The sequence below is a fragment of the Pagrus pagrus genome (assembly GCF_965226575.1).
Source record: "Pagrus pagrus genome assembly, chromosome: 24".
NCBI lineage: Eukaryota > Metazoa > Chordata > Actinopteri > Spariformes > Sparidae > Pagrus > Pagrus pagrus.
Genome location: NC_140206.1, coordinates 18979045 through 19118349, shown reverse-complemented (window position 1 = coordinate 19118349; position 139305 = coordinate 18979045). Strand labels below are relative to the sequence as shown.

Below are 139305 nucleotides of genomic sequence, written 5' to 3'. Positions count from 1 at the left end.
TTACATATAGTCATTTCTCATTTCATTTAAATCTGTTTGCTTTTTTTAATTGCAACATTCTTTTTATATTGATTCAAGTGGTAGTATTATTACTCAGGCCAAGTGTTATATTGCTATGTGTAACAGATATTTCAAATCAGTGCAACTAATGACTTAGTTAAGTGGTTATGAATCGATATATGGGCTAGTTTCAGAAGACTCAAGACACGACTATGGAGCCTGAAGTATTAAAAGGTTAGCAGAGAACACACAACACAAAAGTTTGAGAAATATATTACACAACAATATAGACAGTTATTTACATTCCCTGCCTATCTAAGCCGGCTTCCTAAGTGCACAGGCGCACTATAATAGAAAATAGATAACAAAATATCAAAAGAAAGTGTCCCTTTGTGAGATTCCTCAGCAGAGTAGAAGAAAATTAAAGTTCTCCAAAGTCCATGAAAGTTCTCAGTGCGTGTGTGTGTGTTTTGGAGTATGTATGGTTTTTCACTACCCAGGTAGGTTTATGTGTGATCTTATCTGTATTCAAATGAAGGAGTGGGATGATGCTGTTTTTCCAAAGATGCCACGGCTGGCCACACCAGGCTCTTGGTCCATTCAGTCGACTTCAGTTGGCTGCCACTGACCGCCAGGGTCAGATTCTAGATAATCTCTCCCTCACTAAAAAAACAATCTATGCATACAGTAAAGAATGCATTAGTTACTATTGTCTCATTTCTGTTTAAATCCGATCAACTAATTTTCACCATTCAAATGTCAAATCAAGTAATAACCATCTGTAAAGGATATAAATACTCTAATCATCATGTAAACGAATAGATACACATCACACCACATGAGATAGGTCAGTTCCAATGAACACTCAATCAATCATGTACTTCCATCTCACAGCATAGAAATAAAATCATGAATGTTTAGAAACTGGGTATTTATGTTTTTAACCCTTTAAATCTATTTATGCATCTTAATAACATTTTAAACATCACATGTTTAATCAAACATTTCAATATATTAATTCTTATAACAGTTAAGATGAAGTTCAGCTTCTCATATCTATATCAACATATATATTGACAATTAAATGAACTAAATCACCATCATCTTACTTATCTGACTTCTATGTCAACAAAAAGAGCATAAGGCACCTTTGGCAGTGGGAATGCTATCAATTATCTGCTACAGTGGTGACTAGCTTAGTTGTCATAACAGCAGAGTTACAAATCAAAACTAATTCACATTTAAATGCTAGCAATTAGCGCGATGCTAACAATTAGCGCAATCTTTTTTGTTAGCATTTTCAACAACATAAAACAATCTGAGCAAAGACTATCAAACTATCAAACACAGTTTGTGTTGAAGTCCGATGTCTTTTGTATGATGTTGGCATAAAATATTGAATAAAAACTTAAATGACAAAAAAAACTATCAAACACTAAGTATCAGGGTCACAACTCCGATTGGTTTTAAAAGAACGGTATTTCACAACATAATGGCGCTAGCACAGTTAGCATAATACTCGCGTTAGCATTAGCATCCTTACCGGAGATATCTTGATGAGCTCACAGATTCATGTGGCTCAACTCTCTTTCTCACAGCTCTCAACCTAATGGACATACAATGTTTCAATAGTTGGTACGAAATGTTATGAATTTTTATCTCTCAGAGGATATTTCAATACCAGTCCTTAATGCTTCCTGGCAACGTCTCCAACGGAAGAAAGGAAGAGTGAGTGCATTCTAGAAAATTCCCAGGGGTGTATGCGCCACCCTCTGGCAGAGTAGAGGATTGCACTCAATTAACCCTGTGCGGGTTACACTCTCCCCTCCAAACTTATGCACGTCCCTGTGCATGGCAATGTTCAAATGTTTATCATTGGAGGGGACGGAACAGGGGAATGAGCTGACGCTTCACTCTCACTTATGATGTCGTTCCAGACAGTAGTCAGCCCTTGGAAGAGTGACTTCACCACTGTGACTAAAGGTGCGTTCACACCGGACCTTTTATTTTTGTCGCTGGCGACAAGTTTACATATTAAGTTAATGCAAACAGCGACTGAGCGATTAATCGCTCAGGCGAAATGTCGCTGGGGCTCTGAGCGACAGCGTCCGAGCGACGGAGCGAAAAAACGCTCTGTCGCTCGAGTTGAGAAACCCCAACTCTCTGGCCGTCAGTCGCTTGTCGCTCAGCGCTGACTGGCTGCCGTAATCTATATGTAGGCCTAATTATGACAACTACTGAAACCATGTAAACGTAATACAACTCCACCGGTCCGGAAGAGCAAAGCCGGCTTTACGTTGACACACACAAACACACCCACACACACACCGGAGACAAATGGCCAGGCGCTCCTCAGCTGGGATGGAGCGCCTGTAGTTGGTGTCCAACCGGGCAATCCTGCCTCCGATTCTCGCCAACAGCTCGTCAAACTGGGCCGTTGTCAGCCGCGTATACCGTTGAAAACGGGAAGAAATGAGCGCCTCTGAGCGACGTGAAATTCACCGGAATCGCTTGAATGACGTTATCAGAGCGATCTGTTGAATTGTGCCGACGAGCGACTGCAGCTGAGCAACAGAGCGACTTTTTTGGAGCGACATGAGCGACAGCGACAAAAATAAAAGGTCCGGTGTGAACGCACCTTAAGGGGGTTCCCAGTTCAGCGTAGTCAAGCCGCCAAGGTGGCTGACGATTCCTCTCGGATCTCCTGATCAGGTCATCAGTGTCTGCTTGTTCCTCCATCTCCTTAATCTCCTCTTCTCCTTCATTTTCAAGGACATTTGCCTCATCACATTCTGGCATGTCAGAAAGGACTGGAAGTTGTTTAGGATAGTCCTCATCCGACAAGTCCTTCACAAGGTCGTCATTGTCAGGTAAGTTTGTCTCTCTGTCCACAGGTTCCTTTTCAGGTAGGTCTTTCTTTTCCACAGGTTCCTTTTCAGGTAGGTTCAGGTTCAGTGTCACTTGGTTGACTGGAGTAACATCAGGTAAGCTATTCGCACTAGCTGGAACATCATCAGTCACCTTGTTGAGGTTTGTCGTCAGATTCCCTTTAGAATGGCTTGGACCATGGTGCCTTGGAACATCTCGTGAGACAATACATCTGGTTACCTGTGGAACTGATTCTTTTTGGGACCAGGTAACAGGAACGATATCATCCTCATCTGAGGACTGATCAACTTCTCTTATGTCACTGTGAGTGTTCTGGCGTGTCTTGCGGCGCTGGAGTGGTTCGAGTTGTGCAGACTCTTCTGTTGTTACAGGGAGGAACCCACATGGGAGCAAGAGGTCTCGATGCAGTGTGCGCCAGCGGCCTTCTCCAGTCTATGGTTTGACTGTATAGACAGGGAGGTCTCCAGCTTTCCTCACTACCACATGGACAGTGGACACCCATTTATCAGTGAGCTTGTGCTTTCCACGAATACGTACATTCCTGACAAGTACTCTGTCTCCAGTGTCCAGAGCAGAAGGAGTCACACGCTTGTCGAACCTTGTTTTGTTCTTTTCAGCTACCTTGGCAGCACTCCTTGTAGCTATTTTGTAGCTCTCCTCGAGGTGGGATTTGAGGTGCTTTACATACTGGGAGTGTGACTTATGTTGCTCTTCTTTGACCGGTAAGCCGAATGCAAGGTCGACTGGCAGGCGTGGCTGGCAAACATTAGCTCAAACGGTGTGAACCCAGTAACTTCACTTCTGGTACAATTGTACGCGTGGACCAAAGGCTTCACGAAATCCTTCCAGTGTGACTTATCCTGGTTTTCCAGAGTGCCGAGCATGTCTAACAGAGTGCGGTTAAAACGTTCCACTGGGTTGCCCCTTGGGTGGTATAGGGTTGTTCGAATTTTCTGTATGCCTGCAACTTCACACAGTTCTCTGATTAGCCGCGACTCAAAATAAGGACCTTGGTCGCTGTGCAGTTTCTCTGGAATACCATAATGGACGAAGACATTGTCCCATAAGCACCTTGCAACCGTTCGAGCCTTTTGGTTTGGCATTGGGATAGCCACTGCATATTTTGTGAAGTGATCTGTGATCACGAGAATGTCCTTTGTGTTGCTTCTGTCCGGTTCAATGGACAAGAAGTCCATGCAAACCAGTTCAAGCGGTCGTGTTGTCATGATGTTCACTAAAGGTGCTGCCCTCTCAGGTAAGGTTTTCCTGAGCACCCACCTGTTACACGTCTTGACTTTCTTCTCAATATCAGAGGCCATCCTCGGCCAGTAGAATCTGGCTCTGACCAAGTCCAGCGTGCGGTCTTTTCCCATATGACCCATGTTGTCATGCAGGCTTGTTAAGACTGTCTCTTGAAGTTCTTCAGGCAAGACTAGCTGGTACTGTGTGTTGCCTTCTTCTTGGCGTGTTCTATAGAGAATGCCGTTTCAATGCCGCAGTTCAAGCCTGTTCAATTCTCTCAACAACACGGGTAGGTCTGGGAGCCCACAATCAATCTGGGAGATGACATGTTTAATGCACTGATCAGCTCTCTGTTTGTCTCTGAGATCTGCCTCTGATAGGTGCGGGATGATGGGAAGCCCTCCGAGCTCATCTTCTTGCTCAAAGCTGTCAGGTACAGCATCTCCAGAGATGGCAAGGCTCTCGATGAGGGATATACTTCCATCACTGCCCATTCCATCATCGGCACAATAAACAAGGTGTCGTTCACAGATGGCACGAACGATCCACAGCCTCAATGTTATCTGGATCCGATAGATGGTGTGAACTGGCGGATCCTGTCCCATTCTTTTTGAGATGATGGGTCATCACGCAGGGGGCCGTCGTGATAGCGCATCAGCATCTCCATTCTGCTTCCCGGGGCGGTACTGGAGCTTGAAGGAGAAGGTAGAAAGGGCCGCTAACCACCTGTAGCTGGTTGCGTCGAGTTTGGCTGAGGTAAGTATGTAGGTAAGAGGATTGCTGCCGGTGACTACTGTGAACTGATTACCATAGAGGTAGTCACTGAACTTCTCTGTTACAGACCATTTCAGCGCTAAAAACTCGAGCTTGTGAGCTGGATAGCGGGACTCACTACGTGATAACCCTCTGCTTGCGTAGACAATGACACGCAGCTGTCCCTCCTGCTCCTGATATAAGGCCGCTCCGAGGCCGGTGGAACTTGCATCCGTATGAAGAATGTATGCAGACACCACATGCCCCAAGTACCGGACTGAGGACTGAAAGAATCAACATTTTTCCGGGGACAGCTTGAGCCCATACTCCTTTAGGCGGTCGAGAACCTTGGTGAGTCTGGCTTCATGATCTTCTAAAGTTTTTGAGAAGACTTTCAAGTCATCCAGGAAAACAACAACTTCCTTCAAGTTCATGTCTCCCATACACTTTTCCATCAGTCTCTGGAAGGTACTTGATAGATAGATAGATAGATAGATAGATAGATAGATAGATACTTTATTTATCCCGAAGGAAATTCATCTGTCAGCTGCTCCAAACAATAATATAAAAGAGTAAAATAAAGTATAAAATATACCTATATATACACATATATACAAACTATCACCTACATATATGTGGTGACACACACTCTCATATAATAGAAATACATATATGTGGTGACACACACTCTCATATAAAAAAAATACACTTCATAAAATTTCAGTTAGTGCAGATGTTGTGTGCGTCCCACCATCAGCCTGTCCAGTCTCCCGCTGTCCCTCTTCTTGATGTTCCCCCCCCCAGCACACAACAGCATAAAACAAGACGCTGGCTACCACAGAGTAGTAGAACATCTGCAGTAAGTTCCTGCAGATGTTGAAGGAGGCCAACCTTCTCAGGAAGTAGCACCTGCTCTGCCCCTTCCTGTATAGGTGGTCTGTGTTCACAGTCCAGTCCAGCTTGCTGTCCAGTTGCAGGCCAAGGTATTTGTAGGAGCCGACTACCTCCACCTCCACCCCCTCGATGGCCCCTGGCTTGGGTTGGAGACTTTTCTTCCTGTAGTCGACTGCCATCTCCTATGTTTTGATGGTGTTGATCTGCAGCTGGTTCAGCCGACACCACTTCACAAAGTCCTCCACTGTGCTTCTGTACTCATTCTCACTCTCACTGCCCCCCCGATACACCCCACAATTGCAGTGTCATCTAAGAATTTTTGCATGTGGCATGTGTCCGTGTTGTACTGGAAGTCGGCTGTGTACAGGGTGAAGAGGAGAGGAGAGAGTACAGTCCCTTGTGGTGCTCCGGTGCTGCTGGTCACTGTATCTGATGTACGGCCTCTCAATCTGACAAACCGCGGTCTGTCAGTGAGGTAATCAGTGATCCAGGACACTATGGAGGGGTCAACGTGCATTCTGGTCAGTTTTTCTTGCAGGAGAGGGGGCTGGATTGTATTGAATGCACTAGAGAAGTAGAAGAAGAGGATTCTTAGTGAGCCATTTCCCTTGTCCAGGAAGGAGTATGCTCTGTGGAGGAGAAAGAGGACAGCATCCTCAACCCCCACCCTCTCCCGATAGGCAAACTGAAGAGGGTCTTGGGCATGCTGAACCTGGGGGTGGATGATGTTGAGGATGAGCCGCTCTAGTGTCTTCACGAGGTGGGAGGTGAGCGCCACTGGTCTGAAGTCACTGATGTCACTGGGGCTCCTCCCCTTTGGTATTGGGACAATACATGATGTTTTCCACAAGGTGGGCACCCTCTCCAGGCGTAGGCTCAGGTTGTAAAGCTGCTGCAGGGGCTCGCCTAGCTCAGCAGCGCAGGCCTTCAACATCCTGGGGCACACTTTGTCCGGTCCTGCCGCCTTCCTGGGGTGTAATCTCCTCAGCATGCCACTAACCTGGGCTGCGGTGATGGCAGGGAGGGCTGCAGAAGAGGGAGGGGGAGGAGGCGATGCAGAGGAGCGAGATGGTAAGGAGGAGAGGCACATGGAGGAGTGGAGGGATGTAGGAGAGAGAGAGGTGAGGGAGGAGGAGGAGGGACCTGGTGGAGTGCAGGTACCTCATTAAAACGATTGAAGAAGATGTTTAACCCGTTGACTCTTTCTCTGTCCCCCTCAGCTGCTCCATCTGTAGCCTGCTTGTAGCCGGTGATGGTATTCAAACCCCTCCACACCTCACGCACGTTGTTCTGTTGTAGCCTGCTCTCCAGCTTCCTCCTGTACGCCTCCTTGGCATCCCTCAGACACAGCCTGAGTTCACACTGTGCCCTCTGCATTTCCTCCTGGTCTTTCATCCGGAAAGCCCTCTTCTTCCTGTTGAACACGGCCTTTACCTCGCTGGTAATCCAGGGTTTGTTGTTTGCATAGCAGTGTACTTTTTTCACTGGAACCACTATGTCCATGCAGAAGTTAAGGTAGTCTGTTACACAGGTGGTGATCCCGTTGATGTCATTCTCCTCGTGCCCCCCCTGTAGTACTGCCCAGTCCGTAGATTGGAAACAGTCTCTGAGGACAAACCGCCGCCGTTTCTTGTTCGTTAGCCCAGTTTTTACCTTGGCTCCGGCTCTACATCCACGGTACTTCCGCTTCACCTCACAGGGGATGGGATGACGTGTGCCCGTATTCCCCTTGCTCCTCAGCGCCAGCAGCTCTTCTCTCGAATAAACGAGGTTACTGGTCAAGAAGAAAGTCTCCATATCCATAGGATACATACACAAAAGCTAGACCTGCACGTATCTGCAGGAAGAGCGAGGAAACTAGCATAAAAAAGAACAATAACTCTCACAAACTCAACACACACACGCGGGAGCAACTGACTGCAGCTTGTACACCAAGCGCATGCACATATGAGTGGTAGTCTGTAATAAAGACTGCTTGTCAAATGTTACGGTTTGCTGTGTGTGTGCATTTTGTTTAGCATTGGTGGTTATCTTTAAAATTCTACTTCATTCATGAAAAAGGGAGGACACCACAATGTTTTCTAGTTGAATTTTTTATTTTTTTATTTGGCAGTCCTCATTTGTCTTGGTTGCTTGGATCCTGGAATAGAGAGAGCAAAAGCAACAAATATTAAAACACTGTATTAAAGTTATGGTTACTGTGTGCACTGAAATACTCACTTCTTTCTAGTTTCTGGATTTCCAGGTCCAGTTTCCTGAGTGTCCGGCATTTAATCCCATTTTTAATTTTTTTTTATTTTAACGTTTTAACGAACTGTAGGCAATAATGACATAGTTAAACATCAGTTATTCACTTATGGAGCAAATCAATCATTTTTAAAATTACCAACATCTCCATGCTGCAATATGTGTATTTTCAGATTTTTGTCTTGATAACTGATTTTTTTACAGTGGTTTCAAATCTGCTCAATTAGCTCAGAGCGAAAGATGATAGTCTTTGGTTCCAGAAGTTGTGGTTTCAAGCCTCAAGTGGTCCAAAATGAACATTGTTGTCAACTGTCTTGTCTTCCTATTCTCCTGTTTGTTGCTCAGAATTGCCTAAATTTGCCAAAAATAGCCTGGACCCGACCCATCGCTGCGCAGCAGCTATAATCTCTTCAGAGTTTCCACAGCACAAATACCAGTCTCCATTGACAAGCACAGATGCACACCAAAGAAATCCAGACACTGTAGCCTGAAGAACGTATATGATGAACTCGCAGTAGAATTTCCCCTTGCAGCTGCACCTTTCCTTTGTGGCTGATGAGTGGTAGCAGAGGAATCTGAAGATTCTTCCAAGCCGCATGTCGTTCCACATTATTATGCTGGCTATGATGAGTCATGGCAGCACCATGTAGCTGTAGCAGTGAAAGATGTTCCTGCTCGAGTTGCATGGACATGCAAAGTCCATCTGAAACCAAAGGTGGTAAGATTAGAGCAACAGCACAAGTATAATCTGACGGCTCGCGTTCTGTCTGAGATATTCTCCATCAGGGATGAAAACCCTAGCATCGAAGGGGTCACTGGACGGCATGATGCTGTATTCACTCAAGGCATCTGATGCACTGGCCTGTCTGTGCAGCATTTATCTCTTTGCTTCCTTGAGGGGACATTCCTCCACCGTTTAAGTTCCTCCTACTGCCACAGTCATCAGGACAGCATGCAGGCACACAAACAAATAGTTTGTTGTGTCGTCTACTCAACACATCTTCAAGGAAGCTGTAGGGGCATTGTATTAGATAACAGTGTGTTTTCTCTGCCAAACATGTAAATGAGCTCAACAAAACAACAAAGTTCCAACACAAATGTAAATATCATAAAACTAACTAGACAACATTGTGTTTTTCAGTTATTATAGATTGAGTGACAAGTAACCCCTAATCCTTACTGCTGGGAGATAAATGTTGTCGTTCTTGACCTTGAGATGTGTATCAAGTGTTTTGCCTGCAAGTGGTGCTCGGCTGCACATCAACAAAGAGAACTGTTTGAAGAGTTCTGAAAAGGTGATCATGGTTTACAGAAATGTGTTATCTACTGTAAAGAAACAAACATTAATATTAAAGCTGCAAGCAGCGATGAACGGGCCCTCGCAGTCCACGCACGTCGGGCTGTGGTGCCATTGGAGGCTGTGCGCACAGATGTGTGCTCGCCCGTTGCCTGTGGAAATGTCCTACCTACTGTAAATGGGATACATGTCGCACAAAACACAACAGTGACATCTTCAGTGACTTCCTGTGTTCAGTGGGTGGCGCTATAGATATGACAGTATTGATGCATAGACGTATTCAGGGCGAGCCCCTCTACATGTGTGACGAATTTGGTGAAGATGGGAAATTGTATGTTGAAGTTATGAGGACTTCCTGCTTGATGCTGGGAGATAAATGTTGTCGTTCTTGACCTTGAGATGTGCATCAAGTGTTTTGCCTGCAAGTGGTGCTCGGCTGCACATCAACAAAGAGAACTGTTTGAAGAGTTCTGAAAAGGTGATCATGGTTTACAGAAATGTGTTATCTACTGTAAAGAAACAAACATTAATATAATATTGATTGTTACGTCCTATATATCAAAAAGTGTCTGAACTGAACAGACTGCCTTTTCCAAACTTCATTCCACTCAGTGCCTGCATGATGCAGTTCAGTATCTGGCATAGACAAATAGAGTGCAGTGGATTTTTATTATTAGTATTATTGTCATTTATTGTGTTGTGCACATCTAAGTGCGCAAACGCTGTTCTAAGAAGTAATTCATTCTCAGGTTTCATCTTACTAATCCAGGCCTGTCTGCAGAATGTCCCAGTAAAATATCTTTCAGGAATCACTGTCCAGACATGTTCAGAAGGCTGTCTCAAGGTCAAAACTTATCACATTTGTGACTTACATCTACCAGTTCCTCCCTATATCCCCATAAGGACCCATTATGGGCCCACTGGTTAAAAAAGGTTAGTCAAAGTAGAAAATACACAGCAGAACATTACTTCTGCTGCTTTGGACATGGAAAGTCCATGAAATGTGTATTGCCGTTTTTACATGCACAACTTGCTGGAACTGCCCAAATCATAAAGAAACGAAGAAATAAATAAGTAGTTCAATAAATGAATTAATATGCCTTGAGTCCACCCAAAATAATATTGAAATAAATCAAATGCCATTAATTAATTTAGAAAATGTGACATAAATTGATATTTAAACTGCCCCAGTATTTATTTACATTTGTAATTATTAAACTATTTATTTACTTTCTCATTCCTTTTTTCATTTTATTTATCATTATTATTATTATTATATTTATTATTATTATTATTTCATTTTACTTATTTATTTAGTAGTTGTTATATGGAAGCCCTAAAGGGCCTTGCATTCAAACATTTTATTTCCTCCGTTTTCCCGTGATAACGAGTTAATTTCATCGAGATCTCGAGTTATTATCCCGAAATAACAACTGCCGTTTTCCAGAGATAACGGGATAATTTTCTTGAGATCTCGAGATAACGAAACTTTGTTTTCCCGAGATAACGATATAATTAATATCGATCTCGTCATTAACTACATAGCAGGTCAGCTATGTAGTTAATGACGACATCAGGCTCACTTAGATTGAGCTGAGGCCTTGCTGTCTTTTTAGATTACAGACACTAATGTGTATATTATCTGTAATAGCAAGGCATAATGCTATTTCAGCCTGTGTCAGGCCTTGATTGAAAAGATATGTGACGTGGTGATCGATATGCGCCTGCTCCTCTGACATTGCTACACTGAATGATGTTTCCTGCAATGATTTAATATACTACACTATCGTTTTGTTCTCTCAAGATCTCGAGAAAATTATCCCGTTATCTCGGGAAAAATAACGGGATAATTTTCTCGAGCTCTCGAGAAAACAAAACGATAGTGTAGCAATCTAAGTGAGCCTGATGTCGTCCTTAACTACATAGCTGACCTGCTATGTAGTTAATGACGAGATCTCAAATTAATTATATCATTATCTCGGGAAAACAAAGTTTCGTTATCTCGAGATCTCAAGAAAATTATCCCGTTATCTCGGGAAAATGGCAGTTGTTATTTCGAGAAAATAACTCGAGATCTCGAGTAAACAAATGAAATTAACGTGTTATCACGGGAAAACGGAGGAAATAAAATGTATGAATGCATGGCCCTTTAGCGCTTCCGTAATAAACAAACTTTACATTACATTACATTTCTGTATGCATTTCCGCTTCATTGTGCAAATGAGGGGCCTGTCATTTACAGCCAATCAGAGCACTGTACGGCGAGACTAGGCAAAACAGGTGACAAAAACATTGTTGCTAGAGGCTTACAGCTAACTGCTGCTGTACTGTAGCATTACTGACTCTCCCTGCTGGGCCCCCCGCGGACCGGGCCTGAAAATCTTCTCCTCCCTGCTGTAGCTGTAGAGGTGTAGCTAAACACCAACACTCCTCTGGTTCTCCGAGTCTGAGCCGAGTCAACTGCTATGACCAAAAGCTGCAAGGCTAACTAGTTAAGCAACAACTAATGCTAGAGCTGTCTGTCAATCAGGTAACTCCGTAGTTAGATCTCCAAAGTGTTTTCTCCATACAGTATGATCCAGTTTCAGTGAAATTGGTGAATACGTTCTAAAGTTGTATTCTTTACAGTAATCAGTGAGGCGTAGCCCCCAGAAACACTCAGCCCTGTGGGTGTCTGTTGTTTTTACAGCCTAATTTGAGTCACCTGTCTGATCGGTGTATATAGAAATCACTAATTTAATACTTAAAGGTTATCTATCTGCATATAATATTAGTTATCTTGAAATCCAGAGATTATTCATCCAACTATACTTATACTTTATCTTCTATATTCTACACCCTGAGCTGCTGCCGATCACTGTGGACAGAGCAACAAAGACTGGCCGAAGAACGGTGGTCATCTCTGTTTCAGTTCACTAATACCCCTTTTCTACTGGTAAGAAATCCCACTTAAACCTGCTAAGATCAGGATTTTTTGTGCAATGGGAATGTGTAAACTCTGCATATACACCTGGGTCAATTGACCCTGCAGTAGACACAAACGTGAAGACGCTAAATTACGCCACGCGAAGTGATGACGCGTTATCAACATCCAGTGGTGGCACGTAAATAAGGAAGGAATTTGGGATGCAGTCTATTCAAGGACGTTTTATTACTGGACCCAGTAACCCAGTCATCCCTATGAAAGCTGCTCAGTGGTGTTTTAAAGCCAAAAAAGTTTGACTTCCTGGCAGTGAAAATACCTGGATCGCGGACCAAGGTGGCTAACTTCCAGTTTAGCGCCCAGCTAACTTGATGATTGATAAAATAATTTAATTTAGACTTTCCAAATGTTATTTGACCGAATGGCTCAAATTATGACAGTGAAACGAGTCATTTTGCGGGGGCTGTGACGCTCAAAACTATTTATCCACCTTTAAACAGACGCTTCTTTCACAATGAGTCTATTGTTGTTTTCTCTTCTGTAACAATTGTTTCCAGCGCATTCGTGACATGGACGTGACGTCAGCGAATTACAGCGTAACGCTTCAGATAAAAAACACAGACAACATGTTGATTTCTTTTTATTTAGTGGGTTGACCTGCGTTTAAAAAAGCTGTGTAAACCCTAACCTAATTTTGGTAGAATAGTGGCATTAACAAGAAAGCTATCAGTCTACAGTTATTGGTAATGTGTGAGCGCCCTCTAGTGGACAGAACCTATAACAACCACATGCTAATAGTGGCATTGGCAATGCATAAGCCTGTGTATACAGTGTAGAGGTACATCATAAATATACATATAGTCTATACTGTATATATATAATATTCATTTGTTTGAGCCTTAAAAAAATTCAAACATAATTCGAATACTAAGAATAATGAAAATGTGATTATAGAGAAAGACTGACAGCACTATTTCTGACTGAGTGAAATAACCCAGAAGTATATCCTGTGGACGCCATGATAAGAAATGTGCAAATTCTTTTAAGGTTAAGGTGCTTCAGTGCATCTCAGAAGACACACTAGACCATCTTTTACAAAAAGAAAATGAGATAACGCCCTCCCAGAATTCTTTGCAAAACAGGACCGGTTGAAGAGAAGTGGTCATCTATGTTTCAGTTCACTAAGCAAGTAAATAGCTGAATAAGATTACAAAAACAGACTTTTACATATACTGATGTTTCATATAACTTAAGTCTTTAAATATGTTTCACTGCTCCACTACTCAGTGTAAAATATGGATGCTATGAATCTTTTCTAGGCTAAAATAACCTGTGACAGAATGTTAGATACATTAGAGATGATTCAGTCTGCAGACAAACACTTAATAGTCCACTGGTACTGTATAGTCATAACCCTTGTGTTCATATCAATAATCTCACTACCCCTGAACAAGTCAAGACGATGATCTCAAAACACTGCACCTCAGTGTGTGATTAGTATTGTTCTTTTCAAATGATTTAAACTCAGTCAAAATGAGGAACACCTCAGTTATCTGAGGCTTAAATAAAGGTTTGAATTGAACTGAAATGCTATTTTCCTTCCGGCATAATAAAAACAGCTGAAACATATTTATGTTGATGTCACAGGGCAGGACTCCACCTGTGTCCCTGGCAGTCCTGAGAGAGGACGTCAACCAAAGCACACAAAGGCAGCAGCACAGCAGTCCACTGATCTCACTTTGTCACCATACTATCTCAATACAGCTGGTTTAGTGTCACAATCAATAAAACACTCAGACATCTGAAGTGACACAGTCTACTGTGAGATGTTAACCTCAGTGATGTTCATGTGAATCAGGTGAATCAGGTGCATTGTTGTTAAACTGCTCCTAAAACACCTTTGTCACCAGGAGGCTCTTTCAACAAGCAGGTACACTGATGGTCTTGATTCATTTGTAGAATGCAGAACAGATCTTTTAAAATTCCCACATGTCTAACAGATCTGGTAAAACCATCCATGATCAGAGGAGTAAGAAGATGAGCACATTGGACAAGTTGTAAGCACTTCACAAAGGAGAGAAGTCTGTGAACACTCATACACATACACACATACACACACAACTCCTTCCTATCAACACAGATCTATGAAGGAATAAGTCAAGGGCAGAGGTGGAAGAAGTAAACAGATCTTGTATTTAAGTAAAAGTAGCAATACCACAGTGTAAAAATAATATCAAATGAAATATGGGAGCACTTTAATACTGCTAGAATCTGGAGTTCATGTCATCCTGGATACTAAAGATAAATATGCATCATATTCAGAAATGGACAGTGTTCATATCTGCGGAAGATTCATTAGTCATGTCAGGATATCGCATGGATATTAATAAGATAAGATACGATCAGATAAGTCTGAACACAAGTGATATCTGCTGTCTGGATATTTAAAATATTAACAAAGTGATTTTAAGTCATACCTGATGATATCATGAGTCACAGATGTTGTGGTTGGAGCATATCCAACTCCCGGTGTGGGACCACTTTTATACTGCTAGAATCTGTCAGCATATTGTATAGATACGACCAGTAACCGAGCACAAGTGATATCTGCTGTCTGGATCTTTCAAAATATTTTGTGTTCAAGTTTGTTTATTAGGATAAAGCCCCTTGAGATGTACCATCTCGTTTTTGAGGGGGTCCCAGACATTTAACACAATAACTACATTACAAAGACGTGACAGAAAAATAAAATGAAATAGTAAATAAATAAAAATAGAAATAATAATAATAAGAAAAATAGACAAGGTATATCCAACAAGCAGAAACAAAAACAAACAAACAAAACAAGAGACAAACCACATACATTAAGTTCATCAAAACAATGCAACCAGTAAAAGGCCATAATGACCAATAATAAGTAAAGAGTATGAGTGGATCACCAAATACAATCAATAAACATTAGATCTAAACAGTAAGTGTGGACAGTGATAGTTTCATTGATAACAGGTGCAGTCAATCTTAAAGTGAGAACACAGGGCATGCTTGAACATGCCAAGCATAGAGTGGATCTGATATTAACGGGTAAATTATTCCAATCTGTAGGGGCTTTAAACTTAAACGCTCTTTTGCCAAATGTTTTCTTAGCACGAGGGATATGGAAATAGAGCTGAGCAGAGTGCCGGGCTTGGTAATTTTAAGTCAGATCTCATGTATATGAGACAGTCACATCCGATGTCAGGATAGACTAGTATATCCCCATGTGTCATATTTCAACAGGATTAATTGGTCTTGGTCTGTTAACTATAGAAAAAATATAATAGGAAATGAACAGAAATGAGATAGAAAACCACTTGAGTGCATATAACCCACTTTTATTATAATAAATAAAGGCACAAAACAGAAAACATGCCTTCCTACTGTTTTTGTAAAGGGCCTTTTGGCAAGTGGTCTTTTGGCAACATCTTCCTAGTTAGCTGCGTTGCGCTCCACTTTTGGATGCGCACTTGTACACCGTAATTATTATTAATTTTAATACTACACAAACAGTGCAATGTGTAGACGCTCTGTTCTCTGGAGGGTGGGTAGCTCTTTAATTTGCCATGTCTATAATAATAATTTGACTTTTCATCTCATAATTTGACTTTTTATTTCATAATGTGACTTTTATTTCATGATGCGACTTTTTATCTCATGATTTTGACTTACAATGTAAGTATTTTTTCATCATTTTTAGTTTTCATCTTATTTTTCAGGTGGAAGTGGGCTTCCATAGGATGTGGCAGGCAGAGGCTTCCAATAGCCTCTCTCCCTCTTTCTCTCTTGTGTATTATGTATTTATTGATCTCTGGCCCTAACGTTAATTATTTGAGACCCCACAAACTGAAGATTATAAGTGGAGCTCTTTCAGAAACACCTGCTGCTCACACACAAAGCCCACAGTTTACGTCCATCAATTCAAATAAACTTTATTGGTATGAATGAAGTAACATTATTGACACATTTAAATAACATATTATTGAATGACGACATTTTACACAAGAAAACTAAATAAATCAATTTGCTGCACAGAATCTGTCACTCGATCACGCACAAGTACGCACGCACGCGCGTCACTGAAGGCCATGGAAACAGAACGTTGACCAAAGCTATAAAAGCTGCAGCCCGTCGGCCATTTCCCTGTCCGCACATTAAACTTTGATAAGTTGACCTACTGCGGATCTGCTGTTGGAAAGTTTCAATCTCTTGAAGACCTGATAGACTGGAAAACTTCTTCTCAGCCAAACCTTTGGATTATACCCGACCACCTGGAAAACTTCTTCCCAATCAAACCTGACCACCTTGAAAACTCAAATAAACCTTTGGATTATACCTGATCACCTGAAAGACTTTTTTTCTAAAAAGCCTTGTGGATTACTTTGCTCTACTACTACTACTACTACTACTGCAGAGCGTGGACCACCTTAACTGCTGGAGAAGTGGTTTCTGGTGGACCCCCTGTGGGAGGCACCTGCTGTCCAGAGTCTCTGCAGGTAGGACATCTTTAATTATCACACCAAATGTATTTGTTCATCTTCTTAAACGTGTAGAAGTGGGTTTCGGTTGACAATGTGCATTATACTCTTGGTAAATTGTTGAATTTACAGATAGGATATTGATAGCATTTTAGCTAGCTTTCCAGGAAAAGTGAGTTTTGGGTGACACTGACGTTTCTCCATGTAAAATGATTTTTAGATGATAAGAATGTGCTGAAAGTCCCGCCACAGGTGAGGAATGTGTTCACGGTTGTGTAGTGATTTTTAAATACTGTTATTATTGTTGAGGGCATCCATTTTTACATATTTAAAGAGGAAAATTGAGGGGAAAAGATGAGGACAGGACTTTTTTTGAAAAATGCCAAAAAACAACAACTGTGCAACAAAGGTTGTGTTCTTGGAGGATAGGCCTACTTACTTTACATGATAGACTGTTATAATAAATGAATCAACTGGTATTGAAATCTGTAACACTGCATCATATTTTATGAGCTAATCACAGGTTTAAGATGTAAAATCCTCATCTGTAATGTAACAACAACAAAATCGAGGGGAAAAGATGAGGACCAGGACTTTTTTTGAAAAATGCCAAAAAACAACAACTGCGCAACAAAGGTTGTGGCAGATATACAAATGGAACATTGGTTGTGTTCTTGGAGGATAGGCCTACTTACTTTACATGATAGGCTGTTATAGCCTAATAAATGAATCAACTGGTATTGAAATCTGTAACACTGCATCATATTTTATGAGCTAATCACAGGTTTAAGATGTAAAATCCTCATCTGTAATGTAACAACAACAAAATCGAGGGGAAAAGATGAGGACCAGGACTTTTTTTGAAAAATGCCAAAAAACAACAACGTTTTTGTCTCGTGCACTGGAGACGATGGAACGTGAGGAGATGAGCACGTAAACACACCAGGGCCGTCTCTCTGTGTGCAGCTCTGTTTGCTGCTGTAATTGTTGAAACTGAACTTAAAGTGTAACCGGATATGTTGTCGGAGAGAGCTCAAGTTCACAATTGATCATACTTTTTGAAGGACTTTTCACTGTTGTGCTCAGTCAGCACTGTTGGTATTGAAAAAGTTGGGAAGAGATGAGAGTGGCGTCCATACCATGTCTCCTCCACGACGCATGACTTGCGACTAATAAACAACATAGTGGCTTTATCAGTTTTTCGTGCAGAGAAGAAAAGATTATTGTGTGCTTATTTTGGAGAAGTCCTGTTGTTAACTGCCTGCTTTTTAATCAAGGTGTGCACAGTTTAGCCTGCGTGATGGCGCAGGTTAGGCTAAACTGCGCAACAAAGGTTGTGGCAGATATAGCCTAGCCTACAGTATATAAATGGGACATTGGTTGTGTTCTTGGAGGATAGGCCTACTTACTTTACATGATAGACTGTTATAATAAATGAATCAACTGGTAGGCCTATTGAAATCTGTAACACTGCATCATATTTTATGAGCTAATCACAGGTTTAAGATGTAAAATCCTCCTCTGTAATGTAACTTGTAAAGAGTATCTGAATTAAAATCCTCCAAAAGGCTCCAACAGCACAAACACAATGAGAGGTGAAGATCAGTGACTGAGTGATCTGAGGTGAGGCAGCAGACAGTTCACAGCTACCTGTCACTCAAAGAGACCACACCCCTAATTATGCATAACTTTAAACCTTGATTAAATTTATAGCAGTGAGTTATATAAAAGTTCCGAAGGGAATGAAGGGATAAATAATCTACAGAAACCAGCTGTAAAACATCAAATGTTCTGCAGAAGCCCCGAGATCACAAACTGATCTGAAAAGATGTAATTTACACGCTGTATTAACCTCAAATCTTCACTGTAGCTGCTGAGATAAAAGTGTTAGCGTGCACGAGCTCGACCGCACGTCGAGGGTGTAAATAACATCTTTTCAAATCAGCATTTTAAAATCGTTCTTAAGTGTTGTTCCTGTTGCGGACGGACACATTTATTTGAACATTTATTTTTTTACAACAAAAACACCACAAACATAGAACTTTTTGAGTATTTATTCTGTCCGTTTATTAAGTGAATACAGTTCAATACTCTTGATCACATAGGCTACTGGACAGAATCTTTACAAAAATGCTAAACTTCACTGATAAAATAAATTCATACAATATAAAAAGGCAGCCATCACATTCATGTTAATACATGAACTCGAACTCTAAAGAGCATTCAGGGGTTCGTTTCTGCTTTTTGTTTTCAGAAAACACAGATGTCACCAGCGTCATTACAGAAAGTATCAATCACTTAATCAAATCTGAATCACATCGGAGCATCTCGCTTTTCTGAGTTTGTTGTCATGACTCTGCTCAAAAGGAAGAAAAAAGCTCCACTTTGTGTTGTTTTAAAGGTCTAGTGTGTTGGATTTAGTGCCATCCAGTGGTGAGGTTGCAGATTATAACCAACTGAAGACCCCTCGTCTCAGCCTCCCTTATGGTGGCCACTAAAAACATGAAAGTCTCTCTGTAGAGTCAGTGTGTGGTTTGGCTGTTCTGGGCTAATGTAGAAACATGGCGGTGAACGTCCACAGGTATTTCATATTTTTAGAGCTGAACATGTTTCTCCAAAATGTTCATCTCCAGAAGATGTTGGAGTGATGTGTCTGCACAGTGTCCAACAGGCCCGTGCAGAGACCTTTGGAGGGGCAGGTGCTCAAGAAAAAAAAAGGCATAAAAACTATATATATATATATATATATATATGTATATATATATATATATATATACTGTATATATACTGTATATATGTATATATATACACACACACACACATATATACGTATATAGCAGTGGTCATAATGATGATGAGAAAAGAAAATACATTAACTAAAGGTATTACCTATGCTGGGATTTGAATCCATACTAGAGGGTGGTTATGCTTATTGAGGAAGCGGCTCTACCAGGTGAGCTATACATCAGGGATAACACTGTGATGTGTCTACAGTCTTTAAGAGTTGTCGGCGGTAAAACAGCTGGCCGCTTATCTTGATCACATCAGCAGGACTGCATCTTCACGCAGCGGTCGCATTCACCTCGGTCATTGTGGCATTTGCCCACATCCCCCTATGGCCAGACCGTCACTACTCCCGTTTCATAGCGTAAATGCAATATTGTTGCTGTAACGTGCGATCTGTCGGATTTTGGGCCGAGCCCGTCTCTCGCTGCAGCGGGGGCACGGCGGGGCACGTCTTGGTGGATGATGTTACCAAGGGGAGCCAGGTAATTTCATTTAGGCTACATAGATTACTATTATTATTTGTTAAATGTTATTCTTTAAGGGCTACTGACAGGCCTTCACACAAACACACGCAAAAAAAATAAAAAAATAAAAAATAGCACCGACAAAAGGGCACTTTGGGCATCAAGGAGCAAAGGGGCAGGTGCTTCAGCACCCTCGCCCCCCCCCCCCCCTCTGCACGTGCCTGGTGTCCAACACTGCTGCTGTGACTGAGATCATTTACTTGTAATGTGACGCGAGATGAAGAAGTCAATCAAATTTGTCCAGACAAATTGTCTACACCTCTTGGAGCATGAGGTTGAGTGCTGTGTTTCCCACATTGAACGCCATTCCTGTAATATTTCTGCTTTTAAACTTTATTTTAATGGTGTTTTTTGTTTTTGTATTACAACAAACAAATGACAAGGGTCATTGTGGGTATAATGAAACATTAAAATCAAGATCTGAGCCGCTTATAGATCTGATCTCTGTTACTATCTGTCCAGTAGGCAGAGATATTAGGACACTTCCAAAAAATGTGATAGTGACCTGCAGACATGTTACCACACATTTTCCAGCAATTTGGATTTGTTACTGCAGGATTTTGTAATGATAAGTTCTCTGTTTATTTGACCTTTAAATGCATTGATGAATACCCTAATCAGACTTATCTCTGTCTCTCCAATACTTATTATTATTATTATTATTATTATTATATTATTGTCGAAGCCTCCTGTAATATTTCTGTGTCTAGTTCTTTTTCCCAATTGGCTTTAACATATTCGGTATCATTCCCTTTCTGCCTCTGAAGACCCTGGTGTAGTTTAGACATTGTTTTTTGTGTTTTGAATTGGGACATTTATCACTGTATTACCCTCCTCAGAGAATTCTGGTTTTATCTGTTTTTCATATAAATCTCTTACTTGTAGATACCTGTAGAAATCAGTAACATTTAGTGGAAATTCCCCTGATTTTGCTCAGACCTCAGACAATCAGATGATCACTGAAATGTGGAATATGAAATAAATACATGGTTGTCTTTGTAAAGACCTTAAGCGATGATTTAACATGTTTTGTGTCATCTAATCATTGACGGGGTAGAAACTGTTGGATGGTAGCAAAAATAAATATACTCAATATCTGAAATATTGTTATGGTCCTTCAAAGGGAATGAAAGTAACTTCTCCTTTTTTTGTTTTCACCTGTTTTGTTTCAGTATTCTGTGAGACAAAATGGGCTCTGATGTATCCAAGGAGTCCACCTCATCTTCCCAGATGAAACCCGTCCAGCTCCCCAGCGGATATGATGTCCTGGAGGTTCTGGGAGAGGGCTGCTTCGGAAAAGTTTTGAAATGTTGGAAAAAGGACATCAAGCAGACTGTGGCTGTGAAGATTCCTAAATTCTTCGACAAGGACACCATCAATGAGGTGGGAGGTGTTGATATTTATGTTCAGTGTTGTAAAGGATATTGTATAGTCAGAGGTGCAGTAAGTGCCTCATGCAAACAAGCAATTCCTTTTACTTTAAGCTACTTTAAGCTATCTACAATCGTCACTGTTTAAAGATATAGCTATTATCTGTACACTTTTAGTTTTAAGCACCAAATTATGAAGACTTCACACGTTAACACATTAACTGACTGTAAATAACAAATCATGTCAAACTTGCCGTGTGTCTCCAGGTTTCCATGCTGAGACGGTTCAAGCGCCTCAAACTTGACCAACATAACATCGTCAAGTTCATCGATTGCCTTCAAACCACACATGGAAAGGCAATCGTGCTTGAGGTGCTGGATATCAGCCTAGGCGACTATTTTGAAGAAACAAGTTTAGCACCTATGCTTCTGAGTGACATCAGAACCATCATCCAGCAGGTATGAACTCCAGCAGCACCATCAGATGGAAAGCAAAGCACTGAGCACTCTGTAAGTTTTAGGCTTTGGTACATTCTTACTGACCTTGTACTTTCAGGTGGTTACAGCATTTAAGGCGCTGAAGGGGATTGGGGTCATCCACTGTGATGTGCACCTCCACAACATAATGTTGGAGAATCACAAAACACGACCCTTCAGAGTCAAGCTGATTGACTTCGGTTGTGCCATTTCCACATCAGAAGCCAAGCAAGGCGCACTCCTGCAACCACTGGCTTTTAGGTAGGGTTCATTATTTTTATTATTACACTGGAGTGAGTTAGTAGTACCATTTATTGCTCACTTTCCAAAATCTGACAGTGTAAACATCTTGTGTAATGTTTCTTCTCCACATTCAGGTCTCCAGAAATCATGTTGGGCTGTCCATTTTCTGAGGCCATTGACATGTGGTCCCTGGGCTGTCTGATGTTCCTAATGATCTGCGGCAAAATACTTTTTGATGAATGGACTGAGTATGAAATGGTGAGTCACCTACTATATTCAGACAGTCTGTCAGTTACTCATACTTGTGTGTCTTCACTCGTGCTTGTGGTGTAGCTCTAATTAGTGCTCAGTGTTCATCCCACATGTATGATGAGAAATCTAAAGCTGGAATTTAAAGGAAATTTAAAGAAAATAGGGAATGAGAAACCATCTTGGTGTTTTGTTCAAACAGATGAAAAAAATACTCAAAATTTACTTTCAGCGTAACAGAAGGAAGTTATCTGACGTTTAGTGGTTCAAAGAACTTTGTACCTTAGCTACGATGGGAGGTGTTAGCATTAGCATGTTGTGAAAGGATGACCTGCCTCAGATTGGCCAATCTCACTCCTCGTGCTTGAACCGAACCAACAAAGGAGAACTGGCGAAGAGATATGGCGATTCATTGCTTTGCCCTCCTGAGAACAATATTTTGCTTCCTCTTGCATATTTTCATGTAATGCTATTTTTAATCTCCAGCTGAAGAGCATCATTGATCTCCTGGGTCAGCCAGAGGACCGCCTTCTCAGTGCTGGTCTAAGGACAAATAAGTACTTTAACCAGACTGAGTCCAACAGCTGGGAGCTCAAGGTACAACAGTGAACCTTCTCTGACCTTTATTCTTTCATTCAGACTGATTTTGAAGAACATTGATACAAATGCTTTGAACCTTCTTTCAGACACATTTTGAGTATTTCAGAAGTAATCTCAGCTGTGCCAACAAGGACCAGCTCCAGTCTCTGGACAATCTCAAAGAAGTAAGTGTTAAGTAACTTTCATTGTCAATGTGATCGATTGTCTTTTCATGATGGTGGATTTGACCGTTGTTTCCTCAACTAGATGCGTCTCGAGAAAAATAATGTAGCTGAGGCCGCAGAGCGAGAGCAGTGCATCGAGCTCCTGAAGGCCATGCTGAAGGTGGATGCAGATGAGAGGATCACTCCCCGTGAAGTCCTCACTCACCCATTTATCACCAAAGACTACCCAAAGTAAGTGTGTGTGTGAGATGTGAGTCCTGTAGGTGGTGCTTTGTCAGTTAGTGATGATTTATCATTTGATCAGTGTCCTGTCATGTTTCTGGGACATCAATGTAACAGTGCGTGTGTCTTTTTGTAGCAATGGGGCTTTGGCAGCAGCATCCCCTCCACGTAAGACAGACAAAAAGAACAAGAAGATGATGAGACCAAAGACGGCAGTCAGGGGTAGAAGACGCGTCGCTCCCTCCACAACATCGCCACCGTCCACTCTTACATTGGTTCGATGGAAGACGATGGAAAATCTGAACAGTGCACTCGGTGAGCCACCTGCCCCTCCTCTGACGGACGATGAAGTCATTAACGTCCAACCAGACGACTGCACTCCATCTCCCACTTTTCTACCATCAGGCGTGATCCTGGTTCGGCCTGCGACAGCCCAGGGCATGCTGCTGGAAGACCAGGAGAGTGCAGTCAGGTAAGATGATGAAAAATAGTATCAGAACCTTTTGCCTTTGTCTTTCACTCACTCACTTCCACATCAAATCCACACAATAGCTAGATCAAGAGCTTTACTACAGAAGGTTTTGGTTCCTTGTTGCAGCTTTAAGATGTGATGACAATAACAGGAATAACACTAACTAACTTTTTGTGGTGTTTTCAGTCTTCAGTCTGGCTTGAACGAGAAGTCAGGGTCCTCAGTGACCAACACTGAAAGTAGCATGAAGTCCTCAATATGTGAGGACTCAGGCTCATGTGGTAAGTAGCAATCACCTCCACTTGTGTCTGAATGGTTGTGCATTTTGGAGTACGGCTGAGGTCTTTAATGTCCTTTGACTTTCAGAAAACATGGGGGCAAAGAAGAAGCATCAGAAGAAGAAGAATCGCTTCGGACGCGTCTTCTCCTGGATGAGGAAGACCTTCTGTTCATGTTGCCCCTGTGTTGTGGAGGATTAGGGATGTTTGAAGGCCATGCTGAAGATGGATGAGGATGAGAGGATCACTCTGTGAAGTCCCCACTCATCCATCACCAAAGACTACCCAAAGTAAGTGTGTGTGTGTGAGATGTGAGTCCTGTAGGTGGTGCTTTGTCAGTTAGTGATGATTTATCATTTGATTAGTGTCCTGTCGTGCTTCCGGAACATCAGTGTAACAGTGAGTGTGCCTTTTTGTAGCATTGGGGCTTTGGCAGCAGCATCCCCTCCACGCAAGACAGAGAAGTCCCAGAGGAACCATAAGAAGATGATGAGACCAAAGACGGCAGTCCTGAGTAAAAGATGCCCCACTCTTACTACGACAGCGCCACCGTCCACTCTTACTCACACATGACTGCACCCTGATCTACACCTCCAACTCCATCATGAAATTTGCTGACGACACAACTGTGGTGGGCCTGATTGCAGACAATGAGGAGACAGCATACAGGCTTGAGCTGAACCGTCTTGCGAGGTAGTGTGAGGACAGCAACCTGGTCCTTAACACCTCCAAGACAAAGGAGCTGATTATTGACTTCAGGAGAACTAAGGGAAGAGAACACCTCACCCTCCACATACATGGTCATGAGGTGGAATGTGTCAACGACCTCAAGTTCCTTGGAGTCACCGTGTTGAGGCAGCTGACATGGACCACTAACACCTCACAGCTTGTCAAAAAGGCCCAACAGAGACTGTTTTTCCTCAGAAAGCTGAAATAGGCCCAGCTCCCCCAGAAACTGTTGGTCAACTTTTACAGGAGTACAATCAAGAGCGTCCTGACCAACTGCGCAACAATGTGGTATCCCAGCTGCACGGCTGCCGAACGCAAAGACCTGCACCGTGTGGTTAAAGCAGCCCAGCGCATCATTGGGACGGAGCTTCCTACACTGGAAACTGTTTATGCTGCCAGGCTGAAGAAAAAAGCCAACAGCATCTGTAAGGACTGCCCCCCCCCACCGGACAATACCTATGTGGAACTGCTGCCTTCAGGCAGACGGTTCAGGACAATAAAATCCACCACCAACAGACTGAGAAACAGCTTCTACCCCAGAGCTGTGACCTCCATCCACCCCCTACAATGAAGAATCCCAGCCACAGAAACTGCAGCAGCAGGTGACATACTTACACTACCTTGCATAACCACTGTTTTGCACAATTACACTGTCAAAGCTGCTACCTCTGTCTTTACTGTATACAGTATATATTTATATATTTGTATTATGTTTTTATATTTTTATTATATATTTTATTTGGTATAGTTTACCTTTCTTACTTTGCACTATTTGTTTCTATTGACCTGAAGAGGAAGCCGAGCACAATTTCATTGTACATGTGTATAGTGACAATAAAGAATATTCTATTCTATTCTTCTATTCTACTTGGGTTCGTCCTGCAGCAGCTGAGGACACACAGCCGATGAGGAAGACCTTCTGTTCATGTTGCTCCTGTGTTGAGGAGGATTAGGGATGTTTGAAGGCCATGCTGAAGATGATAGAAGATGAGAGGATCACTCCGGGAAGTCCCCACTCATCCATTTATCACCAAAGACTATCCAAAGTAAGTGTGTGTGAGATGTGAGTCCTGTAGGTGGTGCTTTGTTAATGATGATTCATCATTTGATCAGTGTCCTGTCCTGTATGTTAAGTAGTTGAATCTGTAACAAATTGTCACTTTTTTCTTAACCAGTCATATATTTTGTCTATATCTGCTGTCATATAAATGCAGTGAAGTACAATTTATCCATAAGTGAATATAATATATGTTAGTCCTGGTACAAGTGTCTCAAAAGCAGCTTCTTTACAATGTGTGCGACCAGAAACTCCACTGACAAGCCGAGATGGAGCAGATGAATCCAGACGCTGACCGTGTTTAGTCAGGGATGGGTTGGGAAGAGATGTCCTCCATTCTCCAGGACGCCATTATTGACTTACTGGACAACCAACCCATCCCTTCACCTCCTCCTCCCGACCCTGCTGTGCTGGAACTGAACACCCAGCCTGAGCCTGTGCCTGCACACAGTCCGATCTGAGGATGTGGCGGATGTCTGCAAGACGCTTATATCCAGGCACAGGTGAGATACTAAGTATATGTTAGGCAAAGATGTCATTAGAAGTAGATTAGTGTCTATATTGATGTTCATTTTATTGTGAGATGACTTTGTTTTCCTGAATGTAATGCCTGTATTCTTCTGTGTCTTCATATATGGAAGAAGGGTGTCATGGGTTTATTAAATGTCTCTCTCTCTCTCTCTCTCTCTCTCTCTCTCTCTGTCTCCACAGTTCCTGCCGTATCAGTGGCCCGTGGACGGCGTCCTGATACCTGCAGCAGCAGCAGCCGTCAGTCACCCTGCTGCTCCTCCACACACAGTAAGACCCTTGTTCACCACACACACTCTTAACATCTCCACTGTTTGGTTGCAGCAGAGGTTTTGTGCTGTAGGAGAAGGATATCAGTGCAGGAACGGTTACAGCTTTACAGGACAAACATGAGTAAAATCTGACTTTGCCCTGCAGTTCCAGTTCAAAGGTCCCTTAGAAAAATGGCACATTTTAGAATTATTTCAAGGAAAGTGAAGCTGTGTGCTCTTGAAGCTCAGTTGTATATTTTGTGATGGTTTCTGGTGTCAGGCTGAGGCCAAGTACATCTTAACACTAAACAACTCTGCAGGTTAAGTACATCAGTAAAACAGTAAAATTCCAACAAATAATTTGTTACATGATAAATCTAAAACCTACAGTTCACAGGAGGATGTTATTTCCTTTTTTATAGCTAGTCAGAGGTGAAGCACAGTTTTAATCAAGTAAGAACTCAATCAATGCTGCATTATGGAGGACTGAAAGCGCCAAATCAAAATATAACAAGAAGTGAAAGTGTTTCAATAAACAAAAACATAATATTAAAAATTAATGGAGGCATTAATCAATTAATAGAAATTATACTGAAATAACTAAGTTAGTGGATTTAACTGGGGAGCAAACGCAAAGGGAAAAGAATACAGAAATAAATGCATTAAAAATGCCTGATTAAATAATTACATTTTAAAATGAATAAACCTGAAAATTAAATGGGAAAGCAAATGAAAAAGACATTTTGGCACTTTCAATCCTCCACAGTCCCTCAGCAGAAACATGCAGACATGTCATGGCTGAATGCTGTAGACTCTCCAGATGTGGTTTAATCCCACAGATGTGACAGCAGCTCATTGAAAGACTTATTATAATTTATTGTGAGGGGAAGTCCTGACACCTGGTGGACACATGACACCATCGCAGCTCATCTAACAACCTGTTCTGTGTGTGTTTGTCTCTCCAGTATAACAACGTACCAGTGGTGAGGCTCAATGGATGCGATGATTACAACCTGCAGTGTGTTGGAATGATGTAAGTAACACACACAAATGCAAACAAACACACCAGTGCACACAGCTATAGAGCTTCAGTTTTCATCACACACACACACACACACACACACACACACACACACACACACACAGTCTTTCTACTGTCTAATCATGTGTGCATCTGACTTGTTATCTGTGTAGGAATGTAGAGCTGTTGGTGCACTTCCATCTGGAGTTTTCCCTCCTCCTGCTGTCCCTGCTGCCCCTCAGCCAAGCACCTCCAACTCAAATTAAGTTTGCTGTGGACACTTGATCAAAATGTATCAAATGTGCAGTTTTTATGTGTGTTGACAAATTGTGTGTTGTCTGTCTGTCCACAGTGGAAGTCACTGTCAGCGGAGGAGCAGGCCATATACCACTAACAGGCCGAAAGAGAGAGAGAGCTCCACGCCCAGAGACACCCCGGCTGGTCTGTCAGCCAAAACTATGTAAGTACACACTGCTCACACACAACTCGTACATGTTTACATCACCACATACATCACTGGACAAGAGTCACTACAAACAGTCTTTATTGGCTAATGTCAGAGGGAAAGTGTAGAGACGTGTTTGGTATTGTGTAGGGCAAAAGGAGAAAGAGGGACAGCAGAAAAGCTCCTAAAGGTGAGGACTGTCATTTGAAATGTGATGAAAACTAGAAGACGTTTGATTGTTAAACTACATACATTTTTCAAACAAGGAAATGTATTTCAAGGTATTTAGTTCAAGTAGTTCAACACTTTGGAGCGCCATTGAACATTTACATGAATACAAAGTTCAGGATCATTACAGGTGACCAATTGTACATTTTATTAGATGTAATTTTTATGGCGCAAAACAACTTCCCCACTGTGAACAACAACACTGAGGTACAATGGTTCCTGGTACAGGATCTTTAAAGGGCACTATTTTTAATCAGAAGAGAAAGATCTTGATTGACTGTTTTTTTTTTTATGCCTAAACAAATAAACAAACTCTTTATTTTCATGACTGAATAAACAAAGTGACCTTAAAGGACAACATAGTCACAGTAAGAAGAGGTATCTTATTTTAAAGTGTTTTTAAAGTTTTAGAAGCCTGATCTTTGTTTTTGTTTGTTGGTGTAGCAGCGTCTAATAGGCCGTGTGCGTCACCAGTGGCATCCACCTCACGGGCAGCTGTGATGGAGGCCTCGACCACAGAGAGCTGTGGAGGAGCCATGTCCCCCTCAGACAGTCCCAGTCCTGTCACAGCGCACATCATTGGACAGCCGTGGTGCAGCCGCCGCACACACAGACACACCGTGCATGTGAGTGACATGTATCACCTGCCACAGGAGTACAATGTAAGCCCCGCCTCCTGGTTGCATGTTCTAGAAACAGCAGTCACATCTCTGTCCTCCTCTGCAGGAGTCAGACAGAGTCCAGCCAATCAGAGGATGTGGAGCATCACCCGGTGATGGAGCAGCTTGATCCTCCACCAAGTCCATACAGGGTACAGCATCAGCTGCCCTCCTCTCCTCCCTGTGGCCTTCTGGGATGTCATGCATTTTGGTCCATGGATGTATAGACAGATGTTCAGATAGATGTTTAGATAAATGTATAGATTGATGTATGTATAGTTGTATGTATCGATTGATGTATCGATTGATGTATAGATTTATGTTCAGATAGATGTTTAGATAAATGTATAGATAGATGTATCGATTTAAGTATAGATTTATGTGTAGATAGATGTTGGATAGATGTTTAGATAAATGTATAGATTGATGTATCGATTTAAGTATAGATTTATGTGTAGATAGATGTTCAGATAGATGTTTAGATAAATGTATAGATTGATGTATGTATAGTTGTATGTATTGATTGGTGTATCGATTTATGTATAGATAGATGTTTAGATAAATGTATAGATTGATGTATGTATAGTTGTATGTTTAGATTGGTGTATCGATTTATGTATAGATAGATGTTTAGATAAATGTATAGATTGATGTATAGATAGATGTTCAGATAGATGTTTAGATAAATGTATAAATTGATGTGTCGATTTAAGTATAGATTTATGTGTAGATAGATGTTCAGATAGATGTTTAGATAAATGTATAGACTGATGTATGTATAGTTGTATGTATAGATTGGTGTATCGATTTATGTAGATGTTTAGATAAATGTATAGATTGATGTATGTATAGTTGTATGTTTAGATTGGTGTATCGAGTTATGTATAGATAGATGTTCAGATAGATGTTTAGATAAATGTATAAATTGATGTATCGATTTAAGTATAGATTTATGTGTAGATAGATGTTCAGATAGATGTTTAGATAAATGTATAGACTGATGTATGTATAGTTGTATGTATAGATTGGTGTATCGATTTATGTATAGATAGATGTTCAGATAGATGTTCAGATAAATGTATAGATTGATGTATGTATAGTTGTATGTATAGATTGATGTATAGATTTATGAATAGATGTTCAGGTAGATGTTTAGATAAATGTATAGATTGATGTATAGATTTATGTATAGATAGATGTTTAGATAAATGTATAGATTGATGTACTGATTTATGTATAGATTTATGTGTAGACAGATGTAGAGATATATAGTTTGATATATAGTTGTATGCATATATTTATAGATTGATGTATAGATAAGATGTATGTATAGATGTATGTATAGATAGATAAGTTGTATCTATAGATTGATAAGATAGTTGCCATCATTTAAAGTAAACTTTTTAAACTATATTTTATCAGCTCAATATGATTCATTTTCTGCAAAGACATGGTAAATACACCAAAAACTTTTGTTGCATCACACTGGCTTATTTTTTCACAGTGGAGTTTTATTAATTGGTAACTACAGAAGACATAAAGCTGTGTTTAACCTAATTGCTGTAATTAATAACTTGATACATGAGACAGACACAAGAGCCAAAGCTCAGTACACATTAAGTATCAGAAATGACAGCAGGCTTTGAAGCCAATAACTGCAGAGGTTCATCAATGGGAAATGTTGCTTATACAAGGTAAACAAACAAAACAGCAACACAAACAAACAATACGTCAGGGTGCTACTTCTAGTAAATGTGAATAGGGCATGGTAGCTACAACTCCACAAAAAGCTGTTTTTGAGGTGTTAGTGCTTCATCAACACTTGCTGTAGATCATAACTATGTCAAATAACAGAGCAAAATGAACACACTTCTGAAAGTTGAGTCAATGGCTCGATGTTAGTAGCACATCCTTAAGAAACCAGCTCAAGTTTAGCACCAAAGCAAGCCCAGCCATACAGTACGTGGACAGACAATGTGATCTGTAAAACATTTACCAATGCTCAAATGCTTGAAATCTATAATGGTGGTCAAGTCATACAGAAATGTAATCAACGTAATGATGTAATGTAATGATGATGAATCTGATTATTTAGATCTGTCTCAGGCTAAATACACAGTAGGACTGTGGGCAAAGAAACAAAATGGATAGACGAAGTTCAAATCAAATCAAATCAAATCAAATTTTATTTATGTAGCCCAAAATCACAATCACATTGCCTCAATGGGCTTTACAGTCGGTACAGTGAGCGACATCCTCTGTCCTTAGACCCTCCATTCGAGTGAGGAAAAACCTGCAATCTTGATGGGAAAAAAACGACCCTTTTAACAGGGAAAAAAAAAGACGATGGCCCTGCCTGATCGTGGATGCGCCTACTGCTATGGCCCTGCCTGATCGTGGATGCGCCTACTGCCATGACCCTGCCTGACACCCACCACTACTGTCGCTAATATTAGTCATATCTCTGTTACATACGTTCCACTACTATTATTGTAATGCATTACTACATACCATCCTTACCATTAATCACTACTACTGTTATCACTAGTAATCACATTTCCATGTGCATTTCATTATTATTGCTGTAATACATCTTTATGTACTTTCACTCCTGTCAACCATCGCTTATAATTGAATACATTGTGATCTCGTTGATCTGCTCTGTACATGCGACATCTATTGCACGTCTGTCCGTCCTGGGAGAGGGATCCCTCCTCTGTGGCTCTCCCTGAGGTTTCTTCCGCATTTTTTCCCCTGTTAAAAGGGCTTTTTTTGGGGCAAGTTTTTCCTCACTCGAATCGAGGGTCGAAGGACAGAGGGTGTCGTCTCTGTACAGATTGTAAAGCCCTCTGAGGCAAACTGTGATTTGTGAATTTGGGCTATACAATTAAAATTTGATTTGATTTGATTTGAAGAAACCTCAGGAAGAGCCACAGAGGAGGGATCCCTCTTCCAGCAACAAAAACAGCAAATCACAGTTTACAGGTTGCATTGACAGAAAATCTGATACAAATTATATATGTAAAGTGTGTGGATCCAGCAGATGACTGAGCGGGACGAGGCATCGCCAGGTGGTGCCTGAGCCACACAACCTCCTCCTCGCACGATCACTTCTGAGGAAAGATCTGAGGCACTCAAGAGGGTAATAATTAAAAAGCCTTTATTGGTACATGGCTAATCTATTAAAAAACATACCAACGCGTTTCAGCCTAGAAGGCCTTCGTCAGGGCAAGGGCAAAGTGTTTGTCAGTCAGCTCTGCTCATTGTTAAATAGGTAATCAGAGACAGCTGCTCAGTATGAGCAGGTAGGCGGTCACATGATCAACATGACCTGCTAATGACAGAAAAAAAGTTCAAGATATGGCAGACTCTGTGCAACCAAAGGAAAATCTGCACCACACAATTTAACATCATAAATTTAACAAATAATCCAAAAAAATTAAAAATATACATAATATATACATTCATGTAATAAATATTAAGCTTGGTAGAGGACTGAGAAATGACTTATTTCTCTCTCTAAGGACCTGTCTAAGGCAACAGAACTGTCAGTTCAAAAAGAAAACAATTACAGAAAGGGAGAGAGATCCAGTTCGCCATTCAAACCTGGGTAATATGTAGCTTTCAATGTATAAATCCAAAATGACTCTCTTTGTAGGAGTGTTTTGAGCCTGTCTCCACCCCTGATTGAGTTTTCAATATGCTCTATACCTGATATCTTTAAAGGACAACTGCCATGATTTGCATCTTTATAATGAACAGCCATGGGATATTGGGGATTGCCAGTTCTTATTGCATACTTATGCTCAGCCAATCTTGCCTTCAATTTACGCTTTGTTCTCCCAATATAGAAATGGACACATGGACATTCAAGTCTGTAAACAACATATGAGGTATTGCAATTGATAAATGAATTTATATCAAACTTAGGACCAGATGTAATGTCAGTAAAGTAGTTAGCATTTATCATATTACTACAGTGGTTACAATGTCCACACTTGTGATTACCTTTTCTGGTGGAGAGCCAGGTTTTTCGTTGTATAGGGGGGAGATGACTTTTAACAAGTTTATCATTTAGGGTTGGAGCTCTTCTGAAGCTGATGGTTGGAGCATCTGGGAGAGCTTCTCTAAGAGTACTATCACTTTTCAATATGTCCCAATTTCTTTTGACAATTTGTTTGATTTTATTTGCTTGATTACTATATTGTGTCACAAAGTATACTTGATCTGAATTTTGTGGATTTTTCTGTTTTGAAACCAACAGTTGTTCTCTAGGGAGACATTTTGCTTTATTGTAAGCTCTGGATATAGTTTTTTGTTGATATCCTTGTGTCCTGAATCTCTGGCTCATGTCTTGAGCATTTCTTGCAAAATGTTCTTCTGAATCACATATACGTTTGAGTCTCTGAAACTGACCAAAAGAAAATTTAAAAGAGATTTACACACCTCTATTTTCAGAAAATCAACTGACCGCAATACGATCCTCAGAGCGGACAGTTTCCATCCACCTAGTTTAATAGATAATATTCCTATTATAGGCTATGTAGGCTACATATACCTCAGCTGGTACACCATAACTGCCTCCACGTGTTGCAGGTTGAGTGCTGCTCCACCTCCACTCTCAGTTGATATCACCTGTGCCTGATTGCGCAGTGCTTAATTGGTCATGCTTTCACAGGTGCACACACTGTTGCCTGGCGTTCACCTGGCGAGGGCTCTTTCTGGCGTGCTCCGGTTGTTGGTACCGAGCAGTGATGTGTATGGTAGGCATGGGTGCCGCTATACTTTTATGCTATAGCCTACTACTAATTTTACAGCGCATCGTGTCCAGCTGCCGTGGTTTTGTCTCTTTACAGCGGTGTCGGCCGTGCTGTTTGTGGGGATGTTGAGGAGTGTGGCGTCTGCTCTCTGCCCTCACAGAGACTGTGTTGGGCTGGGTGTTGGCTCTCTTCGCTCAGGTAAGCTTGCTCTTTTATAACTCACGTCTGCTAGCTTATTAGCCTTATGTTAAGTTATCCTACTCTGTCCTGCTGTAGCTGCTGAGGCCACAGTTTGTGTCTCTGCTCTTCCTCCTGCTCTGTGTGGGGCTCGGTGATGTGGGCCGCCAGCTGGGCATCCCGAAGGACAGCTATCCACGGCCTCCAGCCCTCCGTCTTCTGCTGCTGCATGTTCTACATGAACTGATTACATTTTTTTTTAAATTTAGTTTAATATCCAGCTGTTGGGTTTGCTTTTAGTTAATGGGACTACCACTAGGCCTACTCCTGGTCCCTGTCCACAGCTGAGCCTTGTTAAGGTGTTAAGTTTGTTTTGTTTCATCATTATCTTGTTACCTTGTTTTCTCATATATTTGTATTTGGTTTCAGTCACTTAATTAGTTATTGGGTTCATTATTGTCCGTGGGTGTGAGTGTTGTGGGTGTGTGTGTGTGGTTTAGTATAGGACTCCTGTTTTTAACTGTACAATCCATCTGCCTGAGTGTCCCACCACAAGCGCCATTATAATTTTGTTTCTTTCTTTTCCAGGACAGGAGCTGGTGTAGTGTGTGGCAGACTCCCCCGGTGGTGGTTCCCCTCTCACTCCCCTGAATCTGGCGTGGCATGTCGTGGTTTGGTTTGTAGTGGTTTTCTTTGGTTTGAGTTGTGCCCCCCTCCCCCCTTGTTTTTGCTTTAGTCTGTCCACCAAGCTAAGCCTTAGCCCTGTTCTTGCCATTTGTTTATTTTTTCTTTTTTACCGCAATTAACGGTGGTTTACTATGTTGATACTGAGGCCGTGTACTTTTGGCATCTTTGTGTTCTTTTAAACATAGTAAATCATTTTTTATCAATAAACCTTTGTTATATTTGGCAGTCCGTCTCCCGTCCTCTTTAGATATTGGTGTTACGAATCTGTGTGACCTTCTGTTAGTAAGGGTACTGGTTAGTGTATTTCCTGATGACTTTGAAATGTTACGTTAGTCAGTTACGGAAAACAAATTACATGTCAGTTTTTGTAATTGGTGACAAAACTCATTGTATTACAAAAATATTACTGTAATCTGATTACATTTGGAAATCTGACCATTTCCTATTAAACTGAAAGAAAATCTGAATGTATATCATGTATAACCATATTTTAGCAGAATAACATTGCTCAGATTTAGAAGTATTGGAACGACATAAACTAGTTCTATAAACTAGTTCTTTTTAATTATACAAACTCACTTGACAATCAGCATAACAACTAAATTGAAGGAAATAGCCTGTTAGCTAGCTAGCAGCCTGTTAACTAAGCTAGCACACTGTCATATGGTCTCTCCCAAATCCACTGCAAAAGTAAACATTTTTTAACTTCCTCGAGGCAAGTTCCAGACCAAAATATTACAGAAGTACGGGGAGTTTCACAGTCAAACTGGATATCACACCGATTGCCACAGGAGTGAATGGACTTCTGGTTGACTCGCCTCTGTACACCTATGTATGTGAAAACGCGGCGTCACACATGCATATGAACATTTTGGAGGCAATCCAGAAATTGCCGACAAAGCAGACTGTAGAGATTAAACATGAGAGACATCATTGTCTGCATAATTATACATCTTACAATTGACTTCACTTCAGAAATCATTTTCCAGGACATTTTCAGTGACAATCTAGCTGGAACAACAAACGGAGCGTACCCATACACTAATATTTTCCTTAATTAACACATTTGTAACCCAATGCCTTTTCCTCTTGTGAATTATAGTGTATTATCCATTGATGCCTGCACACCAATAACTAAATAGCATGAATGCCGATAACCAAGGATTGCTGGAAGTTTTGCTTTCATCAAGAGCAATATTAAATATACAAATGAAAAAATAAGACAAGTGTTACAATTATGGTTAAACAAGGTGAGGACCCAAATGCAGGCAACACATGGGAGGCAGGATTGGGGGAACAAAAGGTGAGCTTTAATTAAACAAAGCTGAATGATACCAAAAAAACGAGAAATGCAGATAAAATCAGGGCGGGGGGAGACCAGGAGGTCGGCCAGACCGCCGACTGGGAACCACTGGCAGGTGTCGGCCGGGACGCCGACTGGGAAACACTGGCAGGAGTCTACCGGACTACCAACGGAGAAACACTGGGGTTGGTTGGCAGGCCTGGCTCCGGGGCGCTGGGCAGCAGCGAAGAACAGCAGAACAGGGAGCAAGAAGTCAAGGAGCCAGGACGCAGCCGGAAATGGCCGCGTTTCCCAGATTCGATCGTTCTTAAGGACTTAAGAAGGCTCTTAAGAAGGGTTCGGCTAAGAAGGAGCGCTAAGATACGGGTGTTTCCCAGATGCGTTCTTAACTGCCTTCTTAGGAGAACCTTAAGATCAAGCCAAAGAATCTTCTTAAGAAGCTCTTAGTGGGAGCTGTCCACCGCGGTGCTGCTGTGCTGAATCAATCGATGCCAGGCAAATCGATCACCCACCTCTTTATCTGTGTGTGTGTGTGTGTGTGTGTGTGTGTGTGTGTGCGCGCTGTCAGACCGGGCTGTCCAGGCAAAGAGATCCAACGGCCGTTGGATCTCCGCACGGGGCAGCCGGTACTTTGCCTGGACAGCCCGGTCTGACAGCACGTCCAGTGGGGAGAAGTGCTGACGCACGTATGCATTTATGTAAACCGTCTGGCTTCGCGCACGGCGACGCTGTTGGTTCGCAGGGAGAATGTGCTGTATTGCAGCCATGGTTTCTCACACGCGCAGACTTTGGCAACGCAGAGTAGCAGGTGAAGCCTCTCTGGATGAGGTTCAGCTGAGTTTAATACATCTGTTCCCTTGATATCTGTGAAATGCCACAGGGTTGTTGTTTTTTTTATGTGTAGTACTATAAATTCATATATGCAGATGTTGCGGAAAACTTAAATGTGTAATTCAATAAAAAGGTTTTTTTTTCATCTACCATTTTATTTTTTTTTCTTGCGCCAGTGGTCCGCAGCTATGAGCGCATTTCAACACTGAGCATTGTTTTATTATTTCGCAAAGTGGAGGATATAAATTTCCCTGACGCGGCTTGATCACTGAGCATTTGGTCGCTAAGAAGGCTGTTAAGAGTGGGTCAGCTCGATCTTACATTTCCTTCTTAGCGAAAGATCTTCTTAAGCTAAGAGCGACTCTGGGAAACACATCCTTCTTTCACAGCGTTCTTAAGAGCGCTCCTAAGAAGATCTTAGCACTTAAGAGCTTCTTAACGAATCTGGGAAACGCGGCCAATGTTCCTTTTGTGGGAGGGGCACCTGGGGACTGGCAGGCCCTGGAGCAGACAGGAGGCTAGCTGGCTGATGACTAGCAAACACCAGAGCAGACGGATGGCTAACAGGCTGGTGGCTAGCAGCTATCTAGGAGTCACTGCAATATAGGTTTTCTAATAAAGCCTTTTTAAGCTTCTCCACCTCGGATACAAGTTCTGCGTGCCTGGATTCTCCTTCTACCAGGGCTTATAAAACAGTTTAATCTCAAAAACGGATACAGCCTTAAAAACAACCCACAAATTGTCCCATATATCTGAAAACTGTGTGTCGTCTGCTGGGTACATTCTGGTCAGTTCGTTCTGTTACAATTACGGTTAAACAAGGTGAGGACCCAAATGCAGACAACACACAGGAGGCAGGATTGGGGGAACAAACAAAGACCAACTGACTAAGACATGAGGGAGAACAAAGACTATATACAGACACAATAACAAGGGGATCAGATACAGGTGGAGTGAAAGGAACGTAAAAACACAGGAAGGAGGGAAAACCACAGAGATGGAGGAACTGAAAAGCAACACTCGACACACAAGGGTACAATTTCAAAATAAAACAGGAAACAAGAACAACAGGAACCAGGATAATGACAAGTCTCTTAAAATGAACAACTCCCTTGTTTCCTTTAAATAAATATCTACGTTTTTTCTCACTAATCAGTTTGGTTGATGAGCAGATCCAAACAATGCGTAGTTAATGCAGTACATAGCCTCTGTGACCTGTGGCTACCCAAAACACCCTTCTCTGCATAGGTTTGAGAAACATGCATATTTTTGGAGAAGCAAAACAGTAGCTTTAGTGAATGAGGGTGTGATTTTGTACACAGCCATGGCTTCTCGTGAACCAAATTCAGGACAGTTGGTTAATAAATATAACAGCATGTTGTGAATGTTAAACAACCATCTCTCTCCCAGTGTTCCCTTCATTCTCACCAAAGAGACATGCATTGTAGTTATTCAGCTTTAACATACAAAACTGCTGGTAATGGCCCTTTAAGTCATCAGTCAGCGGTAGAATCCTCAATGCACACAACCACCGAACAGTTCAACACATTATTCCAAACCAACATGAATAAACATCAAAGCCGCAGCATATTAAATGAATTCGACATCTCACCCTACATGCTGTCTTGACATTTTCATCATTTGATGGGAAATGTCTGGTGTCGCTGTCGTACACACACCTGTCTCCTCATGTGTGAGTCTAGTTCTCAGAGATGCAGGAAGGAAAGGTCGTCATTTAATAATGGATAGAAGGGAGCGAAGAGCCTGGCTACTCACTGTGTCCCCACATACATCAACTCCACTGAGCAGAAAATTAAAATGGAAATTTAGGCCTTGAACGGAGTCCAGGGTCCCATTGACCTGTGCTGTATGATTTATGGCAGGTGATTACATCACCTCCATGCAACCTGGACCACTTGGCTCATTCAATGCTCCAACTCTTATGTTTAAAACATCACTTAAGACACTCTTTATTGATTATAGTCTGTCCTCTTCTCCAATAGAGGGCACAACTCCAATGTATGTTCTTCATTTTCCTGTTGGAGGCACAGAAGTATCCTTTATGTCACCAAACACCGGATCAGTTGCAACTTTTACTTGCTTTTCAATAAAGCTGACGATAGCCCTGTAATTGTTCCTTTCCTGTAACTCACAGGTTACGGTTCTCCATCTGTCCCTTTGCTTGTATAGCAGTTTCTTTATGACTGATCGCATATTGGCAGACATGTCCAACTCATCCATGTACTCGACTTCTTCCATTGCATTACAGCATCCTCTCAGGAAGAGACTGTATTCTTATTTAGCTGTTGTGTTGTCAGATTTTATTGATGGCCATGAAAGAACCTTGTCCATATACTAAAGCATGTTTTTGTTCATTCCTAAAATGCTGTTGTAATAGAGCTTTGGCCTGGGCATGACCTCTTTCACGGGCCATATGCTGACAACTTCTTACCAGTTCCCTTGGCCAGCCACTGGTATAGTGCTCGAGGAAGTACAAGCGGTCTCTTGGATTGTTAGTCTTTCTTTCAATGCTGTCTTCAGATGCACTTGGTTTAATTTCATCTTGATCAGAGCCATTCTTGGTTTCACTCCTATTTGCGTTTCACAGCATAGCAGTCATCACAGCACAATAAACAAATTAAAGCATCCAGCCACAAGAGATTTTATACCACAGCACCGCAATATCATGAATCATGTTCAAAGAAGACAACCCATTATTTCCTTCAGCAACACGTGAATCCATGGCACCCGGCCCACAGCCACCGACAAACAATTTAACGCGGACCCAGCCACGGACAAAACACAACACCACAACAACTTCCGTCACCAATTGACAAGCGGCAGCAACAAACCACAAACTGTGTCCAAACAAACCAATACACAGCCGGAATCAAAACAACTACTCCAGTTCATTCCTTCGGCTGTGGGGTTGCCGTGTCCAACAAAGGAGGTTTTTGATAATATATCAAAATAAGAAGGGACATTTGAGAATTTCTCTGACAATCTGGCAACCAGTTCAGTTGTGTAGGCTTAACAGGTCCCCATCCACCCTCTAAAAACAACCAGTAGCATAAAATCTCATGGCCACCAGGTGTTGGAGCATTGTAGGTAAAGATTACTTGGTGAACCAAAAATCATCATCATCATCATGTAACAGTCAGAGTTATTGAATGTAATGCCACTAGGTGGTGCATCCTTTTGTTTAGTGGGGAAGGTACCCTGTACCAAGAAGAAGACTGATCCACCAGGAGTAAAGATACCACCCGCGGAGTAAAGACTCCCTTTTATGTTATTTTATTTAATTTTGTAATGTGTTTGGTGTAGGATCCTCAGCCTGTGTTCGTCCGTGCATGTATGCATGGAATAAATAGTGCCGTAGAGACCTGGTATTTTATTGGGTAGTACAGTGTAATAAAAGTGTTGTGTGGAAAACCCCGCTTGTTGCCTGCCATGTCTTTGAGCTAACCAGAGCTACCAGAACTAAAGCCGACCGTAACCTTCCCCTTCACCAGCCCACGTTACAATCATCATAAAACTCAAGTGGATTGAGTCTGTCTCTCAAATTGGACCTTGATTAGTTTGCTTAATCCATCTCAAAAAGGCATTGTAAAAGTTAAACCTCTTCAACTGCAGGTTAAACGTTAAACCGAGTCTAAAGTTTTGCTACAGAATGAATTTTGATCCTGGTTTAGAGTAAAAACTAAACTGAGGTTTAAAGAGAGGTTTAAATTTAATCTTTATTTTAAGATATAGTTTGGTGCAACAGAATTTAAACCTAAGCCACTATACGCTGTTAAACAAATAGCTACCTGTCATACTTTGCACTGTGTTGTTGAATATAAATTAAATGTGTGAGTTTCAGTGAAATTGTTGGTCATCTTAGGTTGGTGCCATAAAACTGATATATGAAATGCTTTGTCAGTCTGTGGCATATAAATATACTTGCCAATATGGATTAGAATGTTTGATTTCATTCTGGATGATTCAACATCTTTAACTGAGAGCTGTTTCCAACCATGAATGAAGGCTGGGGTTTGGAGACTGGCCCCAAGCAAGGCCAAGTCTTCTTTAAGTGTAAAACCCTGATCAGCCAAGATCTGAAACAAGTAATGTGTAAGATGTAGGCCTATTGCTCTTAATGTTTCATTCACCTCTCCATAATGAGCACACAAAATAATACATTCTTTATAAACTGCTACAGTATCATCTGTGCAGTGTATGTAGGGAGGTAGATTCCCTGGTCCCCAGGATGGTGGTACTGCGGTGAAATAAAGCCCTCACTATCTTAACATCAAACGCTTTAGACAAAAAGGTGATGCTGCTTGTGGAGCACGGCTGTAGCCAGTCTGTAGGTCATTTCTTTAAAGTGTAACTAAACCCCTAGGTTTTGGCTGAGGTGCATCTAGGCTCGAAATTCAAAAAATGCCTTGATTGTGGGCGGGGCTCCAGGAGCAGTTAAGACACGTCCAGTCACTCTGTGCAGCCTCCAACAGAGCTCCCCCGGACTGGGCGAACAGTGGTGGCTCGTGATGTAAGCTGCCTCCAAAACGTCATCGGCCTCCATCTCAGCCAATAGCAAAATTTGATTGTAATAGCCGGGTTTCAACCCATAGAGGGCAGTCACTCTTACATTTTTACAACAAAATACACCAAATTGAAATACTTTGACGAAAATGTCAAGAGTTGGACCAGAATACATCAACAACACTTCTTCATACCCAAATACATTTGTTTTCAGCAGAGTCACCTTGGGAGGTGAGTGAGCCGACACTTTCTCTATCTGGTTTCTCTGTGAACAGACTAAACTTGATTATGCGGGGAGTGATTATCTACTCAACAACATACCACCGCTGCTCTCTGGGAATCTAAACGGGCCTGTTGACTGTCTAATAAAACCCCCTACGCGTACGTCTGTGTGTCAGAACCCTGCAGTAAGGAAGCAGAGATTATCTAAAACTTTCCAAGCTGTCAATCATGCGAAGGTCCTCTGGGATACAAAGTTAAAACTGAGAGGACTTTTTGGTGGATATTTGAGAGAGTGGTTCAGTTAATTCATCTTTTGTGGTATGATGCCTGGGTATCACTGCTTTAGACAGGACAGAGCTTTGGGAAGGTGCATGGGTGAGGTAGGGGGGGCGGGGGGTGCTTAGATATGTACAAAATTGGCATTAAATGTGAACTTGTTGTGTTCAAAGCTATTAACACTCTTGAGTGTCTGGGGTTAAAAATAATTTTGTCCCAACTGTTATGACCCCAGGGGTCATAATTTGTATGTTTAGCCCTGTTCGTATTTGTCTGTGTTGTTTTTCTCCCTCCCTGTCAAGAGGGGGTGCTGTGTTTCTGTTTGTGTCCCAGAACATCCGTACAGGAGGCTGCGGATTTGGGAAAGCTGGAAGGCTGCTGATTGGTCGGATCCAGATACTGGGACATTTAAAAGTGGAGCCTGGAGCAGACCCCTTCGCCTCTCTCTCTCTCTCGATTGCATCTTTGGCCTGATCATTTTGACTCCCGTTGTGACAGAAACAGATTGATGTTCGTGTTTTAGCAGAGATTTCATATCTCAATTGTACATATTGTAAATAGTTTTGTTAATATTATTCAGTCCAGTTTTTTTAGTAGGGGTGAGTAGCCTTTTTCTTTGTGCACTTTTTCTCCTGTTTATTGTTAGGGACTGAGGTAAGAAAACCTGTCTTTTTGTTGACTTTTGTTTTTGGTTAGGAAAGTGAGTTTGAAAACCCAGATCGTTTTGTTTGTTGTTTTAGGTAATGCTCACCCTGAAGTTGTTTTTTCGTTTGGGTAAATAAATTCCCTAATTTTGGACTGCATCCTTAGTATTTTGGTGTGTTATTCTTGGGAGTGGGAGAAAGAGAGGGAAGCCGTATGTTATGTTCTGGTAGACCCTAGGCCGGGGCATAACACAACTGATGCCATCAACTATTATTGGGCTATATGCCCCCCCTTCTGCAAATTACGCATTTTATGATCACGTCACAGAAATCCTGAAAGAGTGCAATCACAACAAAGAGTTAAATTATCATGGGGAGACAAGTTGAAGAGGAAAAAGATAAAAACTAAACAAAATTCAGGAATTCAGATTAGCCAAATCCCCTTTCTATCTTCATATAATTGATGATGCTAAAGACAATAGTAAATTAATCTTGCAAAATATTAGCAATCTTGCAAGGACAGCTACAACTTTTGTAGGAGACCTTCGGCTCAAAGCTAAGGGAAAATTAATTGTTGACAAGCCTTCTGTTGCTGATACTCTTCAATTTTTTTTTTTTTATTTGTATCGTGCATTTCATGTATTCATTTCAATTCTTAATTCATGTACAATTCATAACAGCCGAAAACTACAGAGAAAACAAGCAATAAACTAGAAGAAGGACGCACACCAATAATAACAAAGAAAAATAGCAGTCATAATCTAACATTTTGTTTTAGGTATGGCTAACATCATGGTGTCCAGACATCAACAAAAGCATTCATTTTCAACTCTATTTTAGCTGTAACCTTTTCCATTATGAACACCTTGTTCACCCTTTGTTGCCATTGTATGATATTGGGGGGTTGTGCAAACATAAGGTTGTGATGTTTTTTCAGGAGAAGGATCCGTAGTAAGTATAATTTTTTTTTTTTTCAGGTTGGATTCCTACTGGGATGCCTAATGCAAATGACTTCGGATCAAGGTTCAATTTCATACCCAGAATTTGTTCTATTTCCTTCGGGACATTCCTCCTAGAATCCCTGTATATTTGGACAAGCCCATAGTATGTGCATAAGGTCACCTTGTTGGCCACAACCCCTCCAACATAACCCTGTCGATTTTCCATATTTGGCCATTATAACCGGAGTTCTAAAATACCTAGTTTTTACCTTCCAGTCAAACTCCCTCCAATTTGGACTATTTGTTAATTTATGACCAAGCAAGCAAGTTTCACTCCATTCACTCAGTGTTCAGTTCAAGTTCCCATCTTTCTTTACTCTCTAAATCCTTATTTTTAAGATCATGTTGTAATGCTCTATAAAATCTTGAAATAATTTCCTTTTTCAGCTTTTTTTGTTCATAAATTATAAAAAGCTGCTCAATGTGAGAGGGATCCCTTAGAATCTATTCCCGATCTTTATTTTTCTGAAGATAATGTCTGACCTGTAGAAATGTATAGTGATCATGTATAGATAAATTGAACTCTTGAATTAATTGTTGGAATGATTTGAATATTTGCCCATCAAAAAGTTGGCCAATATATACAGTACCAGCCCCTTTTCTGTCCATTTTTTAAACCCAATGTCCATATTAGATGGGTGGAAATCTGGATTTGTGGCAATCTTAGTAGCTCTTGATATTGTATTTTGCATTTTTCATTTGTTCTTTATTTTATTCCATATTTTTATTTTCCATATTCCATATTAAGTATTTAAACCCAATAATTTGTCCATTGAAACTTTACTTTTTCCTCTAGTTAAACTGACTTCTCCCCATAAAGCATCATTGCAATAGTCTTTCGGGGATGGATAATGAAGGATTACTAATTAGTGCAAGTATATCATCTGCAAAAAGCGATAGTTTGTGTTCTTTATATCATCATCAGCTATTCCCCTTATATCTTTATTGTTCCTTATGGTCTCAGCTAGAGGCTCTATACTAATTGCTAATAATAAGGGACTAAGACAGTCGCCCTGTCTCTAGGGGGAAAAAGTTTGAGCAGTGCCCATTCACTCTAATGCAGGATTTTGGGTTGTTATAAATACTTTTTATCCACTTAATAAAGATGGAATTGAATCCAAATACTTTAAGTATTTCATGTAGGAAGCCCCATTTGACTCTGTCAAATGCTTTTTGTGCATCAAGACTGAGCAAGAGAGATATTTGTTTGTTCTTTTGGGCACTTGATATGATATTAATTGTTCTTCTAATATTATTTGCCCCCTGCCGAAATGGAATGAACCCTATTTGATCAGGTTTAATCAATTTTGCAGCCGTTTTTTGTATTCTTTGTGCCATAATATTGGTTAGTATTTTCAGATCACTAACCAGTATTATGGCACAAAGAATATTGGTAACATACAGTAATATTGGTTAGTATTTTCAGATCAGGGGCGGCTGTAGCTCAGTGGGTAGAGCAGGTGATGAACGTTCGAATCCCGGCTCCCCTGGGCGGAACTGAGCTACATGCCAAAGCATCCTTGAGCAAGATGCTGAACCCCTAAATTGCTCCTGGTGCGCAGTCGGCACCTTGCGAGGCAGCCTCTGCCATCAGAGGGCCCTGCGATGAGCTGGCGTCTCATCCAGGGGTGTACCCTGGCCTTCGCCGTCTGAGAACTGGATTTGGCCCCAGTAGCCCCGCAACCCCCCAAAAGGGGGGATAAAGCGGCAACACCCCGCAACCCCAATAGGGATAAAGCAGACAAGAAAATGAGATGAGATGAGATTTTCAGATCATTACATAACAGGCTAATCGGTCTGTACCCATCACATTTAGTCGGAGCTTTATACCTTCTTTATATAATACAGAAATAATAGCTTCAGACCACGTTTGTGGGGCATCTCCTTTAGTAAGTGCAAAGTTAAAAACTTTCACTAATGCAGGTGTAGTCTGTTTTGCAAAAGCTGTAGAGTTCGCCAGGCAGGCCGTCTGTTCCTGGTGATTTATTGTTTTTCAGAGTCTTTATATTATTTAGTACCTCCTGTTCTGTGATTGGTTTTATCATATCAAGAGCCTCTTCCTCAGTCAATGATGGTAGTTTTATTTTTGAAAAAAAAGTGTTATATTCATTCTTCAGTGGAGTCTGTTCTGGGTCTGCATACAGATCTTTAAAATACTCTGAAAAAGTGTTTCTCCTCCTATGTCTATAGTAAGGATAACTGGTGCATGGTCACTTATTGTTATAGCTTCATTTTTGCAATCCAAAACGTTATGCAGATGTTGCTTTGAAATGATGAAGAAATCAATCCTTGAATAACTTTCGTGTGGATTGGAATAGAATGTATAATCTTTTTTTGGGTTTTTTGTCTCTCCGTGGATCTGCTAGTCCTGCTTCTTGAATCATATTAGTAAGCATTCTCTGTTTTTTTAAACCTGAGCCAGAAACTGAGGGAAACCTGTCCATTCGTCCATTTTGAACAGCATTAAAGTCCCAACCTATTATCATTGTTCCACTCCCCTTACTAACTATCAGATTTGCTATATTCTTAAAAAACCTTCCATCATCTTTATTCAGGGCATAGATGTTTACAGTTGTTATAAGAGTATCGCCTATAGTGCCCACAATCAAGATGTATCTTCTTTCTGTATCTTTAATGATGTTCTCAAGGACGAATGGTACTGATTTATGAATATATATTGTAACCCCTCTTTTTTTACCATAGGATGCAAAAAACACTTGATTTATCCATTTCCTTTTTTTATTCTCTTCCTCTGTCAAATGAGTTTCTTGTCATAAAGCAATTCTTTAACCGATTTAGTACTTTCTTTCTTTTTATAGGGTGATTTAGGCCATGTACATTGTAAGATACAAATCTCAGCTTATTCATCATGTCTTTATATCTGTTTTACATTCAAACATTAGTAAATGGTTGTTAGACCAGCTTGCTCTATTCCTAACGCCATGTCTCAAACATAAAAATACATTTTCCCAGCCCCCAAATAAATATGGGTTCATTCTCTTTTTCATCATCCAGGTTTACAGATGCTTTGTCAGCCTACATAACTTAAACAACCAAACTAGTAAACTAAGAACACACACAAACAAAATACAGAGCCCCGCAAAGAGAGAGAGAGAGAGAAAAAGAGGCAAAAGTGACTTCCAAGCTAAACACTCAAACCCTTAATTCCCCTTTACTTTCATCAATAACATATTTAATTTCCAATAGAAAAAAACCCAAAACAAAACAAAAGAAAGATGTAAGAGAGCAACAAGTAGTCCTAATGACTCTGAAACTCAGAGTTCACACTGTCCTTAACAACTCTGTAAGGACACTCCCACACAGAGTTTAAAAGCCTGCAACTCCCCTCCAGTTAGTTAGAAGCCTCTTGGATGATGACGTGAAACATCTTCAAGAAACTGAAACACAGAACATTAATTAACATTAGATCCAGACCGATCCTGTCAACTAGTCGGGAGATTTAAATAATCAATGACGTTAAGCTGATGTGCCTCGTGTGTAATGTGCACTCTGGATTTCTTAATGGAGAGACACACTTATCATTTCTGCTGCTTGAGGATCACTGCAGGTAATTGTAATTAATATTTTCCTCATTAAAGATGTATTATTTAACCCATCCACATTCCATCTGCTATTTATCAGTTATCAGTTTTTAAAAGGAAGAAGAATAAAAAAGCGATATACTGTATCTGTACCGTTCAACAGTTGTATAGGAATGCAATGCTGCTTTTCAAAACCTGGTGCCTACATTACCCATAAAGTAACTCAGCCAATGAGTGACATCACTGAAGGTAATTTATCAGATTACCTGCAGTAGAACTCTTCAAAACCTGAAAACATACTTTAATGTGTACAATAGGTGGAGTTACCCTTTAATTCGATCACAAAACCAGCATGTTGTGAGTTAATGAAACTGCTCAAAGCGCTTTACAACACTTGTCACATTCACCCATTCACACACACACATTCATATGCCAACTGCTCATCAGGAGCGATTTGGGGTTCAGTATCTTGCTCTAGGACGCTTCAACATGCAGCTCGGGGAGCCGGGGATTCGAACCAGTGACACTCCGATTAATAGAAATCAATGTGTGAAATGGTGTTGCTGTAGAAGTAAGATAAAGTTATAAATGATTGGTGTATTTTTATAACTCCACTGTGGTTTTTCATCTCAGAGGAAAAGCAAACCGTGGTCCGGGCATTTTTCCGACATCTGCTGAGTGCTGCTGTACTGTATGTACATTAAGTTCATCCAGAGGTCCATTAAGTGGCTAATGGGGTTTTGATTGCCTTGGAAATGAGCCGTGACAAATGAGGAGATGTCCTAATGGATGGACAACTTCGGCTAGTGAGCCAGAGTATTTGATGGAGGGGGACGGACTCTCAGGCTCTGCTCCAGATTTGCTTCTTCAGCTGCAATATTCTGTTTACAAAGAGAAAGAGTCATCGCACAGAAATACAGTCAGTTCTCCACTTAAAGTGAAACTCTCGCCAAAATGCAACCTAGGCTTTTTTTGTGAAGGAACTCGAGTCAAACCTTTGTGTAAAAGTATAATTACGACGAAAAAGCCACTTGTAAGATTTACCGTATTTTCGTTTTCGGGTCAAAATCATTATCAATTGCGTGCTAGGGGCAACTTTACGGTAGCATCAAAATCGCTATTTTTAAAACACTAAGAAGACTTGACACAACATGAAACTTTGCTTGTAGTATCACCAGGGTCTCTGGAGACCTGACAGATGGCTGTCAGAGGTTTGTTATGTGGTTTGTCAGGGAGAGAAGAGAGTTTGATCACCTTGGATTCACAGTAGCTGGGCTGTGACAGGGTAGTTCTGACCAATGGAAGAGCAGAAGGTGGGCACTATATTGAGCACAAACCTACACATGGACCTGCTATGACAAACTATTATTATTTATAATTTATTCAACTGTTCAGTGTGTTGAACCAAATGATTACACACATGGACACAGGAGGACTATAGACATAGAATATCACCTATAGGGACTATAATAGATCATATTCACACAGCGGCCATTTTCTTATGTGATACATGCTGCTATATTCCAAGCTGTACATCGTATTAACATAGAAGATCTTCCCATCATGAGCCTGAAGTCAGAAGAAAATGGCCATCGTGTGAATATGGTCTATTACAGTCTCTCAGTGATATTCTATGTCCAAATCACACTGGTCTGATTTGGGGGCAGAGCGTGGGGCTGTAGCACTTTACAGCCTCGGCTCACTTCTGTCATAATTTAAGCATTTATGTAAGTTTTACTATCACTTGTTCAATTTTAAAATGTGAACTTTTTAGGAAAATAAAATGTGGAACCATCTCCTCAGAGGAGACAGGAGTGACACAGGCCGTGATATAAAGTACTAAATTGTGAAGAAATGACTATCCAAGTAATAGGAAGTAGGGAGGACTTAAAATTTGTGGAGGACGAGGTCCGCTTCACGTGGCCCCTGTACGAGACTTAGCCTGGGAACATAATTTGCAGATAAATTGGGGAGGTGGAGAAGTATGAAGAGTAGTTTTCACTAATCCCACTTCACCTTGAAGCTGTTTGACTTCTCTTTTCTCTCATTTTTAGCCACACTCTATCAGCTCAAATCCCACAGCTGGGAAATCAACTTCTTAACTGTGCTCTTGTATGTGGACGAGGTATGGAGCCAGAGGTCCTCGCAGGAACAAAATCTGTCAATATAGAAAGGTCTGTGTTTTTACAGGAGGGCTGGCTGTCCCCTGGTAATGCAGAGAGGACAGGTAATCCACAGTGAGATTATCAGTCTCCTTCATGTTGCACAGGTGTCAGTGTCTGATATGACGCAAAGTAATAGGCCTCTAACAGCCCATGTGGAGATGCAGTCAGGACAGCTTTAGATAGCAGCAGATAAACAGCAGCTGCCTGGCATTATGTCAACAACAACAAAAGCAGAGCAGCATTCACTAGATGTGACTCATTCTCACATCACACCTCCACTGTCATAAAAGGGTTACAAATGGACACAATGTCAGTCAAAGTAACAATACATTAATAAATTCCTTCTGTTTATTTTCTTATTATCCAAATTTGTCTGAAATTCCCTCTACAGTGGGAGGCTTATATGTGGAACATTTGTCATATGGATCTGCACAACAAGTAGCTGAATATAGCTATGAATGTACATCATCAGTGACCACAATGAGACAATAAATGGAAATAGATCAAGAACTGTCATGGTAAGTAGGTGGAAATTACCAAGCAACATATTTGAATTTCTGTAAAATCACCACAAAAATGACCTCAAAATCCATTGGAAATTATCCCCACATGATTTAAGGTTGATATTCTGCTATTTTCCAACAAGCAATTAATACATAGCTGCAGCATTTCTGCGTAACTTCTGCTGATAATACCATTTTAATATCCAGCTAGTTTCTGTGTAACTTCCCATCAGCAGGCCACTAAACTGAAGCAAGTTATTGCAATAAACAATATGACAGCCACTTCCAGTGCAGGCTCTTTCTCTGTTGCAGCTCAATAGTCCACTGACATGTTTCAGAAAGTATTTTAGGCAGATACAGGAAGTGTAGTAACAGACTTTGTCGTTACAGTTTATCAGCACTGCTGAGTTTAGGCAGTTTGATCAGTATGGTGAGACGCCTTTCACTCGAAGTGAGAGAGAGAGAGAGTGTGGCAGCTCTCTCTCTCTCTCTCTTGCTCCAACAATATGTGTTTTAAACAAAAAATCTCACATGATGCACCTTTAAGCGTGAAGATGATCTTATCTCTAAACAAAGTCTAGACTTGATGTATGGGATGTCCCTGCTGGTTATGTATGGGTATTACAGTTTGGGCCACAGCTCTGTGTGTTTCTGCTCCAACTCATCCACTGCAGCAGTGACACACTCCCAAACAACATTTGATTTGATGTGGTTGAAAGCGCCTTAATAACCAAGTTAGTAGACCTTGAGTAGGAATAGTTTTACGAAATAACCAGTTCTGAGGTCAACAATGAACTTTAATGCTCAAAGCCAAGAGCTGGGAGAAGTTTCTCTGCCGCTTTTGATATGTTCTGACATATTTCTGTCTGTGACTTAGGGTCTCTATTTCAATCTGTTCTAACAGCATCCAAGACAACTACAGCTTCCATCCTCAATGAGGAATACTGGAAACTTTCAGAGGCAGGTTTCTAGCCTCAGGGGTTGACTAGTGGATACAAAAAAGATCCAAGAGGATCATTTTAACATTTGTTTCCAAGCATCACAGCCATAGTCCTTCTTTAAAATAAAGACAGACATACAAAAAGACTATAATAGCATTTTATTAAATATCTAGCTCAGTGACTTGACTCAGTTTCTACATATTTTATAATAATAGTTTCATGCTTAACAGGTAGAGCTCATGCATTAGCCCCCCCCAATCCCCAGTCTTGCTATTTTTTAATAGGGTAAATCAATAACTTAGTGCATGAACCCATTAGAACTGTAGAGGCTCACCACCACCAACATAGGGACATGGAGGATCGACATATGGTGGACCATCCTATCCCATTCACCCATTCACTTGTACTCAAAGTCTATGGAAAAAGTTGTCCCTTTTTAAAAAGTGCATATCCTGTGGAGACATAATTGGCCGGCACCTCCAAAAACCCTGAGGGCCCGAGCCTGGAGCCAGGTATGCTGAGACGGGAACAGGTTAGCACGTGCTCAAAGTTAAGACATGTTTTCAGCTATTAAACAGAAGCAGGAAGATACACATTCAATCAAAATACAGAAAGAAAGGAACTCCACCCACATTAAAGTAAATAAGTTATATATGCTCTGTGTGCGTTTGAGGCTGGAGGTTTACATCCAGAGGGCGTTCACAGCGACAGAAAGAATTAAGAAAATAATTACAATTTAAAACTATCTCAAAGTTAAAATGTACAGTTGCTATAGAGGAAACATGTGATTTGGGTATTGTCTTGTTTGGTTTGAAAGAGTAGGACATCACACAGAAAACAGCACGTCACATCGTTACAAACACACATCTAAAGAAGCAGAATACAGTGATAAAAACAACATCTGAGAGTGGAAAATAACACAGAAAATAACTCATTACAAAAGTCTGACAGATGCTGACATCATCTTTGGTGAGCTTTTACTGGTGGTAAAAGTAACTGAAGAGTTCACACCAACAACACGAGCAGGGTCTGGGTTCACTTGACTTACTGCATATGGACTATTACTGTAGGACAGATTCACACTCTGACATGTTTGCATAAGGGTTGTTACTCTGATGTAGTGCAACAGGGCTCATGTTAGGCAAGATGATTTAGGGTGAGTTCACACCTGACATGTTTGCTCAATCTATAAGTGTCACTTCAGACTCAACTCTTTTCATCAGGATGCCTCAAAGTTTCCCTTATGATGGTGCCATCTAACGAGCAAATGACCCAAAGCTACAAGGATTAAAGGCAGCAGTGCCCAAACTTTTTCTCTTGGAGGATCAAACTTAAACCTATTGACCAAAAGCAAGCATCTATTGTGTTGTATTATTAAGAGATGGCACTATACAGAAGCTAAAGGTCAAAGGTTTCTATTTGTGAGAAAATTAGATTTTTCTCATTCCCAATTCGTCAAATACTGATGCTCTGGTTTGTAGGACGGTTCGGCTGACATCCAAATGCGTCAGTATTTGATGAGTTGTGAATGAGACTCAAAAATCAGTTTTCATACAAAAAGCACCTTTTTTTTGCAAGGATAATTTGTCTAAGTTCCCTTAATTGACTGCCTTGATGCACAAATTGTCACCCTTGTGCAGATTAGGAGAAAAAACAATTAGGAATTCTACATAGGCCTATTTAAGGAGCATTTTTTCTTCTGAGAGAAACATCTGGTGGGTCAACTTTGGCCAGCCCTGGTTTAAAGGTATGAGGAGACAAATTTGGACATCTATAAGTCTGCTGAACTGAACTAAATGAAGCACAAATGGACCACCACCATGGCTGAGTGCTGAGGTCTGGCTGTATTCCCTCTAATGGCCACTAGATGCTAGCTATTGAGGTGCGTAGTACTTGTACAGAACTTTAAAGCTGCTGTAGGAATTCATCCTTTATAATTTTGGTTGAAGTAACACATTTTGACCACTGCATTTCACAAACTAATTACTTTTAAAGATCTATGTATGTCTACAGTCTGTTAGCATCCACCCTTTGTATTTAAACTAGGCCAGTCTGAAGCAAACAACCAATCAGGGTTGGCCAACATCTAACTAGGCTACAAACAAGGGTCATCTTGGTTCTACGTGTTTTTCGTGTCAAGAGCTATGCCAACTTGTGCTTTTCGATACATCCTCTGCCATGACGGCATACCAAGCAAAACAACACAAAAGAAGGAAGATGAAGAAGAGCACTAGGATGAACATCAGGGAGGCATTTCTGAGATGAAGAGAGCTGCGGCTTACAACAGGCGCAGCTAGCTATCTCATTCTGTTTGCTGACGTTATGCTCCTGTAGCAGTTAGGACAAACTCACTTTTGAGCAGCTAATCAACATCTTTTCACTTAATCCATGAATCTGTCCATCCAGGTCAGTCTAAACCCTCAAGCGAAGCACTCACCCATCACTGTCAACACCTCTGTATTGTCACAGTGGAGATTTACTCACTGGTGACTGAATGCAGCTCACCTCAGCTGCGATAAACAGCACAATATTAACTTCCTGGTCAAAGGCTGCATGAAAAACTGCTGCAGAAACCACCATGATGTGATAACTGAGTTGTATAGAAGTGTCCTTGCTTCACAATTTATTTTTTCCAGTAGCTGAAGGATTTTGCCAGTTTCGTGTTACTCATCTATTACCATTTCATTAAAAATGTATGCTTGGGATGTCTTTCAAAAAAAAAGGAGAAAAAACCCAGGAAATATTAATATTTGATGAACCCAGAAGTAGTAGTAGAAGTAGTTTATTAAAAATGGCCATTGTTCTGAAGGTTTTTATTAACTGATCATTAAAGTTCTTATGAATTTACCATCTGGATGAAAAAATATAAAAATATAACAAGATTTTCAACCTGTTCCCCAACTTTGCCACTCAATTATCCAAAGATGATATCTTAAATTAAATGTCATGGCTATGTAACCTTTAAGGGTTAAATAATATCTTCCTTTTCACAATGAAAACTGAATCCATAAATAATAAAACAACCCTGAGCTCGAATCAGTGCCTTGCTACAGCCTGACTGTACTGCACTAGATCTGGTCTGACCAGTAGCATTTAGCATGTTGGCTAATGTTAGCAAATGTTCCTTAGATATTGTTGTGTAACTCAGTTGTCGTGAACTACTCTATGACTAATGTCTTCGTGCTCTACTCTTACTCTGGGATTAAAAATGGACCATCATCCCATCATCGTATCACCATCAAGTGTGCCAAGTTTATACTTTAATTCTATTTGGATTGGGAACTTGGCAAGTTAAAGTCTGTTAATTTACAATCGGGACAACAGTGTTTACTTTAACACTTCAAACTATACACCTGACTGTAAACATTCATGAAACTTGAGAATCTGTGCGACACTGTCCTGCTGATGTCTGCACTGTATACATGTAAAAATGAGGTGAGGTAAAGATCAAAAAGCAGTGCTGCTGTACAGTGTTTACTGTATATACAAAAAAATCAACCTCAATACGGTCAATTTCCTTTAAAGAAATTACTCAAAACTAAATTTGCTGTCACGATAACTGTTGCAGGATGTTGTGAGTTTTTCTATTCTCTGCCATATTTCTTGCTTCATACATACAAGTCAACACCCAAAGCATCCTGGATAAAATGGATAAAGCAAGAACCCTTCTGGGCATTTGGACAGTTGTGACTTAATGTTGGACAGGGACAGTACAGTCACCTTGATGTGTCACAGACTCAGTACAGACTAAGAAAGACCTCACTCACAAGGGTTTAGTAGCATCTAGTGGTAAGGTTACAGATTGAAACCAACTGAACACCCCTCATCTCACCCTCCCCTATAGTGGCCACCAGAAACGCTAAAGCCACTGTTTGGTTTGTCTGTTCCACTCCACTGTAGAAACATGACAGTGACTCTGTGGATATAAAGGCTCATTGTAAGGTAACAAAAACACAATGAATATTAGTTTCAGCTGATTATGAACTAATAAGAAACATAATTTTGAAGATCGTATCCCATTTCTGCCCCTAAATCTCCCTAAATTCTACACACTGGACTTATCTTTGATTGACTGGTGTCTCAGCCTATGACAGTCAGCCGTGGTGGTCTCCTGGTTTCTTTTAGCAGTGCAGCCTTTAAAACATCACTTCAGAAACATGCTCAACTCCTCTGGACTGATGCTCATTTGCAGTACAGAAGCTATTTTGAACAAGAACAGCATAGGCAGGTCCAGTACACTTAGCTAGAATCTAATGGAATCAAACCTGTGTTCCCCTCCCCCTACCTCACAGGGCAGGACTGTGAGTCCATCAAACTTTGTTTGTGGAGAGAAAATACGTCAGAGGAAGCTGTCTTTGAAATGGAGGCTGGAGCAGCAGATGACTGTCTTCTAATATCAGACTGAAGTCATTTTTCGACATCAGAGTGTGCATATTTCTAGCTTCAAATCAAAGAAAACGTCCCTGTGGCCATAAATTTGCAGTCAAAGAAGTGCAAGAGAGCAGATCAAAGACAGTTTTACAAACTGCAGGAGGACATTCTGGAGTTATCACAACACTGATAATCTGAGATCACAATACTGAACATGAGAACAAACCTTTTACTGTCCACTTCCTATGAATTTGGTATAATCACACATGCAAAATCAATATATCACTACTCTTATATAAACATTTGAACTAACAATGCTGTTTACAAGTTTCCATTCCCAAAGTCTGTTTTTACATTTGTCCTGTGTAGAAAGTTGCATAACTGACTGAATAATCATCTTTTAGTGAATGTGTAGTGCTGGCTGAGAGGAGGAGCATGAGGCTAGAAAATGAAGGAGGAATGTTAAATCCACGGGTCTGACATCCTCGTTCTTCCCACTAACACAGTCCAGTCCATGACAATCCAAAGGGAAAGGATTCCTCCACTGAAACACTTTCACAAAGTGTGAAATCTGACATGTTTTCTGTCAAAGAACACCTGCAGCAGCAGCAGCAGTCCAGCACTAGCTCAGGTGGTAAGTGCAAACTGGTCCTGCTCTATGGGTTTCTTCACCCAGGCACCCAGTCCGGCCTTGTGGAAGGCTCTAAAGAGCGTCTGCTTGGAGCTGTGGTACTCCACCGCCGCCTGCTTGGCCTCGTGGTAGCTGCTGGGCCTCACTGTTCTGATCCGCAGGGTGGAGGAGAGCTGCAGGGACACGGACACACGAATGACATGGTTAAACAAAATATTGATCTGTGTTCCACCCTCAAATGTCTTGTTTTGCCTACATTTAAGAAGCTGAACTATAAAATGATCCTTCCTTAATCTGTAGAGAGTATATCTCTGCAGCTGCAAGGTCTGTCTGAAAAATAATAAAGGTAGCACGTAGTGGTGTAAGCATCAGTATAGATCTGACTGGGTCTGAGTAAAATGAAAATACAATTTTTGATTTCTGCCTAACAAAATATTGCATCTTTACAGCTAAAATCTCTTGGAATGATGTAGTTGCAGCCCAAAACCTCTAGAAAACCACAGCACAACATCTGAACATTCCTTCTGACAGGATTGATGCTGATTAAGTGCAGCAGAGCAAAGAGAGGCTTTAGGAGGGATGACTTCAGGCAGCGCCATTTTAGCACATTTTGGCACCACCTGTGCCATTTCAGATTTCTCAAGTAAAACTTACTGATTTTTTCTTACATTTCACTACAGGTATTCATTCCATCTAAATACAACTGTTTTTTGTTGCTTTAGTTGCTCAGTGCTGGAATTGGTTTTGGTAAAAATGGTTATGGCTTTTAGCTGAGCTTCTTACTGTTAAGTGGGTATGCTGCATGACTATGTTGCTACATGAGTAGCATGCCCTTTTATGGCGTATTTACAATCATTAGCGCCCCAACCACAGGGGGCGCTAATGATTGTAAATAGGAATAAATGTGTCGATCAATGTTTTCCTTCATTTTAATCACAGCATATGCAACAATAAACTGTGATAACCTCAATTTGTTTTTCTTTAATTAGACCTGCTAAATTTCAGGCACGCCGGTGCAATCAATTAAAATCTTTAGTCGCAACTGACTGATTTTTGGTGTGTGTGAAGCAAAACAGTGAAGCCCTGGAGACTCCCAGAAAACAGTTTATTGATAATTAAAATCGTTAGTGATTGATTTAAAAGTCAACAGCAAATCGATTAATTGACTAATCGTTGCAGCTTAATTTGACTTTTTTAAGCTGTTTTGAATCGTGATGGGCAGTTGTAGGCTTATTTACTGAAGGCGTTACTGTCGAGCTAAATTTCCTTTTCAAAGCTTTATCAGGACAAGAAGAACTTCATTTAAAACCTGTGTTATCTTCCCTGGAATGAAATGTTCTCAATAATTACTCCAAACCATCTAATCATTTACATCACATTCGTTCAGTGTTGTACCTTGCAGTGCAGGCGCATCCAGCGGCTGTAGAGAGCGTGTTTGCAGAGCCTCGAGGGTCGACCCAGGTCGTCTTTCCCCGTGGTGGCGTTGATCACCTCCAGGCCTTGGTCACCCACCGTCCAGTTCACACTGAAGTTGGGGGCTTTTCCGGGCTGACGAGCCTCTGCGTTGCTTATTCCTGTAGAACATGAAAACATGAAGACACAAATATAAATATCAAACAGAGTATTAAAAAAGCTAAACCCTTGAATGAGATTTTGCTTCACTTTTATACTGTTTATAGATCAAATAGAAAATGTAGACTAAAAATAGAGATTGCATTGAAGGACACTGGGACAACAAATGTGAGTCCCAATCTGTTAAAATGCTTCTCTCCTGGTTTAGTAATGATGGTGAAAAAAACACGTTTCATATCCAGTTTGGTGATTCATTTAATAACATTAAAAAACATGTGAATTTTGCTGACAGGACACCATGATCTCTACAACTTTCACTGTGAGAACCCTGCTTTTCATACTCATGGAGGGCCCTACAGAAACCCTGGTGTACTTGAAAATGTGTCTCTGTGCTGTCAGAGTCGAAAACAGGTGACAGATCAGTGGAAGTCAGTCACTTGTAAAAGAGCAGTGTGTTTCTCACCGCTGAGCAGCGGTCTGTTCAAGCTGAAGGACGGTGGCAGGTCCTCGATCTCAGTAATCCTCTGGTACATGGCTCTGGAGAGGTGGTCGGCGTGGTACAGGCTGCCCAGGATGATGCTGGAGAAGTAGATGGGCTCAGTGAAGTAGCTCATCAGACAGCCCTGGAATCCAACCACGTTCCACCTGACGAAGGACAGAACAGATCTGCTTCAATCAGGCAACAAAACATCTTATTTGTCAACAAGTGTATGACTTCGGGTCCTTTAGTCCTCTTTTTGTAAAGCAGAGATGAAGAAACAAACACTTTAGTTTTCCACTAATTCTCCTGAAAATACAAATGTGCTCCGGCTCAGAGGAGTCCTGAGCTGTTAGTGGCCTCCTGGAGTTTCATCAAGAAGTCTAATCAAAGCTCCAATAGCCTAATGACACCTGAGAGCTGCAGCTGACAGACAGAAATGGAGTGATTGCAGTGTGACACTGAGATAATTCACCCCTTTTTACACATGCACATAATCATCAGGACTCCTGCTGGTCGGCTCAGAAACACCCTTCAACACGTCGAGAGGGTCTGCAGGGATGAGTTTAATATTTTGACAACTAGAGTGTGTGCTACAGCTAGATTATAGCTATGTTGATTCATTTACTCAGACTGTATCCGATATACTCATTGTATGTTTCTCCTTTAATCATATATTTAAAGGTGCATGGGGTGAATGTATGGAGAACATACTCTTAGGTCATAAAGAGTGGTCCAATACACAGCCTGTAGACAGAGGTTTGTATCATGCTGCCTTTAAACAACTCTGTAGTTTCTGACTACAAACCGGTGATTTAACTAACATTAACATTAACAATGTGTGTGAAGAGGCAGTGAAACAAACCTGGCGATCTTGTCACTGCAGGACATGGTGAGCAGCCTCTCCCCCTGAAGAACCCCGTCCCATGTCTGGATGGTGTTACTGGAGCGGACTGGGATGGTTCCCTCACCAGACTCGATCTTAGTGCGGAGCTGCCCGCGGGCCTTTCTGTTCGGGTGTCTGTCTCCCTGATCTGAGACAGGAAGGGACACGAGCACAGACACAGTCAAATATGCATTCTAATGCAAAAAAAACCCTCTTTCTAATCTCAGTCAAATCTTCATCAGGTCACACTGAACATGAACAGTATGTCTTTGAGTCTTTATCCGCTCACCCTCCACTCCAGCCTCATGAGGAGAGAAGATGCGGGCGTCTCCACAGGGGGAGGTGCTGATGTACAGGTGGAACTGGACGTTTTCCTTCAGTCTGAAGCCTTGTCTGTTGTCACATCTGGTGAAGATGGATCTGTGGTGGTCCTCTTCATGGTTACTGGGGACACCAATGTGAAATCAAGACAACACATTTTATTTCTCCAGGTGTTTAACTCGATATGTTTGATGTTTAAGGACCTGTAGCTAACCTTGTAAACTACAGGAAAGACACAGGGTGCATGTTAAAGGGAGATTATAACACAAACTTGCACAGCCATCGGCTCTGTGCTTCACTGTGACTCACCTGAGGAAATGCTCCAGCTGGCAATACAGGTACCTGATGAGCGACCGCCGAGCCACAATCTCAGCGTGGCAGTCATTGAGGGCCAAGCCTCTGTCGCTCATGTATTCACCATTGATGCACTTGGTCCCTGTAGACACACAGATGACCTCAGCCTCCTTCACATCAGTACCTGAACAAGAAGGGACACAATTTACATCGATCAGCCAAAACATTAAAATAATGTCAATAAAATGAATAACACTGAGGACAATGCACCCTACCACACCGCAAAAAACTGCTGAGGAATGACCTGAACACAACAAAGAGCTCAAGGCGTCAATCCGGCCTCTAATTTCTCCACATCCCAATCTGATTGCGTATCCGTGGAAGGCTCTAGAACAAGTCCGGTCCATGGAGGCTGCACAGTGGATCGGACTTGACTTGATGAATGGACACAGGACCTCTTGTGGGCGTTGGTGGTGGATTCGTTCTTATTGGTGTGGCTTCATTATTGTCAGTTATTTCTCTTTCTAGTCTGAATCTTTCATTCATGGAGGTTTTATGTTTCTTAAACCTTGTCAGGGCCTTCAAAACATATTTTTATTGTCTTTATTACTATATCAACAGAATGTGAACAACCGTTCTGACATTATGACATCTTTGTCTTGTGCTGCAAAGATATCTACTGTAGTTATCATGCTAACCAACTAGCACCTACCTGTTCCAGTCTAAAGCTCCTGTACTATGGGTGTATACACCACACCTCACTTGGTGCTGGACTGCTAGCTGCACAGCTAACTGCTGTTCACTCTGGTTGCCATTAGCTGCTCAGCTTAGTAAGCAGTACCTGTGGTGATATGCTGCCCTCCCCTTGTTTGACTATGAATTTGACAGGTGGTCAATTCTTACATATTAATCCATACCCAAATTTTACCCCCTTGGATTATTGGATACACATCATGTTTCATGTTTTAGACTTTTTTCAGAAATCAAAGGAACTCACTGAGAACCAAAAGCTAATGGAGCAGAAGCTAACCTGGACATGGGGCACAACACTATGCTCTCTAACTTGAAATCTATTTTAAAAAAAAACCTTATTTGATACACAGCATTTCTTTTGAGCATTAGTCTGTTTTAAGTGAGAGACTGTTTCACTCTAAACACTGAGGCTAAAACTGAAGTGGAGACTGACAGAATGTGTTTATAGTCTCTACAGATGTGTTAGAAAAGCTGGGGTCAGAGTCATGGTTAGCTTTAATATTTTACATAAAAATAGTCGAAGAATAAAAGCTTGGAGCTGACTCAGGTCCCTGCTGAAACATGAAAAACATCTTTAATCACTTGACTCTATGTAAATGCTGATCTGCAGTGTCCCAGCATCAACTCCCCCTGATATTCAGTGCTGCAGCTTCAAACACTGACACACTAAGAGCTTCTAAAATCCTCTTGGATGACGGTTAAAAGTCTACTGAAGCAGCTGACTGAAAGAAATAAATTACCTGTTGTCATGACGACACCTGCCAATACTTTCCGCCGAGCGTGTGGAGACGTGAAGTTGTCCGTCAGTTCACTGAACTTGTCAACGACCAGACGAGAGACGGCATCTGCCAGGACCTGAGGGGAAAAGAAAAGGAAGAAATATGAGAAAAGAATAATAAAGATGAAGATTAATGTAGGAATGACATAAAATAGTCTTCGAACAAAATGTGGGCCACGTTAACTCTCTCATTTGATCTGATGTATAAGATTTCTTAAACAGCAGAAGGCAACAAAGCCAAAGTGATGAAAAGAAGTGAAAGCTCTTCTTATCTGCACTCAAACTGTTACTGAATATCTCAATTAGGAATTCTGCACTGGTGTGAATGACAGGCAGGGATTTTAGCAGCTTAAAACAGTCAAATCCTTTGCTTCACTGACTGTTCTGTGAGTGAAGAGTGCCTTGGAAAGTCTGGTATAATGAACAGCAGTGTTTGAATAGCACTCAGAGGGTGATTATAATTAAGATAGCAGCTTTGTTATCGCTGTGCAGGGATTACAGACAGGGATTAGTTTATGTGTAAATAGATTTCCAGTGTATTGAACTTGTCTCTCCTGAAGTCGTCTCCATCTTCAATCAGACTTTGTCAGGCTGGTCATGAGCGGTGACATTTGTAGATGAGTCTTTAGTCAGATGAGATCTAAACAACAAAGTGTTGGCAGTGTACAACAAAACAAGCTGCCCCTCTTACTACAGCTTTTGTTAAAAACTGATCTCAACATGTGACAATTCTCAAGCTTTTCTCTTGTAATGCTGACTTTGGAATGGCTCACTTTTGCTCTGCTGTTATCACATGCTATGATTGTATAGGTCCAGCAGCTTGGTCCGTGGCCTTAAGCTTCAAACTACTACCCCTTTTCAACCTAAGCGAACCAATTGCTGGGGCTAGTACTGGTCCGGAGTTGGTTCAACCTGTGAACCACTGTTCCACTGTACAGTCACATTATTCAGTCACTGTATACATGTCCAATTTCCCATCTATTTATTATTTTGTTACCGATGCTTTTTTTGATAACATACTTACTTTTTCAGAATATATCCAATGTTTTCATTTTGTTTTATAGTGTAAAAAATGTTATCCTCAGGTTCATGATAACTGAACCACCTGAGGGAGAACTACATGACACTGTCAATTGTTCCCTGCTCGTTTAAACATGCTGTTGGCTAGTGGTCCCCGGTAAGTAATTTTAGTAATATTACATAAAAGTTGCATTAAGCTTGCCTTCAAAAGGGGAAAGAAAGCAAGCAAAGATTATCAGACGATGTCACAACAAGAGTTCTACAATATATCCTGTCAAAGAGTGTTACAGTAGGTGCAGACTGGTATCAGTGTAAGGGCCGGATCTACTAAGATCCCAAATTGCTTGTACTAATCTGCGTGGGCAATCTAGAAATTTGCGTGTGGGGTTGAACCGCGGTTTGTGGGCGATTTACTAAGAGTGATTGCGTTAATGTCAACAGGTACAAACGTGTTGGAGACACGCCTATTTAAATGAGGGTTTAGCGTGTTTCATGGTTTTCAGCATGGCGAGTTTGAGAGAGCGAAAGCGCAAAGTGAAATTGGACCCTTTGGAATTAGAAGTGTTGGTAGAGGAAGCGAATAAACATTTAAATGAGCTGCAGCAAAGGAATCTGATGGTTGCGCAAAGGAACGCCGTGTGGGAGAAAATCAGTGAAAAAGTTAATGCTTTTTGAAAAAACAGGGGAACAGTGGATGAAGTGAAAAGGAGATACCAAGACATCAGAAGAAGAACAAAAGAAAAATTGGGGTATAATAATATAAATATAATAATAATAGTAAACTTGCAAGGAGTTTTGTTATTGCAGGTATTGCGTGACTCCTCGTAGCTGGCTCCAAATCCACTCTGAGTTCCTCCAACAGCTCCAAAATGTCAAGGCTGGATAGGCGATATGTTCTAATGATAGTTTCCTCATTCATCCCAAAAATGTTCACGTGAGGGTGAAAAATGTGTTCTCGGCGTCTCCTTCTTGCAACAATAACGGCAGCCATGTGTGCGCAATTACGCATACAAACCGTTTGCACCTCCCTTTGAGACGTGTTAAATATAGATGCAATTTCTATGAGCAAAATTGCTTTCCGGTTTGATAAATCACTTTGCGTGTGCTAAATTAATATATTTAAATTTTCTCCACCCACAACACGTACAATTGGGTGTAAACGCCCCATGTTGCATATTCATTGCTGCAAACGTACTAACTGAATGCAGACGCGCTATTTTGCACCTTTGACAGACGCAACCCTTTTTGCACACTGTTAGTAAATCCGTTTGTACATTTTTTTGCGTGTGCAAGCAGTTTGCACACGTTTTAATACACACAAACCTTTAAGTAGATCCAGCCCTAAGTGAGCTAACGTTAACACTACTCCCATCACAGAAAGCTGTCTATAGTTATAATGTTAACATTAACTTCAACTGTCTGTAAAAGGAGCACATTTTTCTTTTCTTTTTTTTTCATTTACCTTTCGTGGCCTCTGGATTTGTGAGATCGTGTGATAGTGTTATCTGGTATTCCTTTCTTGCCCATATGGCTGAACACACCAAATAAGCATCTTTCGATGAACTACTGACAGTTACGTGCATTGTAAAGGTGTGATAACCAGTGATGGAAGCGACTGTTGGTTTGAAAACATCCATAGCAGCTAGCTGCTAGGTTAACGTAGCTGCTATAGCATCAATTCTATCAGAACTTGAGAGTTCATTTAATTGAAAGAAGAGCAAAGAAGGACACTAAAGACTTTTCTCCCTGGAAAACATGTTTTTGCGCTTCTTTCTACAAGCCATGGTAAGAATTTGATTCACCAACTAGCTCCACTGTAATAGTGCTCTCCTACTGCTGATCTGATTGGCTGAAGTCAGCTAGTTAGCTGATAGGAAAATTATTTGTCCAATCACATGTCAACTATTTTATGAATGTGCCTGCCCTTTTCCAACGGCAGTGCCAAATGGTTCTGTGTCACAAACTATCAGGCGTTCAGGGTAAGCTAATGTTAGCACTATTCCCATCAACAAAAGCACCAACTGTGGCTACCAGAGCCAGTTATGATGTTAACAATAATCCAAGTAGCACATTTTGTATTTTTGTACCCAAAAACAAATGAGCTAGCACACTAGAAAACTCACACTCACATAGAGGTGGCAACAAACTGATACCAAATGGGACACTTGGCCTGAGGGAACATAGCAAGCGCTTCTGACTTTTCTGACTCTTCAAGACCTGCTGGAACTGACAGAAAGACTTCAATGTGTGCATGGACAGAGGATGACAGAGGATATCGTGAGAAAACCATTTTATATAGACGCCTCAATAGAAGGCAATACAGTTCCAAAAGAGGTACTGGGAACTTAAGTGATCTTGTTGTACCTGAATTCACATACCTTCCCTACTTTATTTCCTCTGCAAACTTACAATGTGTGCAACATTGGAGATGGAAACACTCTAAATCTAATCACTACCTCTCTGACTCCTGTGGTTCTCCTTCTCACAGAAAAACAGATGGAACAAGAAAATAATGGGCCCTTTTTGTAATCATTCGCCTCACTGTATGCTTACCTGTGGCAGGTGAAGCTGCAGTCCTTCTCTGGGTATAGGCTGTCTTGATGGAGCCTGATCCAGCTGCATGTTAAACAGAGCAGAGAGAGCAGCCTGGGCAGCCCGGGCCTTGGCCAGCTTCTTGTTCCGCCCAGAACCCTGGAAGTTCTGAGCATCTACCGTCACTGACATGACAAAGTTCTTGGCATGACTCTCCCCGCTCTCTGACACAAAGTCATACTTGAGGCCCGGCCGTAACTCATTGAGGATCATGACAGGATTCTTGCTGCTTGTAGGGGAGATGAAAGTGGAGGGGGCAGGAGGTAAGGGGGCCTGGACCAGGTTTGGAACAGGGGAGGGTAGCAATGGGTACTCTATTCCCAATGAACTGAAGGAACCATTACTGTTGGATCCGAGGTAAAAGGCGTCATCTACAGGAGTGGCTGTCTCAAAAGCATTAAAAAGCATGTCTGGAAAGTCTGCCTGGTCTGAGGTGAAGTCGGTATGAACAGACAAAGTCCGGCCCATGGCCATGTGGGCTTCAGATGCATTGGGGAACTGGACGAAGGAGCGCAGCGCCTTCTCTGCTGCGTTCAGTTTAGCTTTCTTCTTGGTCGGACCCGAACCCTCGAAGAGCTGCCCGTTGACCTCCACAGTCATCACAAAGACGGGTGCATGGACCGGCCCCGTCTGAGAAAGCAGTTTGTACTGCAGCCCTGGCTTGATCTCATTCAGCTGCATCAGGGCATTCTTGGGCAGAATGGGCCCAGGGACTTTCTTACGCTTCTTGGGCCTGTACTTGGAATGTGTATGCCCGTTATTGCCCTCCTCTAAGGGACGTTTCCTCCCACCCCCAGCACTCCCATTGGGGAGTTGAGCAGCTTCAGCTGCGACCCCCTCTTTGGAGAAGAGGTTGTCCAAGTTCCGATTTTCCTTAACATCTGTGCTGCATGAACCTGCGGTGCCCAGAAAGAGTAACTTACAATGCCTTCGTTGCAGGATCTTGTAAATGTAAAATTTAGAGATTCCTTTACCTCTCTTTGCAACTGAACAAGTGATGTGTGTTCCTTAATCATACTTATGTGGTGACATAAGTCATAAGTGTATTCTAAACACATTCATTTATAACCACAAAAATGTAAAACACAGTCAGGACCAGATTTAGATGCAATAAATACTGTGAACATTTAATACATTTATTACTGAAATAATCAAAGTAAAACATGACATTAAAATAACAAGTAAAACATTAATTTCAGATTTGTCTCAAAACTCTATTTTAAATTTTACAAATTAAAGGACACATTGTAAATACATCATGTAATTATTTTTTAATTTATGTTTCTGGATGATGGTCTGTGTTTTGGGAACACATATCACCAGGCCCTGTTAACAAAGCAGATGGAACTTAATGTAAATTTCCATTTATAACATCCTCCAGCAAAAGCTCGATAGGTTACTCCTTTCGGTGCTCAGGACAGAAAACAATCCTATAAAATGCAGGTTGAGAGGGTCGTGAGGAAAGATGGGGTGCAAACAAGGATGTCAACTTTTCCCAAAATTATTCTGAGCCTGAAGGAAAACACCAGAGAAATTATATCAGTGTTTAGCATTGGTCTCATTAAATATGGCCACTTCAGAAAGAAAACCACCAGCTACTGTATATTACCATAAATATGGGTATGAACACAATATAGTAACTCATATTAATATGTACAGAAACATTAAAACAACCCGGCCCTGCAGTGGTTTTCAACATGTAATCTTACACAAATATGTGCCAGCTGTAGGGATGGTTCTGATTACCGGTTCAACTTTGAATCTGGTTCCAAATTGGTAAAATAACGTGATTATCTAAGTGCTGTGGTCAATGCATCCCTTATGGAATCTTTCATTCATAATAAATCATATTTACACCATTTGTCCTCTGATGTCATGGTCAGGGTGGAAAGTTCAAATGCTAGGATAATATTATGCTGTGCGCCAGGATGCAATCTGAAAAATTGGTATCATTTCACCACTTCCCAGTTGATCAACGAACTGAAAAGATGATGGATAGTAAAGATCTGCAGGGACATTGGGATATTAGCATTCAAACACTTCCAAGCTATCATTACTGTTAGAGCACATCCAGTGTGTTTCCCTTCCAAGATTGAATAACTGTGTCCATGTGCATTGTTATTTTAGAGTTAATTGAAGCATTTCCTACTGTGTCATGTAAGCTAGAAAGTGGCTGAATGCTAATGTTAGCTAACTGAAGCTAATTGGTTGTCTTTTCAGTTGCTGATCAATCAGGAAGCAGTGAAATGATAATGAAACGAAAGGCATAAAATAACTTTAAATAACAACGCACACCATGGACACATTTATTTAAGGCTGGGAGTGATGAAGCAATGGATGTAATCAAACGGTAATGTTAGCTAGGAAGTGGTTTAAAGCTAATATTAGCTCATGAGTTACCAAATATGTTGTTTTACCTGGAAATATGGCCAGATAGCCCTCCAGAGTTTCACTTTCCACCATCCTTTCAGTTGCATATCTGTATCTTTTTCATATTCCCTACATTTATATGACTTGCAACCGGGAGCACAAGCAGTACAACATTTGAGCTACCCACGCTGAATGTCATGTTAGAGGAAGATGGCCACTGTATTAGAAACAAATGCTGCTTTCCCTTGCAGCAAAAAGAAATAGGTCAGGACAGGGTTAATGATTGTGGGTGCAGTGACATAATATGTGGTGAAAGCTCTACACCCTTTGAACTCAGTTTTAATCTCTGTGGTTCACGTATATTGAGTGAAATAAAATAAGAATAATACGATTTCAGACCAAGCAAATGAGCTAAAAAGATTCGATAAGGGATTCAAAAATGGATTCTCATTAGATAAGATGCAGTAGAACCCTGTCCCACTGTCTGTATAAGCCAAGTTTAGTTTTATACATTCAAAGATGAATCGTGAATCATTTTCTCCACAACAGAAGTGTACAGTGCCTGAAAAGAGGTGAGTGTGGCACTCAGTCACAGCCAGTTGACAACTGTAGGCAAAGTAAATAACAAGCATGCAAAAGGGGGAATGGAAATCAAACATAGAAAACACAATAGCAGATAATGCCCTGAGCAACAAGAGGGGGGCAGTGATTATAGGTCTGTGGGGGAAGAGGGAACATATTGTTATTGTCACTCCAGTGAAACAGCCAGCGCTGCAGCTCAGCAAGCAGAAACAGAAACTCTCATTAGATTGGGGGAAACGTGAATACATTGGGCTTGTCAAACTGCAAGGTCAACTGTCCAGTGGTCTAAATGTTACCTGGCAACTTATATTTGATTACTTTGACTTTGACTGTTCATAATTTAACAAAAAGCCCTTGAACAACCTTGACCACTTCCATCATCAGCCCACGACCAACACTGACTACACTGTCAGGCGTAATCCACATGCTGTCCCCACTGGTTTCTCTTTGGCTTACCCAGGACAGGGACAGGATTACTGCTGTCTGAACACAAATGAAAAGTGTTTAAAGAGGCCACATCAGTTAGCGTTGGGGCGAAGCATCAGCAGGCCGGATCACAATGCAAAATTGGCTATCTGGTTCACGTCTTCAAGCACACTGACTCCTTTCAGTCAACCTGATTTGCTTGCTCTTGAAAATGTCGTCTCAGCCTGATGCTTGATCGTATCATGGTGTCAGACAAAAGTAAAGCTTTGTGTTAACGTAATTTGCTTTGCCTTTCATATTAACTTCACTTAGAAAGTGATAAATCAATCTTTACCATAAAATCCTATTGAGGCTTATCATTGTTAAGATGGTTTAAGGGCTGAAACAGGCCAACGTTCCAAATCTATGGGGGCTTCTGGAGCTTTTTTGTTGGGAGCAAGAGGACAAGCTCAGAATCTGCCATCAAATGGACTGAAATCTCACAGTAGATACACCCTGACCCTGGGTTTAAGCTTTGATCCTGCCTCCTGAGCTGGCAAAAACTAATTGAATAGTACATTTTCAAGGACAGTCTGAGAGGTGCACCAGCCATCACAACCCAGAGAGAACCAAAGATCCAGCATCATTCTCAGGGATTGAAAAAGTTAATAAAAAATATTTATATCTAGAGCTGAAAGAGACTGAGGCAAGTTTTATAAATGCAACAGATATGGATATCTTGTTTAGACTTGAAATGGAATGTTGACTCACTCATGCTTTCTACCTCGTCCCCCTCGATGGTGAGCTGCCTCTGTTGGTTTCGAAGTAGCCGAGCTCCCACTCGACCTGGAGGAAACATGAGAGTTGACAAAGCAAATGGATATTATTATTATTATTATTATTATTATTATAGGATGAATGTTAAAGAAATCAATAAAGCAAAAAATAAATAAATATAGAGGAAGTTGCAGTGGTGGAGGAACAGCACTGGCACTGGCAGCTTCTCAGCAAAATAAAATATCAAATAAAGTTATAATAGCTGAGCTGTTCACCTGCATGCATATTATTGGATGTTGCTAATCAGCTGCTGGTTGAGTCAAGTGTGACTTACTGTCTGTGATCTGCTTTACCAACACTATGTTTCATTTTGTTTGGTTTGTTTCTTTTTCTTTTCTTTTTTCTTTTTTTTTGGATTTCCTAATCCATTTACTGGATGGATTACCATTCATGGGGCCCAGATAATGAATCTGTATGACTTTGGTGATTGTCCTTGTAATGCTTATCAGCTGTATATCTAAAACTTGAAAACTGAAAATGTTATTTAATAATATACTGACAATAATATATTTTCATTTCTGTTCATTCCAAGATTACCTGAGAGCCACTGAGTCAACTGCTACATTGGTTAAATTTTTTTCCCACCAAATCAAGGTTTACATTTCTCCCCATAATCCCCATCCGGCTCACCTACACTTTGTTAAGTACTAATTAGCATGCAAACACACTATAAACTAACATACAGTACATGTTATATCTGATGAAGGTCCTATTTGTCAGAAAAGTTGATTTTTGAGTCACATTCCCAACTCGTCAAATAATGATTGGGATTGAAGGTTGGGTTGGTTGCCATCTTAAAGCGTCAGTTTTTTTTAAAGTGGAATACTAAATCACTGAAGAACTGTTGTTTTGACTGCATAATCGAAATGTAAAAATGTAGTATAGCTTTGCTTATTCTGATGAACACACGAGATACAGAGGTCAGCATTTCTGATTTCCTTTAGTGTTTGTTGCTTATTAGCAAACATCAGCATGCTAATGTACTTAACCAAAATGGTGAGCACTGCTAAACAACAGTGTTTTAGCTTTGTCATTATGAGCTGGTAAGCATACTGACATTAGCATTTAGCTCAACTGTGTCTAAGTACAGCTCACAGAGCGGCTAGCATGGCGTATAGCGTCTTGTTACAGGAATACTTTTCTTGTTCCCCATCACTGTTTCATACTTTAAACTGATCTTTTAAAAGATCATTTTAATTTTTAATTTTCAATTTTTTTTCATTTTTTTTTTTCATTTTTAAGCTCTTCATAACTTAGTTTGAAATAGCGATAAAATAATGGAACACATCTACAGTATGCACAGACAAATGCTCCAAAAGATATTAGTTCACTGCTAACCACAACAGTAAGTGGCAGCAGGTGAGACAGAGATCCTGATGAGAACATTAACATTCAACAGACAGCACCCATAAAGCCTGAGCAGCCTCTTGAGACTGACACATTTGACTAACCTTCGTTTTCAAACAGCTCTATATTAATTCCAAATTACATGCTGAACCTTTGAAAATGAAACTTTTTCAAGCATTTCCACTTTATTTGATTTCACAATGAGAGAAATGAGAGATAAAAACAAGAAGCATCATCACAGTCAAGCTGATGGGCCAAATCTGAAGGTAGGAAAGGTTCCAAGTTCCGTATGAAAGTGTCCACACAGAATTTGTGTGTCCAAAGCTGTATGAGCTGTGCAGTAAAATACAATGTAAAAAGTATGGACACAATGTCAAAAGTGCACGTCGACTGTCTATCAGTCATCTCAGCGACTGATATAATAAACCTGATCACAGTTCAACTGAAGTTTAGTGAGATCTCCAAACAGACAAATAAATTAATCATCTCAAAATATTAGGAAATGTGTGAATTATTTATAGCACACCTACATCAATTTCACCACACCCAACCCGAGAGATCCCATATAGCTAACGGTTAGTTTATCTGTCACTCTACAGCACAGGGTTGTACAGCAAAATGTAAAGTGTAGTCCATTTGTGCTACACAAGAAAAACTGTTTTTATGGTGTTAAGGATGAGCTCAGGAGGCTCACAGCCTGAGACATGAAGCTGCTCTGTAGTCTGGTGGTACGACAGCAGATACTTCTGTAGCCTTTGTCAGATGCCAGCAGGGTGAACAGACTGTGGCTTGGATTTAATCTCTCTTATGCGCATTCCTGCACAGTGCCAATCATTCACACACTGTAAAAGATCCAATATCTCTCCATAAAATCATTAGACTAACACTATTCCTACTTTTGGTAAGATCAAGTGGATATGAAATAAACACAATGAGGATATATTTATTTTTTTCGTAAAGAGGCAAAAGAAAGTTCCTCGCCAAAGTTGAGAAACCTGAGCTGATGTGTCTTCTTCATTTTTCAGCAAAGACACATGACACAGTCTTTTGAAATCAACCAGAAAAAAGTTTAAAGTCTGAAAGTTGAGAATGTGCGCTTTACTTAAAAGCAGTAACCAGCAGAAACCAGATTTGATGAAAAGACTTCCTTTCTTGATATTTGGCTTTATTAGATCCATTTAAATGGCACAAAAAAGAACAATCACGTTCATTATTCCATTATAGTCAAAGGAGTGGATTTCTTCCCTCACACCTCCTTTGCTCAAATGTCACAACTCATCACATAGCTTATTCCCCCCTTCAGCCAGCCCCCTCCACCTCCACCCTGCCCTAAGCTACTCCTGTCAGACAGATGTACTCGTCTCTCAGGCTGATAAGAGACACTGAGCTGCCATTATTTCCTGCAGTATAATCAGGAAACTGTCACTCAGTGAGCCATCCCTGGACATGAATAAACAAACCGAGGCTGCAAGAAATGACTTGATAATTATCGTTGATTTACAGAGATGGAGGTGGGCAGATTTCACTCCTCTGGACAGGTGTGGTGCTCTAGGATTTTGTGATTTTAACTGGCTAAAAAGAGTCAGAAACAGAAACTCTTAGTCCTGCTGTGTGTTTAGCCGGTTAGCTGTTAGCTCTGTTAGCCAAACACACTGCAGCACTCTACTTCCCACCAACAGCTATCAGCTAATGGCTAACATGTGCTCCACCTGCTGACTTCAATACAGACTATTGTTTACAATGTAGCTGTACACTGCAAGCATCAAGACCTGTCGAACTGGCTGGGGAAGCTCAATCAATCCTTAGAAGCCAAAAGAATTGTTACTGTAATAGGGATCGCACAGCGAAACAATTCGTTTTGAACACATTGCCAAAATTAACTCCTGACACCATGTAAAAACATTTCAGTCTTTTCTCCTGGACTCTTACTGACTGACCTATGATGTGATTAACAGTATGACAAATGCAATGTTCAATAATGATGCTATAATACGAAACCACAAAAAAATATATAGCTTGAATACAGAGTGATCTGGGGAATATGTCAAGTTTTGCCATTTTAATTGAAGTGAATATGTTTTTTATTATGGGAAATGCACCTAGGTGTGCTCTGGTAAACAAGTATATAATATAGTATATTACAGAGGATTTCAGCAGCTTCACAGCTCATGGCTGCAGACATGTTGAGAAGTGAGAGTGAAGATGAATCCACTTTTTAATCCCAAAGGTTTAAAAAAGAAACTCTCTCGACTCAGGCTCTGCCCACAGCTGTCTCCTCCAGAACTCAGCAGCCTCTGCAGCTGTCTGCTAGTTAACAGAGTTGCTCGTTAATCCAAAATATCAGCATCTGTCCCTCCACTCTGGTCTGTTCGTTAAATTAAAATTATTTAAATGAGCGAGTCATATACAAATTCACCAACCTTAAAGTTGTCATGAAGTCTCAGCTTCACCCATTCTGCCACAACCAAATTGTTTTAGTCGGTTAACTCAACACATTAGCTCGTTAACTTTTTCAGTGTTTCATGGTGAAGAAAACTTTGCACTATTTATGTCTGCAATATGCTGTCAGCGTTAAGCCTATTTCATGAAATTCTGTGATGTTACGCCGTGTTTTGTCTCTGTAGGAAATCCATTCATAGAAGTTGTTGGTTCACAATGTTTGCTATACTCCGCTACAAGTGTGAAGACCTCAATTAGAGCCAATGAAATGGCTAATCAGCTTTCCTCTGGAAGAAGAACAGAGTGAAACTCCAAGCCAATGGGATTGACAGGAAAGGCTTCATACTTGGTCTGTATAATCACTCCTCTGTTGGCAGATATGGCCTCCTGCCCTGCTGCCACTCGGCTGTGTGGCTCCAAACATTAAAAATGACAATGTTATCAGGCTTCTCTGGCGCTATTGTGTGGAAGGAGAACAGGGCTTAGGTTGCCTTTCTCAAGATAGTGTAAGAAGAAAATTAACTCAGAGGAAGTAAAATGTCAACAAATGTAGTTATCACAAAAGCTTGTGACAGAAACAGAAACTTTTGAGGCTTTGAAAATTGTATTATGTTCATTCAAAAACCTTGTTTACCTCAATATTTACTGTCTGAATCACATTTAGGTTATGGTGACTTGTTGCCATTTGGTACAGGATCGGATTTATCTGTTGCAGACAGTAATTTCTATGCACTGGTTCATATATACATACATATAGAACATTATTTGCTGAGCAGTAATACAAAGCACCATCAACAAATTGGAAAGAAAATGAGATTGTGGAGGATAAACAGCCGGCAGGAATGGAAAGTGGCATCTATATTAAAGGAATCCGTGGCCTCCCATCCATGTCGCGTGGAGAATACGTTTATCAGACAAGCAGGACAAAATAAATAGAAATCTATTTACGCTGCCTACTTCAACACTCCGACACAGTCCCGCCTCAGATCATGCATCACAGCACACTAACCACAACAGCCTTCATAACTTAACACATTTACACACCGAGAAGAGAAGGCAGACGCTGTGTACATTTAAACGAGGTACGGAGCAGGCACAGAGAAATCAACTGTGATAGAGAATAAAGTGGGATTTACACCAAGGAAAACCAAGCAACTTGGATGTGGTGAAAATCCATCCATTTTCTACTTCTTTTTCCAACTATCCTGTTCAGGGTCAGGGGAACTGAAACCTATCACAGGTAACACTGAGCAAGTGGTCCATAGGAACACCCTTTACAGATCAACCTCTAAAGAAACTTAAAGGTACCACATTAAGCTCCTTTTCATGTTCTTACTGTTATTTTGGGTGTCACCTAGAAAATGTTCACATGCTTTAATGTTCAAAAACGCAACTCATTCAGTCCATTGCTGCAGCACCTCTAATCATCCTCTGTCTCAAAGCTCAGTTTGGCTCTGCTCTGATTGGTCAGCTCTCACAGGCCTGAGCAGGCACTTCTAAATGTGTTTCAATATCAGCTCTGCCCACTGTGCTGGGGGCGTGGCTGAGGGCGGTGACTGTACAGTTGTGACATCACAACTTTACAGAAGTCATGGCTCGTTTCAAGACAGTTTCTGAATACAGGCTGTGAGCATTTCTCCTCTGAATGAGCATTTTGATACTTTCATAGTAGTTGCAGAGAACCTAGATCTGCTTTATCTTTAAAAATACAAGAAATCTCACTTTTTACAATATGGAACCTTTAAATTTGGGGGACTTATAAGAAATAGAAAAACATAAATAATGCTTTATAATAAAAAAAGACAGCATATCTCACTTTCTACAATCTGAGATCTTTAACAAAATGCAACATAAAGTCTATCCAGTGTTACCATTCGTGGTTCTTTGTCCACTGTTTCCACCTGCTTTGAGGGCTCAGCTCAGGAGATGATACTAATGGTGCATTCCACTGTACTTGGAACTCGGAAAAACAATGTGTTTTTTTAAGTGCCCTCAGCTGTTAAATCAGTTGCTGTAGTACTGTAGTTGTGAAGTTCACAGACTTGCCATTCAAACACCTGTTTGCAGCGAGTGTCCATGTTTTTCTGAGCAAATGCACAGGGACGCTTTTAGACTGGAAGTCGTCCGACTTCCGGCTTGCAATGGAACACACCATTAAACCAAGTTCCAGGTACTTTCACGGCTTGGTGGCAGTGCTGTCATGATTGGTCAAGCAAATGTGTCTTCAAATCACAAATGAAGCCAGCTGGCCAGTCATTACAGGTCAGTTCCTGAAATAATCAGTTATACCCTTTTTATACCCTTTTTTATATAAGTTCAAGTGCATATCGAGGGTGTAAATAACACCTTTTTGATCAGTTTGTGGATTAAGGTAGACTAGCTGTATGGAGCCATATGATGTTTTTTTGGTTGTTTACTATGTTACAAAAAACTCCAGAAATGTTTTGTGGACTACGAAACTTCACCTGACTTTCCATCAGCATGGAGGGAGGAGATAATGACTAAATTTTCTGTTTTTGTGAAAAAAGAAAAAGAATGCTGTCCTTTATTTTATGCAGATTTTCATGGTGTACTGAAATTAATGGAAACTAATGGCTGCCTCGAGAGGAAATCAATCTGAAAACTGATGTGAGCCTCTAGAAAATGATTCATTGTTAACAGGCTAAAACAAAATCAATTGGCCTTATTAACGGAGTAGTGGCTCTACTTTCTGACATGGCATTGCTGCTCAGTCCTGTGAGGGGCAGAAATTTAAGTCATACAGTCCACACATTGGTAGACATGTCAGAAACAGGACTTCAGGGGCATTAGCCTCTGTCAGTTTCTCGTGCAGCCCATCAACAAGAACAGAGAATTTGGACACCAGCCATCAGCAGGCTAGGTAACCAGCAACTGAGTCGACAGTGATGAATGGAATCTCAAGCCTTTTTCTGGTGTTTGAGGCGAGTTACAATCACAGCCCGAGAGGGAAAACAACTGCAAGCAGCTGTCAGAGAACTCTTTTAGTGGCCTAATGCAGATGGATCGATCCTGAGGAGACGCAGACAGCGAGAAGGGGAAACGGTAGCCTCAAACATGTGATGCAGACAGAAAAGAAAAAACTTTCTTGAACATTGCCGGCAGCACTCTGCTTTTCCCACACACAAACTCCATTTTCTCCGCATGAAATGACATTTGGAGACGTGCCGAAATTGGACCCTGACGGACCGGGGTGTGACATATTGATAGGCCTGGGAGAGGTGATGAGATGGTGGATGAGAGGGGACAGAGAGGAGAAACCTGAAAACATTGGAGGGAAGTGTGTGACTGGATCATAGAGTCAGAGTCACATCAGGTGAGAGGGAATGTCTTTATCCACATTTCAAACTAATTGTAGATAGGACTCACATTCTGTAATTTCACTAAATCAAATAATAGAATCTACGGTTTAGTATCATAACAGAGTGTAAATGTAATTTAACTTTGACAAAAATGTGACATTTTGACTGTGAACAAGACTATCACAAAATGAAGACATTTCAGTAAAGTTTGCTCACTTCATCGAGATAATTGCGTGACCTTTTCAGCCTGGAAGGTACAAATAGAAAGCTTATTAACCTGCACCTCTCTAGAAGTTTCCGTTTTTAATTCACTTAACTTTTCACAGGCTCCTGGAGCGGCATGGAAATGTGACATTTGCAGCAGATTACAAGAAGAATCATAACAGAATCTGCCTAATGTAAATGCAAAACCATTATATTCAATCACACAAGGAAATAAATAAGATGGCAGCAGGCGAGGTTCAGCCTCTGTGGGAATATGCATCAAAAGTACTGGTGTAAAAACTTTTTGTCTTGTTTACGATGTGGAAAAATGAGATAGTGGGATCGATAGAGAAAAGCCAACACACACCTGTGTGACACATGTCAACACACCCACACCCACACACACTGTTTTCTACCTGAACCCACACACTGAATGTTTCTAATGTGCACCAATGCGTCAGGACTCCCCACTGTGCTGTTAACTACCATGGATGTTCTCACATTCACATGTTATCCCATTCACTCCAGAACGGCATTTCTGGGCTACTGAACAGAGACAGATCACCCCAAAATCAGAAACACATTCTTTCCAGAGGCCAAAATAATCCACAGACCTCGTTGTGAACAGTTTCATGTAGGAACTATTTTCTTTCTTTATCACTGTGCAGAAGAAAGTGGGCAATTACTCATGGAGGATAGGCTATCTAAGCTAGCTAACATTGCAGCTCAGCTGAGGAGGATGACATTAATGTTTAAATTCTGTATTGTCACAAGCACGAGCCTGTCATCCATGAGTATCAGCACACTTCCTACTGTGTCATACAGTGGAGAATAAAAATGAAGCTGTCTGTTGATCATCTTTAATAACGGGCTCATGATTTCTATAAAGAGTCACTACTGTTTACTGTTATATTGGAGAGACGGCCGACATCTCTTCAGCTGATACCTCCAAAACTCTGCAACTCACACCAGCTGCATTTCGAGCAGGCCCAAAGAACTTCTCCTTACAGCAAGGTTCTGCTAGTATTCAAGCTTAGTTAGCGCCAGCAGCTGCAACTCAAAGCTTACCAGCTAACTACACAGTCCAAGGAACACAAAGCAAGGTAGCACCAAGCTGCTATCCTTGGAAAGGAAAGGAGCAACCAGTTTCCTCTGTCTGCTGTCTTTCATCAGACCTTGCACAGCAAGAACAGCACTGTTCAACATTGGGATCACAACCTTCTCCTGATTAGCTCATCAGTCAAGGAACCACCTGCATTTTTTCTTCAAAGACTGGTAACATTGAACTGGGCCTAGATAGCACACAGCATAGCATAGCTCGGCTAAGCACAGGACTTTTTAACTCTAGTGATGTAATGCACCTGTGTTAAAACTTTGTGTTTCTTCACTGTCCGGGTGTTATTGTGATCTGTGCAGTCAGGTTATTGATAGTTTGCTTTGCTACATGGCTAATTTGACATTAGTTGAATTATGCTTCACACAGACTCAGGGTCTTTGCATGCAACTAACCATCTTCTATAACCTGGCATCACTTCTTCTGCCTGGAGCATATCACACCCATGTGATATCAGTGAGCACATGATGTGAGCACCACCATTGTTTCTTTGTTCCCTCCCATCAATGAAACAAGTGGTGATCCACCATCTAGTCCAACCCTTCAATCAGCCATCTTGTTGTCCCTTTTGATAAGCCATTTTGTTTGTAGTAGTCGGGTGGTGCCCCGAGTTGATCTAATGTATGTATGTACTAGGGCTGGAGCCGAACCCGAATACGGTATTCAGAAAGGCACAAATAACGTGTTTTTTACAAATACTTATTTCGAACAAATACTTTAAAAAATACTTGTATTCGGGAACAAGAAAAACATCATATCAAAAAGCTACATTTCCTCATGAGACCGCAGTACATGCCCGGATGAGTGAGTGAGTGACGTTCAGGAGTCGGGGGTGGGGGCGGGGGGGTCGAAACACCGCTGTTCCGACCCCCCCGCCCCCGCAGCTGTCCATGGTGCTGCTGAACCAGGTGACGTTGTTTACACTCTGCGTTGTAAAAAGACCAGGTAGAGGCCAGAAGCATAATGACCGTTAGCTATAGGCTTCTATGTCATATTATTTACAGATCAAGTTTAGTTCTTGGAGCTCTGTGCATTAGAAAGAACAGTTCTTTTAAGTATTATTTGTTTTTATTCTGTCTTTTCAACGTCCTCCAACAAGGACGGGTGGTGGTGGGGTTCATAATGTTCACAATGATATTTATTAGTTGTTGGTTTAACCATGGATGAGGTAATGGCTGTTATGTTATTTTCTTTTCAATAACATTCCTTGTTACATGTTCATTGCTGGATTTATGGAAAAACATATCCATTATTATTATAATGGATAATTAAAGAATACTTACACTATAATGAAAATTAGAAGTGTAACTCAAAAAATATATATATTTTTACACCTATTTTGAATTTTACTCGAATACAAATACAAATACAAATACTTTTCCCCCCTCAACAAATACAAATACAGATACAAATATCGGCTGCTCTGCACACCCCTAATATGTACAATTGCAGTGTGGTGAGTATTGATTTATCAATCAAATTTGTAACCCATTTGATTAACAAAAATCTTATTAACTGCCACTTTGAGCCATTTGCTATTGCTGCTATCAATTCAAGTTGAAAGTGCTCTGTAGAAACTGTAAGAATTTCAGTTCAGCATTTGAATATCCCGTATTTGTTGCATCAAGTAGTAGTCAAGCTGAATTTGATGACAATGTAATTGCTCCTCGTGTTAATCACAGCATGCCACCGGCCCTGTCATACAAAGAAGTTTATATGTGGCTGTTACTACCTTGCATTTCAGCCTGAGTAAGAAGTAGAGATGGAGATAGAGCCACAGCATGCTACCAGCCCTGTGAAACAGACGTTTTGTACTTAAGCTGTTACTACCATGTGTTTCAGCCAACAGCCTACTTTGGTAGGCAAAGTAAGACTTCTAAAACTGTGATTATCTTTATCGGCCCCAATCTGTATGCCCTCAAGATCCACTAGATTGTGTTGTAGCCAACTGTCTTCCACAGGAAGCTACCCCCTATAGTGTAGGCCAGCACACTGTTTGGTTAGACTAGTGTACTCCCCAAGCTACACTTAGACTACAGAGTGTCTGCCAAAACAACATCATAGCCAACCACACTGATTAATGTTGGACAACTTGTTTAACAATGGAGAGCCTCTGTGTAGAGCAATTTATTTCTTCCCTGAGTTCCCTGAGTGTAAACCTGGCTGCTCTGAAGTCATTAGCAGGTTAAATCTCAGTGAGTGCAATGAAGAGAAAGAGTCCCTACTTAAGCACAGGTGTGATGCGCAGACCGCATCCCAAGACCAGTTGTTAAGATGTTTGCTTCTGATCTTCCACAGGCAAACCAGCCTTGCTGTTCAGAGCAAAACAGCCCTAGAACAGGAGGTAGAACTCCTCAGAGCGCATAATTCTAGTCTTCTCCATGAAGTTCAGATGGCTAATAAAAAAGCCATGCGCTATTTAGATGACCTGCACTCAGCAGAGTTGGATCTTTGCTCACACAAGGAAGAGTTGTTAAGGCTTAGGTCAGAATGTCTTTCCCCACCACAGTCGTTCAGCCAATGTGATTCTGGTTACTCTGATTCACACTCCTCCTTGATGGAAGGTTAACTCCCTCTCGACTCAGAAGATGTGAACAATTCCCAACTGACCCCTGACATCCTTGGGAATTAAGTCAGTTCCTCAACCTCCACTGAGAGACAGAGATAACAGCAACATGACTTTCCATCTTTCTGATGGTTAGGTCACAGGTAGTTTATTCCCCAGAAGATATTTTTCGAAATCGATCGAAAATTACGTCATGGTCTCGAGCATTGAAGTCAAAGAGAGGATTGACGATTCCCCCCTAAGAATCGAAAATTAAATCGAATCGAGGATTTGGAGAATCGTGACACCCCTAATGTTCATACAATCACAAGTTCATACAATCACAACCTCCCAGTGTCAGAACTGACTACAGAGAGCTTTGTCAGGCATTGAAAGAAGAATTCTCTTCTACTGCTGATGAGGCCACAGCAATGGTTTCAGCCATCCAAGGTAAACAGTCCTGCCATGAGCATCCCAGAGAATATTACATGCGTTTGAGGCACGCATACTTTCAAGGCAAGAATGCACCAGGCTTAGAAGAGAACCCTACCTTCAAGTCTTTGTTTGTGAATAACCTTCACCCATGTGTACGCACTCATGTTGTAATTAGGACGTGTCAAGAAAACCTCTCACTGAATGAGATAAGGATGATGACACAGGTGGTTTGGGAAACTGTTGTCACTTCCAAATCCATTGGTTAAACACCTGAGCCTGCCTGCTCAAACACAGCAGCGTCTCAGAAATGTCCTGCCTCAAAACGTCACCCTCACAACAGACCAAAGGGGGGTGACAAAAGGATGCATAGGGACACTGAGCGTAACCGCCATGTCCACCTCTGTGTCGAGATAGGCATGCAGACAATAGGAGTTGTAGAAGGCCATATGCAGAAATCTTGCTCCTCTGACCACAGTTTAGTGCATAGTCATAATTCCTTAGATAGTCACAGCATCTCAGAATGCCTTTCTGCATTCAGGTACTCAGAGCGTTACAGCCCTGAGCCACAGTTCCACTCCCTTTTAATGTTGCATGAAGCACTACACACCAAAACAATCTAGGTGGATACTGTAGCGTTTAAGGTGAGAGGAAGAGTACTGTATGTCTTTTTGTTCTTGGGGTGAACGGTCCTTTTAACTACATTTTTTATCTGTGTGACATGCCCAGTGTGTCCTATAGCAATGTGTTTAACTGTGTGTCTGAACTAAATCCAGGCAGTGGTAGTGTATGTCACCACACTGGGGTTGGGTGATGTCTACCAAATTGGCATATACAGTAATGATGTCCACAGTTAAACATCATGATGGATGATAACGTCATTCTCCAACAGTTTCATTCAGTCCAGAAAAGTGTCTTGGTGACCTCTTATCAGTTGTGTTGAGCCTTTAGGAAGCTAAGCTAACAACAGAGCAAAAAACAGCATGATTGAGAAAAATGCACACACAGCTGTCCGCAGAAAAGAAGCACTGCTGCCAGCGACGTAACTGAGCATTTTGGGTTCACCTGACCGAGCAGGTTTAATAAGACAATAATAAACAGGACATGTATGGTGGAGCATTACTGCACTGAGCAGCTGTGTACGTTCTTTTTATTTTCTCTCCTACAAGTCACAAATGTAGAGGGCCTTTTATATCACAATGTTAGGATGGTACAGGGCTCAGCAGACGACCCTACACCACATCATAATCGTGAAAAATATTTAGAAATATATCATTTTAAAGCACCAAGGCCTGCAACCACATTATACACCATCATTTTAAATGTTTGTATTTTAAAAAAAAGCTCCTAACCTGTAGTTTATGCAGTCCTGGAGGGTGAGAAAGGCTCAGATGTGGTGAGCAAAGATGGACGATTACATATTCCATAGCTCTAATAATTGTTAAGACTGGACTCTTTCCTCCTCACTGAACCTTTGCAGAACCTCTTCCTCTTGTCTAAACCATCTTTGAAGGTGCAAGCAGCCACCTACTGTATCAGAGGAGTGTAAAAGTTGTGCTTGCTAAGCCAATGAAACAATTTGGCCTCATATTATCTGCTCTATTTATCAACTAGAATTTAACCAATATTGCACTAATAATTTATCGGTACAATTTGGTGTATATGGTTCATCCCTACTATGTAGCTATGGGTCTATAATTCTGGATGGTTGTGAGCATGCAGTGTTACAACTTTATTTCCAAATCGAAAGTTAATTGACACGAGCATTCAGTTTCAATAATCACAGTCTAAATTTTCCTGTTAACCCTTGTTCCAAAGTTAATGGTAAAAAAATTTAATTAATTTAATCTGAAATAAATAATTAAAATTTGACCATATGGCCTAGTGTGGTACATTCCCAACACATATGGCAGTTATATCACACAGTTTTTAAAAAAGATTTAAAAAATGTCAATGACAGTTGTCAGGACGTGAACCAATGATCTGTTGATCTCTATAAATCAAGATTCAATGGTCTAACAGCAGCAGAGCTCTCAGTGCTGAAATACACATTTAAATAGAAAATTGAATTTAATGGTGACCTTGAATTTTAGATTTGAAGAACTGTGACACTGACCCAAATGAGTCAGTTCAGGCAGGAGAACGACAGACACAGGGACACTGGAGGACCTGATGGAGCAGTGAGTGTGTGTGAGGGATAATGATAAAAAGACCCTTACAGTGTCTCTGTATATTAGCTCCACAGTATTAAAACTGCCCTCTAATTGAGCTGTGTTGCTCCAGCAGAAAATAAATTCCTCACTGCCTCCAAACGACACTGGCAGGACTCAGCCATCATTCTAACATTTTCACAGGACTCTGTGAAATCTTTATGACGGCTTTAATTTGCTGTGTGGCCCTGGCAGGAGCTGGAGGGGCCGGGGCGAATGCTGTATCAATTCCACACGTTAATGTGACTCACTTAACCAACAGGACTTCCACACAGCCCCCCTCCCCTCCTCCCCCTCAGAGACATTTGTGCTGCTGACAGCAAACTATTCAAACCACCGTAGTGCCCTCTCCACTGGGGGCCAAGGAGAAGTGCCAGCCTTCCTGAAGGTACAGTAATTAAGTGGATTATCTACTTCCATGCTGCAGAGCAGACACACAGAGAGGAAGCTTTGGTAGTGAATTGTAAATGAAGCCTCGGGGCAGATGGCCACAGGAGTTACTTATGAAACACAGCAGATGTGTGCAGCTTAAGGTCATCTGAGGTCACATGGAATCACCTGGAAGTGAGCACCAAACTCCTCAAGCTAGCTGTTAGTCCTCCCCTCCTCCTCCTCTGTTTGCAAACAGATATGTGTGTCATTGTCTTCTCTGATCTTGAAGTCACCATGAATTAGACTGCTCTCCTGCCCTGGCCTCATGATATTTTAGAACCATGACTGACTTATTCTAGGTGTATTTCATTATTTCAAGCTTTGTGAGTGGCAGGACATTTGGTCAGATAGCACAGTGAGAGGACAGGTCCTGTACTGAGAGCACAGATTAGTGATTAATGTGTCTGAAAATGTTGCCACTTTCTTTTTCTCTAGGTTCAGTTTTTCTATTTTATGTTGTGGTTAGGTTTAGGCACAAAAAACCCTTGGTTAAGGTTATGAAAAAATCATGTTTAGGTTTAAAATACCTGGTTTTGTCGCCACAAACATGGCTGGAAATTGTCCCAGTCTCCTTAAAAATATCCAAAGGTTAAACACTTACAAATGTAGAAACCCTGTCTCGATCAGTGGTCTCTGGCTTGGCAGCCATGAAGTGTGTTGAATTGATATGTATTAGTGTTAACACGATACTGGAAATTCTAACTTTGATACAATATCGATATTCAATACCATTTTTGATGCCCAAGGGAAAATATGACCCAAATTTTATGAAAAAGACAAATATATCAAGGCTATTACATGATGAGATGCAACTTTTCTAGGCTCTTAGTAGATAACAGCAGAATGACTGTAGTAAACATTAAATATCATACTTTTTCAGAAACGTTGAAATGTTTTTTTCTTCAGATTAGGCCTTTAAAAATAGTGTGTGTTCGAACCGTTTTAAATATTCAGAATCCATATTTATTGATATATAGATGTTTTTGAAATACTAGCATGTACGGCAAATTTGAACGTATCTGTAGTTTGCCAACATTTTATTCTGGGCCTGTGCAAAAGAGACATATTTATTCTTCTAGTTACTATTTCCTGTCAGTTCAAGACTCTGAATGAAGTTATTTTAATTATGGGACGGTAATTATCTTCCATTGTGTTGTACTGATGTTCCTTACACTGTCTTAAAAAAACAGAATTCACTATACGTGTGCGTATATGTTTTGGTTTTTTTTACTTTAATTTAAAGTATAAAGTATTTAAAAAAAAACAGAGACTTGTTACATGTAATAATAATAATGATTATAATAATAAATGTAACTTATGTAGCGCTTTTCAAAATACTCAAAGACACTTGAATTTGAATTTTGTATCAATGTCCAATAAATCATCCTCCACCATGATTACAGAAAGCAGGATTTTAAGCCACATGACATTTAAGAAATCAGAGAGCTGAGAGAAATTCACTTTCTTCAGCACATATAAACATGTGGTTGAGCCTTTTCACAGCTTGTCACCAGTTTAGTTTTCTGTTGCTTGCTCACTCTGTCACACTTCAACTATACAGAAATCCAGCATGACCACTGAGGGCAGACAGGGGTCCCATTATGAACTGGTAAGATTTTCTATACAGCCCATGTCTATCATGTATAATAATACATTATGAACATACCTATAATGCATTATAATGTGCCTATAGCAACCTATGTTATATGTATAAGCACTGGTGAATATCCATATTTCTTTATAAGAACAGTCGTAACTCATTATCACACCAATATATATAATGCATTATAAAGAGAAGTTAATCTATGTCAGTGCCTGTTAAAATGTATTTTACAACACTTGTGCATTGATATTTTTTTCACTTTAATTCAAGCAAACCACTTACAGTGATTTATAACCTGCTTGGATTGTATAACATCTGCCTATAACACAGGGATTACATTATTTTACTTAAAGCACCCAAAAATGATCATGATGTTTTTCAACCATGACAATTTATATACACTGTGATCTGTGCAAAAAGTAAGTGAGCAGCAATTATTGAATCATACTGGACCTTATACATCATTATAAAATACTTATATCATACTTTATAATTGTTATAAAGCATTCGGAATATTTATGATTTTTAATGTATTATAGACATTGGCCTGATAAAGAGTTATGATTATTGTTATAAATATTTATGAATATCCTTGAGTGCTTACGATTATACAGTGCTGTAGTTGCATGATTGTGCATTATAAGCATGTTCATAAAATGTTATAATGCATTACAGGCATGGGCTGCATCGACACCCTTTAATTTCAATTTACATTCTACCTTACTGTCAACATATTACTCTGCTCTGGATTATAAACTTAAATTTAATATCATTTTCCTGCAGCTGTGAATGCTTACATACTGCAGTGAGATATTCTCCCGTCAGCCTCAGTACGCTCTGCTATCTTTGTGCAACTTTGCCAGTTTATTCTCCCTCCACCCCACTGTTCCCCTGGCACACACTCTCATTTTCATTTAACGCTAACACAGGTAGCCCGGGCCTCCTGGGCCTGAAAATTGCTGCTGACTACATGCTTGTGAAAGTTCTGCTTGTGGTGGCCAACTTAGACATGCAGATAGGCATGCTGAGGAACCAGTGGAGCAGGAATGTTTTACCACAGGACTACATCTCCTTACAGTTGGAATTTTACTACTGGACCTTAATGTTCCAGAGTTTCTGTTCAGTTGAGAAGTCTGTTATAAGGTAGTTTTCTCTGGTAGTACAATTACAGAATTAACAATTAAATATTTAACGTATGGAAACCAAAAATGAGAAATAGCTTTGATGGTAACACGTTATAAAAAGGTCCTGGAATAAGTATTAGGTAATAGGTAATTAAATGCTGATTAAGACTATATAAGCATGAATAATTTCATCATAAAAACATTTATTGAAATGAATTAAACATTTTGAAAGATTTTTACATACTTTATTATGCATTTAATAGCAGTTAAATATGCACTTAAGATTTTTGCTGCTACCGGGCTAAAGATGCAACAATGCCTCGTTACCATTAAGGCTCTAACCAGACCTAACCTTGCTGTCAGAGCTCTGAACAAACTCTAAATAACTCTTGATTGTAGTGGTGACTGGAGCTGATGAAGGGTTTCTCTTTTAAAATGAATGACAAGGCTTCATACCTAAACAATGAAACAAGTTGTTCGTCATTGCTTTCCAAAATGATTCTCATTAGTGGTTTCTGATTTACCCTGCACCTCTGTCAAACCTACTTGATTAGAGGAAAGCGCTACATCAAAGATGACCTACCTCCTGCACTGGCACTGATGTGGATGTAAATGTAAAAAGAAGCGGAAACATCCAAAATAAAGAAATGAAGAGTTTTTGTGGTGCTTTAACAACATCTCACCGCTTTTATCTTTACTTCAGACAAGCCACTATCATAAATTGCATGACCACAAGGGGTCATCAGTTGCTAACAGTGTCTGGAAAAGTGTGCATTTAACAATGGGAGGGCAGCTTAGAGGTGACTTTTCAACTGTTAGGATTAAAAAGTGGATTTATCTTCACTCCTGTTTATCAACCTGACTGCAGCAGTGATCAGTGAGGTGACCTCCATTGTCGGGTGTTTCTGTTCTGTAATGTTGACTGCTGACTGGAGCTGGAGGGGAAATGTATTTTACTTCATGAACCTAACGTTACAGAGAGGAGAGGGGAAAAAGAAGAGGGACAACCAGAGTCCCTGATGAGTACTGAGTTCAGTCAGAGGCGAGTCATTGCTCGCTAGCTTACGGCTAATGTTCAGTAAATTTGGGATAAATAAACACAAATGATCCTACAGTCAAGATTGCTTTACTGGTGGTGAACACGCCATTAAGCCACCCCCACTGCTGATGTAAATCTATCTAGTCTGCTCAGGAACAAATATTCACAGACAAAGTGATGTTTTAGTTTATTTACGTCATTAGTCTCAGTCGCCAACTTCCTTCCTCAGTCTCTGACGCTCTCCTAAAGTTATAGCGACAGGCGACTAATTCACATTAAATTCAGGACTGTTTTACAAACTTTAACCAAAATGCTTTTGATTCAGAAACCTAACCACAGACTGAATGGAAACCCTGAATTCTGGTGTGACAGTCCTGGCCACTGTATGCCCCACATCCAACCCAACCATTTTCCTGTGACATCAGAGTGGTTAAAAAATGTAGTGTGTCATTCAGTCAAAGAAATGTGATGCAGGCAAGAAAGATAGTAAAGTTGAGAATCAGGAAAACTTTCAAATCAGTGTCCATGTACACAAATTCTGTCGATTATATTTTGTTTGATTCTGATCGTTTGATACTGATTCTATGTTGGAAATTCACCAGCTAGCAGCAATCTCACCTAAGTTAATTTCCCAAGAATATTGGAGCATTCCTTTAAAAGGAGCTTCCCTAAACAACAACACTGTAGCATCAACTTCCACATGTTGTGAGTTGAGGGTATGAGATGGCAGGTTTGGAAGGTTCAGAGAAGATTAAAAACCAATATGAAACATAAGTGAAATGCAGCTCTCCATATTCAGTAACCAACATAAAAAAAGCTCTTATGTGAGAGTTACTAGACTTCCTAACACCTAATTCCGCCCCTACAGCTATTTAAAGTCCCTCTGCCCACGAGCATCAGTGACATGATGTTGTACTTAAAATGTTGTACTTTGATGGCCTTCATGCCTGTATGACAGCTGTCTATCGACACCAGGTGATCTGAGGTGACAGGCTTTGACTTTACTCGAGCTCAGTCCTTTTAATGACTATTTTAAATTTTTCACAAGGTCCCAAAAGGTCGACATGAGAGATTCCAGGTTAACCCTCGCTCCCGCTGACCCTCCTCCACCCCATTTTCTCTGCATCACTGGTCTCGCCGAACACAACAGATGGCTATCGCTGTTCTCCTCACCCCAGTCAAGGCCAGGCCAGGTCTTCTGCTATCTAACAGAGAGAAAGCGGGGAAGGATGGGAAGCTCAGGGCTGATGTTGAATTTCACACCCCACGGCCTCGGGATTAGTGAGACCTGGAGCTGAAGGACACAGGTGGAGGTGGAGGGTGGAAGGTTGGTGCTGTCTACTGATGCCTAACAAGCAGGGTATGTCTCTGCGCACTTCAAACTTACTGCCCATGCTCTCAGCTGTGATTAACTGTGACATGTAGCACATTAATGAGCATGCCATTTATATTGTTGTCCAGTGATAGTTGCTTTCCTGTTGTTTAAGTTTCTTAAAGACGGACACATGGTCATGTGGATGCAGGGTATGAAGTGCTTTGTCATTACTGATTTATGCACCAAAAATGCTGATGTAATCTGATCCAAAGATATGCCACAGATCTAAAATTAAAGACCTTCATGTGACTAAATCTCTGGTGCAGTACCTCCTTGTGACTTGCAGCGTTTTGAGGCAGATTTCACTGCAGGTTTTACACAAATCCTCTGAATCCAGACAGGACCGATTTCTCTGCTCAGCATACTGATTTAAAAACCACAGCTTTCACTATCTCTGCCATACTGCTGGAGAGTCCCGTGCTACAGTTGTTTGTCTTTGAGGAGAAGATGTTAGAAGAGTGCAGCTTTTAATAGACACAGAGACACTCACTTCTAATAAAGATGCAAGATTACTTTTATTTCAGCTGTTAATCAGAAGTGGAGCTTAAACTGATTTTTAAATAGTGTAATATAAATGTCTAAACAGGCTCTGAGCAAAATACTAAAATCTTTGTAATTTGTAAGATGTGGCCGAAAATCAAAGATTTGTATATAGGGGGCAGCACATCACCAGAGTGACGGCACTATACTGTACACTTTGCTAGCTATCTTGTATATTCAAATCCATGCACAAACCATATATTTGTTCACCAATTTGTTTGACACCAGTATAGAGAGAGTTCTCACTCTGATTGATTTTCAGCGTCCCAGGCAATGTGTGTTTATGTGTTTTTTTGAGGAGTGGCTCTGGAAGGAGGCCTGAAGGGAGAGTGGTGGGATTTTTTCTTTTGGATTGTTTTAATAATGTAGCTTGCTCTTGCTGGTTTCTATGATTTTACCAACCAACAGCTTTAAGTAGAGAATCTAAACACTTCTTCCATCACTGTAAATGTGTAGTAACTAGTAGTTTCTTCAGCAGTGGACAGCTGGAATCCAGTCACTGAAGCAGCCGTCGCGTAACCAGTTTATTTACCAGTTATGCGAGGAAACTGGTTCATGTAAGTGCAGCTGCTTTTGAATTTCACCGTTGTGTTGATTAATTAATTTCTGTTGATGCAGAAGATTTGACACCTGACAGGAGAATTTAACTTGGGCAAACACATTCATCTTTATTAGCCTCAGATTGGAGGATCTGTCACAGCTCATCTGATGTAAGCTGATAACACGAGTGTATTTTAAATACAAATCTGTCCTTAAATCTGCCTTAAATTAAAAGTCAATATTAGTAAAGCTGATACATGAGGCTGCCCTTCACGCTGTGCTGCTGCCTCCCTCTCCACCTGTCTGATGGGGCGTTTTGATGGACAGTGGGTCCAGTGGTTAGAGGAAGGTTGTGTGTGTGTGTGTGTGTGTGTGTGTGTGTGTGTGTGTGTGTGTGTGTGTGTGTGTGTGTCGGAGCCCCCAGCGGAGCTCACAACCCTGAGACTGTGGGTTTCAGAGGAGAGTCGGGGTTATCAGCAGAGCTTCAGGCCAAACCCCGGCTGCAGGCGGGAGGGAGGAGGAGTTGGGGCGGGGGGGAAGGAGGAGGGTAAGGGGAGGTTGGGGGCTGTATCAACTCCTCCACATCACAGAGCGGCGGCTGTTTGCCAGACAGAGATCTGCGGCTGCGGTTTTGGGCCGACAGACACATCCCTTAGCGGCGGCGTGCCGTACACGCCTCACAGAGCACATCGGCTTATACCTCGTCTGAAATTCACTTTTGCTCCCAGTAGATTAAACTCACACTTCAGTTCATCTCACAACACCCCGCTTAGCAGGGACACGGAAATGATGGGCTTCTTACTTGCCCTGCATGCAAAGTATGTACAACAGCTCCATTTTCTTACACATTAATACTGTTTACCACACTCTCCATGAATAACTGTTCGGCTAAATTGAATATTCCCGAGTGGGATAAAAAGATGAAACATCGCAGTGCACCTGCTGCTTTGGCTTTTCGTGGTGATAGCTGAAATATGAATTAATGTGAGGATTAAGTACACTTGAGTTTTGCAGCTAGTGAAAATATTAGCAGACGTTTGCAATCATGAAGAGAGCCAATGAAGCAGGATGGAACAGAAATGACTTGAGCTGGAGAGCTGGTGTGTGCCTCGGGACAGGGCTTAAGAGCAAACACATGCTCAGGCAGGGAAGCTACAACAACGGCTAAATACTACGTCTGACATTTACTTCGTCAGGATGGAAATGTTCCTGCAAACTGCATTAAAGGCATCTTCTTTTGAGGTGAATCATTGACAAATGTCGGCCACAGTGTGATGATATGAATACTATGAGGAGTTTGCAGGTTTGAGATGACTTCACAGCAAAAGTAAAACAGCAGTCAGGATTTGTAGACTTTGTAATCAGTGCTGATTCATTCAGAGGGAAGTCGTAAAAGTCATACTTGAGAAAAAGTATTGATATTGTGTTAAAATATTACTTTGGTGGGGGGCGCTAGCGAGCAGAAAATCGAGTAGGTCGTGTGTGGGGTGAGCTCTGCCATAAACTTGATGCAACTTCTTATTTGGCGCCCTAAACCAACATTAATATACAGGAAACCAACCGCTTTCTGCTTTTTTATTTTTCTCATGTAAATGGCGAGTAACCTATGTAAATACAAGGACACGGGGCAGACCACTACAAACAAGACAGGCGCTAGCACAGCTGGCGCTAGCAACATGCCCAGGCAGGCTGGGCAGAGCAGTATGATGGACATGAAGGCCGGGCTGCTGTCCATCTCTTTTCCAAAAAGAGCTTCCAAAAAGGTTGCGTTGGCTGTGGAATTTGATGTGATTAAGTTGGAAATGCAAGTGGTTAAAATGGAAATTGCAAGTAACACCGCCATGCTAAGGTCCGACATGGAAACGATTAAAACGACCATGTCGGACATGGAGCGTGGGTTCTCCGTCTGTTCGGACGATATAACATCTCTACAGAGCACTGGACAGAGTACAGAGCACAAGCTCGAGAAGAGTGTGGAGAACCTGCAGGAGAAGTGCCTGGACCTGGAAGGGAGGATGCAAAGATCAAGCATCCGTATACTGAATGTAGCAGAGGAACCCGGCTCAAGCTCTCCAGTGTTTGTCTCAAAGCTGATCAGATAGACTGAAGATGGACAAAGAAGTGCTGGTTGACAGATCTCACCGAGCTCTCCAACCAAAGAAACCCCGAGCCATAATAGCAAAGCTGCACTACTACCAAGACTGTGTGGAGGTCCAGGGAGGCTGGTCCACTGCAGCACAATGGGTACAACATCTCGATCTTCCCCCGACTATCCACTGAGTGTGGCCTGGGCGAGATCGGCATTTAACGATGTCAGGAAACCGGCATCCGATACCTCATCCAGCCCGGCTCCGGATCACACACAACGGGACCAAGAGACAGTTTCATGACGCGGCTGAGGCTATGGCTTATGTGAAGGCAAATCCTCTAAAGATTATATATATGTCTCATTGTGTTATGGACCTCACACTCATTGGAGAGGCTGGCGTAACAGGATCTCTGATTATTGCTGATAACCAGTTTAGACTATAATCTGTTGTATTAGTCATTTACACAATCGGTCATCTCTGTTTTACAATTATATTTATGAGTATTGAATGGCCAAGAAATGTCTATAGGTGTTGGCTTACTGTTTAAAGGACGCCGCCTTTTTATTTTCATTTTTCTATTTTCTTTACTCATTTAAATCACATTTAGATAAGAGCAGAGCAACCTGCCAGACTAGCGTTTCCTCTCACAAGCATGTAATGTGTGGATTTTTTTGCGAGGGGTTTAGTAGTCACCACGTTCCCATTGGTGACTGGGGATGGAAGAACACTGCACCGAACTCTTACTTTTAGTTTTTTCCCCTTTTTGTCTTGTCTTTGTATATGTACAACTAATTAGATCCATCATATATTACTATACATGTAAATGTATTTCCCCTATAACAGAATATGGTTAGGCCACACCTAAACGTGAATGTGAACAAACAAGGTGGTTGTCAGGTCACCTTCGTGAGCTGGAATGTTAAATCTTTAAACCATCCAGTGAAGTGTAAAAAAGTGTGAGTGTTCACATTTAAATCAACTTAATGTAGGGATTGCTTTCCTCCAAGAAACCCACCTTAACACCTTTGATCATTTTAGACTAAGAGCAGGATGGGTGGGTCAATCCTATCATTCCAATTTCCACTCAAAATCTAGGGAAGCTACAATTCTTATTAATAAAAATGTTCCATTTATCATGTCAAGGGTTGAGGCAGATCCCAGTGGTCGCTACATAATAGTTGTGGGTAGGTTAAACAACACCCCTGTCATCCTGGTAAATGTGTGTGCACCAAATTGGGATCACAGTACATTTTTTACTAAGTCTTTCTCACATCTACCCAATATGGACACGCATCACCTCACACTAGGGGGAGATATAAATTGTGTACTGTCACCCTCACTGGATCGTAGCTCACCCAAAACCACAGCCCCATCTAAAGCAGCACTGGCGATTCAACTGTTTCTTAATACATATGGGATGGCTGATACCTTGCGCTTCAGGAACCCTAAAAGTAAAAGTTTTTCTTTCTTCTCACCAGTCCATAAAACATATTCGCGCATAGATTTTTTTTTTTAGACAGTCAATTACTTCCAATAATCAGAGAATGTGAATATCAGGCAATAGTAATATCGGATCATGCTCCATTATTGATGACCCGTTGTATACCAACTACACACTCCAGCTACCGTCCATGGCGTTTCAATACATTACTACTCTCTGATAGTGGATTTGTCAAATTCATCTCAACTAAGATAACTGAGTATCTAGCACATAATCAAAATCCAGGGATGTCCTCTTCGGTAATCTGGGAATCAATGAAAGCATATCTTAGAGGGGAAATTATATCATATAGTGCCCGAACAAAACAAAATCCAAAATGAACGCCTTAAAAAATTAACCAGAGATATACTACAACTTGATGTAACATTGGCCCATTCTCTTTCACCTGATCTATTTAAAGGAACTTGGGGCAGGATTTGTGAAAAAATAAACATGCATTTTAAGTTTTTTAAATGCTAATGGGTGATGAAACGTTCAAAACCAAAAAGAATGAGCCCACCCACGTATCTCTCCATTGCCTTGAACAGGCTGTGTGCTGCATAATGTACTGCAATTCAGGCCCGAATTTCCCGCGCAGTCTTAAGGACGTGACGTCAGATGACGCTGAATGGGCGTCCTTGGATATGGGAAGAAGACAAGCGCGGTGGACCCAAACTAGTGTTTGGTAGTGTGGATTTTGGTATGGATTCTGCTATGGTCAGCAAACGACCCACCGCCACACAAAGTCCACTAAAAAGACATACTAAGAAGAAAACGAAGGTTTTATCAGCGGCATGTCGTGAGTCGAAACAAAATTACGACCAAAGCCGGGCTGGCACCCGAATAAACCGAAATAAACATGGCTCATTTCCTAGTAACCAGGTAAGAAAACATTACAGGTCATGTTTATAGCTTTATTTGATAATCATGAGATGATGAGGACTCAGAGTGACCTAACGTGCAAAGTAGTGTTAGCTGCAAACATGTAACTTAGTCCACCGCTGTGTAACACTGAATAGTTACAGACTGCGCATTTTCCACGGTCCTTCAGGTCTGAAACCGAATAGTTAGAAATATGTCCCTTTATATATGGGACCGAAAGCCCAACCTGTTATCCGGGAGGTGACGTTAGCAGCTGGATGTAGCCACTTGCTAACAGTTTGTTTGTGTCTGTGTAGTAACATTAGCCGCTTACACACAGCCATCCCGTATCAGAGACAATATTTTTGTCCCCAAATATGCCGTCTTTGCTTTTGCCTGTGCCTTTCAGACTGCATCAGCCCTAACGGTAAATCGCTGCGCTTGTGTGACGCTACACACAGCGAGCCGGCTTCCCGGCTGCTTCATGTGTGTAGGGGATAAGGCATCAGCTGCCCTGCTGTGAAGAGTTCATGCGTGCTCCCGCGCCAGCTTGGCTGATGGCTGCAGTTACCCTAACGGCCGCAACGGCCATCATGTCACTATTGAGTCTTATTTCTTGAACCAGCCCCAAGTTCCTTTAAGCAAAGATTCATTCTTCAAACTGAATGCAATCTCTTATCTACAAAACATTCTGAAAACCTTATAAACAAATCAAGACATAAGACATACGAATATAGTGAAAAGACCGGGAAGATTTTGGCCCACCAAAAACGTCAAAGGAATGCAGACCGATCCATAGCTGCAATAAACAGTGAGACGGGTATTAAACTTACAGACCCGTTAGAGATCAATCAGTGTTTCCATATGTATTATTCAAAGCTTTATGCCTCAGAATCCAGTCACGATGAGTCTTCTCATTCTTTTTTTAGCACCCTTAAAATCTCTATAATTAATGAGGAAACAGCCACTGAATTAGATAGTCCGAAAGTGTTAGCCCGCCGTTTAGAAACTGTTTTGCCCTCTATCATTGCTGATGATCAGGATTTATCAAAAGTTGTCATTCCTTTTCTAATATACGCAGACTAATGAATATCCTTTACAATCCCACTCCACCTGATATGCCTGAAATACTTTTATCACTCGATGCTGAGAAAGCATTTGATCGGGTGGAGTGGGATTATCTCTTCTATAGATTTGGACTTGGTGTAAAGTTCACCTCATGGATTCTGGATCTCTACTACCTCTCTTTAGCAGCGATCCGTACAAATAATAATCTGTCTGCCTTTTTTTCATTAGGCCATTGGACCAGACAAGGCTGCCCTTTGTCGCCACTTTTATTTGCCTTGGCGATCGAACCACTAGTGATTGTACTACGTGGCGACATTGCAATTAAAGGTATACAGAGGGGGAATTCTGAACATAAAGTATCCCTTTATGTGGATGATAGGTTCGTGTACCTATCCGACCCACTTAGCAGCATGCCACAAACAGCTACCTTACTATTCGGAAGAATATCGGGTTATAAAGTAAATACACAAAAAAGTGAACTGATGCCCATCAACGCTGCAGCCGAACAGATTGTGTTTAGTTCGTTCCCCTTTAAAGTAAGTAAAAATAAATTTAAATACTTAGGAATTTGGATCACTCATAATTTTAAACACCTTTATAAAACCAACTTTCTCCCACTTATAGAGTCTCTGAAACAAGACTTTGAACGTTGGAACTTATTATCACTATCATTAGGAGGTAGAATTAACACCATTAAAATGAATGTGCTACCTTAATTTTTATATCTGTTCCAATGTTTACCTATCTTTTTGACAAAATCCTTCTTTCTTCTCATAGACAAATTGATATCCTCATTCATCTGGAATAAGAAAAACCCACAAATACATAAGAACATTTTACAACGACACCGTGACGATGGAGGGTTATCCATGCCCAACTTTCAGTATTATTATTGGGCAGCCAATATACGCGCTGTTATATTGGCTTAATCTACCACATGATAGCGACCCTAAATGGTTACAGTTAGAGAACTTATCATGTGGGCCTGCCTCCCTATATGCTTTACTGTGCTCCAAGCTCCCACTGCCTGAACCAGCACTCAGGCCCTCTATGAATCCAGTGGTTAAGCACTCCTTGAAGATCTGGGCGCAGTTCAGGTGAGCATTTTCACTCAACAATCTCTCAATTAATGCCCCTATAGCAAGAAACAATATGTTTAAACCCTCTATTACAGATGGATCTTTCAGTGCTTGGACCAAGAGCAGTCTGGTCACATTAAAGGACTTATATGTTGATGATAGTTTTGCATCATTTGAGCAGCTGAGATTTAAATTCAAAATCCCTAACTTTATTTTTTTCAAAGACTTGCAACTTCACAGCTTTGTATCATCTTATTCAGCCAATTTTCCATCGTTACCATCCAGTTCTCTCCTAGAATTGGTTTTAGAACTCAGTTCCAACTCTAAAAAGAATATGGTAAAAATCTATACTTTACTCAACTCTTGAAATTTAGAAACCCTGACACATTTAAAAAGACAATGTGAGGAAGAATTAGATATAGAACTTTCTGAAGACATATGGCAAGCAATATTAGGTAAGATACACTCATCCTCAATTTGTTTAAAACATAAAGTAATACAATTCAAGATTGTGCATAGACTGCATTGTATTGCACAATGTTCAGTGTCTTTAAATATTTCCACAGTAAGTATTAATTTTCACAGAACTATATTCTTCAGGGTGCAAAAGTGTCTGAAGCAGCATTTTACATTATGTAGGGTTACTCGCTGTTTAATTTGCTCCTGAAACTTGCCATCTTTTTGCCTTCACAAGTGCATCAGTGTCAGGCGTCAAATCCTGAGTAGCAGCCAATTTCAGGATGTCATTTTAGTGCTTGTGTGTGAGCCTTGAGCGCAGCTTTGTTTTATTGATGCTCATTACAGAGAAAACTTGTTAACAAAGGTAGCTAGTCCAAAACATGCAAGCGCAGTAAGGGCTGTCAATTTGGGGTTCCCTGGCAAGAGATATTGATAAAATGTGTCAACCCACCGAGGCAAATTTCTCCTTCCAATCTGCAGGTCAATGTTCAATGGTTGGATGTTGACGGGCAGAACAGCAGCCTTGACAGTGAATGGCGAGCGAAAAACTGTGTAATCTGTCTCAAGTTCACCAGAGATCTGAAACCGTTGCTGTTAACTCCGGTCTAATTCGCGCGCCCAAGATATTTATTTGTCCGTGTGTTTTAGTAAAAAAGACATGTCACCTGCCGGGCTCCGTACTAAAGGGCAAATTGAGAGGCCTGGGAGACATCATGGTTACAGGTGGATGTATGGAAAGTTTTTGGGACATAGACTTAATGCACAAAAAGAGGATGTGAGATTCTCAGGCAGACCACATCCTATTTCACTTCGCTTTCACAGTGGCACTAAACATGCTCACTTCGTTCAATCCTTCAAGCCAGAGCGCGAGTGCATCGGGTGTGTTTTAAAAAAAAAACACATCAATGTCACCTCCAGGGCTGCGTACTTTAGGCAACCCCCAGCTCCAGACATGTTTTACCGACAGCTCCAGAATGAACAGTTGCTTGACAGTGTTGTGTGTGACTCCCAGTGGAAGACTTTGAAATAGAAGTTACTTTTATTGAAAAACTGCAGTTAATGTCTTCTCTGTAATTTTTGCACTTTGCAAAGTCATCCCACAGGCCAGATTGGACCCTCCAGCGGACCGGTTCTGGCCCATGGGCCATATGTTTGACACCCCTGTCTTAAAGTATCTGATATGGACTGTAGTATCAAAAGTACAAGTAAAAGTAAATTACATATACAGTATATGTATGTATGCTGTATACTATGGGTCAACCGATTATCAGATCTGATATTCAGATGTTTTGTTTTGCCCATGAAATTAGTTAAATTAAAGGTGCATTCTGTAGCTTTGAGAAAGAAATTTGAATTAAAAGAGAAAAATATTCTTTGATACATTTTCCGACTATCTTCAAGGGAAAACACTATTTTATACCGTTTTGTTTGTATTTGCACGACCCTTCTGAGTAGCCACCCTTCTACCTTCAAACACTGCTCTAATTACCACTTTCCCCCCGCAAAACATGTTTATTTAGTTATGGAAATTTATCAAGTTCATAATTCTGACTTTATATTGTTCATTTATTAATATTATCTTTCTCAGTTTGAATTTCTTTTATAAAACTACAAGTACACCTATGAAGTGTTCTATTTTGACTCTGATGCAGCATGTAATCTACAAAGTAATTAGTAACTAGTTAAGTTATCAAATAAATGTAGTGGAGTAAAAAGTATAATATTTACCTCCAGACTGTAGTGGAGTGAAAGTACCTCAAAATTAAGTACAGTATGTAACTAGTTACACTTCATTACACTGACCAGTCCAGAAACACTACAGGTAAAACTACAGGTGACAAAGAACCACATTGAGCTAACCCTAACCCTGAACAACAGGGTGGATATGATCTGCTCACATTGAGAATATACTTCCTGTTGAACTTGATTTGATGGAGTTGATCCTTGATTATTTTAAATGCTGAAGTTTTAATATCCTGTACTTCTGATACAATTATTAGTCAGCACAGCTCAGAAAAAGATTTGGACTCGAGGATGGGGCTGTGACAAAATGTTGACCTTCTTCAGCTCATCTTTATACTTTATACCAGTATTGATACCAGTAAGTGAGGGTTGCTCTAAAGAACATTTATGTTACATACGCCATCTCATCATCCCCCCAAAGAGAGAGAGGAAGAAAGTGTGCCAGTCTGTGACCAACAGAGAAGATATGTATGCGTCTAATGTTCCTGCTGGTAAAGCTTTATATTATGGTCCTAATAAGCATGAGTAAATAGGTAATAAGTCCTCATAAGATGCTTACTAACAATCATAATATTACATATGTGTTTATAATAGCATCATAAACATGTTCATTGTTAGACTATAATACCTACAAACACATTTATTGAGTTTGACTAGCTCACCAATAATGTCACTATTAACCTTTACTTTGCTTTTTTGTTTCCCTATGAATAAATACTTTATTATGGACACATTGGCAGTTAATTTTAACTGCTAATAAATGCATACAAAAGTACTATACTTGAGTATTTCTATTTTCTACTCCATTACACTTCAGAGGAAAACATTGTACTTTTACTGCAGTACATTATTTGAGTACTTTAGTTACCACTTTTCTTACTTTACAGATTCAGATTGATAGAAAATATAATCAACAAATATGATATTGTTACATCAATAAGACTTTCTTGACACCCGGGGGGGGGACTTACAGCTACCCACCAGTATAATAAAGAAATACATACTGTATGAAATACGTAGAAATAAATGAAAGTTAGCACCTCTTTACCAGCTACAACACTTACGTGGTGTACATGTTTATAGTTCTATAATCAAATGCTATAACATGCTGTGCGTCATTCTAAAATGGGCGATTCTGTATACTAGTACAAGTACTTTTATCTCACATTATGTACATGTAGTATATTTTGATGTTGATACTTTTGTACCTCTTCTTAAAATGAATTTTAAATGAAGGTCTGAGATATCTGATGTTGAATATTTGGCTTACAAGCAAAGATTTAAAAAAAAAAAACAGTATAGGTAAATCCAAAGTGATAGTGTTTATACTAGCAATAAGTAATACAACAGTCGCGGACCTTGACAGATTTCACACTTTTTTGCACACAAATTGTATTTTCTCTCAGATTTTAAGCACAAATTTGTTAAAACCCATGTTAGCGAGCGCTTCTCCTTTGCCAAGATAATCCACCCACCTGACAGCGGTGACACATCAGCATGCTGATTAAACAGCATGATTAGTGCACAGGTGTGCTTTGGTCTGGTCACAATAACCTTGAAAAAAGGCATAAGGTACTGAACTATAGATTTAAAGTAGTAGAAGTAACATGTTAAAAGGATCTATTCACAAAGAGACATGTTCCCCACTGAGCATGTTTGGGATGCTCTGGATCCCAAACATGACGTGTACAGCAGCTTGTTCTGCTTCCTGCCATTATCCAGAAACTTCACACAGCCACTGAAGAGGAGTGGACCAACATTCAACAGGCTACAATCAACAACCTGATCAAGTCAATGTGCAGGACATGTGTCGCAAATGTAGTCACACCATCTTCAGTGCATCTGTAACCCTGCCATGTGAGGATCATAGTTCAGCGTCTAATAAAACATCCTTTTCGAGATAAAACTGCACATTTTAGAGTGTCCTCTTATAGTGACCTGTCCAGAACACACTTGTGCACTAACCATGCTGTTCACACCTGGAGAGGTGCTCACTAACATGGGTTTGAACATATTTGTACTTAAAATCTGACAGAAATAATTATTCTTCGTGCATAAAAACAGTCTTGAATCTTTTACTTCAACTTGTGAAAAATGTGAAAAACCAGTGGGGCATTTATGTTTGTGTTAAATGTAAATGAGATAGTCTGTGTCCTGTGTTGCTCTTGTCCATTAAAGGAGATGTGTAACCGTGTTTTTTAAATTCATTTAAATGAAGAAGAGTGTATGCATGTTTTTTATATGAAATATTATAACAGCAGTCCATGTTTTATGGACCGCTGTTATAATATTTCATCATATTTTCACCTTTACCGACACAATACACTTAAATCACTCCTTTTTTTTGTTTCAGTGTCAGATGTTATTCTTTATATAATCAGACATGTTATGGTATGAAGAAATAATTGATTATATATTAACATTGTATAATTTGTATGTCATATAGTTCAAAAAGCATAAAAAACATTTAAAGTCCAGTCGACTGAGTTATGATGTAGAAAGGTAACACTTTATATTAACCATCATTAATAAATGGTAAATTAATAATTAATTAAATTTTAGTTAGTAGCTATTTCATTGTTATTCATTTATTAAGCTACTGTGAAGGTTTAAAAAAATAAATTGCAACTTCACAATAAAAAAATGCTTAATAAATGGTTTATAAAACTATTAATTAAAGTTCACTTAACTATACATTAAACATGTATTAATGATGATTATTATAGTGTTACCGAAAAGAACAAAACCACAGAAAAAACATGGAAACACACAGTATTCAGTGGGATGAGAGATTAGATCAATTAAAAGTGAAATGTCAGATACTTCAGAATTACTTCAGTTTTCTCTGCAGCACATTTATGTAGAGCAAACAGAGTCATCACAACATGAACAACACAAGCAGCTCTGAAACAGACCAATCAGTTTCAAAGAGGAGCCCTCAGGGATTCATCTGACCTTCCATGATGACAATCAAACAGAACTAACACAATCGTCCCAACAGCAGCACAGCTCTGAAGTCACTCTCGTCTCCTGACACTCAAACAGCCTGACAGACAGACAGACAGACAGACAGACAGCAGAGCAGAGCAGAGCAGAGCAGCAGGTACAGTGCGGAGGAATACCTTTGCGCTCGCAGCGTTTCTTCCTCCTCCTCTTGAACCTGCGGCGGATCAGGCAGTAGTAGGCTGCCGTGGTGTGAGAACTGTCCACCAGTAGAGCCATGGCTCGGCCTCACAGACGCTCGCTGATCTGTCCCTTCAGCTGCCCTGCGGGCTCTGATGTGTTCCTAATGCTCAGTACAGACACAGAGTGTGCCTATACAACTTTGGACAGAGAGGGGGGGGCAGCCAGTCTACCATGAAGCAGGCACAGAGCTGTTGGCACATTGACTCGCTGTGGTAAATGGCTGTCAGATAAATGGGCTGGGATGTCTCCTGGTCTCCTGCTCCTCCCTCCTCTGTCTCTCTCTGGCTTCTCTCTCCTCTCTCTCCACCCATTCTCGAATCCACACTCTGGGCTATGATGAACTTGGCAAGCACTCTTGAAAAGATACGTACCTTTTGAATATGCATCTGACACTGCATGAGACTAGTATTTAGAGTGGCTGTCAAAGGGACTTGAAGGGGACAGCATGAACACTGAAGGAAACACTGTTTAGCAATAGAAGCTAGGACACCACTTCAATACAGTCTAACAAGTTTTGACATCATTTTCTTTCAGTGAACCAAAAGATGTCAAAGTGTTCCTCGAAAATCAAACATGTGTGATTGCTTTATAATCATAGAGACTCATTTAAAGCAACACTATGTAACTTTCTAGACTAGAGAAAGATAGCTGATTGTTGAGTTTTATCCCCGAATTGTCAAATACGAGTTGTTGGTTCGGGTCCAAAGCCAGAATCACTTTAAAAGTTACATAGTGTTGCCTTAGTTCAAAAATGCATTCAAAGTGTCCCTTGTCCCTCTCCTAAAGTAGAGTATAAGGCTTCGTTCAGACTGACATGGGCAGTGGGTAAGAGAACTAATTCATTTTCAATGAGCCCGATGAGTTGGCACAGTGTGCAAACGCAAAAGGCTCTAGCAAAAAAAAGGAATGCAAAAGACATTAGATTGGCTGAAATAAAGAAAATAAGAGAGTATATAGAATGTCTAAATCCACTGGATTCAGATTTTTCATTAGGATGCAACTAAATACTAAAACCTAATTTTTCATCAATACCCATGCATTTCTCAATGAGAAATTCACAAAAATTTGGAAATATGCCCTATCTCACAATGTTAAAGAAAGTGAGAAAAATGATTGGAGCCTTCCCTTTATCAGAATCTGCCCCAAAAGTTAATGAGATCTATTCTGGACCGAAATCCATCCTCCATCCAAGTTAATCAACCAAACAACTAACTAACATATCAACCAACCAACCAACCAACCAACATATCAACCAACCAACCAACCAACCAACCAACAAACCAAACAACCGACAAACCAGCCAACCAACCAACCAACCAACCAACCAACAAATCAATCAACCAGCCAACCAACCAACCAACAAATCAATCAACCAACCAACATATCAACAAACCAACCAACCAACCAACCAACCAACAAATCAATCAACCAGCCAACCAACATATCAACAGACCAACCAACCAACCAACCAACAAATCAATCAACCAACCAACCAACCAACCAACATATCAACAGACCAACCAACCAACCAACCAACAAATCAATCAACCAACCAACAAACCAACCAACCAACCAACCAACAAATCAATCAACCAACCAACAAACCAACCAACATATCAACCAACCAACCAACCAACCAACCAACCAACCAACATATCAACCAACCAACCAACCAACAAACCAAACAACCGACAAACCAGCCAACCAACCAGCCATCCATTCCACAAAACAACTAATCAACCATCCAGACACAGGTGGTAACATAACTAGGTAATGAACCTAGCTTAGCTTGTATTGGCCAATCAAATACAGATAATGGGACACTGCTGGTAATGACTTGGTAACATGAAAGGTGTAATGCTCTGTGTATTCAGAGATTGTCCAGATGAAGGATAAAATGACTGGAGAAGTTTCCAGAGTTTTAAAATCCCATCTTGACCATATAGGTCAACAGTATGAGCAGCTTATTATGACCCATCTTAAAGTTTCTTGTTAAGTTGCTACCTCTAGTGGTTGTAGTAATTATTATAGCAGCAAAGGAGGACAATTTTACTCTATGTACTGGTGTTCAACGTCAGCAGATCTGAGGCAATTTTAACAACTGGACTAGGTAACAACATGTTACCTAACAAATATAAATGCTGTATCGTAGGCGAGTGGGGAGTGTGGGAGTGTCCTTACAGAGTTGTTAAGGACACGTGAGCTCTGAGATTCAGAGTTGTTAGGGCCACTTGTGGGTCGTTGACTTAACCGGCCTTCATGTCGGTTGCTAAGGCTAGGTGAGCCCAGGTGTGAATGGTTGTTAAGCTGTCTGGGGAGAGAACTCAGTACTGCATTGTAGGCGGGTGATAAGTCATGTCATGCCACCTCCTCTGTTCAAAGATGGTCTTTCCAGTTTTTCAAACAATCTGTCCTCTGTGACCAAGAGGTTTACATTGTTGTCCTCAAAGGAATGGTTTTCCTCCTTCAGATGTAAGTGGAGAGCAGAGTCTTGACCTGCAGAGTTGGCCCTCCTGTGTTGTGCCATTCTTTAATGGAGAGGTTGTTTTGTCGCCCCAATGTACAAATCTGTGCAGTCCTGGCTGCATTGAACAGCACATTACTCTGTTTATGCCTGGGTGTTTTGTCCTTAGGATGGACAAGTTTCTGCCTCAGTGTGTTGGTAGGTTTAAAGTGAACCAGGATATGATGTTTATTGAAGATCCTCCGAGTTTTTCAGATGTTCCTGCGACATAAGGAATGACCATATTGTTACGTTTTCTCGTCTCCTCCTCTCTGTCTGCTCCGGATCTTTTAGAAGGGTTTTGACAAAGGTCCAGTTTGGGTAGCAACATGTTTTAAGTGCTCCCCTGATGTGCTTCTGTTCCTTCTCCTTCCCCTCTGACTTAGTGGGCATGGTCTCAGCCTGATGGTTTGAGGCTCTGATGACCCCCAGCTTGTGCTCAAGTGGATGATGAGAGTCAAACAGCAAGTATTGATCTGTGTGTAGGTTTTCTGTACACCTCAATGTTGAAGCTTCTGTCTCCTTCAATGTGTACTGCACAGTCCAAGAAGGGCAGACTGTCTCCTCTGACATCTTCCAGTGTGAACTTGATGTTCTTGTCCACAGCATTTATATGTTCTTCTGTAAAGGCTTCCACTTCCCTTGTTCTGATTTTGACCCAGGTGTTGTCCACATACCTGAACCAGTGGCTAGTAGCAGTTCCTGTGAAGGTAATCAAGGTTCTGCTCTCAACTTCCACCATGTAGAGGGTGGCCACTATTGGAGACACTGTGAGTCCATGGCACAGCCGTGCTTCTGTCTGTAGAAACCTTCACTGTACTGGAAGTAGGTGATTGTCAGAACTTTCCCTTCATTAGCCAGGTATTATGATGATGATAATTATTAGTTGAGAAATTAAGATCAAACTTTAATGATCATCAGGTAACAACATAGCACATCAGACTTAATAAAATATCACAAGTTTAACATTGATATTTGATTGATTGATTGATTGATTGATTGATTGATTGATTGATTGATTGATTGATAGATATTTATTATTCTGCCTACAGCAGAATCGAGCATGCGTTCCTGGTCCTTGTCTCCAGTGAAGGAAAACATTAAGCATGCCTCATGTTTGGTGTTATTAGTAGACTAACATCTTAAAAAGGACAGTCATGAGGAGCACTACTCTATTAAGGATCTTATCATCAACTTAGAGTATAATTTCAGTTTGAGCTTGGAGAATAGAAATTTCAACTGTAACACTGTAAATGTGTTATAAACAGGTCTTACAAAAGATGCCACTGAGTGGCATTATAGGAAATGTAGGGTGCAGCCTTTTTGGAGCTTTATCCATACAATGGGGTCAAAGTTAGAATATCTTCGCCTCTACTGCTTCGGTTTCACATTTACTTTTTAAATTGTTAAATTGCTACTCCACCTTTATTGAATTGCTATACTCAATCTCAATTTACACCTGATGTTATTTCAACTGTTAATTATGAATGTTAGTTGTTAGATTTTATTTACGTTATGTTTTAGTTCATAATGTAGAAAGACACAATTTATAAAATAGAGATGAGCTGTAAAGTTATGATGTCATTCATATGTAATCAGTTGTAGTAGACATGTTTAAAGTAAAGTGTGAAGTGATGCTGCAACAGTCTGAAAGTCAACACTGCCCCCTTGTGGGCCCCCTTGTACAGTGACACTAACATCATAGATGAGCAGACACTTGCAGCACCTTCCCTTCATTAGCCAAGTATTATGATGATGATGATTATTAGTGGAGAAATTAAGATTAAACTTTAATGATCCCCTTGAGGAGACAGACAGAGGCACAGGTGGAACTAATGATATTAATAACGGCTGTGTTCTCTTCAGGTGTTCCAGTTCAGGACTCCTGGTATCATGCTGAACAGAGACATCATTTATGTTATTAGTCACACCTGTGCTTTTCCCTCCATGATAGGCCACAAGATCTGCACTGAGAGACATCGACAAACAGCCCTATCATACAAGACCGTGCAAGATACATACATCTCCTCAGTTAGACCTGTCTAATTTCCACACTACAGCACACTGGCACACCACAGCGGTTAATATCGTCAAATCAGATGACCAAAGTCATTCTTTTTTTGTAAATAACATCGGAACCAGCAGCAACATTCATATCCATATCCAGCAAATAAATCCATGTTTGTTGCTGTGATATCTAATCATGACATACATTCAAAATTGAACCAGTATCATTATGACAGATATGATGTGAGATCAACAACATCAGTACAAACTATCAACAATAAAACTGGAATTGTAGATGCTTTAAAGTGCGACATATAGTGGTGAAGTCCCTTTTATGAGTGTGGCTGATTACAGGCCACAGTGTGGTGCTACTGAGGCCTGTTTCTACTGTATTTTCACAATATTAAAGTTGTTTAGGGGGCCAGACTTGGAGTCAGACAGTTATTTAAACACACAGTATATCATTTCTGTCCCTCAGGGTCTCTCAGTCAAAACAAAACAAAAGACTAAAAGTGTGTGGGATCATGGGAGTTGTTGTCCTTATTGTTAAACAAAAAAAAGTTCACAGATGTGAACTTGGTGACAGGCGACCAGATGAAACAAACCGTGACCTTGAGGAAACTTCTGGATTTCTCCTGTTCCAACATTCTTGGAAACATCTGGGATATTGTAAATACACAACATAAGATATTTTGATGCAGAAATGTGAGATATTATATCTTTAAAGAGGTTTTTTTTATCAATTTTACATGCAAAGGTCCCTTAGTAGTCATGAGGAGTACATTAGGCCTGCAGAAGCAGTTGTATGAAGTCTTCTGTGTCTCTAGAGGAGTGTTTTCAAGTAAGAGGAGTAAAAGCCTGAGGTCCAAATATGTTTGAAAGCACTGATGGAGTGGGTTGGGAGGGTTACTTTAAAAATGCAACTAATTATTTCTTTAAAAATATCATCTGTAACATAATTCAAGTATCACAATATTGAAGAAATGTAACTTGATTACTTTCAGTTATTTTTAGATTACCTCAATACCAAACAAAGTAAAGAGAAAATAAATATCACTAAGATGACTTTAATCTTGATACACAAGTGTATCTGTTAGTAATGTAGTATGTATTAGTATGTATTCCACTACTCCAAAACCCTGCAAAGTACATATATTCAAGTATTGTATTCAAGTACACTTTTGAGGTATTTGTACTTGATTATTTCTATTTTCTGACTTTATACTTCCAGTCCACTACATTATGGAGGTAAATATTGTGCTTTTTACTCATTTTACTACATTTATTTGATTACTTTACTTTTACTAGTTACTTTGCAGAATGCATGCTACATCAGAGCCAAGGTAGTTGTTTATTAAATATATTTATTTCAACTGCAATCAGATTAAAAAAACAGTCCAATAATCAGAAAAAATCTGAATATCAGAGGCGATAATCAGTCGACCCACAGTAAACAGTATATTCATATCTGTAAATATATCTATAATTTACTATTACTTGTACTTTTGATACTTATGTACATTTAATATCAGATACTTGAAGACTTTAACACAAGTATTATTTGATTGGTTTGACCTTCACTTTTACCAATGTAATATAACAACATGATGTCTTTACTTTTACTCTTTAAGTATGCCTTTTGGGTACTTTTAACAACACTGTTTGAAAGACACTGGCAATTATCAGAAATGTATGATCAAGTGTTTTTGTTTGAATCTGGACTTAAAGCCAGGACATCTCAACCTCTTTTGACCTTTACTGTTTATCTGCTCTATGTGAATGTGACTACTTCTGATTTGCTACAGTAAAACAGACACGCAGAGCCAACCAACCTGGTTTAAGTCTTCTTCAAAGCTGGAAGGACTTCACTACTGCTGCGCTCTGAAATAAAGGAAACAGTCATGTTACTTTAGGATTACATGGCAGTTCACATACTCAATATTAACCATAAAGGATTATACAAGGCAAGATATAAAGGTGAGAATAAGAATGTGCATCAGTGCTCAAGTTTTGATGTACAAGCTGAGATGACAGAGAGCGGCCTGTAGGTGGAGCTGCTGTACTTTACATCTCCACACTGAACGAGCAGAACGTAGTACATATCGTCTCGCTCTTCCTACACTGCTCCCTCTCCTCCCACTCCTCTGTGCATCTTAACATTCATCACAGCTGAAGGAGCTTGTTGGCAGAAAGAAGCACATTCAAATGTTTCAATATAGAAGAAAAAGAAGAAGCAGCACAGTCAGTGCTGATGAGACTGAGACAGCCAGAGAGATCATGTTCAAAGATTACAATTAGCTGATACTCAGAGGAGTCTCACAGAGCTGGGAAACCTTCAGGGTGTCACCAAATTTTATTAAATTAGTTCAGTTTAATCAAGCGGAAGAAAAGTCTTTTTGATGTCTAATTTAATTTTTAAATACTGTCTTTCAGTTCAGACTGATCACTGACATGAACAAATCAAACAGGAGAGGAAACCTCACGGGGTGGGGACACTGGGGATCTTCCAAAGCCAGTCCTCAGGGTGCTGCTCGCCTTGGTGGCTCCTGTTTTAGAGCGACCTAAAACCCAACATTGACTTGTTTGACTTGTTTTATCAATGATGGCTAGATAGCCAGAGAAGACTGACTGAGATTTTAGTCACAAAATCAACCTCAAAAAATCTTATTCTGTAAAAGTCCTTGGTATGGCCTCAGGATTGAGTCACTACTCGTTTGCATTTATAAAAAAAAATCCAGGCACCCAGCAACAGTGACTGCTGGTCATCTACTTTTAGAGGAAGGAGGCCTCAGGAGAGCCTCAGCAGCACTGATGGGACTACATCTCCCAGCTAGCTGGAGCACAAGTCACTTAAATGATAGAATGAGGATGTGTATGTGGGTCTGTACATCTCATAGAGCAAGCAGAGACGGGATGAATGAACTTTGTCTCTGTCCCTCTGTTCTCACACAATCTATTTATTTCCCTCTGGTTTGCACAATCTCTGTCTTTCCCATTCTGCCATTCTCCTCTCCATCTTCTCTAGGAAATATGTATCACCAATGGTATCAATAAATCATTTTCACTCCTGATAGAGATGCCTGGTCACCAAAGTGAGGCGACAGTCAACTAAAGGCTGGGCTCATTAGCAGTTGAGAATCCTTGGATTTAGGTAATTAAAGCTCGTATGAGGAAGACTTGAAAATGTCAGACTTTAAAGTGTCTCTGTTTAAGTATTAAAAGACACTGGTAGACTGCAGTAGATGAGTAATACCCACCATAACAAAATGTGTCTCTTGGATTCTGCTTGTTGGAGCTATCTGTTTGTTGTTAGTTTTGGTTGTTATTTTTGCTAATAAAAAGTAGTAAGTAGGTTTTTGTTTTATTTATTTTATTATAATTATTATTATTAAATAGATGTTTGCTTTATTTACATTAGAGTTTGATAGCATTTTATTTTGCTATTTATTTGTTTAGTCTATTTATTTCCTTCTTTAGCATGTTCAGTTTTGTCTAGTCAGTATTCTGTTTTGTTTTTTGTTTTATCTAGGAATTTGGGTAACACTGTGGGCACCCGAGGTTATATAGGCTAGGTGTAGGACCATGATGCACCTGGGTGAGCCTATGGTTTTTTACCAGAGCAAAAGAGGCTGCAGATTTCCTTTGTTCTTTGTTTGCTTGCTTGTTTTTGGAAAATAAATCACAAAAACCAAAGGAATGTTGAATGGACATTGAATTTATTTTGCCTGTGTACATTACAAGCCCATGGTGCAGCAGTGGCTCATTGATTTTCATTTTGAAGTTTGATTTAATGTTTGATTTAAATTATCCGACAAATGGCCACTACACTGCTCTTATCTGGAGCAGTTTATGAACGAGAGGAGAGCACATGACCCGGGCACAAATGCTCACAGACAAGTTCAAGTTTTATTTAGGTTACATTAAATCTGTTCAGTAACATCCCTACCCACATTTTTATATACAAGAAATTATAAGGTTTTAAAAAACACATTTTCATTCAAGTTATGTCACAACTCTCATTAATGGGAGGTTATAGCAACCTTTTTATTTTTTTTCTTACAATTAATTTTAATTAGCTTTTTTAATGATGAAACTCAGTCTCCTCTTCTTTACTTGTTTTGCCACTTCTGTGTGTAGGTTTCAACAATAACAACAACAATAATAATAATGATAATAATAATAATAATAATAATAATAATAATAATATGGTTAAACCATGATATGTTCTTATGATGATGATGATCATACAGTGAAAATGTCAAACCTTTGCAGCTCTACTTGTGTGGAAAACAATCAAATCACAATAAAATCTGCTTATATTGACCAGGACCAGACCTGCACTGTTTCCACCGTGGTTATAGCAGAGACTAAAGATGAAAACAGTACACATCATAAGCCCACATGCACATACTCCATCCCTGATACCCACACACAGGAATTAGACAAAGAGTGTGTGCTGCTTAGTTTGGAATACTGCACTCAAACTGAAACAACACACACAATCACCATCTGTCCTCTCCTCCAACACTAACAGAGCCATGGCGAGCTTCACTTCAACAGCACTTTAATCAGGGTTACTCAAATCAAAGACAACGATCACAGGCACGGTTGTGATTAAGACGAGCTGCAGATTTTAATCAAAGAAAATGTTGAGAGTGAGCAGATACGTGTTTGGACAAGAACATGAAAAACAGCAGCAGGAGCCAAGGTCGCACAGTATGAACACAGGCGTCACCGTGGACTCATTTTACTGTCCATTACATCTGGACCAACAGCAACACAATTACATCCATATCATCTGCTGCCCCTTTCCTCATTCACTCAATTCTTCCTTTTACAGCCAATTCAGCTCCATATTCAGTATTTTGCTTCAATAATGTACAAAGATCCTTAAACAGAGGAATTAGTGACAGCTCACTAGACCACAGCTACACCACGGGAAGACAGAGTGGAGACAAATATATATCCGCAGTCAAGTATTTGAACTGTACATGTCACACACACACACACACACACACACACACACGCACACACACACACGCACACACACAAACACACAGTGGAGATATTGAACATTTGGGCCTTTTTTTCCCCCCATGTCTTTATTTTAATTCAGATTTCTCTCTCTCATCTGCATGTTTTAACATTTTAGGAAACGTATAATACAAAAAAACAACGAATGTGATGTATATTAGTTAAAGTGTTATCCTATTAAAATACTTTTTTAAAATAATAAATAATATTCAAAAGTCAATCAACCAGAATTATTTGGTTGATTTAATTTCTTGCCTTTGAAGCTGTTCCTGAGTGAAACACACAGAGCGCAGCTGCTGCAGTGTAATAATCACAGATGTGGAGGGATCAGACATCATCTGTGAGATGAATTCATTTGGTAAAGCTAAGCTAAAAACAGCACCTCCTGTAAGAGAACATCTTTCTCCAAACTTTGCACATGAGAGATGATCAGTGAACTCTTGCTTCAGCACCAGGAGCTGTCCACAGCAGGACCTACAGCTACAACTACACCAAACACAGCTCACGTCTGTCTGACTCTGTCCACAGACTGCTGCAGCTAACACCAGCAGATAATGTGATGCAACGTCACATATTTTGGTGCAAAACAAATGAACACTTTACTGATAGGTTCAGTATCAACATTGTGCGACTTGCCAGACATGTTAATTAACAACATTTCCTCTTTTCCTGATAGAAAACCTAATCTGGCTCACATTATCTCTTGTGATATGTGAATGTATTTGCTATCACACATTAGTTTTATTTAGAAGTCATTTCTGGAGAAAGAGTTCTCCACCAGGACAAAACTTGATTTGTCTAACCTTGACTCTGACTGCTGAAGCCTCACATTAACTTCATATTAACCAGCTCTGGAATATATTTTTATACAGATGAAGGACCTTGGACATTTTCCCACCAGATTGTATCACATAAGTTCAATGTAAAGGGTCACATTTAATGCTTTTCATCATGTTGAGTCAATGTGTTTGATGTGTGATTGAATACAGAAGACAGAATAACAGGCTTGAAATGCATTACCTGAATAATGAATGAATAATGTGACTGTAAAACACATGAGGTTTATGTAGAAGTTCCCTTTACTTTGTATGTAATAATTGAAACACATACAGCTTATGTATCTGCATTCATGTCATTTCATCAGACCAAGTTATTGAATTAATTCACATCAACTCAACATGGAAGAAAAACTTTACATTGAACTTTTGCAAAAATATCAGATGGAAAATGTAAAGTTGTAAAGTTAAGTAAAGACTTAAAACTAATGTTTAAGACTTATTATTAATAATCATTCTGAGTGTATAACCAATGATTAAAAGGCTGCACTTTACTAAATCTAAGTCACATTTAATTTGGACTTCAAAAGTTCATTTCAAACTTTATAATATTGTGCTAAATATTAAATGTACTGCAGATTAGAGAAAAATGCTTAAAGAGACATTTTGTCCAAAAACAAAATTTCAGTCATCATCTCCTCCTGATGATATAAAGTCAGGTGAAGTCTCGTAGTCCACAAAACATTTCTGGAGCTTCACAGTAAAACAGAGTTGCAGCATTCTGCTAAACAACTGAAGTAGCTGGAGGCTTGATTTAAAACAGAACAACAACCAAAAGAACAGTAAGTATGTTATTATGTTGCAGAGATACTGAAGTTAGAATGCTTCTTACATATTGCACCTTTCATAGAAAATTGCTCTTATCCTTGGAGTATGAAGTGGAAAAGCTTAATGAGGCGTTGGTCCATCTGTCCCTCTCTTTATAACCACTACAGATGCACCCCCATGTTGAACAGCTGAATCTGTATCCATGAATCACTGTTTTTACATCTTGGACATGTTTTGATAAAGTAATTAGAAAACGTATGATTTCCTAGTAAGGCAGCGCAACAGATGAGTTTGATCAAACACAAGAATGGATTTCATATAAAGCATGATATGGAAAATCAATGTGAGTTATCAATCTGATTTACAACAGAGCATGTGTTAGCACAGTGTGAGCGAGCACTGATCCATGGGGATCACTTCAGACTGCTGTTCACTCCTCTCACAGTTAGCGTCACCTAAAACACGCTCATCCTAAATGTAATTCTAAATGTATCAGCCTATATATCCTCCTATTTATTCAGACCCAGCTTCTGCAGTGTGTATGTAGAAATCCAACATTCCTGCACTTCAAGTGTTTGTGAGGAGAACAGTGTCCACAGTAGAAGCTGTTTAGAACTGAAGGAACGAAGCATTTGTCAAACAGAAGCTGTTGTTTACTGAAGTAGACCAGCAGATGGCCTTTGACGACACAACGTGGCCTTTCTGGTGAGGGGGTGAAGTACCCACAGTGCGTCTGACATGCTGGAATGTTCTCTGCAGCCAATAAGTGAGTGATCAGTCAGTAGTTATATACATGTTTGTATTACTTAATGGGAGGAAAGAGATAGGAAGACTTGTGACACTGAAACTTTTATGGCTCACCAGAGGTACATGGCCTGATTTTGTCACAGCAAATCCCCTCAAGAATTCCTGCAAGCTAAGACGGCAATAATTTAATCTTTCATCTGGACAGTCACCAGGTGATTTATTAATCACAGTTATCCACCAGGAATATGTGTTTGCATGCTGGACAAAGCAGCACCTTGCCAGGTGACACTTCAGTTTTTCAACTATTTGCTGAAGCCCTCTCTGTCAACACACTGGTTTTATTAGGTGTATTTCTATCCACCTGTTTTTATTATCCATATGTTTTCATGTATTTGTGCATAGAAAAACCTGAATGGAAACATATAATAAAAAAAACATATGTCATCTATGTGTGTCCTCTTTCTCTGCAATGGTACTGAGCTCTAGTTCTATACCTTGTGTGGAAGCACTTTATAGTAACCCTGTTGTTAATCATTAATAAATGGTAAATGTATATTAATTAAACTAATTCACTGTTAACAAACAATGAGGTGCTTTATAAACCATTTATTAAGGAACTGTAAAGGTTTATGAACATCAGATGTATTTTCATCAGATGCTTTACAATTATAAATCATTTCATTGTTTGTTAACAGTGAAACTAAAGTTTAATTAACTGTACAGTTACTATGTATTAATGATGGTGAAATGGTATCAGTGGTTATTATAGTGTTACCCCTAATGTTTATCTCAATGAATTAATGAAGTAATACAGTAGTGGATGTGCAATGATTTGCACTAAATAGAGAGATCTTTACAGAAAGCTGCTGTCTATCGCACCATAAACGTCTGATCAGGTCCTTTTGTCTTCCCCCTCCAAAAGAGGCCTGTTGAGTGCGATCTTTTTGCAGATGTTGAGAAGACTTTGTGGTACGTCATTTATTACAGCGTGCTAGTCATTCACCAATGTACACATAGAGATGACGGCAGAGTCACCATACATGACACTGGCCTCACCATCAGGATAGAGCTGGGAAATATATTGATATTATATCATTACTGTGATATGAAACTATATATGGTGTTAGATGTTGGACATGGTTATAAGGTGATATCTGTTAGGTGTTGTCTTTTCCTGGTTTTAAAGTCTGCAATACAGTAAAAAAGAAAATCTCAATATTATAAATATTGTAACAATATTGATATTGAGGTATGTGGTCAAAAATATTATGTATTATTATTATATTTTTAGATATATATTTTGTATTTTACGGCCATATCGTCCAGCCTTACATCCATCACATTTTCTGATCTGCCACCTCTTTGGTTAAACCCTGACATGTTTAAGTCCAATACACATAAGAATATAATGCTGTGTATGACAGCAGTCAGGCAGGACTCCTCCAGCAGCAGACTCCTTGTGTCTGAGCTGCAGGTGAATACATCATCCTCAGAACTTTCTCACATGCTGCTGCTTCAACCTTAACTGTCCTCTACAAACCAGGGGGGATGTTCAAGCGCCAGCCATCACTTTGTTTTTTAGTCTTATATAAAGCGCTGGTTAGTGACTCTGTGGAGTCTGTTAGGCCACGCTGTGACGTCTGAGTGGTTTCCAGACATGAGCAGTAGAAGGGAAGCAGCAGCGGACCGGAGGCAGGAGGAGGCATCTTTCTTTCCATTTTCCAAATCCCACAGCACAGGCGGATGAGAAGCAAACATTGGGGGATATCTGTAGCCTACTTTCATACATTTGCATATTTTTCAAAATCTGACTCCCAAAGACAGAATATGGACACAAACACACACACAGGCATGCAGTCCAAGTCAAAAGGTCTACATTCTCATGGTTATTCAAACCTTGCAGGGGTGTGTGTTCCTGTTTCAGTGTGTTAGCATCACCTTTCCATTTCCTTAACCTTTCCAAGAGGACATAAAGTGCTCTCTGACTTTACTTAAACGGGCACGCCACCTATTTTACACATAAAGGCCTTGACAAGTACAGCCAACAGACAGATGGACAGTCCAATCACAGAACGCTGTCATAGTCAAACCAGCCAGGAGGAGAACCTCTCACAACAATATAGTGACTCACACCAAGGAAGTGATACACAGAGCACGGGTTCAGAAATCACAGAGTCATCAAACTTAATGAGAATGTCATCGACTAGAATGGCTAATGGAATCTGCCTACTATCTGGAGGATCAAAAGGTGGACCTTGAAAAACAAGTCCAGCACTTACAGAAGTGTCTGAACAATTGAAAGGAAATACAGGCTTCAGAGTCAGAGATGAAGATATAAAAAAAAGATATCATAATGGAAAAGATTCACTTGGTGGTTCAAGAGGAAAATGAACAAATGATGCTTGGACGTCCCATTGGAGTCATGCTTCTGACTGGGTCACCTGAGTTGAGTGACCATGTTCTCTGGGTGTCTGTACGGGTTTTTGCCGGGAGCTCGAGTTTACCCACTAGCATTCATTAGCTAAAAATAATAATAATAACAATCTGCAGAATTAAACCCACTTGATAATAAAGTGAAGTCAAGTGGAGACACTTGGACACCCAGCCGTCACTGGAGGGGGATCTCTGTTTGAATTGCCTTTCTCAAGGTTTCTTCCGTTTCCTGTTTAGTCGTGTGGCTCAGGTATCACTTGGCGATGTCTAGGCCTGCTCAGTCGTCTCCTGGATCCACACACTTTACATATCTTATAATTTATATCAGATATTCTGTCAATGCAACTTGTAAACTGTGGTTTTGTTGTTCTTTTCTGTACATGCGACATCTATCGCACGTCTGTCCGTCCTGGGAGAGGGATCCCTCCTCTGTGGCTCTTCCTGAGGTTTCTTCCATTGTCTTTTTTTTCTTTCTTCACTCGAATCGAGGGTCTAAGGACAGAGGATGTCGTTCACAGTACAGATTGTACAGCCCATTGAGGCAATGTGATTGTGATTTTGGGCTATATAAATAAAATTGATTTGATTTGATTTGATTTGTTTGAGATCTTTGGGAATTTTTCCTCGTCTTCTTAGAGAACTCGGGCTGGAGCCATTAAGACGTGACACCGGGCAAAACCACCGCTCCAAATGAATTAATGAATAATAAGCAAAAATAAAAAAAATACTTGGCTGGTTGAAGTCTCTCACGTGTACTGAAGTACACGTTAGAGACAGTTAAACACAGTAAAAACCAAACCAACCAAAAAAAAAAACAACCAAAAAAAAACCTTAGTAAAGTAACTCCACCAGTGTCTCTTTTGGGTCACTTTTGCCGGTCCCAAGCCCGGATAAAGGAGGAGGGTTGGAATTGAGACACTTTTTGTCTCTACCATGACATTATTCCTCTCTCCTAAAGCATCCATTACAATTATATGCAGTTGGCAAATTATGCAAATTAGGTGATGACGTCATTTAGCGACTTTTAGGACAGCCAATAGCTTCTTTCCTTACTGAGGAGTTGGCAACACTGTCTGTGTTGATGAGCTTTAATACCTCTCTCCCGACGTCTCTATTTATTACTATGACATTTATTTACCAGACACACCTTGCCCACTCACTATCAAACAGTTCAGCTATGCATGAAAGCCAAGAACATCAAAACCCCCGCAAAATGACTCGTTTGACTGTCATAATTTGAGCCATTAGGTCCAACAAAATCAGGAAAGTCTAGAAGAACTGCACAATTAAATTGTTCATTCAGGTTAGCCAGGTGCTAAACCGGAAGTTAGCTGGCTCGGTCAGCGGAACTTTCTAGTGCACGTGCTCAACGGGCCCCACAACATGGAAGATCCGGGTATTCACGCCATTTTGTCTTCATGCATCTGACGTTGTGTTGAAACTTTCACTAGCGAAAATGGAGAAAAGAAAAAAGTTCGAAAAAGAAATGGGTGGTGCTGAAAAACTGAGAATTAAACAGCGCAAAGTGTTGACACAAGATGTAGCCAAATGTGCGAACCTGACCGACCTTCTCCGCGGTGGAGGGGCCAACGGTGCTGTGGCCACAATGCTCTTCTGGATGAACGGCAAAACGAGTGTGAAAGACCAGTGGACTGCTCCGACGCTTGCTGGTGATGTGATGTAGGACAGTCTCCATTTGTTTTGAGGTTGATTTTGATGATAAGCTGAGTTGGTCAAGTCTCAGTACCACTGGTCTTGAGTATTTGAACTTGATGGCTTCATTAGAGAACAGCAGCAATGTGGAGTGGTGCTGTAATTGCATGAGTTTACATGTGGTAGATTTGTGATGAAACAAGTTGACCTAGAAGTTAGGACATGAAAGACCTGATGGAGAATATAGATAACATATTAAAAGAGATAATTCAAAAGTACAAGTTAAATTATGGTGCAGGTTCCCTGTCCGCCCATACAGTCAGATATAAATTTAAAGATATAATTTTTTTCCCTGCCATTCAGTTGTGTAAAACTAAAAGATTAGTTTTTAATTATCATTCATGTAAAACATTTTTTTGACTCTATGTCCTGTCTCGCAGTGCCATGTTGCAGTACTTTTGAGCAGATTTTGAATTCAAAAAACACAAAAGTGTAATATATAATAAATAGAAGTTATTATGCACACTTGAAACAGCTGATATTTGATGTACTTTTGTCCAAAAATTCAGTACACAAATTGAAATTGAAAAGCTGTACCCACCTGCCAAAGTGGAGTGGTGGATTTTTTACTTTACTCTACAAATTAAGGAGACGGCAGATTTGGATGGGATTCAGATCACAGACAATCTCCACAATTAGAGGTCCCCAGGTAATGCTAGTTCTGTGTGAATAGGGCTGAAGATATGTAACAGAGGCAGGATGTTGTACAGTTTAACAGCAAACAATTTGCCCAAAATGACATCAGTGCACTGAAACTGTAAACCTCACTTGCAATAATTATAAATCAGTGTGAGGATGAGAGAAATGTTGAATACTGATTATTTTCAGTCCTCTGCTGTGTTTTCATCCTGACCCACAGAGCTCTCTTCATACACTGGTGAGCCCCACACAAAAAGGTCTTCAACATCCCAGGCCTGTCTCCTGACATGATGCAGATCATCATTGAGTTTGCATACAGGATGTCAAGTGAGTTCCTGCACAGTAAGATTCTGAAACTCTTCACTGGAAACAACCTCCTCAAAGTGATCAAGGATAAACTACCAGGCCTTGCTCTGCAGCTCAAAGCAGAGGCAGATGTTGGTGAATTGCCAGATGTCGATGCAGTTCCGTGGGCTGAGCTGCTCCCCCAGGAAGACGCAGTAGGCTCGTACTTTGTCTATTATGTTGAACTGATTGGCTGCTAGCAGTTTAGACACTCAAGACAAACCAACCTAGATACTGAGGGAAAGATCTTCAAACTAAAATCGAGGCAATTTGGGGGTAAATCAAAGAAAATTCAATCAAAGATGTTGGACACCAACATACCATCACATCTGCAGACCTGTAAAATGAAATGTTTCCCATCTTTCTGTTCTTGCAACAACCAGGATGAGTGGCCTATCAATATACACACTTACAATAAAAGATACGTGCATGTGTACGTTTGGACAATCTACTTGGCCTTAAGATGCTTCTGGGTGATGAGGTTAGGGTCTAGAACTAGATCATCATTGAGACTCTGAAGACTGTTTAAAACCCAGCTCCTGATTAAACCTTTATTCTCTGTGAGACACATTAGACTTGTTTTCTTGCGCACGTCTCATTTAATCTGTATGTACTACATGACTAGTGCTCGAGTCAGGAGTTTTAAATAATGCTTAGGGAGGCGGACTCGGTGGTTTGGTGGGTGAGACAAACACAGGCCTTTCACCCAACGGTAAGTTATTTCAACTTACTAATGTAGTTAACTTATGTCATTTACATAATGTTACATATGTTATATAGGCTACCTGTTTACTGGACTTAAGCTAAATAACAATGGCTTCGATTTTAAACCAAACCACAATGTTTTCCTAAACCTGACCAAACTGTGAACATACACCTAAGGTCGGTACACTTGTCACTGGTACGCTGCAACAGTCATGCTGATTTGGGAGTCACCGGGAATCAACCTATTCAGTCTTTTGGGTATAACGGTGTGTTTGATATTTCTGCAGTGCACATTATACAGATGATGAATTAGCAATTGAATCTAGAATGTAAGACCGAATTTCTTGTTGTCCGTATCAATAACTGTCATATTTCCTGTCAGCATCTTCTCATCACTACTGAAAAAAAAAACATGACATGTGTGGAGAACTTCTCATCTGCATCAAAACAGCGACTTAAACAACATTTTCAACTCAGTAGCAGCCAAATAAAAAAAGCCCTGCCACATTTTCACCTTGAATTCTCTTTATCCTTGTTTAGCCTCAGAGTTTCCCTCCACTCCTCTGAATCCTGCACCGTCTGAGACAAAGCTGTCAGCTGTGCTATTTTTATACAAGGAGAGCTCATTTGATTTCATCCCAGCACTAATGTTGCCTCTTGTGACAGCATTCAAGTGTATGAAAGGTTAATTTATAGCAACTATTTTTTGGGTTTGCAAAAGCACCTGTGGATGACCTAGATACAGCAAAAAAGTCCACAGGTTTAAAATCACTGCGAGTGTTCTCCAGACGCTGCAGTGTTTGATAAACACCACAGTTCTGAACAGACTAAAGAATAGACCACAAAAGACAATATGAAATGTTCAGTTAGTAGATCACAGTGGTGGTTAATGAATAATTAGTTCAGTCATTCCAATAAGTAATGTTATCTTCTTGGCTCATTCAAAGTGTTCACCCAGAGGAAGCTTAAGTTTAAAATAATGTGGACAAACTGTTGGTTTGGTGACATCCTGTTAGCGTATGTCTTGTCTGGTGAGACATGTAGTGATGCTAACATGTAGCTACTGAGGTTACTTCCTCTGGCAGGTTTAACAACCTGGCCTTGATTAAAAAACACTGATTATTTGACATATTTGATTCCAATATATGTTTTATGCAATAAATAATTCAGTATTTCCCTCTCAGATTTGTATTCCCTTTTTTGTATTTGTCTTTACAGATATTAGAATTGAATAAATGTATGCTTTACGATCTGTTTCACTGTAACTGTACCTTTGATATGCTTTATATACAGTACATCACTCTCTTAATCTGTATAACAGTTAAGTTTTGAGATCAATAGGTCTCCGTGGTGTGCATGTTTTTAGAAGCTGCAGTTGTTTTAATCCACAGAATAGTACATGACTAATGTTGTATATAAAAAAAAAAAAGACAGTCTCTACATTTAGAGTGAGAAGGTCCTCAGGAAACCCTTCAGCTGTTCTTCCTGACTGTTCTAAATGTGTGGTGTACCATTCAGAATAAAGGTATCATTATCAAGCCCCTCTCCATGTCTCCCGTCCTTTTATGACTTTTTTCTCCATGTTGGCAGCTTTTATCTGTGCAGCCACTCTGCTCAATGAGTCCCCAGAGCGCTGTTGAATTACGCTGGCACAGATGCCGTTCGATTGCCTGTCTCTTACTGTATTGTAAAATGTCTGTCTTGGAAGCAGCCAGGGCTGAGGGGACACTCTGCTGACAGGGCCCGACACACACACTGTAAGCCCGCATGCAAACACACACACACACACACACACACACACACACACACACAGTCGTACATTAACTGTGTGCCCTTTACTCTCCCACGCTCACTACCATGTTTTATTGACACTGAGATGAAATTGAAAGTATGGGGGGCCGGGGGATGCTGTGCTCCAGGGAAGGGTCACATACCTGCGACCTTCAACATTACAACACATTGGTCACAGTCTCTCTGTCCTAAAATCTAATCTGCAGGAGAGCTAATTCAATAAACAGGCTGATATCAGTGCTCCTCCTGACCACAGCTCAATACTTGTGTATCAATGTGTCTGCCTCACAGTTTGTCCCACAAATACTGAGCAGATTGCATTAAATTTACTGTGGATATTCATGGTCCAGGGCCCCAGACTAACATTTTCCACTCCACTGGCCCATTGAGCAAAAACATAGAATACAAAAGACTTCCAACATTTTTGTGATGTCTTTTTTAGACGTCTTTTCAACGCTCATTATTGACGTCCAAGTGACGTCCTTACAGGGTTCAAAATTTGTACAGTTTTTACAATGTAATTTTAGACATCTTTTCAACTTCAGTTACAGACGTCTGAAGAACTTCTTTGAAACATCAATAGTGAACGCTGAGAAGAAGTCTAAAAAAAAAAAACGCCACAGAAACGTACACTCTTGCTCCCTATAGGAGATCTTTTCAACGTCGTCAAAGACGTTGAATTAACATCGTCTGGATATGTTTTTGCTCAGTGGGCAGAGCTCTGGATTGAAAAATTTAGGGACACCACTTAATTCAATGACGTATCTGGATTACTAGACAGAATGATGTACAAATCTATGAAAAGAAACCAGAATTATCCTTTTAGAACAGCACTTTGGACTTTGGACTCTGGTTACTTGCTACTCTGCTTTCCTGTACCTATCCCAGCAGTGGTTTTTGTTTTCAATAAATTAACATAGGTTCAGTTTTCAAGGTGAAAAAAACAGGACTTAAAGTCATACGCTCCTGGTGCAGGGAAAGACACACCAGGCACATGAATTCCTGTGGTGAGCATCTTGAGAGTTTATTTTTTCCAAGCTCATAATTCCTTTTGCTTCTAGCGCCACCAGTTTCCCAGAACTAATTAATTATCAATTAATCTGCTGATATTGATTAACTTGATACTTCCTTAAGTCTATTAAATGTCTAAAATTTGTGAAAAAAGCTCGTCACAATTTCCCAGACTGCAAAGTGTCGTCTTGAAATTGCTTCTTTTGTCCATGATACTTCACTTCCTGTCAAAATGAGAAGGAAAAGCAGCTTTCATTCAAACGATACAAATGATTGATCAAGTTGACCATTAATTTTCTTTCAAGTGACAAATTGATTTAATCACCTCAATGCTGCAGCTCTATCGTGATCTTTAGAGGTGCTCTTCATTGGCACATTTGACAAAGCCAGGCTACCTTCCCCCCATTTCCCATCTTTATGCTAAGCTAATCGGCTGCTGACTCCAGCTGATATTTAGCTAACAGACAAAAAGGTGGTATTGACCTTTGTTGACAACTCTCATGTCCCAAAATGTCAAACTATAGATTTCATTTCAGCATCGTGAGCATGTTAGCATTTATTATTTTGGGTGCCTACTAGAAAATGTTTACATGCTTTAGTGTTTCATGTTCAAAAAACATATTGTTTTTCTCATACTGTCCACTGCTGCAGCATCTCTATTCACCCGCTGTTTTTTAGTTCCTGTCTCTTTAAGAACGCCCTCCTAAAAAGTCCAGTCTGCTCTGATTGGTCAGCTGTCAGAGGCCTGAGCAGGAACCGCCCACACTATTTCCACATGATCTCTATCAGTGCTTTTACAACCACGGCTTTGTTGGGGGCGTAGCTGAGGGCAGAGACGGTACAGTTGTGACATCACAACCTTACAAAGGTCCTGACAGCTGGTTTAAAGGCACAGTATCTGAATACAGGCTGTGAGCATTTCTACATGGATTGAGCATTTTGAAACTTTCACAGTATGGCACCTAGACCTTTTGTATAGCAAAAAACACAAGTAGTTATCTCACTTTCTACAAGATGGAACCTTTAAAGTTGTTAAGAGCTACTTTTTATTTATATTTATGAACAGTGTATGGGAACGAGTTCTTAAACCTTGACATGATGAGGCTTCTGGCTAAATTTATGAGCTAAATATCAAAGTTTACACTCACAAACACACTTCCTGCATGCCCTCAACTCCTCTCCGCAGACAGAATGGATGTGATCTCTGGCCCTCTCGCCTGTCTGCTCCGTGTGGCTGCTGATCATGTCATCTGCCAGCAGAGGAGGAGGAGAGAGGACGAAGGGTCAGCTCATCCGAGTGTCTGGCTGCTCTGTCTCCTTGAGGTTTTGCCGTACAGACACTGACAGTGTTTGTGTATTTTTCGTAAAACTGTGGCTTTCTGACCAATATTGTGAATGTGAATATAAACTGTGAATACGTTGTCTTGCCTAAACTTAACTCCAGGCCTGTATATACTTTACATTTAAAGTACTTACTTACTTTAGAGTCAGGCTGTTGGAACAAGTTTTGGCAGTCAAATACAATTTGAATAGTTCAAAAAAATTAATACTGAAATGACTCCTCGAATGCGTGTCTGTTTTTTTAATAAATGTGTTGGCTAATGAGAGCGAATCTCTCTGCCCTGGGTCCTGTGTCCATATACTGTTAAAGTTTGTTTGTTTGATATTTCTGGCAGAGAGGTCTCGGCAGTGTGCAGGGATAAAGCACTTGTGCTGTGACAAAAAAGCTAAAAAAAAACCAAAACACTAGGTTTTGATGCACTCTAGCTATGGAGCTGGTTGTTCTGAAACATTCAGAATCATTACCGCCTTTGCCGTTAGCTTTCTTGTTAACAGTTCACTTAGCTTGTTCCCGAAAAAATATTCAGTAGGGTCAAAAAGTCTGAGACCACTAGTGAAGATATTTACTTATATTTTATATTTTTCATTTGTTCAACTGTAAGACTTTAGTTAAATTGATAATGGCAGCTTAACAATTTGTTGTCCTTCTTTTGCTTTAATGACAGCATGAACTGAGTGGGTGAGCTGGCATGGACTCCACAAGTGCGTATAAAACCTGCTGACTCGTGTTATCACAGCATGATATGTGGTATGCTTTGGATACAAATTCATTACTCTCTTAGAAACCTTTAGTCTAGACATGATGTGATGCCTCTGTTCTGAGAATAAGTCTGACTTTGACCCTTTCATTTCCTTTCTGAATCCTCAAACTTTCTGATCATTTCCAGGTTTACGTGTTCCAGGTTTCAATGTGACCTCAGACTTTTTGACCTCACTGTATGTTATGTTTAAATCATTAAATTCAGATCATAAGCATTCGACTACTAGTCTACTAATGGCTCGAACTACCGACGACTAGGGAAGTCTTTGGTCAGGGGCTTTTCAATTCAAATTTCAAAACAATGCTCAGGATGTGTTTGAATTCATTCCCTACAAATGCTCTGCATTTACTACTGTCTGCTACTTTAATTTTCCAAATAATGTAAATGTATGCACCATATAATGCACTTAAAATTGCATCTCCACAGTGGAACCATAAGAGTACAATTAGAAGTAGTTGCTGAGTCAGAAATAACAGTCATGTGGTGCAACCCTAACCCTAACCCAGCTGTCAGTGATGAAGCACTGATTCATTGTGTCTGTTTTATAAAGAGTGAACGAGGCAGTGATTTTGGACAGTCACATCCTCTCTGTTCCACTGTACAGCAGGGAGAAAGTCACCTTGTCTCCCTGCAGTAACAGCACCCAGGGGTCCAGTCCTGCCCTCCCTGTCACAGCGTGGCCCCTGCTGGCCCCCATCTGACGCACTGACACAGAGCTGCACACACCGCCCTTGTTCTCCGTCCCTTCCGAAAATAAGCTTGACGACATGCGAGCAACAGAGCATCAGCTGCTGTGATGTGATTCTGGCTGACATCGTTCCGTAGAGATAGAACACATAATTAGATTTTAGATTCCTTGTCGTGAGTCCAAATCTAATTTATTATCACTTTTTTAAGCTGTTACACTGATACGCTAAGCTCTGCTGTTTTTGGCCTCGGCCTCAACTCCAAAACAGAACAAGAAGCTTGAGAAGAATCAGACAATCCAGTTTTTAATCCCACTGCTTTCATGTGTCAAAAACCTGCATGTAAAGTCTGTCATGAACATTTCATCCCTTGAAGATGGGAGAGAGAAGCTCCACAACAATGAATCAGCGAGCCGGAGTTTATTTGGGTAAATCCTCACACTGCTATCAGCTCTTATTCTCTAATTCTCAGGTGGATGGACCACACTGCCAGTGAGTCATCAGTCCACACACACACACACACACACACACACACACACACACAGAGAGAGAGAGATACAGACATCTCACAACATCAGCACGTTAAGACTCCTCACAACTGCACCCGTTTGTTGTCTTGTCAGAAATGATTACACCAAAAAAGTGGATTGACTCTGCAGCGGTTGCATAAGCAGCTTGTGGCAGTGTCCTGAGTTAACCTCGTCCTCTCTGCTGTATCTGACTCCAGCACCCACCATCTTAAAATCCACCTCCAGGCTCCTGCTTCAGTCACAGCGTGTTAACGAAGTGGAGCAGGCAGAGGATCAAAGTCCAATCAAGGATCCTTGGCTTGACGTCTGACGATGATGCAGTAGGATTCATCTCTAAATACATAAGCAGCCCCTGGAGGACAAGGTCATATCCCAGCAGGCTCTTGATGCAAGATAATGTGACCTTTATGAAAGTGAGAGGATGAGTTTACTGAAGTGATCAATTGTCTGCTCAACACATGATGTACACAGGAACACCACAAACTTCAAGTGAGTTGAACTGTTGTCAATGGAAGATCAATCCAAAGTCACCATTTACACGAGTTAAACACACAGTATTTAGTTTGTGCAGACATACAGTACGTAGCATGGGGCCATGGGAGTTGTTGTCCTCTTTGTTTAACAACCACCACTGATGATGAAAATTTATCTGACATGACTCAGACATAAATGTTCACAGACGAGGTAATGTTTAAATATTCCTCACGTTAGGTTTTGTCCATTCTCCGACTTCCTTCCTCACTCTGACTCTCTCCTGGAAGTTATAGTGACAGGCGACCAAATGAAACGCATTGTTACCTTGACGAAACTTGTGAATTTCTCTGGTTTGGACATTGTTGGAAACATTTAGAATAACATAATATAACATGTACAACAAAGGTCAAGTTGTTTTTAGACATTTTAATGCAGAAACGTTACATATGATCTTTAAGAGACTTATTCTCGGTCTTTATAGGGCCAGTTTTACATTTTCCATATTAATACATTATCATTGTGGTCTCAAACTACCAACCAGTGTCCCGATCAGAACGTTTTAACAATTTCAGCTCAGTACTTAGGTAGACTTAGTTAGAACTGGAACTTAGTGTCACATGCACTCCTAGGTCATTTTGCTTTTATCGATACATCAACTTTTTAAACACTGTTTTTGTTTAAAATTTCTGTTATTTCCACTCAGGTCTTCTTATGTGCAAATTGAGAACACACACAGGTCGCTCCAGCAGCCTCATGGGTTGGTGCATATCACATATCATGATGCAATTGCCAGCATCACGGTGGATGTAGTTGTTGATATAGCCTAGCCTTAAGCCAAGGAAACAACAACCTGGTTAGTGACCTCACAGTCATTGGTGTTTGAGAGCCTTGTTTCAAGAAAGTGTACTATAGTGCAATCTTTTTAAAGTGTGTAAAAAGTTTTGTAAATATACGTGTATATTTGCAATGTGCTATTGAAAATGAATATATTGAAAGACATTTTTAAGTGCTGTCAGCATTGGGAAACAGACTTGAATTCAACTGAAATATAAATAAATGAAGTATACCTAATATGCTTATTTGTAATGTACCCAAAGTGTGTTATTTTTGATGTAGCAACAATGTACTTAACATGCTAGTGGTATAACATTAGTGCTATTAAAGATATACTGTAATACAATTAAGTGTATTTGACTGTATTTGATTATGAGACAACATTAAGATGCAATTAAATACAAGTACAACTTTTTTTTACTAATGCTGTACTTTTTACTTTAGACCAACCTTTTTCACATGGAATTGTTCTATTATTATAAACAAACAAATTATTCTTACAATGTCTTTTTCACACATTTAAATCAAATTAAAAATATATTTCTTATGTATTATTAAGTGTGATGAAAGTTATTTAAAAATGGATTGGGCAGAAAAAAGTACAAAAAGTTGTACTTCAGAACATTAATGGCTCTTTCAAACACAGCATCTCAAGATTGTATACTTCATCAAGGGTCAACATCACTGCTCCTGCTCTGCTCTTTTTTTTAAAGATTATTTTTAGGCCTTTTTGCCTTCATTGGATAGTGACAGTAAGGAGGCAGACAGGAAAACAGCAGAGTGAGGTTTGCGACATGCAAGGTCACCAGCTGAATCAACGACGGTTACAACCAGCTAACAAGGTGCTCTAAGTTCCAGCATTTTTTATAACATTTCTTGCCTTTTTACATTTTGACCGTGTGCCAGTACAGACAGACAGCAACCAGACAGAGAGAAAACCCAACTGGTCTCGACTCTGTTGACTGGTGGACATTAGTGATCTCCTCTGACAGGGACATATAAGCTGCCTGACATCTCCACAGTCTGTTTCCAGAAAGACACTTTTCAAAGACTTTCTCTCTGACGCTGACAAGTCTGAGCTCACACACCGCATTTTTACTGAAGAGAAAATAGAAGTCTGGATTCATTTTAAATCATTAAACCATGTAAAATAAAAAATAAACATTGACAAAGTTATACACTGTGTGAATGTTAAAGAGCCATTATGCCAATTTTATACATCACCCATTAAGTAACGAGTACAACTCAGCTTGTGGTTTCATGTCTTCTGTGGCTTCAGAGAAACTTTTTCAATAACTTGGACGATGTCATATAGATGCATCGTGGTTATCTCAGCCTGGAAACTATTTTAAAAGAGAACCTGCATCACAAGGCTGCTGAGGTCGGGAAGACGCCTCTGCAGCCTGAAGGCACGGCCTGAGAGACTGAGGAGAAGCTTTCTCCCCCAGGCAGTCAGAACGCTGAACAGGAATAAATGAGACATTCACTGTACCTGTACACTGTACAATCTAAACACAACCCTGCAGACGGAACTATTTATTTTACAGTATTTATCCATTTCTTTTCACACACACCAGCTGTTCTGTATTATCACATCACTGTTTGCACCTCCATAATCATATAATATACTCTTTTATTTTTATACCCACTTTTGCATTAAAATGTGTTGATAGTTTGTTCTTATGTATATATCTGCAGTGTACAGTATATGTTATATATACACAATATAATAATTGATCTTTTTTTTACAATACTTTATCTTTATATGTCATCTCTATATCTCTTTTCTTTCTCTCTTTTTTGTTTTTCGTACCAGCTATAAGCTCCTCTTTGGAGAGCCTACAGTGCATTTCACTGCACATTATATTATATGCTCTGTGTATGTGACTTCCCACTCCTTTTCGAACATGTCATTAGAATTGCCTGTTTTCATATGCACTACTCTTTTGCTGTTTCGTTTGTTTATGAAAACATTTTTTATATGTTTGAAATAAAGATTTCAATCAATCAATCAATCAAATAAAGAACCTTGAAACCTACAATCAGGAGTTGTAAAGTTCACCAGGCAGGTAATGTCTGATGAAAAGACAATGTTCGGTTGCATTGTGGGAAATGTAGGATTCAGTGTTTTTGAAGCTTGACTGATACTCAGGACTGAAATATTTCGGCCTCTGCTGAACTTAAGTCAATTATACATCAAAACGTCCATTATAAAACTGTGGATCTGTCCTTTAAACCAGCATCCAGAATCAGTTGGATGCTTTGGAGAATATTCCAGCAGAAAATGTAAAAATGAAATGATTAGGCTGAAGATAAGAACTACATCCAATACATGCTGTTGTGACAGCAAGCAGGACTGTGTTGGCTGTGAAGATAATAAAATAAAGAGCTGCAGCCTGCTGTTATCAGGACTGTACTTGAATACATACATAAATCATATAAACAGTAAACTGTGTCATCTAGGCCTTTCAATCTGTTTATCTGAGTTTTGATGTCAAAATGAGCCATGATGAAGAGCCTGAACAACACATGTATTACAATTAATGTTCATGCCAAACAGCTGATGCACAACAGTGTCACGCTGCAGCAACATCACAACATGTACAGCATCTTACAGCTCCTATCTGCTTTAGCTATAGGATATCAGTGCCCACTCAGCCCACCACAAATCAGTGCAATCATCCATCCAACAATCACACACAGTCTCTTATAAGAAGACACTAAACAGAAGTGAGAGAAAGTGAGTAATCCTGCTTGTCTCAGCCCAGTCGCCTCAGCAAAATGTTCCTGCAAACACACATACATTCAAATTTCTACATGTCATATGTACCATACTGACATTAGTACGATACAGGTCATATCAGGTTCACATTACAGAATATGTATATGAACTGACTTTCATGTTGGGAGAAGGGTTGGCAGTGGTTAGCTGTAACGCCACTGCCATCTCCCTCTATCTCCCAACATGAAAGCCAGAGACCACTGTTCGAGACAATGTTTCAATATTTGTAAGTGAGAAACTACTGGATCTTTTAACTTCTCCCACCAATCACCCCACTGCCATCTAACAAAAGTTATCTGACGACTCTGCTATCGTCGGCCTCATCAGGGACGGGGATGACGGAGCCTACAGAGAACTTACTCAGGACTTCGTGGACTGGTGCCAACAGAACCACCTCCAGCTCAACGCCGGGAAGACCAAAGAGCTGGTGGTGGATTTCCGCAGGCACAGACAGCTCTGCACACAGGTGAACACCCAGGGAATGAACATTGAGATGGTGACATCTTGCAAGTACCTGGGAGTTCACCTGAACAATAAACTGGACTGGACTGATCACACTGCAGCAACCCATAAGGAAAGTCAGAGCAGACTCCATCTGCTGAGGAAGCTCAGGTCCTTTGGAGTGCAGGGAGCACTCCTGAGGACTTTCTATGACTCTGTGGTGGCATCAGCCCCTTTCTATGGTGTAGTCTGCTGGAGCGGCAGCATCTTAGCAGCAGGTAGGAAGAGACTTGATTAACTTATCAAGAAGGCCAGCTCCATCCTGGGATGCCCTCTTGACCCAGTGCAGGTGGTGGGAGACAGCAGGATGATGGATAAGCTGTCATTGCTGCTGGTGAAGGAGTCCCACCCCCTGCAGGTCACTATCACAGCACTGGGCAGCTCCTTCAGTGACAGGCTGATACACCCCAAGTGTGTGAAGGAGAGGTATCACAGGTCCTTCCTTCCTGCTGCTGTCAGACTCTACAGCCAGCACTGCTCCCAGTAGACCTCACTGTGCACTGTGCAATAACAACTCTATACAAAACTCATTTTTTATTTTGGTTTGCACTAACTGGGCAATTTTCATACTCTTATTTATTATTTATTAATAACAATACACTGCCCACACTGTCTTTATTTTTACATATTATGTATATGTGATTCTATTTCTATTTCTGCTCTAGCTCTTCTTCTTACCTTTTTATTATATTGTTTATTTTTTACTATTATTATTGTTTAGTGTTATATTGAACTGTTCTTTAGCTGCTGTGATGCACTAATAAAGGACTAATAAAGGAATTCTGATTCTGATTCTGATTCTGAACAAGACTTCTGGACATCCCCAGCTGTGTTCATGGCAACTAAACCAAAACTAAGACCATGTTTCACTTAGTAACAACATCAAGAAATGTAAAGCTTCAGCTATTCAGTATTATCTTCTTTTTTTTTCATCCCCCCAAAATCCAGTGTCTGTCGGGCTCTCATTTCAACATATCTGTGCTCTGCGAAACAAACATTGCCAATATTTATTCATGTGATTTGGTCGTCCGTCACTAGACGTTTCTGTGCTTTGATTGGCCAAGAGGTGCAGACAGGCTGCTTATGGAAAAATGAGTGAACTAGTAAATTAATGACTGAATCAACTATGCCATCAAGGAATGAATGAATGTGCAGATGATTTGTTATCCAACACCGCAAAGTAGATGATCCAACTATACGCAGTACATGCAGAGTCAAAGGAAGGATTATCTAGGGTTTTTTTCCTACAACAGGCCACAAAATGAACTTTGAAAGCATCTCAGCACTCGGGCCAGTAACGGTCCAGTGACTGCTATTGATCAATCAGCCCAGCAGATATATTATGATGACATTACGATTATTTTCTGCAGCGAGGGAATAAAAGGAGTGCTTATATTAGTTTTAAAAATCCTTTTCACAGTCAGTGTTTTGCTTGAGGACCTCAACTGAGAAAGTGTTTATACTGTAAAAGTGATTAATGATGTGCAGCTGAAGGTAGTGCTCGGCTGGTTTCATATAGTTATTGTAGCTGAGAGGTAATGAAATCATCAACACTTCCAATATCTCAGCACAGATCATAAACTGTTGATGCAGCACAGCGCTGCTATTACATGTTCAGTTTACATCTGCTGCATTCTTGACATTTTACAACTCACACTCACCAGTGTCTTTAGTGTCATTGTTCTTCCTCACACACACGCCCATCCCTCTAGAGCAGAGGCATGTGCGTTAAGATATATAAACTTTCCTTGGCTGAAAAGACGTGTGCAGCTCAGCTCAGTGTTTCTTAGGCGAGCCTGCGCCTGAATGCATCAAAGAGCAGGTGAGGAGAAAAAAATCTGAATGATAAATGATTCAGCAGCTCGGCATCCAAGCATTGATAGCCTGACTCCCATTAATGAGGGCCAGCGTTGCCTCGGCTTCATCAAAGTGGCGACCTATGAAATATTAAAGTGAGCTCGACAGCAGCACAACGCAGAGCTACACAGTGCTGGGCCTGACCTCCCACCAAAAAGAAAATGAAGGAGGGTAAATAACAGGGAGACGTGAAAAGCAGGAAAAAATAGCGCTGACTCGAGGAAGGGTTCGGGAAATACTCACATCAGCGTCTCAGAAACTGAGGCAGCAAAACTCCGGCGAGCAAAATATCGACACTGCAAAGACAGTCTGAAGATGGAAAGAAGGACACGAGTCTGATAGATTTACTGATGTTAGGATCAAGACGTTCATTACATTTAATTTAATTTGTTGCAGTTTTTAATAAGAGCTAAATCAAAGTGCTTTACTTCTGCCACAAAAAGGGCAATGTCACAGAGCACTGAGCATTTCATGTCAGGTATTATGTTAAAGATGAGCACTGTGGATAGTACTTAAATATGTTTTGAGACTCAAATGTGGACTGTTGTTAATTTCAAAACATCCATCTTGAGCTATGATGGAACTGTGGGGTGGTAGGGCTGCTGTAACAAAAATGGCAACTATTGGAATAACAGCAATGATATCCATGAAATTAGGCTCCAACATTGATGTTTCCCTGCGGATAAAACTGTACTGGAAGCAGTTTTAACATGGCGGCCACATGAGGTATTGCAACTGCCAGTCTCATGCCCTGGCAGCTATACATTGTGTGTCTTTCGAGTGTGGATGAGCCAACAGAATGTCAGCCGGCTCTCAGCCGGCATAGCTGTGAAGGCCTCTAATGTGCAGATGAATGGGGCGTCATCTGTGACCACAGAACCCTGTTCTCCTAATTCATCCATTCTGTGCCTAAGCACAGTCTAATAGAGCTAATAGTATGACTGTAGACTCATGTCCACGGCTTGACAATGTCCAAGTCGTTCACAACTTCTCACTATCGATCAGGTCATCAAATAAAATAAAAAAAGAACACAGCTTCATTATCTGAACACAAGCGTGCTAACATTAGTAGAGCCTGACCGATATATTGATGGGCCAATATTGACCATCACATATTGGTATTGATGTATATGTTGTCTGAAATGTGGCGATATTTAAACTTTTACTTTTCAGAACTTAATGCAGAAAAATATCCTTGGGTAATTTTGAATCATTAAAACCCGGTGAACTTGTCATTTTGGACAGTAAAGTCTATTGTTTAACTGTAAACTATTCTGCCTCCATTACATATGTATGTTTGATAAACACGTGAGGTACTACTGCCAAAAATGTGTTTATGTATATTCTGTGTATATAAAAATATTGGCCAATATAACAACATTGGAATTGTTTTACTCCATAACATCAGTATTGACCCGAAATTCCAGGATGGGTCGGGCTCTAAACATCATCAACCAGACCTCACTGATGTAGAGGAGCGGTACCAAGAGCAACAACTTCACTGCTTGACGTTATATTTCATACATCACCATCAAAGGAGGGAATACAAATGCAATACTGTCCCAATAACAATGTAACGTTAGCTAGCTGCAATAGTTTTCTGCTTGTTATAAAGAAAAGGACCATAATACATTGAAACTACAGAGAGTTCTCTTACAACCCTCAGTTTGAAGTGTGCCTCTGAAAAACCTCCATTTGGAGGTCCAACACCTCTATCGCAACAAGAATCAGGACACCATACACCAAGATGTGATCACACAATGCAAGGGTAGGTCTGAGGTGTATTGAGATTGGGCCTTTGGTCTTGTTAAGCCTGTTTGGGTCAGGTTTCAAGTCCAAGTCGAGGTTCGAGCATGTTTGTGGGGCCATTTCTTTTACAGATATAACCCAAAGACGTGTTTCTGGATTTTTTTTTTTTTTTTTTGACGAACCAGAATTCCAGCCTCAAGGCACTTCACAAGTGAAGGAAGCATCATGAGAGAGTATCAAAACATTAGAGTCCAGAGAGCGAGGACGTTATAAAGCAATAAAGGAAGCTGTCCTAAATGTCTCAAGTCTCTCAGGATTTTTGATCCACTTTAAATCAGAGCCTCCAAAAGAATCTGTGGTTGTTTTGGAATTTCTCAAGTATTTCTCTCATCACAGACATATGTTAGACATGTTAGATTTCCAAGACTGATATCTAACTTCCTGTGAGATGAGGGCACAGATCTCTGGAGAAATACTGGCAACAACTGATGAAAAAGAAAAAACGTAAGCAGGAATTGAGCAGGTTGCTGTATGTTCCTGCTTGGTCTCACACCATGTTCATTCATACAGTTCATTGATGGGATTTGAGTACTGACACTGTAAACCAGACAGAAGAGCCAGCCTTTTCTCAGGAGTTGGTGGAGACCAAACCAGAGCTAAAAAAGGGAGAATGAACATCAGTCGAAAACATGACTCAAAATAGATATTAATACTGTTCTGTCTGCATAAATAGCTTATCATTTGAACTCTAGTAGGTGATAATATGTCAGTGTTATGTTTACATTTTGTTTTGTTGCCCCCAAGCGGGCAGAAAATCAATAAATGCAGCTATAACTTTACCTCACTGTAGCATCCTTTTGATTGATTATGATATAGTATCAGGGCTGCACCTAACAATTATTTATTTATCAATTAATCTATCGATTACATTTTCGATTAATCTAACTATTAGTGTTTTATTACTCCATCAATAACCCAAAATAACATTTTAAAACTTGTCATTTAAATTTCAACATTGTATTCAATCATCTTGAATCATCAACAAACAAATATGACAAAGTATGCACTGCAGGGCATTATTCCCCAGAAAAAAATAGCCCAGTCTTAAAGCTGGTTCTGTTGGGAAGCTTTTTTTTATAATATTTGTATAAAATCTCTCAACCTCCAGGCAGCAATCAAAATAATATATGCTTTGGGAAAAAAAGAATAAATAAATCCATGGTCTGTGGCAGCGACAGGGCTGTAATAACTTCATCCAATCAGTTTTAGGAGACTGAAGATATTGTATGGAAAGCCTACCTGTCTATCAACCTGCCCTTACCTGCCCACCCTGCGCTGACTCCGCCCATCACTCATTGCGCGTGACCAGAGTCTACGCAGCACACTGCTGGAGCTGTGGTGAAGTGAGCTCATTGTTTACGGACAAGAATGTCAGAGAAAGTACAGACACACTGTTCATTAGCAGCTGTACCTACAGCAGATGTACTGCCAAACAGAGCAAGAGAAGAAAGACCGAACTGGAGAAGGCTACAAACAAAAAGAAGTTGGAGAGCTCAAGAGGTGAAACGAGAGTCAACATCGGAGTGGCTGTTCAATGATGGAGACAACTGAAGCAGTTGAAGACCTGAACACTGACTCCATGGTAGCTGTGTCTCTGTTGGACAGGTAATGAGCTGGTTTGTTTTGTTGGGGAAATGTTTTATTACTCTGCATTATGTAGTCAACGTAGCTAACGTTAGCTCCTTATGTTGCTGTTGTATATATAAGCCCATAATTAGCATCATCAACTTGTAGCTAACGTTAGCTAGCTAGCTAACTATGATAGACTACTGCCGTATGAAACATATTTAAATGTAACGTCACCGTTTACACGCAGACCAACGTTTACATGTACTGTGGATCTGATCCATACAGCAGTTTTCACACATGCACTGCTAACCAGGGCTGTTTGGACATTAGCCAGATGAGCTGTATGTGAGGGGCGGACTAATTCTTGTGTGCTACACGTGTGAAAGGCCAAGTCCACTGTTAGGCGGTCCTGGGAAGATTACATATATCTGTGAATATAGTTTGCATTGTATTTGTAAGCAGATGTCGTTAGATGGTATTTATATGACGTTCATTCATATAGACTTTGAACTGGACGTTTTAAAAATGTGCTGATGTTGCCTATTTCTGTGTCCTATAGTTATGAGAGGGACACATCAACTTCCAGCCTTGAAGCATCAGTTCACAGCAGAACCATGTCCTGATGTTTCCACTATTTCTGCAGTCTCTCTCTCTGACAGCTGAGTGTAACTGCTGATAGCAACATGGATCAGACCACTGTTATTCATGTAATATGTGTCTTTGATGAATACTGTACATTTCATATATGCATGTGTCCTTCTTTCATATCAAATTGGTTTGCTTTATGTGCATGAATGTGCTCCTTAGCAGGGATACAATACAAAAAGGAATGGCATCATCTCATTAGCTGCACCAGGAAAATGCTTCAAGTACTGGTCCTAACAGTCACGTGTTAGCCTACTGGACTATTACATAAGAGTTAGACATTTTTTGTGTGACCATAGTAGAATGTGGGAAACACACAATGCACCTACCGATCTCTTCAAATAATCACTTGCCACAGATCACATAAGCTTCCCACTTCCAGCATAAGTTGTTTATGTTGGAAGTGTAAAGAAAAGGCATTAATCATTGTCAAGACTTTATTCAAACAAGTTTGAGATAATGCAAAACTAGGAGTAAATACAGAACAACAAATAAATAGGTGTCAGGCAGAGTTCAGCACTTGATGTGATTGCTCTAAACGTAGTCCTTGAATTCTGGCCTGTAGGGCAACAGATGAGCCACATGATTAGATATTTTTATCTACTGTCCTCAGCATACTGTGAACATATACACTTTCAATGGTCAATACTTTAGACATTCCTGGATAAAACTGTACAGATGTCCCAGTTTATAAGACCTTTTTTTTCATTTTATCTATTCATGCTATTGACTTGAAGTACCAGCCCTTTATCTCTTTACACTTTTGTACTTACTGTGTTTGGTATGCACCAAAACACAAATTCAAATTGTGGAAAATTACTTGGAAAAAAGTAATTACTTGTGGAAAAAATGTGATTCTGATTAGGGCACTTGCATGTCCAAGTTACATGCCTGGTCCATATACTGAACTAACACAAAAAGTTAAGTTGTCGGTGATGTTTGTGAGAAGAAAAGCACCAGTAATGTTCCACCTTAGATGCTGACTTGCTCATGTGCAATCCTTTAAGCTTGACGCATGAACATCTGCTCCCTCCCACGTCCACGGCCTCTGCCTCCACTTCCTCGGACACTGCTGGTCTCTCTCCTGTCGTCCTCTCCGACGGGATGTTGTGCTTCACTCTAGCATAACACGTCATCAGAGTCAACTATGCTCTCATCGTGGAAGCTCTAACATGCAATACATCTTATTATCACGAGTCCAATACAATATTCACGTTAGGGCTGTGCAATTAATCAAATTGTAATCATGAATTTCGATTTTTGGGTCAAACGATCTCCAAACTAATATAATCGAATTGAAACGATTTATTTGGCATTTTCTGTTGTACAGTAAGCCGAGAGATTTTCTGAAAGAGTCGCGCATGCGCAATTCAGTCCCTCCCCCAAAGCATTCAACGCGGCCCTGCTGACTGGCACTCACTCAAGTTACGTTTTTCTCCAAATTACATAATTACATAATCGCCATCAGTCAACAGGATGCTGTCTGACTCTGTCACTCGCGGGGAGGGAGGCTGTTTTCTGGGGGAAAGTTCACTAAGTCTCGGTCGGGAGGGCTGAATCACCGCGACAAACACTTGGTGAGTTAAAGTTCTTTGCCGGGGACAGACGCTGTTTTTTGGGCAGAAATGTGACGAAGAGTCGGTCGGACAGACAACTCACGGTATTTTTTTCCTCATATAAGTTGCCAAAGACACGACCAGTTACTACGTTACTGTTGTTTGGTCCTGTAACGTAGCTTTGTGGGACATTTCTTTATTTTGTTGAGTGATGGACCTGTTCAGTTATCAGACAGTGAACACCATCAGACCGACACACCCCCGCTCCGCGCCGCCGGCTTATCCGTTCACACTGGGTTGGTTCGCCAATACTGCGCGTCAAATTCGGACAGGCACAAGAAAATAACAGCTGCCATTGGATACTTTTTAGCTAAAGATATTCACCCTTTCGTCTGTCTTATTTGATTTTAGTATATTCATTTAGTATATTTTTGAGTATATGTATTTTATTCATTAAATGTTTTATAGAAATTTAATAGAATATTTGTACATTATCTTTGATTTGAACATTTTGTATTTTTCGATTTGAACATTTCATGTATTTTTTTTGAGAGAAATGCTGAATAAATGCATCATGTTTCCCAACTCAAAAATAATCGTTTAAATAATCGTGATTTCAATATTGACCAAAATAATCATGATTACGATATTTTTCATAATCGAGCAGCCCTAATTTACGTTCATCTATGAATCGCTGATCACAAAAATAAAACATGTAGCAGGCCCACCACTAATCTTGATGTTTTAGCTTTGGCATATCTAATGTTACCATAGCCAGCTGCTGCTAGCTACCCAGCAATAAGTTACATCAAAATACACTTTCAAAACTATTCTGAATACTAACAAGCTAGCTTGACAGCCATTAGTGCTAGCAATGGCTATGTTGGTTGTTTACAATCGATTTGATAATATTAGGTGTTTACTTACAGCTGAATGAGACAAGAGGTATCTACTTGTTGTTGTAATGAAAACGGTGCACTGGTACTATTCTTCCAACCGCTCGTGAGGACTCGGACTCAGCCCATGATTGACTGACAATGACAAACAATAGACCAATTATATGTGTCGATGCTGGTAACACACTGCTAGCCCTCTGTAGCCAATTGGCCGGCCCAATTGGAGGGAATTTAGAGAAGAAAAAAAAAACAAACAAAAAAACATAGCGGACCGGATGGGCCCACATTGGGTCAACGGCCCACCGGGACATGCCCGGTATGCCAGATGACCAGTCCACTCCTGTTGGCCACCCATTGTCTTTCAGAGCTTTGATCATGTTGGTGCTGCTGTCTGTTGTCATACAGATGTGTCGGTCTTCAGCAAGGTTCCAGGAGCTCAGAGCATCTTTTAGCCCCTGGGCTATTAGGTCACTCTGTAGTCTTTGGGGAAGTAAGCTGTTTGGAGGCAGACACTTCACAGAGCCCAGTCGTAGTTGATAAAATGCAATGTCAAACTCATGTAGGGCTGCATGGTTCGGCTGGACCATAGGTCTGTTGTAGTGGAATAAAATGACACATACCTGGGGTCGAAAGTTTTCAGCATGTTAATAAACCCTGGCTTTTCCACTGTATATATGGGCACCATATCTTTAGCGATATGCAATATGACTGCATCTGAAATAGCTGTCCACCGGGCCCCTTTCTTGTCATACGGGATTCAATGAGAAAATGATTCCACTAATGTTGGCTGCTTTTTAGTGGGTGTTTGTGGGCTGCAGTGGTCTTGAACATCTAGTAGTGAACAACATTTGTCCCACTCTGATGCATGCGTCTGTTTGAGATGCTGAAATAAATTGGTCATGTCGCTGCCTTTGGTTGCAACAGCCTTTAAAAACTCTTTGCAGCGTACCATTGTTTGATCGAGGTCCGACACCGCAAAACAGAACCAGTTCCAATCTACTGACTACTGCGACGGTGTCTTTTGTGGGAACGAACTCTTCGCTTGCTGCAATGTTGTTGTGTTTGTCTCTCCATGGGAAGTAAATGCGGGGGGGGGAGGGCAGAGCCCACTATGAGGTATGGGAGCCCATGGGGAGCGGCAGCGGAGGAAGATTTGCTACAAAGTGATATCTGCGCCACTTGGCAACACAACAAATCTATTCAACCATCTCAAACTAAAGCACAAAGTCACTCACGACAAATTAATAAAGAAACAAAAAGACAAGGCCACAACCCCCACGACATCAACGCAGAGTCAGACATCGATCTCAGACACACTGTATAATGCGACTCCATACCATTGGATACATTTTAGTTAAAGATATGCACTCTATCAGTACAGTCGAGGGCGAGAGTTTCAAGAAGCTAGTCCACACTTTGGACAAACGGTATGCGTTGCCATCTCGGCACCATTTCAGCAGAGTGGTTCTGCCAAATATGTACCAAAAATGTCGAGAAGAAGTTGCAAAAGAAGTGTCTAAATCGGACGACTTCGTGGCAATGACAGATCTTTTGTCCAGCCACACAATGGAGCCATATTAGCCTGACCCTCAAACCCCCCAAACGGTGTTCATGCCTGAAGACCATACTGGACAAAACATCGCCCATGGACTGAGGGAAGCTCTGGCGGCATGGGGATTAAACGAGGGAAAGCTAGTCTGCATCACCACGGACAATGCCTCTAACATAAAGCTGGCGGCTGAGGTCAATGTATGGTTGAGGCTCCAATGTTTCAGG

General features: G+C 40.5%; 3 protein-coding genes across 8 annotated transcripts; 2 read left to right on the top strand and 1 right to left on the bottom strand.

Annotated features, from left to right (window-relative positions):
• The first annotated feature begins 16389 nt into the window (after positions 1 to 16389).
• On the top strand, positions 16390 to 21944 carry LOC311253225 (homeodomain-interacting protein kinase 1-like). Its single transcript, XM_084347041.1, has 3 exons — positions 16390 to 16774; positions 21240 to 21450; positions 21705 to 21944. Exons 2-3 carry the CDS (start codon positions 21256 to 21258, stop codon positions 21900 to 21902), a joined length of 393 nt encoding a protein of 130 aa, XP_084203167.1. The 5' UTR covers positions 16390 to 16774; positions 21240 to 21255; the 3' UTR covers positions 21903 to 21944.
• Positions 21945 to 21996: 52 nt separating this feature from the next.
• On the top strand, positions 21997 to 30473 carry LOC311253224 (homeodomain-interacting protein kinase 2-like). 6 transcript variants are annotated; one of them, XM_084347036.1, is made up of 17 exons: positions 21997 to 22175; positions 22292 to 22415; positions 22893 to 23003; positions 23093 to 23170; positions 23253 to 23401; positions 23529 to 23864; positions 24051 to 24145; positions 24231 to 24432; positions 24562 to 25473; positions 25757 to 25917; positions 26177 to 26431; positions 26640 to 26726; positions 27673 to 27740; positions 27902 to 28188; positions 28846 to 29027; positions 29128 to 30204; positions 30253 to 30473. In XM_084347036.1, the coding sequence occupies exons 1-8, from the start codon at positions 22063 to 22065 to the stop codon at positions 24341 to 24343; spliced, it is 1119 nt and encodes a 372-aa protein (XP_084203162.1). In that variant the 5' UTR covers positions 21997 to 22062; the 3' UTR covers positions 24344 to 24432; positions 24562 to 25473; positions 25757 to 25917; positions 26177 to 26431; positions 26640 to 26726; positions 27673 to 27740; positions 27902 to 28188; positions 28846 to 29027; positions 29128 to 30204; positions 30253 to 30473. The 6 variants fall into 6 exon arrangements, with proteins under 6 accessions (XP_084203162.1, XP_084203165.1, XP_084203163.1 ...); XM_084347039.1 differs by having other exon boundaries at positions 25760 to 25917; positions 29128 to 30473; XM_084347037.1 differs by having other exon boundaries at positions 28849 to 29027; positions 29128 to 30473.
• Positions 30474 to 50777: 20304 nt separating this feature from the next.
• On the bottom strand, positions 50778 to 100777 carry adarb1a (adenosine deaminase RNA specific B1a). The gene is given in 11 exon segments (XM_084347420.1): positions 50778 to 55811; positions 57034 to 57212; positions 57674 to 57855; positions 58554 to 58759; positions 58761 to 58814; positions 58817 to 59018; positions 59205 to 59373; positions 60683 to 60797; positions 64294 to 65228; positions 68461 to 68535; positions 100693 to 100777. Coding segments are annotated over 10 exon segments (2223 nt in total). The 5' UTR covers positions 68465 to 68535; positions 100693 to 100777; the 3' UTR covers positions 50778 to 55634.
• Positions 100778 to 139305: the final 38528 nt, after the last annotated feature.

Bases quoted from the DNA above. Each gene is read 5' to 3' on its own strand.
- LOC311253224 (XM_084347039.1), top strand. From the start codon at position 22,063: ATGTTGGAGAATCACAAAACACGACCCTTCAGAGTCAAGCTGATTGAC. The intron at 23,004-23,092 runs GTACAACAGTGA...ACCTTCTTTCAG, and splicing joins CCAACAGCTGGGAGCTCAAG to ACACATTTTGAGTATTTCAG. The intron at 24,146-24,230 runs GTAAGTAGCAAT...TTTGACTTTCAG, and splicing joins TGAGGACTCAGGCTCATGTG to AAAACATGGGGGCAAAGAAG.
- LOC311253225 (XM_084347041.1), top strand. From the start codon at position 21,256: ATGGGCTCTGATGTATCCAAGGAGTCCACCTCATCTTCCCAGATGAAA. The intron at 21,451-21,704 runs GTGGGAGGTGTT...GTGTGTCTCCAG, and splicing joins ACAAGGACACCATCAATGAG to GTTTCCATGCTGAGACGGTT.